General features: G+C 38.2%; 6 protein-coding genes across 8 annotated transcripts; 2 read left to right on the top strand and 4 right to left on the bottom strand.

The window, feature by feature from the left end:
- The first annotated feature begins 21,237 nt into the window (after nucleotides 1–21,237).
- Nucleotides 21,238–68,458, top strand: lsp1a (lymphocyte specific protein 1 a). Of its 3 annotated transcripts, XM_067380262.1 has the most exons (13): nucleotides 21,238–21,404; nucleotides 35,393–35,539; nucleotides 43,788–44,145; nucleotides 44,224–44,363; nucleotides 46,136–46,397; nucleotides 46,564–46,704; nucleotides 54,292–54,335; nucleotides 55,259–55,340; nucleotides 55,645–55,785; nucleotides 56,418–56,516; nucleotides 61,211–61,303; nucleotides 61,426–61,534; nucleotides 67,299–68,458. In XM_067380262.1, exons 1-13 carry the CDS (start codon nucleotides 21,346–21,348, stop codon nucleotides 67,322–67,324), a joined length of 1,701 nt encoding a protein of 566 aa, XP_067236363.1. In that variant the 5' UTR covers nucleotides 21,238–21,345; the 3' UTR covers nucleotides 67,325–68,458. The 3 variants fall into 3 exon arrangements, with proteins under 3 accessions (XP_067236363.1, XP_067236362.1, XP_067236361.1); XM_067380261.1 differs by lacking the exon at nucleotides 67,299–68,458 and having other exon boundaries at nucleotides 46,139–46,397; nucleotides 61,426–63,003; XM_067380260.1 differs by lacking the exon at nucleotides 67,299–68,458 and having other exon boundaries at nucleotides 61,426–63,003.
- On the bottom strand, nucleotides 27,457–29,851 carry LOC137015560 (zinc finger BED domain-containing protein 4-like). The gene is made up of 2 exons (XM_067380610.1): nucleotides 28,137–29,851; nucleotides 27,457–27,610 (listed from the first exon to the last, which is right to left on the bottom strand). Exons 1-2 carry the CDS (start codon nucleotides 29,849–29,851, stop codon nucleotides 27,457–27,459), a joined length of 1,869 nt encoding a protein of 622 aa, XP_067236711.1.
- Nucleotides 63,443–69,751, bottom strand: prr33 (proline rich 33). The gene is made up of 3 exons (XM_067380259.1): nucleotides 69,452–69,751; nucleotides 69,083–69,131; nucleotides 63,443–67,138 (listed from the first exon to the last, which is right to left on the bottom strand). Exon 3 carries the CDS (start codon nucleotides 67,121–67,123, stop codon nucleotides 64,112–64,114), a length of 3,012 nt encoding a protein of 1,003 aa, XP_067236360.1. The 5' UTR covers nucleotides 67,124–67,138; nucleotides 69,083–69,131; nucleotides 69,452–69,751; the 3' UTR covers nucleotides 63,443–64,111.
- Nucleotides 69,752–80,747: 10,996 nt separating this feature from the next.
- Nucleotides 80,748–88,018, top strand: tnnt3a (troponin T type 3a (skeletal, fast); the record flags this gene model as incomplete). Its single annotated transcript, XM_067379013.1, has 9 exons — nucleotides 80,748–80,875; nucleotides 80,973–81,018; nucleotides 81,902–82,018; nucleotides 82,106–82,183; nucleotides 85,310–85,423; nucleotides 85,512–85,624; nucleotides 85,711–85,801; nucleotides 85,932–85,972; nucleotides 87,792–88,018. Coding segments are annotated over 9 exons (765 nt in total), but the record flags the coding sequence as incomplete, so codon positions are not given.
- A 5,559-nt stretch (nucleotides 88,019–93,577) lies between these two features.
- myod1 (myogenic differentiation 1) lies at nucleotides 93,578–96,967 on the bottom strand. The gene is made up of 3 exons (XM_067380004.1): nucleotides 94,923–96,967; nucleotides 94,576–94,654; nucleotides 93,578–94,460 (listed from the first exon to the last, which is right to left on the bottom strand). The coding sequence occupies exons 1-3, from the start codon at nucleotides 95,430–95,432 to the stop codon at nucleotides 94,222–94,224; spliced, it is 828 nt and encodes a 275-aa protein (XP_067236105.1). The 5' UTR covers nucleotides 95,433–96,967; the 3' UTR covers nucleotides 93,578–94,221.
- Nucleotides 96,968–97,189: 222 nt separating this feature from the next.
- Nucleotides 97,190–105,613, bottom strand: zgc:172145 (Ferritin light chain, oocyte isoform-like). Its single transcript, XM_067379268.1, has 3 exons — nucleotides 105,257–105,613; nucleotides 104,296–104,442; nucleotides 97,190–98,624 (listed from the first exon to the last, which is right to left on the bottom strand). Exons 1-3 carry the CDS (start codon nucleotides 105,422–105,424, stop codon nucleotides 98,331–98,333), a joined length of 609 nt encoding a protein of 202 aa, XP_067235369.1. The 5' UTR covers nucleotides 105,425–105,613; the 3' UTR covers nucleotides 97,190–98,330.
- Between the last annotated feature and the right edge of the window lie 9,745 nt (nucleotides 105,614–115,358).

Genomic DNA, 115,358 nt, shown 5'->3' with positions numbered 1-115,358 from the left:
TTCGTTCATTTTTGGAACTGCATCACCAGCAATAACACTCCCTTTTTCAATGTCCATAAAGCAACTAAAAACATATTTAAAACAGTTCATGTGACTACAATGGTTCAACTTTAATACAAAAATAACAAAATAGCAACTTTATTTCACAATAAAAGCTGCTTCATGAAGCTTTACGAATCATTTGTTTCGAATCAATGCATGGTTCAGAGTGCCAAAATCCCATGATTTCAGTAAACGAGGCTTCGTCACATCATAAATGTTTTGAATCTTCAACAGTTCACGTGACTCTGGCAGTTTGATACACGCTCTGAACCACTGATTTGAAACAAAAGATTCGTAAAGCTCTGAAGCTTCTTGAAGCAGTGTTTTGAAATCGCCCATCACTAGATATTGTTGAATAAAGTCGCTATTTTGTTATTTTTGGCACACAAAAAGTACTCTAGTCACTTTATAATATTAAGATTGAACCACTGTAGTCACATGAACTGTTTTAGTAGCTTTCTGGGCATTGAAAAAGGCCTTTCTGAGCCACCGGATTTTATCAAAAATATCGTAATTTTTGTTCCAAAGATCAACGAAGGTCTTACGGGTGTGGAACGACATGAGGGTGGGTAATTAATTACATAATTTTCATTTTTGGGTGAACTAACCCTTTAAGATCACCCATGCTTGCCACCTTGCTACGTAAAGAACTAAACCATGTTTTCAAGAATCTGACAATGAAAATACCCAGAATCCTGACCTTACATGCTCTCGTCTTCTCTTAGAACTGACTCCATCAAGCCAAATATGGTTGTTTTTATTCTTTCACCAAAACTCTGGCTTTTTCAATTGCCAAATTTCTTACACAGGTTTGGCCTTGGCCTCGATCAGCAAGCAAATTGTTGTAAACATTCACTGACGTCAACCCCATTTGCACCCATTTGCCCACTTGTAAGACGTGAACCACATAGCATGTGATTACCCTATTACAAAAAAAGTATCACCTCTGAGCTGTTATCTCAGTCTACTGGAATGCGCTGCACGCTGTTCCTATTCCCAAAACACAGCAGGGTTAACAACCTCTGGAAACTGAATTCCTCATAGTGGGGACAGATTATTGGGGCATTAGTCTGTCAGAACATGATGCTTTGCCTTTGTGCTGTAGAGACAACAAACTATTGTAAACAGGTAGAATCATAATAGAACTACTGCTGTTTGCATTGTTTTGCCCTATTGAATGATATTCTGAAAAACGGTGAATATCATAACCTGACGTTAAGGCGAATAGGGCTAATTATTTAGCTAATTAAATTAGGGAGAAAATCTGCATCTGCATCTGCATTGTAGTGTCCCTGAGGAAAAATGTAATTCATTTGTTGCTATAGGAGAGGAAGAATTGTCTAAACTCGTTAAAGGGTTAGTTCACCCAAAAATGTCATTAATTACTCACACTCATGTCGTTCTTCACCCATAAGACCTTTATAAGACAAATTAAGATATTTTTTGATGAAATCCAATGGCTTAGTGAGGCCTGCATAGACAGCAATGGTACTTCCTCTCTCAAGATCCATAAAGGTACTAAAAACATATTTAAATCAGTTCATGTGAGTTCAGTGGTTCTACCTTAATATTATAAAGCGACGAGAATATTTTTTGTGCGCCAAAACCCCTCCTAAAATAACTAAAATAACAATATCTAGTGATGGACGATTTCAAAACACTGCTTCAGATCATTACAAATCTTTTGTGTCAAATCAGTGATTCGGATTGCGTGTGAAAATTGCTGTAATCACATGACTTTGGTGCTCCGAAGCACTGATTTGATTCGTAAAGCTCCGAAGCCTCATGAAGCAGTGTTTTGAAATCACCCATCACTAGATATTGTTAAAAAGTCATTTTGTTTTTTTGCTGCACAAAAAATATTCTCGTCGCTTTATAATATTAAGGTAGAACCACTGAACTCACATGAACTGATTTAAATATATGTTTTTAGTACCTTTATGGAATTAATTAATGACATTATCTTCATTTTTTGGTGAATCTACCCAATTGTAATCTACCCGATACTAACTAAGCTACTGAAAGAGATGCTTCCAGAGGTCATAGATCCTTTTCTTAATAATATTAATTTATCTTTGTCTCTAGGACACGTACCAAAAACTTAGCTCTTATTAAAAAAAAACACAACTTGATCCTAGAAAATTAGTCAACTGAATCTACCTTTTCTGTGAAAAATACTAGAAAAGGCAGTATCCTCACAACTATGATCATTTTTCTAAAGAAATGGTATCTGTGAGGATCTTAGTGCTGCATTTGACACTATCGATCACAATATTCTTTTAAATAGACTCAAATTATGTTGGCATTAGTGAAATTGCATTGGCATGATTTAAATCATATTTATCTGATCGTTATCAGTTTGTAGTAGTAAACGAAGAGATGCCATACTGATCACAAGTTCAGTAAGGAGTACCACAAGGCTCAGTACTAGGACCGTTGCTTTTCACTCTGTACATACCCTTGGGAGATATCATTAGGAAGCATGGTGTTAATTTTCATTGTTATGCTGATGATACACTCAACTTTGATATATTTTTCACGCCCTGACGAAACTTACCAATTCACAAAATTAACGGAATGCATAAGATGACTAGTAATTTCCTTCTACGAAGAACAGAGATTCTAATTATTGGACCAAAAACCTCTGCATGTAATAACCTAGAATACTGTCAAGGAGTTGTTTTTTGTATAAAATGTGTTTAATTAATTCATTTCATTAATCAAAGGTGTGATTTAGGGTATTTTATCTTCTCATTGAGTCTTCATGATCAGAGTATTCCTTTGACACATGATTGTGTTATGCTTGGAGTCTCTTTTGAGATTGCAGCTCAAGTTGATGGCATGGCCTCTGGTTTTCACTCCATTATAAAAGGCTATAAAATTGTCCTGCAGCTTTGTCCAAACAAGCTGGAATTTATGGAAAAATCAGAGCAGTTCTGTGAAATGTGTCATGATATTGGCCCACAAAATTTGATCATGAAGTCCACGATGCACTGTAGAAAAGAGAGATGCTGAAGTGGTAGTGTGGTGTGCTGGGCTTGTTTCAATCCCTGCTTGAGCTATATCACACTGTGGCCTCGAGCAAGGAGTCAACCCAGTAACCCTACTTAACCCCAGGTTGCTCCCGGTTGATTGCCCTATAATAAAAATATACAGAAGGTCAGTGTCAGGTCGTCAAATATCAGAAAATCTTAATCTCATACACCCGGTGTAATGCGGCGCCAGGCATGACGCAAGTGTTTTTTGCTACTTTCAGCCCGACGCAGTTATCATTTTCACATCCTGCGCCACGTTGTTTAAATAGCAAATGCATTTGCTCCCTTTTGTGCGCCCATGGGTGTGCTGGTCTGAAAACGAGGTGTGTTCAGGTGCATTGTTGGCATGTTGCTATTTTGAGGCAACTGAAACGAACTGAAACCTGGTCTGAAGTCAATGCTGCAATATTTGTTTTGTTATTTAAGGAGCACGTTAAATTAATATGCGCCTATATGCGGGTGCACAACGCGCGTTCACTCTGCTTATTACACACACAGTGCGCAGAAGCACACAAACATGCCGACCATTTTTCCCATCGTTAACCTAGCAAAAGTGGATTCGGACACGTCCTAAGTGCGCTTTAGAGTAGGCCATACACTTAGATTGTTAAAATAGGTTCCATTGTGTTAAAGGTCCCGTTCTTCGTGATCCCATGTTTCAAACTTTAGTTAGTGTGTAATGTTGTTGTTAGAGTATAAATAAAATCTGTAAAATTTTAAAGCTCAAAGTTCAATGCCAATCGAGATATTTTATTTAACAGAAGTTGCCTACATCGAATGGCCAGTTTGGACTACATCGTCTACTTCCTTCTTTAATGACGTCACTAAAACAGTTTTTTGACTAACCTCCGCCCACAGGAATACACAAGAGTTGCGTTTGAAGAGTGTGTTTGTCTTCATGTCGTCGAAACGGTGTTATTTTCATCCCGCAGTCCAATCACCTTTGTTTGGCCTTCCCAGGGACGCTGTACTTAGAGATCAATGGTTACAATTTATGTTTAACTCGTTCCCGAAAATTATAATTGTGGTATCCTTACTGCAATAGTTAATGTTGGACTGCAGTGCACATTATGGCCACAAGAGGGGACTATGTTTATGTATATGGCTGTTTTCCGTATGAGGCACTCTTCTGAGTGAGTGCTAACGTTGTACATTTTCTGTCGCTGCTTGTGGAGATTAAAGAGTTCAGTCTCTCGGGAATTATTGTCTTTTGTGTTCATTCGGCACAACACCACAATAATCCACATGTATGTGCAGCACATGTTATGGTAAGAGGCGTGACTTTTCCGGGCAAGGAGCGCTAAGCTGCTGTCAAATCACAACACAGGAACCGCTGGCACAATCAGAACTCCTTACCTATTTCTGAAGGAGGGACTTCATAGAACAAGGAAGTCATCAGCCCGTTTTTATGACAGTGGAAACAGCGGTATACAGATAAGTAAATTATGTGAAAAATACTGTGTTTTTTTACACGCGAAACATGAACACATGTTATATTGCACACTATAAACACAATCAAACCTTAAAAAAAACATGAAAAACGGGACCTTTAAAAACATGGCTGTAATGATAAGTGTTTGGATGTCATTGATCCATCAATGACTGGCATCAAAACCTCACTGGTGTTATTGTACTTTATCAAGGGATTATAATAAACCAGGTAACTATTCAGGCCTGTTTTATTATTATTTGCCTTCTATCTGCAAAATCTAGGCTAGTTGTGTCACAGTTAAGGACGCAACTGCACATTTGCTAAGGGGTATGCAAGATCAGTGTTGGCGCCGTCCTCATTTAAAATGTTAAACAGAAGTTAAATAAAAACTTTTCCTTTCATAATTTTACATATAATTTTTGATTACAAAGTTTTAATAAAGGAGATTTTAAAAGAATAATTTTGGTACAATGGCGCCCCCTCTCCCGTGCAGTGCCCCTACACACTGCATACTCAGGTGAAAAAAAAGGACGCTTCTATAATGTACTTAAACTGCTCTATTTTTGCGCACTAATTTTGTACTTAATATTCTATAAATTCTTCTTTAGTACTTCTTAAGATAATCTTAAGAACATCTAAGTGTGCTCAGCTGTGCTATTTTGAGACACCATGAAATGTGCTTTAAAAATAAAAAATAAAATTGTTACCACTTGTTGTACACTATGGGTTCAAGTGTACTATAAGTGGCAACTACATAATTTTTTTTAAATACAGATATAGTATATTAAAAGCACATTTTAGTTCATATTTCATGGTGTCTCAAAATAGCACAGCTGAGCACACTTAGATGTCATTAAGATTATCTTAAAAAGTACTAAAGAAGAATTTCTAGTATATTAAGTACAAAATTAGTATGGGAAAATAGAGCACTTTAAGTACATTATAGAAATATACGTTTTTTTTCACCTGGGTATACTGCATACCCCATTTTTGAGCCACTGGTCACAGTAATGACTGAACATAAACTTTTTTTTCTTTTCTTATTTTGTATTTTCCACTGCATCACTTTGTAGAGCTCCGGTCATGATACTTTGACATTGTGTTCTGGTGATGTCATATTGTGAGTTGTACATAATGTGTAAAAGATTAATGCGCAACCTCTTTAAAATACTGTTGCCAAAATCCTAAAAGGGAACAGATGAAGGATCCTCACACCTATTCAGAGAGAAAAAAACCTGAAAAGCATGTCCCCTCATTCCACTAATAAATGACTCGTTAAAAGGTTAGTTCACCCAAAAAATTAAAAATATTTATTGTCATTTATTACTCACCCTCATGTCGTTCTACACCAGTAAGACCTTCGTTCATCTTCTGAACACAAATAAAGATGAAATCCGATGGCTCAGTGAAGCCTCTATTGCCTGCAATGTCACCGAACCTCTCAAGATCCAGAAAGGTCAAGACATATTTAAAACAGTTTATGTGAGTACAGTCGTTCTACCATATGCCCAAAAAAATAAATAAATAAAATAATTACTTTTCAACAATATCAAGTGATGGCCGATTTCAAAACACTGCTTTGAAGCTTTACGAATCTTTTGTTTTGAATCGGTGATTCGGGTCACGGATCAAACTGCCAAACTGCTGAAATCATGTGACTTTGGCATTCCGAAGACAAAAAGTATTCTTGTTGCTTTATATTATTGTAGAACCACTGAACTCACATGAGCTGTTTTAATTATGTCTTTAGTAGCTTTCTGGATCTTGAGAAGTTTGGTGACATTGCTGGCAATAGAGGCCTCACTGAGCCATCGGATTTCATAAAAAAAATCTTAATTTGTGTTCTGAAGATGAACGAAGGTCTTATGTGTGTGGAATGACATGAAGGTGAGTAATTGAGCTCAATAGCTTAGAAACCTGAATCCTCAATTTTGTCCATTAAATGAATCTATAATTAAAGAAAACAAATGCTTCAGAAGCATTCCTGCTGAGAAACGTGTACCATTTTTTTAATTCATTTTTATTAATGAATTATGTATGGATTTATAGAAGAACTCTTTTTGGTAACTCAGCTATTTGTCCATTGTCCAAATTCACTAATATTGTACAGTTTATTCTCAATTAAATGATCAACAAATAAAAGTCAAATAAAAGACTTAGAATATGTATATGTTGTTTGCATGAATTATAAGTAATTAAATAACTGGCACATTTTACAATTTCTTTATCCTCTTTTTGGCCTCATAACTATAAACTACTGTATAATCCTTGATCAGTGTCATGAATGAATTCTGCTTTATTTCACCAGCACAATTGGTTAATATCTCAATATATTAAAGGTGCCCTAGAATCAAAAATTTAATTTACCTTGGCATAGTTAAATAACAAGAGTTCAGTACATGGAAAAGACATACAGTACAGTGAGTCTCAAACACCATTATTTCCTCCTTCTTCTGTAAATCTCACTTGCTTAAAAGACCTCTGAAAAACAGGCGAATCTCAACATAACATAACTGTTACATAACAGTGGGGATCATTAATATGTACGCCCCCAATATTTGCATATGCCAGCCCATGTTCAAGGCATTAGACAAGTTGACGAACATCTTGTAAAGATCAATTTGAGGGTTATATTAGCTGTGTGAACTTCGTAAATGCACTGTATTATAATCGAGAGCTCAGGGGGCAGGGAGCACGCGATTTAAAGGGGCCGCAGCCTGAATCAGTGCATAGTTAATGATGCCCCAAAATAGGCAGTTAAAAAAATATATAAAAAAACATCTATGGAGTATTTTGAGCTGAAACTTCACAGACACAATTAGGGGACACCTTAGACTTATATTACATCTTGTAAAAACTGGTTCTAGGGCACCTTTAATGAAAAGTTTTAAAAAACAAACAAAACTAAGGTATGAATTGTAAATTAATTTGTCACACAAAGTTCCCATTCAGTCGGTCACGTTCGACGTACGTCGGACAGACCGACGAATAGGAATCTCGCTAGAGAGGCCAATCTACTTCGAGTGTAACTAAACGAGCCAATGCACATTGGCATGCAATCATATGCATCAGCTGCTCGCCTCGCAGCGCGGGTATATAATGAGCAGCAGGTGCGTTGCATCTTCAGCTTTTCGCTTCGGAGCCAAACCTTCTATGAAGACAGCTACTGAAAGCGAGTGTGGTGAACGAGTCTCTCTTCAAGACGTCTCTTTGTTGCGAGGTGCAGGCGGACAGCGCAGCAGCGGGGCCGATTCTCCTTTTGTTTTTGTTTTTGCCTTTAATTTGATTGAGCAAAGCTGTAATCAGCGTGAAGGCCGTTCTCACGGCTGGTGAAACGGTGCGCCTAGAGCGCTAAAAAGCTGTTGTTACAGCTGGTAAGAGGAGCGCCTTCAAGGAGAGTGCACACGACAGGCTGCACATTCCCTGTCTGTGCTGCAGCGGCTATTCCCCTGCGTGCTTCAGCACCTAAAAGAGTCAGTCCTTGAAAGAGCTTACACGAGTAGTTCGCGTCTTTTTAAAGATGTCGTTCTACTTGTGTGTTTCTGGATGCGGTCGTTACCTGGCGCCTCGGGATGGTCACCAGCGCTGTATCGCGTGCTTGGGCTTAAGGCACGCTGAGGCAGCGTTTGTGGATGAGTCATGTACCCATTGTGGGAAGATGACCATCGCGGAGTTGCGGTCGAGACTCCACTTTCTGCAAAGGGGTGGAGTCCCGGTCCCGACGCCTCGCTCCAATCCTCCTCAGAGGGTTGCTGCGAGCGGCGGGGCTGGTGACTTGAGGATAACGGTGAGCGCGCTTCCTTCGGGGAACCAACCCCCTAGGAACCCTCCCCCTCGTGCGCTCCGCAGCCAGTAGAGCTGCCCTCGGAACGTGGTGGACCACCCCAGAGGTGTGTACCATCCGTTTCCTTCGGAGCTCCCCCAGACGACCGGATGTCGATCGCTGCATCGGAGGGTGAGCCTGATACTTCTGGGGAGGATGAGTCGGCGCAGTTGCCTCCTTCGGGGGTGACAACTGTGCCCGACACGGACCCGGAAATGATGGCTATGCTTTCCCGGGCCGCCAACAGGGTCGGGCTCGTGTGGAATCCTCCACCGTGTCCCGAACCCTCGAGGTTGGATGACTGGTATCTCGGGGTGGCCAGGGCTGGTTCTCAGCCCCCCACCCCAGTGCCCTTCTTCCCGGAGGTGCATGAAGAGCTCACGGGCACGTGGACGGCACCTTTTACTGCCCGAAACCGTGTCGGTGGGTCCTCCTCCCTCACCACCCTTGATGGCGGGGCAGCGAAGGGTTACACGCGCATACCCCCTGTGGAACGGGCCGTTGCTATGCAACTGTGCCCTAACTCCACCTGGCGGGGGAGCCGTCTCTCCCTTCCCGGGCCTGTAAGTACTCGTCGGATCTTACCGGCAAGGCTTATCAGGCCTGTGGGGAAGCTGCCTCTGCCTTACACGCTATGGCGTTGTTGCAGGTCCATCAGGCCAAGGCACTGAGGGACCTGCACGAGGGTGGTCATGATCCACAAGTTCTCCAGGAACTTCGTGCTGCGACGGACCTCGCGCTTCGAGCGACGAAGGTTACGGCGCGGTCAGTGGGTCGTGCGATGTCCACTATGGTGGTCCAGGAACGCCATCTCTGGCTGTGTCTTGCGGACATGAGGGATACCGACAAGGTCAGGTTTCTTAATTCCCCCGTGTCCCAGACCGGCCTTTTCGGCGACGCGGTCGAGAACTTTGCCCAACAGTTCTCGGCTGTACAAAGGCAGTCTGAGGCCATCAGTCACATCCTGCCGAGGCGGTCAGCTGCTGCACCTCCACCGCCGGCGGCACCTCAGACTACCCGTCGCCGAGGGCGCCCCCCTGCAGCCGCCCCCGCTCCCGCGCCCCAGCAGCAGCAGCCTCCATCCAAGCGGCGCTGTGGAGCCGGTCGCGGGCGGGGTGCCCAGCCCGTCCAGCCACCCCCCAAGAAGAAGGGTGGCAAGGCCAAGTCCAAGCGGCCCTAGGACGGGCGACCCGGAGATGGAGGGGACTGCTCTTCAGGAGGTGGTGAATGCACCACTCCTTCCCCCGGAGGAGGGCCGGGTGGAGAATCTTTTGTTGTTTCCTTTTGTTCCGCCGCTGGCTCAACGGCCAGCGGTACCCAAATTTTCAAGAAAAGAGCAGTTCCTTTATCTCCGGGTCCGAAGAGGGCTCGGAGAGCAGTGGGAGGGCTAGAACCTCACCACTCTCATCCACCTCTTCTGTCGCCAGCGGACAGCAGCGAGCAGCAGGTAAGCAAATCCTCGACTGCTCCCTCTGTCCACCCGTGGAGGCAGGTAAGTGTTGCACAGCACACTGTGACCCCGCTTCGGGCCGCCTCACACAGAGAGCCTCCCGGGCCGCGTCCCTGCGTTCCACCTCGCTGCCCCGCGGCGGGTACGCCGGTGGTCCACTTGGTGCCGCTGGTGCGGTCTCTGGGAGCCTGGCTAGCGCTCCCCAGTCCGTCTCGCTGGCTCCTCCGGACCATCAGGCTCGGCTATGCGATTCAGTTCGCCCGGCGTCCCCCCAAGTTCAGGGGCGTCCTCTTCACTTCAGTGAAAGATGTCGATGCCCCTGTTCTGCGTGCGGAGATTGCAGTCCTACTGGCGAAGGACGCGATAGAGCCGGTCCCTCCAGCCGATTTGAGGTCAGGGTTCTACAGCCCCTACTTCATTGTACCCAAGAAAAGCGGCGGGTTACGACCGATCTTGGACCTGCGAGTTTTGAATCGGAGCCTTCACAAGCTACCGTTCAAAATGCTTACGCAGAAACGCATTTTCGAGTGCATCCGTCCCCGAGATTGGTTTGCAGCGATCGACCTGAAGGACGCGTACTTTCATGTTTCGATTCTTCCGCGACACAGGCCATTCCTGAGATTCGCGTTCGAAGGTCGAGCATATCAGTACAGAGTCTTACCCTTCGGGCTAGCCCTGTCTCCCCGCGTCTTCACGAAAGTCGTGGAGGGAGCCCTTGTTCCCATGAGAGAACAGGGTGTTCGCATTCTCAACTACCTGGACGACTGGCTCATTCTAGCACAGTCTCGGGATCAGTTGTGCGAACACAGGGACTTAGTGCTCAGGCACCTCAGCCAGTTGGGGCTTCAGGTCAACTGGGAGAAGAGCAAACTCGCCCCAGTGCAGAGGATCTCTTTTCTCGGTATGGAGTTGGATTCGGTCGAACGGGTAGCACGCCTCACAGAGGAACGTGCTCGGTCGGTGTTGAACTGCCTGAATACGTTCAATGGCAGGACAGCGGTCCCACTGAAGTTTTTCAGAGGCTCCTGGGGCATATGGCGGCTGCAGCGGCTGTAACACCGCTCGGGCTGCTTCATATGAGACCGCTTCAGCACTGGCTTCACGGCCGAGTCCCGAGATGGGCGTGGCAACGCGGCACGTTCCGGGTGCCAATCACTCAGGAGTGCCGCCGAACCTTCAGTCCGTGGTCGGACCCTTTGTTTCTCCGGGCAGGAGTGCCCCTAGAACAAGTGTCCCGGCATGCTGTGGTTTTCACAGATGCTTCTGCCACCGGCTGGGGTGCCACGTACAACGGGCATGCAGTCTCAGGGGTTTGGACGGGACCCCATCTGCATTGGCACATCAATTGCCTCAAGTTGCTGGCAGTACGCCTTGCGCTGAGCCGCCTCAAAGGCCTGCTTCGCGACAAGCATGTACTGGTCCGTACGGACAACACTGCGACCGTTGCGTACATCAACCGCCAAGGTGGTCTACGCTCCCGTCGCATGTCGCAACTCGCCCGCCATCTCCTCCTGTGGAGTCGGAAGCATCTGAGGTCGCTTCGCGCCATTCATGTCCCCGGTGTGCTCAACCGTGTGGCCGACGAGCTATCACGAGCTGCGCTGCCCGGAGAGTGGCGACTCCACCCCCAGGTGGTTCAGCTGATCTGGAGAGAGTTCGGAGAGGCTCAGGTAGACCTGTTTGCCTCACCAGAAACCTCCCACTGCCAGTTGTTTTACTCTCTGACCGAGGGAACACTCGGGACAGACGCACTGGCTCACAGCTGGCCCCGGGGCCTGCGCAAATATGCGTTTCCCCCAGTGAGCCTACTTGCACAGACCCTGTGCAAAGTCAGGGAGGACGAGGAGCAGGTCTTGTTAGTTGCGCCTTACTGGCCCAACCGGACCTGGTTCCCAGAACTCTCACTCCTCGCGACAGCCCCTCCCTGGCCCATTCCTCTGGGGAAGGACCTCCTCTCTCAGAGACGGGGCACTCTTTGGCACCCGCGTCCAGACCTCTGGAAACTCCATGTCTGGTCCCTGGACGGGACGCGGAGGTTCTAGGTGACTTACCCCCCGAGGTACTTAACACCATCACTTCGGCACGTGCACTGTCTACGAGACGTGCTTACGCCTCGAAGTGGAACCTGTTCGTCGAGTGGTGCTCTTCTCGCCGAGAAGACCCCCGAAGATGCTCGATCGGTGTCGTGCTTTCCTTCTTGCAGCAAGGGTTGGAGCGTAGGCTGTCCCCCTCCACCCTCAAAGTCCATTCTGCTGCTATCTCCGCTTACCACGACCACATAGATGGCAAATCTGTTGGTCAGCACGACCTGGTCGTCAGGTTCCTTAGGGGGGCGAGACGGTTAAATCCTCCTCGTCCCCCCTCCATACCCTCTTGGGACCTTACTCTGGTGCTCAGAGCACTCCAGATTGCTCCCTTTGAGCCTTTGCTGTCAGCAGACTTAAAGATTCTCTCTATGAAGACTTTGCTGCTGGTGGCATTGGCCTCCATCAAGAGGGTAGGGGACCTGCAGTCATTTTCGGTCGACGAATCGTGCCTAGAGTTCGGGCCGGGTGACAGCCACGTGGTACTGAGACCCCGGCCTGGCTATGTGCCCAAGGTTCCTACCACTCCCTTCAGGGATCAGGTGGTGAGCCTGCAAGCGCTGCCCTCGGAGGAGGCAGACCCAGCCCTGGCTTTGCTCTGTCCAGTTCGCGCCTTGCGACTGTACATAGACAGAACTTGAAGCTTTAGGACCTCAGACCAGCTCTTCGTCTGTTACGGAGGCCAGCAGAAGGGAAAAGGCTGTCTCCAAGCAGAGGATGGCCCACTGGATAGTGGATGCCATCGCCCTGGCTTACCAAGCTCAGGGCGTGCCCTGCCCGCTCAGGTTGCATGCCCACTCCACGAGAGGTGTGGCATCCTCCTGGGCGCTGGCTCGTGGCGCCTCGCTAACAGACATTTGTAGAGCTGCGGGCTGGGCGACACCTAACACGTTCGCTAGATACTATAGCCTTCGTGTCGAGCCGGTCTCCTCCTGTGTTCTCGCCTCAGGTCAGAGGCACGGAGAGGCCCCGGCTTAGTGTCGGCTTGCTGCGCTACATGCGCATTCTATTCTCCAGAGAGTCCCTACGGGCAGACCCTGTTGAGTCCTCCGGTTACCCTTCGGCAGCCGACGTGGCGGAGCGTCTGGCGCCAGGCCTATACTCCGTTGTATCCTTGAGAACCGGATTTAGGCTGGGTTCCATATGTGTGACCCTACGGGGATCCCATATGGCTTTTTCCACGGCTGCTCCTAAACGAAGCCCGTGTCTTTCCCTCTGGGAGAACCCATCTCTCACCGAGTGGAGTCACCCCAGTTCTTCCATATGTTGTACAACCTACAAGGTTAGTCCATATGTACTTATCCATATAACTCCTTCGGGGAAGGATATGGCTTCTGCAGCGTTCCTTATCGCATGTAAGGCTACGCTTCCCAGCGTTATCCAATTGTCGCACTGAGTGGGTTTTGGGAACAACAGTGATCGACCCTCTCTGCGTGAGCCTGGTCCCACCGTCCTTAGGCAAGGGGGTTCAGGTGGCTCACGACAGAGCGCTGGAAGAGGGCAGCCCCTGTGGCGCTTTGGTAGGGATTCCTATTCGTCGGTCTGTCCGACGTACGTCGAACGTGACCGACTGAATGGGAACGTCTCGGTTACATAGGTAACCCTCGTTCCCTGAAGGAGGGAACGGAGACGTACGTCCCGTCGCCACAGGCGTTGTCCTGCTGATGCTGCCGCCTGCTGGGTTCGGCTCCTCAGCGAAAACCTGAAGATGCAACGCACCTGCTGCTCATTATATACCCGCGCTGCGAGGCGAGCAGCTGATGCATATGATTGCATGCCAATGTGCATTGGCTCGTTTAGTTACACTCGAAGTAGATTGGCCTCTCTAGCGAGATTCCTATTCGTCGGTCTGTCCGACGTACGTCTCCGTTCCCTCCTTCAGGGAACGAGGGTTACCTATGTAACCGAGACGTTATTTCATGTATCAAACATTATCATGTCAAAATGTATTCCTCAAGCAAAGGCAAAGCTGTTTTGGCCAATCAAAGAACTTTTAGACAGGAATGAACACTTCACAGGGCAGTGCCACAAATCTGTCTGACCTTAGAATTTATGGCACAACCTGAGACCAATGGAAAAAAAGTAATATAGTCCTCTGAGTCATCTGTTACCCTGAAGACCTCAATTCTTGTCTCATCAGGACAGAGAATGTTTTCCTCCTGGTCCTGGGGTCCTACAAAGGCCATTTGTCAAACTCCAGGGGGCTTGTTATTAACCTCTCTCAAAGTAACTTACATCCAGCCACTCTGGCATAAAGAGCTGATTGATAGCATCCTGCTGAGATGGTATATCTTCTTGCAGGACCTCCTATCTCCTATTACCTGAATTAAAAATATATAAGTGGGGCATAATATCTGGACAGTCACTCCCAAGATGGCGTACATAACCGACCAGTTCATATTTTCATGGGTGTCCCCCAGGGTTATGCTCTGGGCCCTATCCTATTCTCCCCACAACTAAAAATGTCTGGCTCCAAAAAAAAAAAAAAAAAACAACAGAAAGATATCTAAAAGTACATATTATAGAATTTATAGAAAAGGCAATATTATTTGTTTTCTATTTTATAGCATTATTTTTCATGTGCTCATGTAAAAACTCATAGTCACAAGAGTGCTCTTGGTGGCTTTCAAGGTGTTGCTATGGAGCTGCTAAACTGTTTCGGGCATTGCTAAGTGGTCACCAGGAGGATCTGAGTGGTTGCTATGTAGTTACTTATTTGCCAAAGAAAATGTAAAACCACAGGACTGGTTTATGTGTGTTTATGTGTATTGAGAGTGCAGGACAGTAAGTGGGAGACAACAGGAATGTGGGTAATTTCTGCATTTGTGTGTGTGAGGGAGTGCAGAACTCTGCATTCCCATGGTGAGTCATAGGTCAGCCCTTAGTCCTGTGAGATGACTATTTCCTATTTCCTGTGATTATTAGCATTTTATTTTTTTATCTGTTGTGGAGATAAGCAAAAAGAGAAAGGTCGAGCGAAAAATACATGGTCTGCTTTTGCCCTGACACCCACTAAAACACAACATCACTAGCTCAAAAACTGTATGATGTTCCATACAATTTCTTCACAGGTGCTATAAGATATTTTTATAAATCCCATACAATATTCCCACTAACTGAAATAGGTGTCCAGGGAAGTTTTAGTGCACATGTTCTCCCAGGGATGGTTTGTGGTCTAGACTCTAGACTGAGTTCTCTGCATAGTCCTCACTATGGAGTTGTATCTTGAAGCTCAAGGCAGATGCTGAAGTCTCTAGTATACACTATGAGGATTATGAGATGCAAAGGTTTCACTGCAGCAGTTTATTATTGTCAAACCGTTGATGTGCTTCTACTTGGCTAAAATTATGCTGAGAATGGGCTTGTGAGAAAACATGTAGAAGTCCTTGACACAGATAGTTAATATTATATTTGCAACATGCAGATTTTAGTGATACCCATGCATCGCAAATTCCAACAGCTTTTATATAACAGGTTGATGAATAAGAAATTAATATTAAAGCTGCAGTCCGTAAGTTTTGCCTCTTTGTCGCCATCTCTGTTTGAAACCTGCAATTGCAGTTATTTGTGGAAACATCATCTTTATGTGGGTTGTGCATTGGCACGGTTCCTCAGTGCGGATTAATCTAATGTTTGCTGTCAGTGACTACATCGGTGTGGATACTGTACTTCGGAATCACAGATTCTACGTCTTGGAAGTATGACCAAAATAACAAGTCTGAACCTGAACAAGTAACATGCATGCTACTTTTGTTCTAACAAACTGATAAAAAAAGCATCACAATAAATCACCCTCCAATGGTGATTAAAGGTGCAATATGTAAGAATTTTGCAGTAAAATATCCAAAAACCACTACGCCAATGTTATATATTTTGTTCACTTTAGTTTACAATATCCCAAATGTGTGCAACTCTTTGTAAATCGTGAGAAAATTGCAGTTTTAACCAAGGCTCCCTTGTTTCTGGTTTTATTTTGTAGAAACCATGGAAACACCAAAGACACTTTAATATTTACATGTTTTAATAGGCAAGGGAACAACTGTTTTGATATATTTATAGACAGAAAACTTGTTATTTAGCTCAACATATTTAGTCTTATAGTTTCCATCATACAATACGTTTTAAAATTAATTGCATGCCATTTACCAACACAAGCCACCCAGCATTTCATATGATATTCTAAAATCTAAAACGTTATATCATTTTCAACACACTCAAATGTATCTAATATAATAAACAGAGCTGCGTTACCTCATACTCATGACCGGAAAAGCGGAAGCGGCGCCAGCGACTGCGGCATAATAAAAGTTATTTGCTGCGTGTGTTGCGCAATTGCTCTAGCAGTCAGCTCCCACAACAATTGGTCCTGCTCTGCTTCATAATACAGTAACGTTAATAATCACATCCATGAACATGATTTCTTCCTGAGTAATATCCCAATTCGTTTCCACTGGCCGTTGAGGTGAAGACCACATGTCCCAAGATTCCGCGCTTAAACTTGGCATCATCAAGCTACGCCTTTGTTTTGAAAAGGCCTCTAGCGACCTCTAGCAGACAGAAAATATTACATATTGCACTTTTAAATCTTATGATTGCTTAGCTTGGATCACGTCAAACCGTAAAAATTATTATCATTGTTATACTTTGCTCTCAAATTGTTAATGTTAACAACATCATTATTGCATGACTGTGTATTTAGTGTGTATAAGCGTTACTTGTAGATTTCGATTTCTGTAGCCATTCCGCAGTCCGAAGTCTTTTGCTTTTGACTAAGGGTGAATCTCCAGTTTTCAATGATGAGTGAAGTTAATAAACGTAATTTCGGGAGGAGTACGCCCATCTTATCTTCCAATTAATACCGAGGTATAAAACCAGCATCTTACCTCTTCCTGTCGTTAGTTCTTTTGGCATCCCTCCTCCTCCCCTTCACCTCCTTTTGTACTTATTTTTTGCCTGTTATAGGGGGGCAATCGGAGCTTGAGTAAGATATTCTTTCTGAGCCCCTCTATAGCAGACAGCAAGCCAAATCTGTTTACCACTTACGCTAAGATTATATGGGCACACAAACTCGTGAATTGTCATCTGGACCTTTCTGGATTACAATCCACTCTCAAAATGATACGTTTAGTTATTCCAGCTGCTGTGAGATAAGGTTATAAATTATCCTACCTGCAGCATGCCACATAGTCTACAAGCTGACTCCTTCTTTATGTATACAGACGTGACTTAATGACATAAAGACGAATGGCGGCATGCTTGAATTTCCCACAGAAACCTACCAGTACCAACCTAATTAGAAAACATCATTACAAGCATACTGTTGTGAACTGGGCTAAGGTAAGGAGATAGTTTTGAACACTGCCGGACTAAGTACTTGTTCATAATTTTTAACCCCAAAAAGTTACGAACTGCAGCTTTAAGAAATTTACATTTTAGTCATTTTTATATACTGTGTGTGCTCTGTCAATTAAAATAGTTTCAATATTATCCAAAATCCGAACAGCAGCAACATAGCTGTGGTGTTTCATTCCTCAATGAATCAGAATTTTTTAACAAATTGGTTGAATGAATGATTCAATGACTCATTAATACAGACAGACACATTTTTTAAATTAATCATTGGTTGAATGATAGTGAATGACTCTGTCTCTCTCATAAGACAGTCACTTGTTGCCACCTTGCGTAACAATGTAAACTTCAAAAAGTCTCTGAAAAAAACCCACCTGTACAAACAACTGTACATGAATGTATGTGTATGTGTAGTATGTCCGAACTGAATAGTATGAATAGTATTCATAAAACACTAGGCGAAACGTACCTAGGTGGCCTACTACTTCTGCAAGATTCTTAAATGTGCATCCAGTGGACGCTTTACCACGAGGCCACAGGAGTTGTGAATAGCAGTGAAGCGATGCAACTGATGCTGTTACTTTTTTTAACGCTCACAAAGTAAGTTCTTCATCAAATGTAGTACATACCTAGGCAGAATACGATTTCCTATGCAGTGTTCACTTGAGGGCTGCAAAAGACTTGATTTACTGCCTAGTAATTGGCCTCTGAACTTCTTTCATCGAAGAATGGTTTTCTGTTTCACATAACATGACTCATATTTGCAAGTCTGCGAGTTGAACTGTCATTAAGACAGCTGTGCTGGTGTGAGACAGTAGTGACGTGTTCGACAAGATCTGGGCTGACATCCTGGAACCTATCGTAACTTTTGTGTCAACCTGTCTGGTTTCTGTTGATGTCACTGCATGTGTAAAAATACAGTATTTAGTACTGACATGAAAACCAACAATTACAGAAAAAATCAAGAGTGTTTCTCAGCCTTAAGCAATTTTTTTTTTTTTTTTACTATTTCTTCAATTCAAAATATCAACACAATCCTACAAGGAAACTATATAACAGAAACTCAAATAGAAACTGAAGGTCTTTATTTCTTCCTGATGTTCACAAATTCCCCTTTCTCTGCGTGGGCTTTTGGGCCAGTGTTTAAGTGAGGGCCGGACTTGTTAAACAAGGCTCAGTAAAGTGTTGAGAACTGCAAATGCTGAGTGGCTGTATTGTCTGGAGAGAGACCTAAACAGTCTACAGGCCTGAATGGTGCGTAGTTTACCATAGTAACCGGGTTAACAAGGCTGTTGCTTCAGTAGATTAAGACAGCCGTGTGTTTATGTGTGTGAATGTGTCTATGTGTGGTGAACCAGGGAGTAAATGAGAAGAGAGAGGGTGTAAACATGTTGATGTGGATATCTGCATTAAGCAAATGAGAAATAAGCTGATTAAAAGTGAATTGTGTAATTTTTTTCCTGCTTAAAATGACTTAATAATAACATGAAATTATTAATATGCAGAGAAAACTATAAGTAAGCCATTCATATTTCTTGAAAAGTGTAAACACTGTGTGTCTGTGGTGGTTACAAAACATTGCTTTGTTTGCTTGAGTGACCCTACATAACACTGGCTGAACCAATGGCATTAGTTTGGGGCAGGGAAACCTGCTTGTCTGACCAATGGTAAAATTACACATTTCACATTTAAAGAATATATCAAGCAGTGTTTTGTTTATGTCTGATAGGGTGAATGAATGTTTTAGGGAAATTTTATATTTATGAGCTCTGACTGGTCACCATTTCTCAAGTTTTCACTTTCTAGATCATCAATAAATCTAAAAAAAAAAGTTTTTTCACATGCCATGTAGTAATAAAAAAGTGTATTTTGAAACTTTTCATTCGTAATTGTGTTTCATAAAACGTGGGCATTTTGATCCTCTCGGCTTTTAGAAAATAATAAATGTCTTTTTATTTTAATAATGAATATTTCCACCACAAGCTCAAATTATTATTATTATTTGTAACACAGTTTGTATATACAGGAAGAAGGAGGCGGGAACCGGCGAACATTCAACATAACTTTAATATAAAATAAACAAAGAACAAAACGAAAGTAAAGCCAGCAGACCCTCGTGAACGTCTGCCGGCCACACAAACATAATAAAACATCAAATAATATCCAGGCCTGGTCCTCTCTCGTCCTTCACGGTCGTCGCTCGTCCTTTTATGCTCCCGGAGTTCCTCTGTGAGAGACTCAAGGCCCTCACGTTCCCTCACGGCTCTCGCCCGCCCTGGTCACCACATTATTATTTTGTGTGGGTGTTTGTGTGTGTGTGTGTTTAATAGTATTCTGTGGTGGAAATGACAGTGATGGAAATAAAATTGCCGACTTTTTGTATTGCTAAAAGTTATCACATCTAGCATTTCATATACTAAATAAACGTTTATCCTAAATAATTTGACAAACTTGCAGATTGGTTGGTAACACACACAAATAATGATATTTCCCTTTGTTTTGTTTGAAAGTTTTGGTCTGGGACAAGGGTCCTCTACTGTAAGTCACTTTTGAAATGCAATGTAAATGCATAATAAAAAGCTTCTAAGACAGTTTTAAAGGTGCAGTATGTACATTTTAGCGGCATCTAGGTTGCGAATTGCTCAGTCCACCGCTCACCCCTCCCTTTCGAAGCACATAGAGAAGTTACGGTGGCCGGCACAGGACAAAGATGTTGTTGTCTGAGACAGCAGAGAGTGGCCAGTCAAGCAATGAGGTTTCTTCTTACTTCTAACAAAGAACGGTCTCTGCTTCTAATAAACTAGACGATGACAACAACTACTTCTTCTTCTTTGTGCATATTCAACGTAGTGACGATGCAAGCTGCCTCTAAAAACACCAGTGAAGAAGAGGAAGAACGAGATATATAGTGATGAAATGTGCTCTGTAGGGCAGTTTGTCCATTTAGGGCTACTGTAGAAACATCTCGGTGCAAAATGGCGACTTAACATGTAAGGGGTGTATGTAGATAGAAATGGCTCATTCTAAGGTAATAAAAACATTAATACACCACTGAAAACATAGTTATGTATATTATACTGCATTTCTGTCAATAGATCCTCCTAAAATTTACACACTGCACCTTTAATGTTGACCTTCATTTAATAAGAAGATAAAAGGTGAAATCTGTTTTAGTAAAATGGAAAAGTGCTCAGTTTGGAGTCGGTAAGATGTTTTATATTTGAAAGAATTCTCATCAAGGCTGCATTTATTTGATGAAAATGCAGAGAAAAACTGTAATATTGTCAAATAGTATTACATTATAAAACAACGTTTTTTGATTTTAATATACTTTAAAATGTAATTTAGTCCTGTGATGCAAAAGCTGAATCTTCTGCAGTTGCCCTGCACTTATTTTTGTGGAAATCCAAATTTTTTTCAGGATTCTTTGATCAGAACAGTGAAGAACAAAACAGAAAGTTCAAAAGAACAGTGTTTATTTAATATAATCTTTTGTAACATTATAAATGTCTTTGTTGACACATTTGATCAATTGAATGTATCCTTGTTGAATAAAAGTATTCATTTCTTGAAGAAAAGAAAAAATCATACTGACCCCAAATATTTGAACAGTAGTATAATTATGTCATCATCAAGAATGATTGATACTGCAAGTATATGAGAAAAACAATAGGAAGAACCAAAATGCTTCCTGAAGTTTGTTTGTAAGCATGTCTGAGAGCTTTGTTAGCAATGTAAACAGTGTAAAAGAAAGGCTGAGTTCTGGGTTTGGGATGGGGGTCATGTGGGGGGCTGGTTTCATAGCATGGGGTGGGGGGTATCAACTTACATTTTCCCCTGGGACACCCACATGACCCTGGAAAAGAGGGAAAAGATGTTAGGTTATGGTCTGAGCTCTCTCAATGAGAACCACATGCAGGAAAGTGAAAAAAAGAAAAAAAAAAAGGGAGGAGAGGAGGAGGGGACAGTGTGTGACTAAAGCCAGTCTCTGAGACGAGACAGAGTGCCGCGTGGATCTCTCCTCAAAAGCTGAGCGTCCAAGGAAAGTGTGTGAGGGAGTCTTTGTGAATCAGATTCCACGGAATTCAAAACATCCCAGAATTAAAAAAAAAAACTCAGAAGAAAGAACAATGTCAAGTGCAATCATGAGACGAAACTCCAGCAAGCAAGGCTTGCAGAATCTCCTGAGGTGAGGGATTTGTATCACTTTTGCATCAAATGTAAGGTTTATTGCTGGGATCTCAGGTGTGATGATGGGAATGTATTTTGTTTTCTTTGTTATTTTGCAATTGCTAATGTCAGTTTCATGGGTATTGATACAATATGTGTTATTCTTGTTTGAAATGAAGGTAATGTTAATATTTAATGCTGTATATAACAGTACAGCTTATTTAAATGCCATGTGTTTTTTAAGAACCTGTCATCCTTTGTTATGAGAAGACATTAACTTTTTACATTTGGGGAATGGAAATGTCTGTATTTGGTTATTTGACATATAACATTAAGATTTTAGGTAAAAAATGTATATATACATATAACGGAAACTGTATTACTTAGGTCCTTTATCTTTTAGTTTTTTTTTTTTTATCAAAATAAGCATCAAATAATTATTTTAATCACTGAATTGTCTTTAATAGTTCAATAGTTACATTTTAAAACTATGAATAATCCCTCAATTCACAAATCTCTCTCATTAGCTCAACTCTTAAATTTCGCAATTTTGCTAAAACGACCCGTTTTTGTAAATACCAACATTGTGATTATGATCGCTTGACAAACATGTTTTCACCAAAACAAAACCTGAACACGTACTAGGATTGTTTTACAGTACATATAGTATTTAAAATTCAATAATTAACTCTCAGCACATTTTCCTACAATTTGTCGCACATTCGTGCCTTGCTGTCTTTACAGAGAAATGCATAATGTGTGACTTTTATAAGCTGGAATTTTGTCAGGGTTCCAAATGAGAGTTTATTGTTTCTTCCAGAGGTGCTGTGGGATTGTGGATAGAAGATGGGAGAAGGGAGGGTTGAGGGCACCTAATTAAAGATTTGACCTGTTGACATTCATTGGCATTGATATAACCAGTTATCTGTAAAGGTGTTGCAAACCAACTATAATTTTGGGTTTGTTTACTGTAAACAATGAAGCTGCCATTTCACAGTGTACTACTTTAAACATCAAAAACTACCCAACTGTGTTTTCCCACAAAAATAAATGTGTCTATTCAGAATTCTTCCAAAAATTTGTCAGAAAAAGTTCAAATGAAACTTAAGTCATTGTTTACCCCTCATATCTTTCAAAACCCGTATGACTGTCTTTCTTCCGTGGAACATGAAAGGAGTGGTTTAAAGGATAAATGATGACAGTTTTCATTATAAACCAGCATCTAAACAACCACATACAATATATATGTATATATAAAGACAAAAACAGCATAACCTCTCAGGATGTGTATGCAGTATTCATTTCTGTACGGACAGGATTTGAGGTGGATCAGGTGTGCTTTGTCAAAAACAAACAGGTTGCATTAATGGCAGACAGGATTTATTTCCCCAAGGCTTTTCAGAGCTGCCAAAAAACAGCTTTTTCTCACACTCAGCAAGTTGCTTTCTTTATTAATGGCCTGGATTCATCAGAACCGCACCGGATATGTCAATTACAACACTGTGTATACAATATTTTGTCACTGTGTTTTGAAATCCATTATAACCTTCACAGATTGTACAGTACACACAGTACGTCACACTCACACTTAAAATCATAACCGTTTCAGATTTGGAAGGATGTAAATTTTAGGTTTTGTGGTGTTGATTCTGTAAAAATTTCACACCTATGTTTTTATCTTACACAAAACATCTTTCCCATTGTGGTCAAAGTCGTGATCCCCTGGTCTGTGGACTTTACGTGAGCCGCTCTTCTATTTACGATTCTCTGATAAGAGCTGCAGGAATGCAGAAGGCTTAGCCGTTTGACTGAATGGGGGAATAAACTTTACCATCCCTGTGGCAGTATGCTTTTCCGAAGGTTTCGAAGGTTTTAGGCAGCAGAGTAGAATAAACACTGAGGGCACTGTGTTATGTTTAGTTAAGCATTAGAGACGTATATAGGGGGAGTGGGGTAAGATGAGCCATTAAAGCTAGGCTCTAGGCAATGAGAAATGAGATGTAAAATTCAGGTTATTTCTGTATATTTCAGAAATTAGAAGAAAGTGTCTATTTATATAAACTATTTGCTAATACAAAATCCCATTCCAAAGCCTGTTATGCACATTTTCATATACCAGCTACACTCTTAAAACTAAAGGTTCTTTTTTGGCATCTATTGTTCCATGAAGAACCTTTAACATCCATTGAATATTTCCATTAAACCAAAAGGTTCTTTATACTCAAAAATGCATCTTTAGTTTTTTAAAAATGTCCTTCACACTAAGAAGGAAAAAAAAGGTTTCTTTGGGGAACTAAAAACGTTTCATCTATGGCATTGCTGTGAAAACTATATACACTTGTTTCCACTACTGAATAAAAAATAAGAAAGGTAATTGCAACTTTTTATCTCACAATTTAGATTTTTTTCTCGCAATTGCAAGTCAACATCTCGCAATTCTGAATAGTTTTCCTCAGAAGTGTGTGATATAAAGTTGCAAATGTGTGTTATAAAGTCCAATTCTGAGGAAAAAATTCTGACTTCTCAGAATTGTGTGATATAAACTCAAACTTGTTAGTTATAAAGTCAGAATTGTGAGATATAAACTCAAAATTGTGAGTTATAAAGTCAGAATTGTGATATAAACTCAAAATTGTGAGTTATAAAGTCAGACTTGTGAGATATAAACTCAAAATTGTGAGTTATAAAGTCAGAATTGTGATATAAACTCAAAATTGTGAGTTATAAAGTCAGACTTGTGAAATATAAACTCAAAATTGTGAGTTATAAAGTCAGAATTGTGTGATATAAACTCGCAATTGAGTTATAAAGTCAGAATTGTGTGATATAAACTCATAATTGTGAGTTATAAAGTCAGAATTGTGTGATATAAACTCATAATTGTGAGTTATAGAGTCAGAATTGTGTGATATAAACTCGCAATTGAGTAATAAAGTCAGAATTGTGAGATATAAACTCAAAATTGTGAGTTATAAAGTCAGAATTGTGATATAAACTCAAAATTGTGAGTTATAAAGTCAGAATTGTGATATAAACTCAAAATTGTGAGTTATAAAGTCAGACTTGTGAAATATAAACTCAAAATTGTGAGTTATAAAGTCAGAATTGTGTGATATAAACTCGCAATTGAGTTATAAAGTCAGAATTGTGTGATATAAACTCATAATTGTGAGTTATAAAGTCAGAATTGTGTGATATAAACTCATAATTGTGAGTTATAAAGTCAGAATTGTGTGATATAAACTCATAATTGTGAGTTATAAAGTCAGAATTGTGTGATATAAACTCATAATTGTGAGTTATAGAGTCAGAATTGTGTGATATAAACTCGCAATTGAGTAATAAAGTCAGAATTGTGTGACATAAACTTATAATTGTGAGTTATAGAGTCAGAATTGTGTGATATAAACTCGCAATTGAGTAATAAAGTCAGAATTGTGTGATATAAACTCAAACTTGTGAGTTATAAAGTCAGAATTGTGTGATATAAAGTTGCAATTGTGAGTTATAAAGTCAAATTCTGAAGGAAAAAATTACTTTTCTCAGATTTGCGAGTTTATATCACAATTCTGACTTTTTTCTCAGAAATTAGTTTATATCTCGCAATTCTGACTTCACAACACGCAATTGTGAGTTATAAAGTCAGAATTGTGTGATATAAACTTGCAATTTTGAGACAAGTCTTTTTTTCCCTCAAAATTGAACTTTATAACTCGCAATTGTGAGTTTATATCTCACAGTTCTGAGAAAAGAAGTGAGATATGCGAGACATAAACTTGCAATTACAAGAAAAAAAGTCAGAATTGCACGTTAAAAAGCTGCAATTATCTTTTTTATTTAGTAGCAGAAACAACCTTCCCTAGAAAACCCCGTGTTATTTTTAAGTGTGAGTAATTTAGGAATCTATTCTCTCCTTTTGAAGTGTGCTAAGAAATAAATCATTTTTAGAGCTGTCCGATTAAATGACATAATTACAGATGTTACAGTCCTCATGATTCATAACGGCGCACTTTCCACAGCTTAGTGCTTTGAAATTTCTTCAGCCATTTAGGGAACACTGAGAAACGTTTGCGGGGTTTACAGTGATTTGACCACACACTGACAGCAGGAAGATACTAACATGCCTGGGAAAATAACTCTCCTTTGCTCTTTAAATCTGTCGTTAGGATGACATCATCTGACTCGCAGAGTCAATAAACCTCACAGCTGCCCTTCAATGCAGACATAAAATGAGAGAGATGGGAAATAACAGCATCCATCATTCAGATCTCAAACGGCAGGATTTGCTTTCCTGTAAACAAACACAAAACAAGTATATGCTTCCCTGTACATGAGAACAAAAGGGAACATTTAAAGAGAATCAGAAAAGAGTAAAGTTGAGAACACAGTGGTACAGCAGGAACTTTTTTTACCCTTCACATTTTAGTCTGAGATAGAAAAACACATTAAAATGGATGTTAGTGTGTTTGTGATTGCTGGCTCCAGTTCTATAAACTCCTGATCACACTGAAAGCGATTTCTAATGCCACTGTTTTGCTGACGTCTTTCCTCAGTTGAAACACTGATTAGCCGATTACACCAGTAATACATTTCAGGTGATATATTTCAGTAAGTTGTCCTGAATCTTTAACATACCTTTTTATTAATTCAATGTTTATTTGTGTTATAAGTAGTAGTAAAGAGGAAGATATGATCGGTTCATGTGAGCTTGAGGTGTGCAGCGATATCACTCCACATTAAATAGTGCCAAAACAACATTTGTTGTTTGAATTTCATAATAAACGATTGTATAGAACAGTGAAGACCCTGTAAATCCCAGTAACATTTACCTGATTGCTATATTTTCTTGTCTTTTATTGAACAATGAACAACTTCCAATTGTTTTGTCGTTACTAGTCACTGTCAGTGTAAACTAGGGGTTGCACCGACTAATCAACTAATCGATTTTAAAGGAACACTCCCCTTTTTTTTGAAAATAGGTTCATTTTCCAACTCCCCTAGAGTTAAACAGTTGAGTCTTACCGTTTTTGAATCCATTTAGCCGATCTCTGGGTCTGGCGGTACCACTTTTATCATAGCTTAGCATAGTTAATTGAATCTGATTAGACCGTTAGCATCTCGCTCAAAAATGACCAAAGAGTTTCAATATTTTTCCTATTTAAAACTTGACTTCTCTGTAGTTACATCATGTACTAAGACCGATGGAAAATGAAAAGTTGTGATTTTCTAGGCTGATATGGCTAGGAACTATACTCTCACTCCGGCGTAATAATCAAGACATAATAATCAGCTGTTCCATTGGTGCAACAGGCGCAATGATATTACGCAGTGTCTCTCTGAAATATCTCCATTGTTGCAAGGTACACTCCCTGTGCAAGCAGGGGGTCACAGCCGCGGCATAATATCATTGCGCCTGCTGCACGCATGGTACGGCAACAAAGTTCCTTGATTATTACGCCAGAATGAGAGTATAGTTCCTAGCCATATCGCCCTAGAAAATCACAACTTTTCATTTTCTGTCGGTCTTAGTACACAATGTAACTATAGAAGAGTCAAGTTTTAAATTAGGGATGCACCGAAATGAAATTCTTGGCCGAAGCCGAAGCCGAATAATAATGAAATGCTTGGCCGAAGGCCGAAGGCCGAATACCGAACGCGGTGTTTCGCATTTTTTCCATTTATTTTGCCAATTTTTTCACCATTATAATAATTAAATAGTAAAAATTTGCTTTTTACTATTTTGTGTTGCTTTTCAGATAAATAAATCAAATAACAAAAATACAATTTCAAAATATTTATTTAACACTGAACATTTTTGAACATTCCAGCAAATAGTATACAAACAAAGCACAATATAACTTAAAATAAATAAATTAGTAAAAAAAAAAAAAAAAAAAATTCAGCCATCTTTGAAGCCCCCCTTCTTGAATAGCCTATGTTAGGCCTATAACTGACTGCTGAAAGAATGTAATTCTGTATGTCTACAACAACAAATGTGCATTGAATAGTGCAAAAAATGTGGATGAACCCACAACAAATGAATAACTGTCCTAGACATAAGCCTACTTAGCCTACTTCTTCAGGAAAAGTGGCAGGTTCTTCTTTATGAAAAGTAGCTTCTCTGCTTTCTCACATGAAAGTCGGTTCCTCTTCTCATCGATGACATGAGATGCAGCACTAAACAGTCTCTCACTGTCGGTGCTTGTGCATGGAGCAGACAAGTACCTGCAGAATAGTTGAAAATTTTATTGCAGTTTTCTGACAGTTGCTCATTTCAAAACGAACAATGTCTTCAAGATAATGAAACGGTTGAAACCTAGTGTAGGCCTACTATTTTACTACACTGAAAATAAATTTTCACAAAATACAATATAAAATATAGGTAGTAACACTTTACAATGTTTGTTAACATTATTGCATTAACTAACAATGAGCAATACATTTGTTATGGTATTTATTAATCTTCGTTAATGTAAGATAATAAAAAAATATTTAGTTCATGTTAGTATAAGTGCATTAACAATTTTAACAAATAGGCCTACCACTTTTGATACTTTTAATTCAAAAATTACAAATGTAATACTTAATTTTAATACTGTATTAGTAAATGTTAACATTAAGATTAATAAATGCTTTTAATAAGGGTTTTTCATTGTTAGTTAATGTTAAAAATAGAAACTACTTATAAAGTGTTACCATAATCCAAAATATAAATAAAATCTTAAATTAATTTCCCATACAAGTAGCCTACCTGCGTGCCATCTGCGCCAGGTCGGGAAAGCGGCCTTGATTGGTCCTCCAAAATTCGAGAGGGTTATTGCTCCTGGGGATGGGGACTTCTGAGAGATACCCATCTAACTGTTGAGCGGTCGAGCTTGTCCTCTGTCTTGCAAATGGGTTATTCTCTTGGAGGATCTCATCGAACATGTCAGACAGCGAGACTGTGCGCGGCTCATCTGTAGTACGAGCCCGTTTACTCTCTGCGCTGTTTTCATCTCCTGCGCTGTGCATCACCTGACCGTCTCCATCACCTAGCGGCTTTCCCAAATCCAACTCGGCCTGGATCATTTCTCGTGTGCGAATCTTTTTCCCCACATCCAAGTAATGATCTTTATATCTTGGATCAAGCACAGTCGCGATGCAGTACAGGGGTTCTGAGTCCGCCTGACTAAATCGTGTGCTGACAGCTTCTAAGAGCGCACTTTTAGTCGTTTTCACTCCGTGGTCTGTTTCAGCCTCTTTGTTTAAAAGACGCTTTAGTGCTGCAAGTAAGGGTATGACGTCTGCCACAGATGCATCAGATGAGCTTATCTCTTTTGTTATCTGCTCAAAGGGGGCGAGAAGAGAGAGAACGTTCTCGATTAACACCCACTGGTATGCGGTGAATGTCGCGGGCAGGTCATGATCTGCTATGTATGTAGCCAAGACTCGCTTTTGCGCAAAAAGGCTTTCCAGCATATAATATGTACTGTTCCACCTTGTGCTCACATCTTGTTGGAAACGTTTTTGTGGCATTCCGAACTGTTCTTGGATAGATTGTAGGCGCGCATAGGCAAGCGGTGAATGTTTAAAATGGCCAACAATTTTCCTGCCTATCGCTATCACATCTGCTATACTGCGCTGACTCAACAATCCCTCGTTGACCGCCAGTTGAATTGTGTGTGCCATACACCGTATTCCTTTCAGATTGCTATCTTCCATGGCTTTAGCCATATTTCTTGCGTTGTCACTGACTACCGCATGCACTTTAGATCGGTCGATACGCCAAGTGTCAAACATGTTGGCGAACGCCTCAGATATGGCTACAGCTGTATGGGACCCTCTAAACTCTTGTGAGTGAAGCACAATCTTTTGTAGCTTGAAATCTTTGTCGATCCACTGCGCAGTTAAACTCAGCATACTAGTGGGGCTCACATCCGAGCTCCAAATATCAGTCGTGAAGCTGAGGGCTGCAATATCTGTAGCCAAAAGCTCATGGACGTTAGTTGAAACGACGTTATACATCTCAGGTAAGCACACGTCTGAGAAATGCCGTCTACTAGGGATGGTGTAACGGGGCTCAATATGGTCTATAAGCCTGCGAAATCCAACATCCTCTACAACAGAGAATGGTTGATCATCCAATGCGATGAATTCCATTATCCTTTTAGTAATACCTTTAGCTTTGGCACTGTCATTGGCAAACTTTTTTGACTTTTCTAAGAAGTCAGCCACAGATGGAGTGGGTGTCCTAGGACTGGGAGCTACTTTTCTTTTCGCTGCTGCTGTTGCCGTTGCCGCCGCCGTGTCTTTCTCGTACTCTGCATGATGTTCAGGGTGTCTTGATTTTAAATGATAAATTAAACTTGAAGTGCTGTACGTTTTTGCAGATGCACCCCCTCTGGATAATTCAGCAGAACAATGTCTGCAAACGGCCGTTTTTGCCTCTTTCTCTGACACTTTAAAGTGCTTCCACACTGCTGACATGTTTGCTGCATAAAGCGCGCGCCTCTCACTCGTTATTTGATTGCGTCATTAACGTCATTGTTCGGCAAAATTTATTCGGCCTTTTTACTTATTCGGCCGAATACCGAAAGTGCTTTTTTTGGCTATTTTCGGCCGAATAATTTCGGTTGCCGAACATTCGGTGCATCCCTATTTTAAATAGGAAAAATATTTAAACTCTTTGGTCATTTTTGAGTGAGATGCTAACGGTCTAATCAGATTCAATGAACTATGCTAAGCTATGCTAAAAGTGGTACCACCAGACCCAGAGATTGGCTGAATGGATTCAAAAACGGTAAAACTCAACTGTTTAACTCTAGGGGAGTTGGAAAATGAGCCTATTTTCAAAAAAAGGGGAGTGTTCCTTTAATGCTCTGCCATGATGCTTTAAGCATGACGTCGACTAGTTGCTGGTCATGGCCTATAGAGGGCGCAACAGGATGAGAAATCTTTGAAGTCCACATTTACGCTCCATATCCAACAGTTAATGACAAAAAAAAAATGCATACTCGCATCCGGTTCCATCGCCCTGAAGTCAATGGGTTTTTTGAATGGGTTTTTGCTAAATCGCCTGAAATAAGGTCTGTGGTTAACAAAGGTTCTAAATATCTTCACGTTTTGATCTATGACATAAAACACACCAGTTATAACCCGCTTGTGATTTTATAAACCTTTATTGTGTCTTAAAAACGGCAGTTGCTAACAAGTTGCTAAAAGGGACTACTTCCTTTGGCGGGGACTTTAGACGTCATTGTGACAAACACGACATTTGGATAGCATTTCTCATGAAAAAGTGGATAAGTATTCATTCACAGCGCAGATCATAAACAGCAAGCATATTTTTAAATAAAGTTGTTTTTTAAAAAAAGTTTGAGGAAGCTTGGTGGTGGTGACGTTGATCCGCAACCATGGTGTGCTGTAGTCCGTTTAGCTTTTTATATCTGACGATTTTATTTAGGCTTCGAAATGTATAAATGTTGAGTTAACTTGTAAAGATTATCTTGATAGACAAAACATGTAAGTGTCATAACCCTTTATAAGCTTATTTTTTGCGATTTTCCAAAAGTCTATGGGAAAAATGAATAGGCTTTCGATCGATGCAACCCGTGCGCCGCTAACTTCCGGGTTGGCCAACAAAAACACGTCTTCCCTGAGGTACTCTACAATGAAAAACAATGAAAAAGGAGTGCATTGGAATGGAAAAATGCGTCCCCTTATTTGTTCATTAATGACGTCATCATCGACTAGTCACCGTCAACTGACTTTAATCACTTAAATGTCGACTTTAATAAATCTGAAGTCGTTCAACCCCTAAACAGGGCTTATTTAAACCATAAAGGAAATCTCTGGCTGCATTGAAATGTGTATACTTCTCTACTGTATAGTAGGTGGAAACCAGAGTATGTGAAAAAAGTAGTATGTCTGAATTAATTTATAAGGCAAAAAGTACCCAGATGACTCAGATTGCACTTCTGGCAAGATTCTGAAGTGCACACCCAGGCTATGGGAGAGCATACTCCCACTCACACCGCCAGAAATCACCAAATGCAACTGAAAATGAATGACTTACAGTTGCTTAGTTGCTGGTGTAAACAGGGCTTTAAAGGGGGTAGCTTATCCAAAAATCATGTTGTTTCAAACCTTTATGCTTTTCTTTCTTCTGTGGAACATAGAATGTATTTTGAAAAATGACTTAAAACGTGAAAAATAGGTTGCCTTGGACCCTTTTGAGTCAAGTCAAGTCTAATTTATTTATATAGCGCTTTTACAATTGGTAATTGTTTCAAAGCAGCTTTACATATTAGAAGCACAGAAAAAAGGGAAGTGGTTAAAAATAAGCTGTACAAACAAGCGTGGTAATATGTAACATATACAAGATGGTGCTACATTAAGCCAATGTCGGCTGACTCCCAGGGGTGGAAAAAACCCCCTAGGAGGAAAAACCCAGCGTGCTAGCACTGGGAAAAAAGTCCTAAGAGGGAAAAAACCCCTTGGAAGATATATATAATATATGTAAATGGATATGGAGATCAAAATCTGAATTATAGATTTTTTTATTTATAGAGATTAAAAATAGATTATATATAAATATATGTAAGCGGATACAGGGATTAAAAATCTGAATTATAGATGCAGCCAGAACTGGGTCTGTAGGCCCATTGTCTCCTGGGCTACATTGTAGTCAGGTCCAGACACAGGTTCTCCATCTGATCTGGATACGGCCTGGATCCAGCACCCGGCAAACCTCAGGATAAGCAGAGAGACAGATATTAGCGGAGATGCCATTCTTATTCTGATGTACAGGTATATCTAGTGTTATAGGAAATGTTCTCGGTTCCGGCCGACCTAAATATTGCAGGGTAACAATCCTTTAACGGATTTGAAAAATATTAATGTATTGATAATGTGTTATGTGTATGCAAGAGCAAAGAGATGTGTTTTTAGTCTAGATTTAAATTTGACTTTCATTATATGAACAAAAACTGTTTAAAATACTTTCTTTTGTGTTCCACAGAACAATGAATGTCATACATTCCTTCGTTCAATAATGAAACCCTGTATGGAGAGCATGTATCAGACAATTGCCATTCACTGGTTTCATTAAGGTTAAGAGCAGAAAAGGGAAACTCAGGTCAGAGGTCAACTTCCATGTGACCCATTTGTGGCTGACCCATGTAGCTCATCCTGTGCTCTGCAAGACCAGACTTGGCTGTGGCAAATTAGGGCAGGCAACAATGGCGAAAAACATTTCCCAATCCGTCAAGCCTTCCAAATCCTTTCTGCCCCAGGGCACCAGGCTGTGGAAGTTTAGTCAACACATTGTCAGGGGAGGTGATACATGTTGAATATAAGCCAGGCTCTTGTTTTCTTTTCCCTTTTTTTCTCTCTCACTTTATTGTTTCCATTTAATTCAGAAATGGGTCTGAGAAACATTTTGTCAGTCTGTGTTTGACAATACGCTCACCATGACTGAAAATCTGTTTTCACTTCCATAACTCTTGGAAGACGGTATTTCCAGATTTAAAGAAAAAAAAGAAAAGCAGACTACATAATCAGACTGATAGTGGTAAATAAATCTGATGTTGAATGACATCATTGGCAAGATTGACATCATTCAAGTAGCTCCTGCCAAAAAATGAAGTAATCCTGTCTCAATGATTAACAGCCTATAATAATCATAGGCACGGGAACTGTGTGTGACAGATCAGATCCTGCCATAAGCCCTTTGTGAAACTGTACTGGTTGGTTTTAAGATGTGGTTTGGTCTTTAAACTGTAGTTGGGTTATGCACAGAAACTGGTTTGTACCAGTATTGCCGCAGGACGAGTGCCACAGGTAACTGCAGCCATTCTGATATATTCAGTACACCTTGATTGCAAGTATAATTGCAAGCGCTTTTCCACAACAGTTCAATAAATAAGAAACTATTATCTGTAACTTGTATTTGAAACTAAATTCAGCCAGTTAGATTGTATATTTTGCTTTGCTATTGAAAATAGTTCCAAAAGGACAAATTCCTAAATTAAAGTAAGATATTTGCTGTAGCAAAGGTGATCTACAGGTCAGCAGAACCTTCTGAGAACTTTCCAGCTGTAAAGGTTCCTCAATGAACTTCCTCAGTGACAACAAAAACGACTCTTTAAAGGATTAGTTCACTTTCACATTAAAATTTCCTGATAATTTATTCACCCCCATGTGATAAAAGATGTTCTTGTCTTTATGTCTTTCTTTCTTCAGTCGAAAAAGATTTTTTGGAGGTTTTTGATGAAAACATTCCAGGATTTTTCTCCATATAGTGGACTTCAATGGAGGCCCATATATATATAAGTTTTAACAATAATGCTCATCTTGAACTAGCTCTCTTCTTCTTCTTCTTCTTCTCTATTCACGAGTTCACAATACATATGATTAGATAGAGAGAGTAATGCGTATTTGGCGTGCTGTCCAGGGGGAGGGCTCCGAGCTCGGAATTTTGGCCCGAACCCAGAGTACTCCCCCCGGATGTGGTTATGAGAGATGGAAATTAGAAGTGAGAAGATGGGGTGGTGGAGGGATGCTGATAAACTGTCAATCGAACGGAGGTAAGTCTGCCGTATATATACCTCCATTGGTTGATTAGCTGAATGCTTCCACCTGTGATAATTAGTCTAATAATCTGCACCTGCTCCTCCCGAATTTTGTTAATAAAACATAATTTAGAATTCCAGCAGTGTAGACACTGCCAAGTGTATTACTGCCCTCCACAGGTTAAAGTTTGAACTAACTGTTATATACTTGCGCAAGCATATTGTATATAACAATTTAGTTCAAACTTTGACCTGTGGAGGGCAATAATACACTTAGCAGTGTCTACACTGCTGGAATTCAAAAGAAGAGAGCTAGTTCAAGAAGAGCATTTATGGTTAAAACGTATACAATTTTTAATTTTTTTTTAGAAAATAAGTGATGGTTTCTCCAGATAAGATCCTTATTTCTTTTAGAACATTTTGAAGCTGCAATGAAACTTTGTAATTAAGTAATTTTGACCTTCAACCTGGAATGTTTTCATCAAAAACTTTAATTTCTTTTCGAAATAAGAAGTTGTGGAACCTAAAAACTTTCACCAATGGCATCAGGCTGAAAAACTTGGCTCTAATTGGAAGCTCTTTTGAACGTTGACAAGACAATACTAATCAGTCAATATGCTTTTACGGCTATTTGTAAAGCCATTAGCCACCTGTGACCTCAGATGTAATCTGGCCTGAAATTCTTCTGAGGGTCATTGGTGACCTGTGTTCACCCTAAATTGATCCACAATCCAGACTGAGTGCCTAAAGGGATAGTTCACCCAAAAATCATTTACTAACCCTCATGTTCTTCGAGACCTTTGTGACATTCTTGCTTCTACAGAACACAGAAAAAAGATATTTTGAAGAACACAACATTGGAGCCCAAAGACTTCCATTGTATGAACAAAAACGCTTAAAAATGTCTGTTGTGTTCCACAGAAGAAAAAGTCATACAGGTTTGGAATGTGAGTGAAGGATTATAGAATTTTAATTTTCAGGAAACATAGACCCCCTTATGATCTGGGAAGAGTTGCTACTATTAACATTTGTAAGAAATTTAGCAAGACATTGCATTAGTAAATAAAGCTTCAAGTGTAAAATGAAATCAGTTAGTTTGGCTTACTTTCACAGTGTTGAAGACATGAAGAGGATGTTTGTGTATTTTTATAGGCTAGATATACACAGAGATGCCTCAGTATCTTGAATGTGAGTTTGCATGGGCCTCCCATCTCTGTCACTCAAGCATTGGCGGTGTCGAATGCCAGAGCAGATGTTCCACCGGCTCCAAGCATCTCAAGCAATGGACTAAACAAACTATTGTTGGAGATTTCTTGAAGAGGTCCATGCATCATTGTCAACAGTACTCTTCTGGGCTAGGGGGTCATTCATCATTCGACCACGATTCTCAGCTGGCTCAAGAAAGAAAAATGTATCCAGTATAACAAGGGGCTCATTCTCACTTCTTTTCCTGCAGAGTGACGGCCCAGCGAAGTATCGAAGATGCTGAGGAGATCGAGAGAGAAAGGCGACGTCGGGCCCGGGAGGCCTTCCGCAATCAACACAGCCTGTCTAGATCTGCTGGATCCCCTCAGGACAGTGTGAACCCACCTGAGGCTGGCCTGTAAGTGTGAACGTCATCCTATACTCCACACTTCACCTGGTATTTGTTAAGCTTCTTTTGTTTCCTGGCAGATTTCCATAGGAAATATGGAAATGTGGACTTGCAACATGTCGGGTTCTCATTGTAGCTTATTCTGGCCAAGAGCAGTCCACTTAAGGAGACAAAAGGAGACATCTGACCAACATATAAACAACTAACCAACTTCAGTTTCTGTTTTGTTTTTTGGGTCAATGATAAAGAGTGTCCATGATAAAGAGAAGGAAAAATCTAGTTTACAACAGAAGGATCACGTTCTTCGAAATGTAGTCTTTGGTTTTATATGGTTTTGAAAAAAGTGTAACCATCAAGTAAAAAGTATATGCAAGAGGTCTTCAGCCCTGCTCCTGGAGAACCACTCTCATACAGAGTTTAGCTCCAACCCTAATTAAACACACCTGAAGCTGCTAATAAAGCTCTTCGGGAGTGCTTGAAAATCACAAGTATCTTCGATGCTTTGCTGGGCCGTAATTTGGAAATTTATTTGTTATGTTACTTTAGGTCTTACTTCTAAAACATGATTTTTTTTTTGTCTTACCCTGATTCGCTATGGTAAGCCTATTATAAGGGTATTCATACGTCACCTGCCCGTGCGTGTCTCGTCATATCCGTAAATAGAGAAAAGTTGCCCCAGCTACTTTGACGCATGCATGGTGTGGGAGTGGCATAGGTTTGTTGTCACAACAAATGAAAAAGGTTGACATGGAGCACACTAAATCTCAAACTTCCATGGAATCACACTTTTTAAAAAATGTTGAACAGGGGAGAGTCTGTTGGCAAAAAGAGAACATGACAGAGCTCGTAATAAAACAAGAATCAACATTGGCTTGGCTTTTCAGAGATGGTGAGAACCAAGGGATTTGAAATGTTAAAGTGTCGCAGAGATGCCGTTTTTATTACTAAACGAGAGTAAGCTATATTACCATGTGTAGCTCTTTGCTGGAATTTATTTTCAAGGAAGTACCATGTCTTTTAATAGCTACAGTAACATCTTCAGATAGTCAGCTTGAGATCCTTTAATAAATTTACATATCTGAAAAAAAATGGCATGTCATTGATTTTAAGGTTAGACCTTAAGGTCTTCTTTTCTCTCAACCAAACACACGTGCATATGTACAGTGGGCGGCACAGCTGTTCTCTCATCATTACCTAATCTCTGAAGAATTTTCAGCAGCGCATGCCTTTGGAACAGGATTTATGTCATATCCCACACCATAGCGTTTTGCTTTTAATCAGAGGAACATTATGGACCTCACACACATACCACATATTTTATATGTGTGAAGTTAAACACAGCTGTCTGAGTCAACCTGTTCAAAGTTAAAAAGGTCGTCTAGGGCCACTTTGTAATTTTCCTTGATCAGAGAAGATTTAGAAGCTCACTCTTGGCTTAGATGAATCATTTTTAAGACTTTTTTAAGATCGGTTTAACAGGGAAAGAGGTTTTTAGTAATGCATGTGCAAGGGTTTTTGAATTAGACTCATACAATGAGCATTTGGTGTAGTAAATAAGCATTCAGATTTTGCACTGGGCTATTTTGCATTGAATTGTATTGACTGATTGTTGATGTTCAGATGTTATGCTTTTCTGAAAATCTGCTTAATAATCTTGTGGAATGTGCTTTGCATTCCTTTCCGGCAGCTCCTGGGCAAATGAATAGACTTCATGATGAACAGAAAATAGTAAGAGGTGCAGATGGTGTCTGATAAAATAGCCTCTATATACCTATTTTTAAATTTTCAAGGGCGGGTGTGTGTGTTTAAAGTTTTTGTGATTTCCTTACACAAATAGACCCTGTTAACAATAGTTTTCGCTATTAGTGTATATGAGTCAGTGATGTGATGCTCATTCAATCTAATTTAAGCAAAAATACATTAAAAATCCAATACATATACAATGACAACAAATATATATATTGCAATATTTGAAAATATTTGAAAAAGTCTGCCAAATTCATGTGGTATGAGCAACTAACCAACTTTTCAACCAACATGCAGATAAAACAAAACAAAACACCAAATGGAACAGGATAATTCTGAATTAATAATCCATTATATTTGTGTTTTACCTTAAACTATACATTTAAAAAACTTTTTAAAATAATATTGGAACTTTTCTTGAAAATGGTATAAAGGTTTTCAAAATCATATGAAACCAACATGAACACAAAGAGCGTATTTCTGAAGGTGCGGTCACATCAGGCAAAACAAAACAAAAAAAAGCTCCAATGTATATTGTCAATAATGTTGCAATGTTTAAAGCGCAGATCACACAGAAGTCACCTTCAAACCAAGCAGGTTTCATGTTGATCAACATGATGAATTTGCATAACCAATTTGAGCCAGTTGCAAAATCTGTGAGGAAATTCCCTAATCAGAAATTTCCCACAAATTTCACCCATTAAATTCGGAGATCAATGGCAAATGTGACTGCACATTTAGAACTTGGGACACGTGTTTTAAATCAGACTAAAAATCTAAACTAGATTTTTAAAAGATTTTCCATTTTCTTTATTGTGAACACTCTACTCATTGTCATACTCATACTACACTGTAAAAAAAAAATCCCAGTAAAATTTACAGTAAAAAAACGGCAGCTGTGGTTGCCAGAACTTTACCGCAAAAAAATTCAGTAGCGACGTAAAGAAAAATATGTTAAATTTATGGTAAAATAACGTATTTCATTAACCGATATAATGTTAATTTACCAACCTAATGAAGTACTAATATCTGTTTTGTACCTTTATAATACACTGACAGTCACCAAACACAGTGGCGATAAGAGTCACATGATGAATCAAAGTTCATCACAAGCAGATTTTCCACAAGCTGAGAAGGACAATACTAACATATAGAAGGTGAACAGTGTCATTCACACACACACACTAAACACCATCATGGTAACATGCATGAAATTTAAAAAATGCAATACACATTAATTTAACAACATTAGATGTAACATAAAACCCTAATGTACATAACTGATTAGAAAAAAAAAATGAGAAAAACTAAGAAGAAACAAATGTGAAGTGTCACGCAGGGAATTGTGGGAATGTCAATTTACGTTTTTTCACTGTAAATTTTTACAATGAATTATTTTTCACTTTCAAAAACTGTGAATTTAACGGTATTTTACCGTAAAATTACATTAAGTGTACCGTTAGATCTATTACAGTTATTCACCGTGTATAGTACGGAAAGTTTCTGTAAACCAATTGACAGTTTTTCACTGCAGCATTTTTACAGTCTTTTACTGTTAAAATCATGGTCATTTTTTACAGTGTACATTATTTTTGTACAGTCTTATATTGTGTTGTGACACCTCGACACGTGATAAAAGGCATGCTTAACATGTTAATCAGAGTTTTTGTCCTAACCAGCCACAACAGCGATACGCAACAATTCTATTTCTGCATACAGAGTATGACAATTATAATCTCAGTTACTGTTTATGTGTTTTGTTTAATGTTAGAAGCATCTACTTTGAGTCTGTATATCATTTTGCATGACCTTTAAAGCCATACTGAAAGAGACAATGGATAATTCACCTCAGATCATGAAAATAAATTAAAGGAAACAAGAACATTCAAACTGTCAACTCAGTGTAAACAATATTATTTTAATTTACTTAAAGTTGCAGTCCGTAACTTTTTTTGGTAAAAAAAAAAATCCAAAATCAATTATTTTGTGAGTAAGTACATAACCAGCAAGTTTTCAAAACTATCTTCTAACCTTAGCCCGATTCACAACGGTAAGCTTGTAATGATGAGCTTTAATTTGAGTGGTACTGGTAGGTTTCCGCAGGAAATCCGAGTTTGCCTTTGCGTCATTACGGTAAAGACGACCATCATCATTGAAAACTAGTGAATCACCAGTAGTAAAAAAGACTAGGTCCATGAAAACAAGAATAAAAATAAATATTGGCAGGGCTTTTGAAAGGTGGCCAAAACAAATGTTTTGAATGGGTTTAATGGTTTATTGGGTAGAAAATGCTAATTAGATATTGCTAATACACACTAAATACACATAGTCACGCAATGTTGATGTTGTTAACATTAACAATGAGGATTCAAACACTGGAACTTAAATACACAGGTTAACAAGGTGAACGCAGCTGAACAGGATAATACAATCAAATAATGTATAGGAAATATATGAAATATAACCGTGACAAGTAGAGTCCACACCACAACTATAACGATAACGGCAAAGAGAAACTATATCGTTGGAATCACTTTCAGAACAATTTTTTTTTTTCCAGCTGATGAACGACAAAAACATTGACAGCCTATCAGAATTCATCCTACTTTAAAGAGCTCGAGCATTTAAAGTGACAGAAGACAAAACTGCAGTACATGGGTAGAATAAACAGAAAAATACTGTTCGCTGGTGTGGACGCTTATATAGTTATCATTATAGTTGTGAACAGGCCTTAAAGGGTTAGTTCACCCAAAAATGAAAATTCAGTCATTAATTACTCGCCCTCATGTCGTTCCACACCCGTAAGACCTTCATTCATCTTCAAAACACAAATTAAGATATTTAAAAAAAAAAAAAATTCGATGGCTCAGTGAGGCCTCCATTGCCACCAAGATAATTAACACTTTCAGATGCCGAGAAAGCTACTAAAGACATATTTAAAACAGTTCATGTGACTACAGTGGTTTAACCTTAATGTTATGAAGCGACAAGAATATATTTGTGTGCCAAAAAAAACAAAATAATGATTTTATGCAACAATACATAGTGATGGGCGATTTCAAAACACTGCTTCATGAAGCTTTGAAGCTTTACAAATCTTTTTTTTTTTTTTTTGAATCAGTGGTTTGGAGCATGTATCAAACTGCCAAAGTCATGCCCCCCAGTGGTGAACCATTGAAATTTTGAAACACTTATGACATAACAAGCCTCATTTACTGAAATCATGTGACTTTTTGGCAGTTTGATATGCGCTCCGAAACACTAATTCGAAATAATAGATTTGTAAAGCTTCGAAGCTTCATGAAGCAGTGTTTTGAAATCGCCCATCACTAGATATTGTTGAATAAAGTCGTTTTTTATTTTTTTGGCGCACAAAAAATATTCTCGGCGCTTTATAAAATTAAGGTTGAACCGCTGTAGTCACATGAACTGTTTTAAATACGTCTTTAGTAGCTTTCTGGGCATCTGAAAGTGTTAATTATCTTGCTGGCAATACAGGCCTCACTGAGCCATCGGATTTTATCAAAAATATCTTAATTTGTGTTCCGAAGATGAACAAAGGTCTTATGGGTGTGGAACAACATGAAGGTGAGTAATTAATGACATAAATTTCATTTTTGGGTGAACTAACCATCTAACAAACAGTGTAGTATGCAGTAATAAAATAATCCATAATCTCAGTAGGACGCATTTTTGCATTCCATCTAAACTACTTTTTTAATACTAGCATATGGCTTACTGTCTATTTTTTTTTTTGTTCAATATAATGTGAAACAGACAATTATGCATTTCATAAAAATCCTCTGGTTGCCCATGGCAAATGAAAGAAAACAACAACAAACAACCACCTGTCAGATCATCACACGCACCTTAAACATCTGTTTTCCGAGGAGCGCGTTTGAAGTCGGCCTCTCGTGTTAATAGGCGGGCACAGTGACTTCAGCACATAGTTTCTTTCATCAAAGTAACACCATCACAGGTGTGTGGGCTCATGCAGTGCTTTCACTGACTGGAGCCATTCATGCCTGACTGACTGTTAACTTGCCCAGATTCCCTATGAATGTGATTATATAGGTCTACCTCTCATTGCTGTAAAAAGTTCCAGTGTCTCACTCCAAAGTAATGGGGTCTAAATCATCTTAAAGAAAAGGGCAGGTTTTTGTTCATTTTGGGAGAGCATGATCAAGTACATATATATATATATATATAAAATATACACACACACACAGTCAAACAAAAAATTATTCAGACATTTTTGATATATTTTTACTAGTGGGTGCAGAACACTATAGCTGTTAATTTATGTAAGTGTGGATAGCAAAATAAAGTAAACTGTGAAATATTATACCCAAAAATTCTTCATACAGTGGACTACCAGTAAAACTGATTAAAATTTGGAACCAAAAATTATTCAGACAATTTGACCTGAACATGTTTTGCTTAAGTGTTATCTGACACAATTAAGATTATTTTTTTCTGACACAGTTTAACTCTGAGATCTTGTCATATTTTATTACCATTTTTATTAAACTATAGTGAATAAACTGTAATAATGAATTAAATGTTCAAGGTGTCTGAATTAATTTTGGTTTGACTAATATATATATATATATATATATATATATATATATATATATATATTAAATAGTTAGTTCACTCAAAAATGAAAATAATATCATATTTACACAATATCATTATTTACTCACCCTCATGCCGTTCTACACCCATAAGACCTTTGTTCATCTTCGGAACACAAATGAAGATATTTTAGTTGAAATCCGATGGCTCAGCGAGGCCTGCATAGCCAGCAATGACATTTCCTCTCTCAAGATCCATAAAGGTACTAAAAACATATTTAAATCAGTTCATGTGAGTACAGTGGCTCAATATTAATATTATAAAGCGACGAGAATACTTTTGGTGCTCCAAAAAAAAAAAAAGCGACTAATATAGCGATGGCCTATTTCTCGTCGGTTTTACAATATTAATATTAAACCACTGTACTCACATGAACTGATTTAAATATGTTTTTAGAACCTTTATGGATCTTGAGAGAGGAAACGTCATTGCTGTCTATGCAGACCTCACTGAGCCATCGGATTTCAACAAAAATATCTTAATTTGTGTTCTGAAGATGAACAAAGGTCTTACGGGTGTAGAATGGCATGAGGGTGAGTAATTAATGACATTATTTTCATTTTTGGGTGAACTAACCCTTTAATGTAAAAATGATTGTAATTTTAATGGCAAAAGACTGTAAATGGTAACATGCTAGCAATGTGCTAAATCATGCTAGAAACATGCTAGCAATGTGCTAAATCATGCTAGAAACATGCTAGCAATGTGCTAAATCATGCTAGAAACAAGCTAGCAATGTGCTAAATCATGCTAGAAACATGCTAGCAATGTGCTAAATCATGCTAGAAACAAGCTAGCAATGTGCTAAATCATGCTAGAAACATGCTAGCAATGTGCTAAATCCATGCTAGCAACTGTCACGTGCTGGCTAGATGTGATGTGTCATAGAAGAACGATGAAAACATTTAATAAACACTAGGAATGATGAGAAAATCCAGTACGAAACTTCAACACAAGACAAAGAACAGAAGATAACCGAGGGCATAAATCCACAGGATGATGGGTAACAGGTGTCTAACACTAATCAATGAAACAATGAATAACTATGGCAACCAAGGAAACAGGAACTAAACACAGGCAATACAATACAAAAGAATATCAAAATGAGAGTTCTTGAACAAAGACACGGGGGAAACATGACAGCAACATGCTAAAACATGTCAGCAATGTGCTAATTCATGCTAGTAACATATTTGCAATGTGCAAAATCATGTTAAACATATTAGCATTGTGCAAGAACATATTATTGATATGTTTGTGTAAAATCTTCAAACTTTTCAAAGTTATTTCAAACTTTAAAAAGTAAATTGATATTCTCAGAACTCTCTGTGCGACACCAAAGTCCCTTTAAGGTCGGGAACACATTTAACGGCTGTAAGGCCGATCATGAATGTAATTTGATACTTGTGACTGATCATGCCCAAATGTGCTGAGTCAGAGCTAGTTGCGTTAAGTCAGTGTTTAAAATCGTGCAGTGCGCTGTGTCTAAAGATTCTAGTCTTACAATTTAAGAAACAGTAATTGCTAGTCCTCACAAAGATTTTTCAAAACACGTTTAATATCCTGCATGTTTTTCCAGTTTGTTTTTTTTTTTTTTTGCACAAATGGAACTACAGATAAGTTCAGTCTTCGAATGTTTCAGCTAGTTGTTAAGTGCGCCCCTGGCTTTAGGCAAGTCATTTCACTCACAAATAGTGTTTAAAAAAAGCTTTTCAGGCTTTACCAGCCAATGTACATGTAATAAAAATAAATACAAATTTTTTTAGACTCAAACCTTCATTTCCCACATGAGCACCACAGCTCATTTCACATGTTTTTCATCTTCATCAAAGAATATTTTATATTAATAAGTGTGTTGTTGTTGTTTTTTCAGCTACGAAAGTGAACTTAAACCCAGCAGTCCTATTGCTATGGATGAGGATGAAGGTTTCAGCGATTGGTCCCAGAAACTGGAACGGAGAACACGACTCAGAATGGAAGAGAACGGCAGTGGAGAAGAGTCGCAGGAGGTGGAGAAAAATGTGAATGCAAGATCTAGACAAAGAGAGAAAACCAGCTTCACCACCTCCATACAGTCTCAGCAAATTCAGGACCGGGAGGAAGGGGAGAAAAGACCAGAGAGACTAATGGAGATCAGTGAAAGGGTGAGCAGTCAAAGACCAGAGGAATGGCAAGATGACACAAGAGACAGCAAAAAACAACAGGAAATAAAACCACCAATGGAGAACAAGGTGCCAGGAGAATTGTTGCAATATTAGTACATCTTACCATGTATGTTACAATGTCTAAATCATAACCATCACTCACAGATAAAAGAGGAGAGGAAGGAGATGAAGGTGTCATACACATCTAAAGTCTTCCTACAGCAAGACAAAATTCCTAATGGCAATGGAGAGACAGCTTCAGAGGAAATGACATCACATCTTGTCAAAACCAAAAGATCACCTAGGTATCTTGATTCTACATGCTTTTTATCCGTAGCTTTTTGGGTAAATCTTATGAAAATAATGCTGCTTTCACGTCATGTCGTACTTACCATAATTGCCAACCCGGCTGTTCACATCCTCGCACTCAGAAGTATGTGTTTCTATGACAATACTATTAACGGCAATATGAATCTGCAGCGGTCAGGTGGTACCGGGATCATGTGGTACAAGTTGGCGTGTTCACAAAATTCCAAGTTTACAATTTGTAATTACGAGTTCTACAAAGATGTGAACACAATATCGTAACATGCCGTGAACGTAGGCTACATTAGGTCTCATATCACCCAAAATCAAAAGAATTAAGCCTGGTTTAGAACTATTACTATTTTCCCATTGTGACATTAATTTTATAACAAATAAACACGCTTTTTTTTTGGAATTCCTATTATCATTTATCACTGTGTTGCTGTATTCTCATTACAATGATACAGTAATTTTTTAAGGATTAGTTCACTTTCAAGCTTTACTCACCCTCAAGCCATCAGGTGTATATGACTTTCTTCTTTCTGATGAACGCAATCTGAGATATATTAATAAATATCCTGATGCATCCAAGCTTTATAATGGCAGTGAAGAAGGATCACGAGTATGAAGCTGAAGAAAGTGCCTCCAAACACATCCATCTATCATAGACGTGTACTCCACATGGCTCCGGGGGTTAATAAAGGCCTTCTGAAGCGAAGCGATGGGTTATTGTAAGAAAGATATCCATATTTAACAAATTATGAAGTAAAATATCTAGCTTCCGTCAACTTACGAAGAAAGTGTAAAACTCTTGCATTTCAATAGCTTATGCTATGTCCTACATGTAAATTGTGATACATTTTATTCAGGATTATTTTATCAACAGAAAGTTCTATTTATTTTAAATAGAAATCTTCAAAAGAAATCTTACTTTATTTTCTTTTGATTAATGTCCTTGCTGAATTTCATAAAAAAAAAATATTACTGACCGCAAACATCTAAACAGTATTGTGTATATTGCATTACACTATTGAGAAAGCAAAACAAAAAAAACAAAAAAAAAGTCTTTATTTTAAAAATACAGCCTGTTTTAACTGTGAGAGACAAAGAGAAGGAAAATTATGTATTGACTAAATAAATGTTTTTGATTAAAGGGGTTATTTATAGTTTTTTTTTTATAAATAGTGACTGTATTTGATAAATATTAAATGTTAAAAAAAAAAAAAAAGAACACTTTGACTAACATTACAAGTTGACTTTAGGGGGAAAATAAATGTAGAATCTGGTTGTGTTAAATTTAGAGGCTTATGTCATATGTGTTATAGACATGACCTAATATTGTAGCTGCCAAAAATTCTTGCCAGGAAGTTTCTAAAAAGGCTGTTAAGGGAGTTGGTTAATATATACTCTTGTATACCCAGACCTTTAACTAACACCGTAAGGTCTGGCCCATTCAACTCCTTATTTTGGACAAGAACTATCCACTTCGAGAGAAAGAGACAGTCCGACTGACACGTAAAGTGACCAACCACAGTTTGTTCAATATTTATGTGCTGTTTAAGGTTATCTAAGATATATTCATAATAGACTGTGTGTAAATGTAATAATCTCTGCAAATAAACACACAAAAAAAAAAAAAAAATGGATGAAATGTGTGACTGGATGATCAGAATGTCTGCCTGTCCAAAAGTAAGTACTGATTGATTCACAGAAATAAAAAATATGCCATCTTGAGACTAACCCCTTTTTTCGGTTCTTCACTCTTGTCCAGCAGGACTGCAGTTGTAGATCAGGCCTTTGAAAGTAAGAAAGACATGCATGCTGGTCTGGAGACAGAGCTGAAGCTTGAGAAGATTAGACGTAGCCAACAGGAAAAGGAGAGCCAGGAAATGGAGCACCTACGGCAGCGTCAGGCCGAGGCTGAGCTGGAGCTAGAGGAACTGAAAAAGAAGAGAGAGGAACGCCGCAAAGCTCGTGAAGATGAGGAGCGGAGGAGAGAGGAAGAGGAACAGCAGAAACTAGCCAAAAAACAGGTGGCTGAGCTGATTTAAAAACACAAATACTAGCCCAGCTAATGAAATGTATGTTTTTATGTAACAGTTTTTCAAATAGTATGTTTTGGTTGTGGGAATGTTAAACTTCTTCCAGTTGTAGAACAATATTTAAAGGTTTAATTTCATTTAGTATCAATACTTACAGGAGGACAAGAGACAGATGAAGGAGGACATTGAGAAGAGGAGGGTGGAAGCAGCAGAGAAGAGAATGAAGAATATCAACATCACTTCCACAGATGGTGATGAACCATTTAACCCTCTAAACCCCATCAGTCCAACTTTCAAGGTAACTCTACATGTTTCCATAAACATTCTTAACCTTTCCTTGCAAAAAATATAGTTGTACCATGGTATAGTGATGGTGTCAGATGGTAATGCTATGGAACTTAAGCCATATACCATGGTAGTGAATGAGAACCATATTTGTTTATATGCATTGTAGTGTATATGGTAAAAGAAAATGGTAATTCCATGGTCCACTTTTAAATATAACAGTTACTTATTATCATCTATGGTTATATGAAGAACCTTTAACATCCATGGAACATTTCCATTGCACAAAAGTTCCTTTATAGCAGAAAATGATTCTTCAGGATTCTTCACACTATGAAAAAATGGTTCTTTTAAAGGGATAGTTCACCAAAAATGAAAATGTGATGTTTATCTGCTTACCCCCAGCGCATCCAAGATGTAGGTGACTTTGTTTCTTCAGTCAAACACAAATTATGTTTTTTAACTGCAACTGCTGCCGTCTGTCAGTCAAATATTAGGAGTGAATGGGAACTTCTACTATAAGAGTAAATAAAACTTTCTTAGACAAATCCAAATTAAACCCTGCGGCTCGTGACGACAGATTGATGTCCTAAGACACAAAATGATCGGTTTGTGCGAGAAACCAAACAGTTTTTATATCATTTTTTACCTCTAATACACCACTATGTCCAACTGCATTCAGCATTTGCTTGGTGAGGTCTGATCGCGCTCTGACAACGACAGTGATGTCTCGCGCATATACTTCAATGAGTGCTAGACATCACTTCCGCTGTCAGAGCGCGATCAGACCTCACTAAGCGAATGCTGAACACAGTTGGACATAGTGGTGTATTAGAGGTAAAAAATTATATAAATACTGTTCGGTTTCTCGCACAAACCGATCGTTTTGTGTCTTAGGACATCAATCTGTCGTCACGAGCCGCAGGGTTTAATTTGGATTTGTCTAAGCAAGTTTTATTTACTCTTTTTGTAGAAGTTCCCATTCACCCCTATTATTTGACTGACAGATGGCAGTTTGTGTTCTACTGAAGAAAAAAAAGTCACCTACATCTTGGATGCGCTGGGGGTAAGCAGATAAACATCACATTTTCATTTTTGGGTGAACTATCCCTTTAAGAACTATATCTGAAAGGATCTTTGGGGAACCCAAAATGGTTCTTCTATTGCGTCGCTACGAAAACCACCTTTGGAAACTACGGAGCCCCAAAAGGGACCTTATATCAGACTTTCAAGTGATCAAGAGTAAATTATCTTGCACTCACAAGAAACTATTGTGTGCACACGTGAAAAGTTTCTTGTGCGTAAGAAACTGTTCATGTGTGAACAGGAATTTTTTTGCGTGCTCACGCATTACAATTTCTGGTTTATAACCTATTTCCATTGTGCGCCCTTTTACTTTGAAGAAAACGAGAGTATGGATGCACATGAATTAATAGTTAGGGCAGTATAAGCTATCTCTAATATCACAGCCTTATGTCCGCTTTAACACATCTTGGCCGAGATACCACGCCGTGAAATGGGCTGATGGCGCAATACGGCTGTGCGTTGTCCTATTTGCCAAGTTCAGTTGTCCATAAAGCCAAGTTCAAGGGTCCAGTATAATTCTAATGTCACAGCTTCATTTCCACTTTAACGCATCCTCTGTGGTGGCCATGAAAACTGCGCATGAAATAGGTTGATTGTGCAATACAGCTTTGTGCATTGGGTTTTGTTAGAGCAGTTTGTCTAACACAAGGATGAATCCAGCTACTTATTTGTTTGTCATTGTTTTGAAAGCATGAGCCTCCCTTTATATCTAAAGTCCTTTATATCTCTGGCTCTGCTTGCAATAAGTACTGTTAGAATTGAATGAAGAAAATAAGCATTTCTCTGCCACCTGTAAGTATGCATTAAATCTTGATCTTGTGAAATATGATATTTTAGTACATTTTCCTGTTCCAATAATTTTTATCCAAATCCAAATTTTTATCATTTTTTACTATACCAATGTTTTTTCATGAACCATTAAACTTGGCATATGACAATTTACACTGAGCCCACAGAGTTAAATCTGTTAAAGTGGACATAAGACCTTGAAATATGACGCACTGCCCTAATGAAAGCCAAATTGAGCATTTTTTACTGTATCAGCCTTTTTATGGACCCTTGAACTTGGCAAATAGGACAATAAACACAGTCATATTGCACCATCAGCACATTTCACGACAGTTTCTCGGCCGTCACAGAGAATGCTTTAAAGTGTACATAAGGTTGTGATATTAGAGGTATACTGCCCTAACGAAAGCCAAATTTAGAGCAAATAGATTGTGGCGACCAGGGCGGGCGAGAGCCGTGAGGGAACGGCGCGAGTGTTAATGAGCTTCACCTGGGAGGCGCACCGACCAGTCCCTCACGGAGGAGCTCCGGGAGCATAAAAGGAGGAGCGACTACCGTGGAGGACGAGAGAGGGCCAGGCCTGGACTTTATTTTATGTTTTGTTATGTTTGTGTGGCCGGCAGACGTCCGCGAGGGTCTGCCGGCATTACTTTCGTTTTGTTTGTTTATTTTATATTAAAGTTTTGTTGAATGTTCGCCGGTTCCCGCCTCCTTCTTCCCATATCTACTAACCTTGTTACATAGATATTTATTAATTCATGCGCATCCATATTCTCATTTTCTTCATAGTAAAATGGCAATGACAAGTAAAGGAAATATGTTATAAGCCTGGAACACACCAAGCCAACGGTCGGTCGACAAAGTTTTTTCAGTTACGCATCGCCGGCTGAAGTTGGTCCTCGTTGGCTTTTTTTTCGGCTGATTCGACGTTACTTGGCCGTCTGGTGTCGTGCATCGGTTTGGTGTGTCAGGACAACTTTGGACCCAGACGCTTCTGACATGAGACAGATGTTTGAAGATGTTTCACCACTTATTTGAGTGATTTTATCAGTTCGGACACAACCGATGAGTTGAATTTGATGAATGAATGGAAAAACACAAGTTCAAAGGCTCCAGAATAAATTCTACATTGCATTTTGTGGTGATTGAGCATTTGCATTGACAAAGTCATTATTGAACTGTCTTAGATTTTCTAAAAACAGCATCCAGAAGTTGGACTTAAATGGAAACAACATAATGGTAGATGTCATAACCAGTGATGCTTACACATCAATCAAACTCCTAGTCCTAACTAGAGACCAGACTATCACAGAGACTTGTGGCATGGGCAACCACCAAGAAACCAACATCTTAACAACCGCATAGCAATGCCCTGGCAACTACCCAGCATTATGGTGGTGAGGTTGCGCAGGCAAGAGTTCTGCAGACTCTTTAATGTCTAAGGGGTATTGGTCTCTAGTCAAATCTTACCAACATAAATAGAGTAAGATTTCTCAAACCCTTAGTGGCTCAGTCTAAACACAAACTGTAGGTCATGAGCCTAGAACAGCTGGAATTTATAGCTAGGCTGCCTTTTATCCACTGGTATCCAAGGTCAGCCTGCAAAGATGCAGAACATAGTGTGAGGAGCACAAAAACTGGACCCCTGAGCAATGGAAAACAAGTAATATAGCCTTACGAGTCAGCTTCCTACATTGCAAGATCTTAAATTCTTCAGGCCAAATCATCTTCAATCGTCAAAAACAAGCTCCCAAAGATGCCAACGGGGGTAATATGATCCGACAAAACCTGATGAAATGTCTGTTGCCGTCTGTCAGTGCGGTGTGAATTGGCCTTATCTGAGTGACCATATCTGAACATCTTAAACCTTTATGGGAAGTTCTTGAGGACAAAGCAGATTACACATACTAATCTCACAAACAACAGAAGGCATTTCTTAATAAATTGTGCAATATCTCTCAGAAGTTCAAGAGTGTATTACTGCATTCCAAACACTGCAAAAAATAAAATAAAAAAAATAATAAAATAAAATAATAATAATAATAAAATAAAGCCTAGTACCAGCTATTAGATTTATTGTACTACAAACCCGATTCCAAAAAAGTTGGGACACTGTACAAATTGTGAATAAAAAAGGAATGCAATAATTTACAAATCTCACAAATCTCACTTATTATTTTATTTACTTAATATTTTATTCACAATAGAATATAGATAACATATCAAATGTTGAAAGTGAGACATTTTGAAATGTCATTTCCAAATATTGCCAATGAGCCAAATATTGGCTCATTTTGGATTTCATGAGAGCTACACATTCCAAAAAAGTTGGGACAGGTAGCAATAAGAGGCCAGAAAAGTTAAATGAACATATAAGGAACAGCTGGAGGACCAATTTGCAACTTATTAGGTTAACTGGCAACATGATTGGGTATAAAAAGAGCCTATCAGAGTGGCAGTGTCTCTCAGAAGTAAAGATGGGCAGAGGATCAGCAATTCCCCCAATGCTGTGGAAAATATCAAGAAAGGAGCAATATCAGAAAGGAGTTTCTCAGAGAAAAATTGTAAAGAGTTTGAAGTTATCATCCAAATATCATCCAAAGATTCAGAGAATCTGGAACAATCTCTGTGCATAAGGGTCAAGGCCGGAAAACCATACTGGATGCCCGTGATCTTCGGGCCCTTAGATGGCACTGCATCACATACAGGAATTCTACTGTAATGGAAATCACAACATGGGCTCAGGAATACTTCCAGATCCAGAAGCGCAGGCGTTTTCTCTGGGCCTCATTTAAAATGGACCATGGCAAAGTGGAAAACTGTTCTGTGGTCAGACGAATCAAAATTTGAAGTTCTTTTTGGAAAACTGGGACACCATGTCATCCGGACTAAAGAGGACAAGGACAACCCAAGTTGTTATCAGCGCTCAGTTCAGAAGCCTGCATCTCTGATGGTATTGGGTTTGCATGAGTGCATGGGCAGTTTACACATCTGGAAAGGCACCATCAATGCTGAAAGGTATATCCTAGAACAACATATGCTCCCATGCATATGTCGTCTTGCATTTTCCAACATGACAGTGCCAGACCACATACTGCATCAATTACAACATCATGGCTGTGTAGAAGAAGGATCCGGGTACTGCAGTCCAGATCTTTCACCCATAGAAAACATTTGGCGCATCATAAAGAGGAAGATGCTACAAAGAAGACCTAAGACAGTTGAGCAACTAGAAGCCTGTATTAGACAAGAATGGGATTCCTATTCCTAAACTTGAGCAACTTGTCTCCTCAGTCCCCAGACGTTTACAGACTGTTATAAAAAGAAGAGGGGATGCCACACAGTGGTAAACATGGCCTTGTCCCAACTTTTTTGAGATGTGTTGATGCCATGAAATTTAAAATCAACTTATTTTTCCCTTAAAATGATACATCTTCTCAGTTTAAACATTTGATATGTCATCTATGTTGTATTCTGAATAAAATATTGAAATTTGAAACTTCCACATCATTGCAACTTTTTTGGAATCGGGTTTGCAGTATAAGGTAGGTGTTTGTTATTTTGTCCATTACTTGTTTGTTTATACATTGCTGTGGTATAGTATTCTATCTACCCAAGATGTTAAATCAACTGTGATAAATATTAATGGCTTAACACCAAAATATGCTAGGAAAACACTATGTCTTGCATTAACCATGTACAATACCAGTCAAAGTATTGCACCAAATCATCATATTAGAATGATTTCTGATGGAAAATGTGACACTGAAGACTGGAGTAATGATGCTTAAAATTCAGCTTTGATCACACAAATACATTTATTCAAATAGAAAACAGTTATTTTCAATTGTAATTCTATTTCACAATATTTTTACTGTATTTTTTTATCAAATAAATAAAGCCTTGGATAACATAAAAGACTTCTTTCAAAAGCATTAAACAATCTCAATTATTCCAAACTTTTTCAAAAGCATTAAAAAAAAAAAAATCTCAACTATTCCAAATTTTTGACTGGTATGTAAAGGCATCAGGCTGAACAATTTCTCATAGAATTTGTCATAAAGTATGTTGTTGGGTCTTCACTTACACACTAAGTCAAATCCCAAAATTATTCAGGAAGAGATTGTCTGTTTTGTATTATGTGCTATTTAGAGGTGAGGCTATCTAAAATAAATGATATATCTATTTTGTAGTCTGTGTTTTGGGGACCCTAGATTTACAGAAGAAAAAGTAGTGATTGACAGTTGAAAGTACATTCTTAGTGAGCAGAGGTTAAAAAGCCAGCAGGCTCCACAGCAACACAAGGGATCCTTTTGTGGGCTTGAACCAGAAGCCTATTAACATGTACACTGTTAGTTTGAGAAAGTGAGAAAGACTGGAACGAAACATTATTACAATCCTCAAAGGAATTCATGTTTACACCGGCACTCAATAATTTGGCCTCGTTCTTCATTCTACCACAGCCAATAAATGTATCAAAATGACATTTTGACCTCACAAGTTTTTCGTTCATGCACACCTGAATGACTTTCTTTTATCCTTGAAGCAAAATAGTGACCATCTGCTACAAAAATGACAAAAACCACCCAAAAAGTGTATAAAAAAATATCATAAAAGTGGTTTATTTTTCTACTGTGTTCTGAAGCCATATATTGTAATGAGCAGACCTAAATTTAAATCCTTACTTCGCTGATTTCCAACTCGCTTTGTAATGTTACAATGGTAGTATATGTAAATGAATAATGTTTCTTTGTGTTACCTGGAATCTTTTGACAGCTCCAGGGCTTTTGTGAAAACTACAGATTACACTTTCACATTTTTGCATCCTCACCCATGGACAGTCAGATTGACAGAGGGTTATTAACTATGGAAGCTTGTTTCCGCCACTGAATAAAACAGGTAATTGCAACTTTATTATTTCACAATTCTGACTTTTTTTCTCGCAACTGCGAGTTTACATCTCGCATTTCTGATATTTTATTCTCAGAATTGCGTGATATACACTTGCAAATGCGTGTTATAATGAGAAAAAAAGTCAGAATTAGATGTAAACTTAGAGAAAAAAGTCGCAAATAAAATGTCGCAATTATATATATATATATATATATATATCTTTTTTATTCCATGGTGGAAACAAGCTTCCATAATTAACAGAACATTTATTGGTTTATCTCTGAAAATTTTATCGTACTCTGTCTACTCTTTAAACAGCATTATGGTAAAACTGGAACTCTATGGATGCGATGGCGTTTCTTTTTAGTTTTTCCCCTCTATTTGGCCTAAAACGGTGTTCGTGGTCATCCAGTTTCATATGTTAACAACAGACATGGACATTTTTCAGATTTTCCTTTGTGGTATTATATTCATATTTGTGATTCTATTAATTCTTGCAGCCTGGAACAATACAAGTCGACACCATTATGACTAAATGTTTGCAAAGACGTATTTCTTATTATATTACCTTATATTACTTAAAGCAAGGTGGTATTTGACTCTGGTAAGTGTATCCAATAGGAACAGACTGGTGGGAGTGGCCTTGAACAGTAACATGCCCAGTGCATTATGGGTGCTGAAGTTTTCTTATCTATTTAGCAAAAGGGAAGACAACAGATTTTTGACAATTTGACAATGACAATTTTTTTTTGTTGCTCAATCACTGCTGTTAGACTTTTTTTCTTGCAACTCTGCTTGCAACTTTTTTAATATCAAACTTTTTCACTTCCAGATCACAGAGAGAACAGAATCATTGAATCGATCTTTAAAGAAGAGGTGAGTTTATTCATCAACATAAAATCATAATAAGACACAGCAAAAAAGCATTTGGTCCATGTACAATAATTGACATTCTTAGCCTCAGTGACTTTGCTATAAATGGCAGATTCTTGACAAAAACTTACAAGTATGTCATCAAAATGACTGTTGTCTAAAAGTAAATATTGACATAGGTGGCATAGGTCACTATAATACTTTGTTTGTCCAAACGCCTTGTCAGCAATGATTTATGGGTCGGCTAACTTTAACCAGATGTGGAGTATACTGTATGCTTTTCCTGATATCTAGTAAGATACTGTGATGGATTGAAATAAGACTTATGACCATATACACAAAAAAGTTCAGGACACTATGTAAATAATAATAATAATAAAAAAGTTACACCTTTTTTTGTTGCAATTTAGTAGCTTTTAAATGTATTATATTTACAATATATAGTAGATTTATACACATTATATAAGATTGAATATGTTTTATGCATTTTTTTGCCTGCATTTCAGTGTTATTTATATACTGTTATAGTTTTTATAAATATTTTGAATTATATATATATATATATATATATATATATATATATATATATATATATATATATATATATATATATATATTATAATATATAATTTTAGTTTAAGTTTGTAATGTGCATTTGTAATTCTTATTATTTTTTAAATATTTCTATATAATTTTCATTTAATTTTATTTCAGTGTTCATTTTATTACTTTAACTTAAATGTATTTTTATTTCAGTTAGTTGCCAAGGCAACATTTCTCATTTTCACTTAATTCGTACGTTTTAAAAAAAAGAAATCTAATATGTATGTATTTTATTTCAATTAAATTATGTTTTTAATATTCTAGTTAACAATAACAACACTGGTTCATATGCACCAATCAAGAATTTTTTGTTTTGAAAACAGTAACAGTTTCAAGAAGTCCCAGAGACCCGTACTCCTACCCAAGATTGATGACAAACTGGAACAATACACACAAGCAATCGAGGTTCAGTTTACAGTCTCATCTTACTATATGTTATGCTTTCATGTAGTGGTATATTAGATTCTAGTCAAAGTGTGCACAGTAACTTCTTATTTTAGTATCTAATGCCTGGTTTAAGAACAGTCAGTTAGTCAAAACATTATTTAGAGCTATCAGGCCTGTCTCTGGCAGCATATAAATGCATTTGATGATTTATATTTGTGATTAAATAGGATCTCTGCCTCCTGAGACAGTCTATTGTTACATTTGCAATATTTCCTCAGTAACAATTTATCACTCTGACTTACTGAGTCCTAATGTGTTTCAGATCTCCTCTAAAGAAGCAAAGATGACTAAGCCAGCAGTTGTGGACATTCCATGTGTCTCTGCTCCAGTGGCCTCCAAAAAAAATCTGTTTGAAGCAGGAGAGGCCTGGAGTCCAACCAGCCTAAAAGGAACACCCTCAAAGGTCAGAAATCAGAAGATCATTTATTGACTCTCTTTCTCTCTCTCTCTCTCTCTCTCTCTCTCTCTCTCTCTCTCTCTCACACACACACACACACACACACACACACACATAAATATACCAAAACAAAAAAAAAAAAAAAAAAAAGAAAAAAAGAAAAACTTCACTTACCTTCATGTAGTTTGAAAAAATGAGACATTCTGAATACAGTATCTTGGCATTCTTATAGTAAAATGAAAGGGAAGATTTCAAGATACAAGAACGATAAAATCATAAAATTGTTCCAACAACTCTTATGCTATATTTCAAACATGCATGGGAGTATAGGTCTTTGTGAAGGAAACATTTAAGAAAAAGACAAACTAATAAGAAATCAGCTATTTCATGTCACATCTTTTAAACATTATGAGGAAAAACAGTGATGTCAGGGCACTTCTATTATTATTATCAGATTGTGCAAGTATGGAGGAGTTCATGCAAGTATGGTGGTGTTGCAGCAGCGTGAGATGTAGGTCATGTAGTGTGGAACAACATCTGTTCTTTACACTTTCACATTCAAGCACACACTATCAGTTGGCCAGAATCTGACACCCAATATTTGGTTAATAGCCAAAATTTTTTTTTTTTTTTTTTAGGATACAGACATTGTGAAAGTCGGAGTAGCAAACCTGATCAACCATTGGGTGAAAGGAAGTCCAGAAGGGGGGAATAGACACTCTCCTTCCACAGCATCTGTAAGTCTATTAATGAACCTGGGTAATGTTAACCACTGGGCTGGAGAGATAAATGTATTTGACCCATGGTGAAAGACATATACTAATTGTAAAAAAAAAAGAAAAAAAAGATACATTTATAGTGCCCCCTTGTGGCAGAATGATCTACTGCAACTTGCAACTTCTTTGAGATGGTCCTCACTGCAGAACACAATATCCAGGGGGCGAGGTTGGATCCAGATCCAACTCCTCCCACTTTACATATCCCTAAACCTACCCATCTCTGCCCCTGGATCTAAATCTACCCATCTCCACCCCCTGGAATCTAGATCCAACTCCTCACACTTTATATACCTTAACCTAGACTGGATCTCATGTGTTCTGCAGTGAGGGGCTACTGCTTATTTTCACAAAATCCAGATCATCAATCATCATGTCCTATAAACTGCAATGTTCTGTGATGTGGATATGTGGTTTATAATGTCAGCAGGTAAGGTCTGAAGAAAAAAACCTTTAGATCATTACATCCAAATGTAATAAACATTGTTTCAATCAAATGTAAAGGCTTTTGAAGCCTTTCTTTCTTAAAAACAAACAAACAAACAAACAAACAAAAAATCATTAGGCTACACAACAGCATTTTATCTTTGAATCATTAACAAGTAATGCTAAAATACATTTACGTAAACTAGATTATGTAAGTAAGTTTATTGTGACGATCCCTGGTTTATGTTAAAAAAAAAAGGTTCACCCAAAATGTGTTTACTTACCATCATGTTGTTCCAAACCGGTTTGATTTACTTTCTTCTGTGGAACACAAAATGAGTCATTCTGAAGCCTGTACTTGTTTCTCTATTCCATGCAATTACAATGAATGGGGATGGGAACTTTCCAGCTTCTAAAAACACACAAAAGCAAAAGTAATCCATATGAATATATTAAAAAATTCCTTAAGTATTCAACTTTTCAATGAGTTGGTTAACCTGGTAAGAATGACTTGACAAATTAGACTTTTCTGGTTCTCTTTCGAGGGAACTCCATGCAGCGTCAGAATGTTGATGCTATGGGAACGCTCCAGCATAATTGTATCTGAAGCACGTTAAAACACTCCAATCTCATTGTTGCATGTCATCCTGTGAAGTGTGACAGCATACTGTGGAAGCTATAAAGGATACCCGGAACCAACAGTGTCAGCTTCTGTGTCTCCAGTAAGCACTCTTTGTCAAACTGTCTTGTCTATTTGGTTCTGCTCTGCCCTGCTGGTGTTTGGATCCAGAGTTTTCCCCTATGAGGTAGTTTTGGTTTGTTTTTATTTCTTTAATAATAAAAAGCCCATTGCTCTCTGCATCACTCAACCCCATCCCTTTGCCCAACCCTGACAATCATGTTCTTGTCTGTTCAGACAACACATTGGTAGTCTCATACATATATCATCAGGGGGGTCTGTGGTCACGCTCTCTTTGCAGACTGGCACACCAGATCCTCCTGTGGGCTCAGGGTAGGCTGCTCTCCTTGAGAGCAGTTTACATCCCTGGGTACCTGAATCAGGGAGCAGACATCCTTTTAACGCAAGGCTCAGGGAATGGAGACTCCACCCCAAAGTGGTGGAGTTGATTTGGAAGAAGTTCAGCCAGGCAGAAGTGGACTCTGAGGAGACAACACATTGTGTGTTCTTGTTTTCTCTCACACATCTAGCTCTGCTGGGGTTGGATGCCATGGTACAGACGTGTCTGAGGCTACTTCTGTATGCATTTCCACCAATTGCTCTACTCCCGGGAGTTCTAGAGAGAGTTTGCCAGCACAGGGTTTGTCTACTGTTAGTAGCCCCATTCTGGCCGGCCCGAGTATGGTTCACAGAACTGTTGTCTCTCCTGGATGGCTCTCCTTGGAGGAATCCCATCAGGACCTTCTATCACAGGCTGGGGGCACAATCTATCATCATGTGGAAGTTGTGGATTTGACCCCTGAGGGACCCCGTCAGCGGACCAAGAGAAGCTTAATTTGCTTTATCAAGTTAGGTCTCCTGATTTTTATGTCCACCGTTAGACTGACCAAATGTTGGTATGCTATGTTTCACCCAGGTAACAAGTGTAACAACAACAATAACCAGGGCACTGGCGCCCTCTGCAGGCATTTATTATATAATAGGGGTGTGACAAGACACATTCACACTGTCAGTCCAAATCCAATTATTTATGTATCTGATTGGAATCTGATCTAAAATTATTGATGTCCACACTATGTATTGCAACTGTTCAGATCCAATTTGTGTGTCTATGCCGCTCTTTTGTTTTCTGGAATATCTGCATGGGTTTCCATGGCAATGGAAAAAAAAAAGTTTGCAATACAGATGTCTTTTTTACAACAGGGAAATGTGTATCCACTGGGCTGGACTGGTATGAATTTTCTGCTCGTCCGGCACTTTGCAACAACACAACATGATTTCTTCAGCGACTTTCAGCATGTTTCCCATAACAACTTCTGATGTTTACATTTTACGTGGCATGAAAAAGTCACAAAACAACTTGCATTGCGTCCGAAGACACTTTGGGGAACACCTTGGCATGATGATGTCTGAAGTACGAGTAAAAACACAACAATCTCACTGGCCTGCGACAGCCTGTGACATCACTCTAGTGTGACCGTGAGTACAAAAGGAGCACCTGGAGTACACGCCATCAGCTTTTTTGTCTTCAAGTGACCCTTTGTTTGAAGTGTGTGTAGGCGATTATCACTATGGATTCTTCCTCTGACAAGCACTTTAGGAAGTGTGTTCCCTCGTGTCCGTGCTACCTGACACTGGATGATACATACAAGATTTATGTTTTTTGTCTGGGAGAGTATCATGCACGTTCTGTTCTCGAGGGAGCAGAATGCGCAGATTGCGAGGGCTTTTCCATGAAAAAGCTCAGATCGCACCTGGCCCTTTTCTCAAGGGAGAGTCATGGCAGGCATCGGTGCCCAGGGGATCAGGACCAGCTGCAACTGAGGCACAGTGGTTGATAAGTGGTCGATAAGTTTAAAGAGGCGAGGGAGTGGTCCGCAGCCTATAAGAAGCTCATACCGTGCCGTACCAGGTCCACGCCTTAAACCTGTCTCCTCTTGAGCTCCTCCTCCTGATAATAGGAGTAAGTCCCAAAGGAGGCAGGATACTATTCTGATGGTTCAGTGAAAGCCTGATTTGGGAGTATGGAAGGCGTTTTTGATATGAAATTTGGGATGGAGCTAGTTTTGTGTGTTTGGCCTCCTCTCATCAAGAGAGCTGCTCTGTTTAGGCTTTCACTTACCTGAGCTCCAGCTTAACGGTCTCATCGCGTGTTCGGCCCTCTGTAGGCTACCTTGGTGAAATGTTTTTCATTTTTGAGTGTGCTTGGCTGAGGCCTCTGTGTTTCAGTGAGTTTCAGTGAGACAGTGACTTCAGGTGTTTGGCCCCCTTGTGGCCGCCTTGGTAAGTTGTCTGTAAAGTTAAGTTGGTTGGTCTCCTCTCATTACAGAGTGGAATTTTTTTGAGGCCTTTGCTCACTTAAGCTCCAGCTAGTCAGCAATGTCTGGTGAACCTCGAACCTTTTGGGCCACCTTGGCTTTCGGTGAGTACGGTTGACCTTCTAACTATAAGAGTTATTCTTTGAGGCTTCCACTCATCTGAGCTCCGACTAGACGGAGACATCAGGTGTTTGGCTCTCTATAGGCCACATTGATAATTGTCTTTGGAGTTGAGTCATCTGAGCCCTAGTTTGATAGTATATCAAGTGTCTGTTAGGTCGTCTTGATAATCTGTTGTTGGAATCAAGTGTGTTTAGCCTTCTCTCATATTGAGAGTCATTTTTCTGAGGCCTCCACTTGCTCTAGCTCCAGTTAGACAGGATCAAGTGTTCATTTAAGCCCCAATTAGGCTACATATCAAGGGTTCACCCTTCTTTTGGCTGCCTTGATAAGTTGTCTAAGTTGAGTATGCTTGGCCTCTGCTCACTATTAGGGTCATTTTGCTGAGGCCTCTGCTCATCTGGACTTATGTCAGACAGCGACATCAAGTCGTCAAATCTGTGAGGATGCCTTGGTAAAGTGTCTTTGGAATTGAGTGTGTTTGGCCTCCTCTCATCATAGAGAGTCTTTCTGCTGAGGGCTCTGTTCATTTAAGCCCCAGTTAGGCTACATATCAGTTGTTTGGCCCTCTATAGGCCATTTTGTCTATAAGAGTTGAGACGGTGCCGTGGTGGGTACCGAAATGTAATGTAAACATAGTGGTGGGATATTTTATGCTAATTTCACCCTCACACTCCGTCATGCCGATATCGCGAGACAGCTTTTCACTCATCGAGAAAACTCGTCACATTTTAATATTGCGAGATCTCATAGCACAGTCCTATTACATAATGAAGTTTATGTACATTACATTATGGATTTTAACAGTGTTGTTCAATAAAACAAATAATTACTTGCTTTTGATGTTTTATTTGAACCCATTATTACTTCCTCATTGTTATTATATATGCATTTTAAGTCATTTTAAAAGCTATTGTTCACTTAGGTCTATTTTTATTACCACACACACACACAAAAGATCTGATTACTCGATTAATCATCAAAAAATATTCAATCGATTACTCGATTGCCAAAATCATTAGTGAAAGCCCTAGACTTGTTAGAAGAATATTTTTTAGAGAATAAAGTAATTCTTGGCCATGTTCATTGTTCCTTGTAACGTTCATTCACAGGATGTTAAACCTGGAGATGTTCTGCAGAAAAAGAACATGTGGGAAATTATTGGAGAAGGTTCTACAGCTGAGAAGTCAGGACTGGGAGGAAGGGTAAATATTCAGATAAGAATTTTGTACTGATAAAACTCAAAATCATAAAAATGGTTTGAGAATGAGTCCCTTGCTTAATGTCTCCCTCTCAGCATTTCTTCTACTCACCTTTTATATTTTAGGTCTCCTCCTCAGGTAAACGGTACAAGTTTGTTGTGACAGGCCATGGCAAATACGAGAAGATTTCCACTGAAGGGGATCGTTACTGTGTCTACCCAAATGGAAAATCAAGTGAGACACATTCTTCTATTTTACTCAATGTATCCCAAATTTTAAAGCTTTTTAAATTAACAAAACCGTTCTGTTGAAAATTACTCCTTATGAGAACATGTTAAAATAGCACAATATGATTCAAAAAACAAAACAAACAAAAAAACTCTGTCGTGAACAGTCGTGGTGATTTTTTGCAGATGTGTGCTAGGTAATATTATCTAGTACCAAACTAGCTACATAGCAAGCTAACTAAAATTAGTTTAAAAATATTGAATGTTGTAGCATTAGAGGATAAAACATACTTTGAAAAAAGAACCACATTCCCAGTGCCTTATGGGATGATTTGCATTTCCTCAAAAGTACACTGACACTCAAAAGAATTGACACTGTTCTTTTGTAATGAGAGCCATAAATAGACTTTTTAAACTCATCTCACTCACTAAATGTTACTGTTCTATTCGTTTTTTTTCCTTTTTTTTCCCTACTAGTATTCTAGTTCAAAATGTTGTTGAAATAAGAATATAACAAACAGTTAAGGAGACTAAAACTAAATTGTGGAGAGATAATATAATGATTGTTAAAAAATAGGCTATATATGAAAACACCTGACAATTCTTTTAACCTTTCTGAGTCTTGCAATCTACAGGGTTTTCATATGCCTGTTTGATCATATATTTGATGCTTATAACTCAAACAAATCACAGCAAGCTGCTAACACAATGCAAATGTTTTCATTCAATGGCTAGTGTAATTAAAGTGATGTCATACAAAAGAATAATGATATAATCTCTTAAAACAGGTATTTTATTAGAAAAAATATAAAATAACATTAAATCTAGTACAGTGCAGCTTAAAATGCAAAGCATTATACACATCACTGTCAGTAAAGAGAAAATATTCTCAGTCTGACGGTTTCTGCAACAAAAGACAATCATGCAAAAAAAGGCCAAGCCTACAAACTTAACATCACCTAAGCCTGAAATGAGAACATGCATGAGTTGACAATCAGCATTCACTGTTATTCATCTAATCACATGGAAACACCAGAGCATTTATATTTATGGTTTGTAAAGCCCATTTGAGGGCTCCATCAGTGAAAGCTATTGTCAACACTGAGCACCAAGTATGCAATCTGCAGAGTGTGCCATGCCTTGCTTTCAGTACGAATAAGGCATACTTACTGCATACATCTCTTTCTTATACTATCTCTTAAAACTTTCTTCCACGGTTAACCACTTCCAATTTTCCCACCCACCTAAACCTTGCACTCAATTGTTCATACCTTCAAAAACATACAATAGCACTTTGTCCCTTGACACCATGTTTTCTTTAAAGTCAACAAGAAGAATTACAAAATGTATGTATATGTATGGCTTATATTAACAAAGACTTTTTAACGCCATTTTACATCAAATCTATCCTTCATCAAAGGGTTAGTTCACCCAAAAATTTCTCATTAATTACTTACCCTTATGTCATTCCAAACCCATGAGACTTTCATTCATCTTTGGAATGCAAATTAAGATCTTTTTGATGAAATCTGAGAGATTTCTGTCCCTTCATAGACAGCCTATGCAATTTAAACATTGACACTTCAAAAAGTTCATAAAAAGATCGGAAAAACTAATCCATATGAATTGAGTGGTTTAGTTTAAATTTTCTGAAGAGACTTGATCACTTTGTATGATGAACAGATTTAATTTAGGCTTTTACTCACATATAAACATATAAACAAGCACGTTTGAGCTTCCGTAAGAGGTTTGTTCTCTCGCAGAATTCAGATTCGGTTGAGCTAAACCACTCAATTCACATGGATTAGTTTTCTGATCTCTTTATGAACTTTTTGAAGCTTAAGAGTTTCAATTGCATAGGCTATCTCTGGTGGGACAGAAAGCTCTCAGATTTCATTAAAAAGATCTTCATTTGTGTTCCAAAGATGAACGGAAGTCTTACGTGTTTGTAACGTCATGATGGTGAGTAATTAATGAATTTTAATGTAAAAAAATTTCATTTTTGGGTGAACGAACCCTTTAAGCACTATTTAGCTGTAAAAAAATTGCTGTGAAAAAGATTTTGTATTTTACTGTAATATATATATAAAAAACATTAAAAAAGAGTTTCCTAAAGCCTTAAGGTAACTTTATATCTTTAGATGACTAAAAACTGCATATATTTCACATTTTCATCCCCCCCCCCCAAAAAGCAACTTGAAATTTGTTAGATTTTGTGTTACTTTTTGATAAATGTAAGTATTATCAAAATATTACTGTATTTAACATGCTTATAAAATGTCAAGCTGAGATTTGAAAGTCTTAAGCAAAAACTCTTTAATTTAGGTTTCAAAAATATTTTTGTTTTTATTCATTATTCTTATTAGCTTAAATGGTTAATGCAAATTGACAAGTGGACAATTACTTTAGTACTGCAAAATGTTTTTTTTTTGTGCATTTGCCAACTGACCTGTTATAAAGTTATAAAATTAAAAGTTATAGGTAAAGAATTGGGTTAGATAATAAACACAACTCTACTATCGCAATGACAGCTAACAACATCCTTGCCTATTATTTATATGTTATCTAGATATGCATCAGTGTTTTAAGTACTGAAGCCTTTGGCTGTTCTATTAAAGTCTTTTGGTTCTTCGTCTTTATTTTTGCGGCCTATGAGTCCCATTTCAAAAACTGTTGAAAACTTTGTTGCTGGTCTAGAAGCTGCCTCTCTTAGTCGTCTGGCATCAAACCGTGGGCTGTACAGGAGAACTGGCAAGCGATGCGCAAATGAGGGAATCTCTTGTGGCGCCTTCTGTTCTGCCTCCATTTTCTTTTGCTCCTCGGTTTTATTGGCTTCAATTTGTTGCATTATGTTCTCTTTGGTGGAGAACATTTGGAAGAGGACAGCATCCCACATTTTTGTTGCCCTAGGGGAGTCTTTACTGTCCTGGCTCTCACTAAGCTTAGCGTCATCTTCAGACGTATTTTGCATTTCACTTGTATTTTGATCAGCGCTGGCAGGGACGTCTTTCTTTGACCCAGGCTCTGCCTCAGGAAACTTGGGTTCCTCTGTTTCGACCACCATGTGTTTCTTAAGGCGAGACCAGCCACTGAGTTTTGACTTCATGCCTTTTGGTTTCTGCATCACCTTCAAGAGAGGCTCTACAGATAGGGAAGGGCCTTCACCCTCCTCCTTCTTTTCCACTGTAGGCTTGATCTCCTGTTGGGGACTAGCTTTTGTCTCTCCTCTTTCAACCTTTTCAGGTTCAATGTCCTTTATTTCAATGTCCTTTTGGTCTTCTTTTGGTTTAGCCATAAGCTTAACCACATCTTTAACCTCTCCTTTTTCAGGAGGTTTTTCAGAAGAAGTAGATGCAAGATTCTGCTTCTTAATTCTTTCTAACAAAGACATTTTTGTCTCTGTTGGCTTCTCTGGTACTTTGCTTGGTTTAGCATTAACTTTACCTTCCAACAGCTTTGAAAGTGCTGGCTTTCCCATGTCTTGGTTAGATAATTGCACAGCCTTACTTTCAGGTTTCTGAGTTTTCTGTGCAGTTGGAGGGGTTGGTGTCATTTGAGAAAGTCTGGGAGATCCATAGGTTGGAGTTCTGACTCTTGGTGTCACAGTACTTATTGCCTGTGCTTTTGCTTCTGATGGTGGTGTGTCAGCTACAGATACCACAATGGTTGGAATTTTAACAACAGGAATTTTTGCTTTTAATTCTGGCACAGGTTGCTTGGGAATGTCCCCTACAGAGTTTGCTTCTGGCTCAGATGCTGCCTTTGGAACCATTGGAGGTGGAGCAACCACAGCAGTTTCATCTTTAACAACAACAGTCTGAGGTGGCTGGACTTCACCTTGCTCCTTAGGTTTTACTTCAGACTTGTCATTTGTCATAGTCACATTATCATCAGGTTGAGGTACTACAGGTTCCTGTTTTGGGAGATGAGTTTCCTCTACACTTGGTAGCACAGTTGGTGTAGAAATACTAAAACTTGGTGAGTAACTCTTTATTCCTCCATAGGCAGCATATTCAGCAGGAGTCAATCCATAATATGTTGTTTTGGATTTAGGTGCTGTTGGTGTTTTGGGTCTTTGACCTGCAAATGGAGGAACTCTAGATAATGGCCTTTGACAGCCAACTGAAGACAAACCAGGCTGTGCAAGTTCAAATTTGGGTGCTGATGGGGCTTCAGGCTTTGAATGTTCATTTTCATTAAGGTTTGGGCTTTCCTGTATTTGAGTCTTTGGTTTTGATGACTCAAGGTTTTCTGAAGTGGCCATATCCACTTTTTCTTTTAAGGGTTCAGTTGATTTGACATCTATGTCCCCATTTTGGAATATTCCTGAACGATTGGTGTTATTCACCTGATTTGAAATTTTATGAATTTCATCATGTGGACCAGCCAAGCTTGTGGTTGGTGTTTTGGATCTTCTGCCCTCCATGTGCACAGGAGAAACAGCAAATAAAAGTGGATTTGGTCTTGAAATCTCAATAACAGATACTCTGAGACGTGACACATGATCTGAGGGTGTCTTGGGTCGCCCTGAAGAAGTTTTTGTTGAGGTAAAGTCAAATGTTGGTGTTTTTACTCTAGTTGGTGTAGCAACCCCCTTTATCTCAAGTGTTGGAGTTGTACCTTGTTTTGTCTCAAGTGTCGGTGTTGCATTTTGTTTTATCTCTGAAGTCGGAGTACTGACCCTCTTCGTTTCAGAAGATGGAATTGTCTCTTTCTTGATTTCAGAAGTTGGAGTTTCGCTTTTCTTAATTTCTGAAGTTGGGGTTATTCTTTTTATTTCAAATGTTGGTGTTGGTGTAACCCTTTTGATCTCTCTGGTTGGTGTTCTGTCTCTTATTTCCGCTGTTGGTGTCACTATCCTTCTAACCTCAAATGTTGGTGTCGGGCCTCTCAGTAACTCTGCAGTAGGTGTTTTACTCCTGGTTGGTGATGCATAAGGTGTTCTCAAACCTGCTGACTTTGCTGTATAATTGGTGATTTGAGGAACTTCAAACAATGGTTTTGCTGTTCTAGAAACATTCAAAACAATTGGCTGAGGGCTTGGAGATTTAGAGGTAATTACATGGGTGGTAAGAGTTGAGCTGACTTCCACTCTTTGTGCAGTTTGTAGAATAGTGATAGGAGCTATAGCATGTGTGTTAACTCCAGGTGCTGGTGAGGCTGTGGATGGAAATGCTGGAGCTAGATGCTGGGGAGCGGTGTGGCCCACAGCTACATATGGTTGTGGTGAAAATCTTGTCGTCTTGCCATAAGTGAATCCTCTGTGATGAGGATAAGGAGATGCTACATGCTGATACAGTGGTCGGACGTTAAAACGTGGGTGTACCGTGCCAATGTATAAAGGTGTCTCTGGAGTCTTAGGAGGAGTTGAGTGATCACTGTGCTCCAGGTCAGGGCTTGCTTCATTTACTGGAGAGAGGCTTGAGCGGAAGGGGACCGATGGTTGTGAGGCCTGGGCAGCAGCTTTTTTCTTTGCTGTCTTCTTAAGTAGTTTCTGGAGCCGGACATTTTCTTTCCCAGGTTTGGGAAGCAAAGGTGGTGGGTACTGCTGGGAAAGCAGGCCTGCCTGGGCAGCATTGCCAATATTGACAGCCATAAAATCTTCAACCCCCTGAAACAAATAAATAATACATGTTGTATACACTGAACATGAAAATAATGATTATTTTTTATATTAATGTTAACAAAGTGCAAACCATTCCGAAAATAGACAATTGAATGAATTAAAATATCAGCTAATTCACTAATACTGTTGTTTTCTTTTCTTTCAGGTGAATTATCCAGCGATGATTTGTGAAGAATTTAATTCAGCAATTACATCTTTTCTGATCCACCAAGATGATTTTGATCTTTGATTTTTGATGATTGCTTCATTTTTGACTGTTCTAATGTCAAGTATTTGGGAAATTTTCTTACAATCTATTTGTCATATATACAATTTAAAAAGCTTCTCTGAATTTTTTATTTTATTTTTCCCCAGTATTTTTCTGCAGTATTTGTGCTGATATTAAGCTGTCTTTTAAAAATGTATGAGTATGAACTGAATGTGAACTTCAAACAGATATTTACGATTTTTGTCAATTTTTGTTTTTATATTGATTATCTATGCTATTTTTTATACTCTGACACGTTGTTAAATTTAAATAGACTTGAAAATAAAATAAAAAATAGTAGATGCATAGTAGAAAATCCAAAAAACATATTGCAAATTCCTGCAGTGGATTCATATGCCTTTTAAGTCATTACCAATTTGTTTTACTCCTTGGTGTTATATTTTATTACAAATATGACATTGATTTTCTCACTCTCTGCTATTGTTCATTGTTTTGATTAACGCATAATTGACTACACTTATTGGTTTTCAAGAAAACACTGGAATTAGTCCATTTATCATATTTATAATATTAATATAAACCTGTTTGTTTAGTTACACACTTTTTTCTACCCAATGGTATCATGGTTAAATTAAGAATGTGATTTATAGTCCATTACCGCTTTTAAATTTCAATAAATTTGATATTTTGTATGATTCTTAATTTTGATTTTGGCTTATTCTCAAAGTAACATGCAAATATACGATTTTTTTTTTCACTCAATATTATTTCTCACAAGTAGGACTCAGTTTATGACATGTTCACATGCAGTAAACTTCCACAACACATCTAGGATGGCTTCTTGGCCTAATTTTAGGGCGAAAGCAAATAAGCAAGTAATCTGCTCTCTGTCACAGAGTGTGTTGCCACTCTCCACCCTCACTGTAAACCAATGCCTAGTGATCTGGGGGCAGTCACTGCTTTAGCCATAGGTGGGACAGCTACATTAAATTACATAATAAATCACTGAAAATTTACTACCAATCAGATTTAGTGGTGTCTGTTGACGCACAATGTTCATAAATCAAAAAGCTGCTTTTTTGCTCTTTCATACTGTATTGATTATTACCAGACTATTAAAAAATTGTATTCATATTTATTAAATAATCACAAACCTGGCTAATTTATGCAATAATATAGGTAAGAATATATCTCACTAAATTTAATTATATTTGAAAAAAACAAAACAAAACTATTTGCCATTGGGGGTAAGAAAAACTGAAATTTTAACATAAGCAATTTCTGATTCATAAGTAAATGTATGTTATTTAAAGAGTGTTAAGATATTTGACTACAAAATACAAAAACTAAGAAATTATATTTTTTTACAGTGTAAAATACTGAGCCAAATGACTTATTTTGTGTCCGTATAACACAATCTTTTGCGAATGTAGGCCACCTGTAAGGGCTTGTAAAAGAAGTCTCCAGCCCAGAGTGACACATAGAACCATATGAGAGGAGGTCATCCTTTTAAGGCCCTGGTAGGCTGGGCAGTTTGGAGAATTTCCAAGATGCAAGTTCAAAAGAGGAAAGGGCAAGAATAGCAAAGCAGTAAAATCATGCACTGCCTAATTGCTTCTTAGCAAACACCTGGTGAAAAAAAGGTAATTGTACATGTGAAGACATACAGTCTACAGCAATATACACACTTACATGTACAGTATGTTCTTAAAAAAACTTACCAAGAGATGATTAACAGAAGACAGATGAAGACACTTCAGACAAGGTCCCCTATAAATATAAACAAGCATGAATTATGCATGTCTTTGAAAATAAGCAACTGTATTTTAATGAAAAGGACATGCATAATGTAGTCACAAAGTATGGTTGCATTGAAACAAATACTGGTAGTACTAATTTCAGTTTAACAGTGTTATACTACACTCCCTGATGCAGAAACCTTCTAAGACTGTCAAGTTAGCTTGCTACAAACTATTAATGCCTATTCCCAAAGGACAGACATGGCATGCACTTCTACACCAAGCATTCATATAATAATAACCATAAGATAGAAATATCAAATTTCAAGCGGTTTTCCTGTGGTTTTATACCTGCGTGTCTGGTGTTCAGGGGTGTCCGGCGGCTGCCTGCTTGTCCCAGCTTGGACTGTCAGAACGGGAGACTCATGTTGAGTTCAACTATTCCCCCTTCCTTCAAATGGAAGGCACAGGCTCCATAGCAGTCCAAAAATAAAACCCTGAGTCCGTTACTCAGAATGCACACTGAGTGGTGACGGTGTAGAGGGAACCGTCAGCGAAGCAGGGGGGATCCAGGTCACCTTAGATATCACCAAGTGCCCCCCTCCCCCATGACACCAGATGCACAACCTCATTTACACATCTATAAGCACAGCACCCCCTAGAGTCAAGAAGAAGCATTTGTTTCTTTGGAGGGTTACTTCAGGCTAACTCTTTAAAGTCAGCAAGAAATCAAAAAATTAAAATGTATGTGCCCTCGTAATCTTCAGTCAAAATAACTTCCCCTCCCACTTGCAGTGACGTCTCTTCTCTGGTGATGTTTCTCATGGCTTGGGGGTGGGTGGGGAGGGTGGACAACCTGTCACATGAGGTTGCAGCAATAGCAAATCTACAAAGATTTTTCCTGATGGACAAAAAAAAAGTCCTGCCCTACTTTTTTTTTTTCTCGTTCAAGAAGCCATTTCATTGGGGTAATACATTAGTCTGGGTAAACCCAGCCTGATCTGCCGGCGATTTGATTTCGCTCGGCAACTCAGTCTGGAAACCCGTGCATTCATTTCTGCTGCGCTGTTACACTTTTGCGGGAACCAATAACAGACTGGCTTATCCACCTTGCTCGCTATTGGTTTGCTTCACGATGTGAGTACAGGACTCTTTTACTTCAATGCCCCTTGATGGTAGACAATATTTTTATTATTTGCTCTAACGTTATATGTTTCGTCTCCTGCTTCTTGAATCTTGCGCCGCCTAAGCTGACTGGAATTCTTTTTGGTTGTCATAACAATGACGTAGTTTAGGACGACACTGAAACAGAACAGTATCAGAGTCGCCTTTTAAACTCTCGACGATGCTGAATGACTTCTTTAGTTAGCAAACAAATTGCTCGAGTGGGTGTAAATACCGATCACTTTCATGTTTTTTGCACAACCTGCAAAAATTGCTCGATGCCATTGCTGCTTCTGCAAACTGCGGATCAATGCTACAAACCAATACAAACTAAACCTGCGTCTCAATCAGCTCCCTAGTTCCGTGAATCCGTATATCATGAAAGTGAATGTGGCTGATTCCCTGATCAGTGCGCTGACTACTGAACTAGGGAGCTGATTTAGACACACGGTAAACCTGTCTGGAGTTTTCTCATTGCTCTGCGAAGTATGTCACCTGGATCGTTGATCTGATTGGTCGAAAGACTATCCAATTGCGTGACTAATGCTCGTTGATTACGCCTCTTGTGCAGTAGGAACTACATAGCAAACTCCCCAGACCAATGTTCAATTTTAAATTGAGCTTGGTCTGGTGATAGCCAGACTAGTAATACATCACAATAGGAAAGAAAAGGCTATAGCAACTTCCGTTGATGCTGACTTTAAAGTAGTCCCCTGTGAATTATTGGTTGCAAGACATTTCACTTTCTTAAAGGATTAGTTCACTTTCAAATTAAAATTTCCTTATAATTTACTCACCCCCATGTCATCCAAGATGTTCATGTCTTTCTTTCTTCAGTCGAAAAGAAATTAAAGGTTGATGAAAACATTCCAGGATTTCTCTCCATATAGTGGACTTCAATGGAGCCCAACCGGTTAAAGGTCAAAATTACAGTTTACAGTGATCCCAGGCGGAAATAAGGGTCTTATCTAGAGAAACCATCGTTCATTTTCTAAAAAAAAAAAAAAAAAAAAAAAAAAAATTATACGTTTTAACCATAAATGCTCATCTTGAACTAGCTCTCTTCTTCTTCTCTATTTTATGTCCTCCACAGGTCAAAGTTTGAACTAAATTGTCATATACAATATGCTAGTGCAAGTATATAACAATTAGTTCAAACTTTAACCTATTGAGGGCAGTAATACACTTAGCAGTGTCTATACTGCCGGAATTCTAATAGAGAAGAAGAAGAGAGCTAGTTCAAGATGAGCATTTATTTTGAAGCTGCAATGAAACTGTAATTTTGACCTTCAACCGTTTGGAGGTCACTGAAGTCCACTATAAGGTGAATAATCCTGGAATGTTTTCATCAAAAACCTTGATTTCTTTTCAACTGAAGAAAGAAAGACATGAACATCTTGGATGACATGGGGGTGAGTAAATTATCAGGAAATTTTAATTTGAAAGTGAACTAATCCTTTAAGATATGTGAAACAGAAATGTTCTGATTTCATATTGACTGGCAATGTTGTAGTGTAAACAAGTGTGTTTAAATTTTTAAGTTAAACTTTTCTTCAACTTAAGTTGAAACTTAATCCTGTGAACAAACTAAATAGCCTCTGACAAGGAGTAAGGATTGGAATAAAAAGCCAGACTGATTTGATTACACCAATGAACCCATGTGTTGACAGACGTCAAACCTTCAGATATACAGGTAAATGATTAAGTTGATATTTACACTTGTGTACTTTATATGAAAACATTGTGACTGACTTTTTACCATCTTTCCAGCGTGAAACTTATCTAAACAGTGCATTTTCAGAATGTAACTAACTGTAAATCCACTGTATGCAGAGTGGTGTTACCGTTTTCATTAGCCCCTTATATATGTAAATGTATTATTTTACATATTTAAATTGTGATTAATCACACCTAACATTAAAGTTTTTAATATATTTTATATTGTAATACTTTCACATTAAATCTCAAAAATAATGTAGAAACAATATAAAGTATAGCCCTATTTTATTTAATATTTTTATTTATTTAATGGCAACTTGCACCATGAATGAAGGCCAGTGTAAGTGATTACAGTACTGATACTGTTGTCTCTATTAAATGGATCTTTTTTCTCAGCTTTAGCCATTAATTATAGCCATTCAACTACAGTTATTATAGTATAATTGAAAGCTATCAATTTTAACATTTACTTAAAACATGTTAACTTAAAACAATCTTCACATAAACCCATTATAATAAATGTCACATTTAGCTGTGCCTTTAATATAACAGTGTCACAGCCACATGGACTTTCAGTTTGTTTTGTTTACATTGTCACGTGTTCCTTTGTTCTGTTTCCCGCCACATTCAGTCACCATGGACACTCATTGGACCACGCCCCCTTGTTAACCTGTTTAGCTTGTTTGTGTTGGTGTATTTAAGTTCCTGTCTGTGGTCAGTTGTTGGTTGGGTCTTGTTTGTATTTGGATATGTTTGGTGTATGCTCTACTCTGGATTCTGTGGTTCTCCCTGTGGATTATCTAGTGAAGACTTATTATACGTTACTCTTCCTCGTCGTGTGTTTGATATACCAGCATCCGTAACAGAAGACCCGACCCATACAGTTGCGGCGTTATTTTGTCGTCAGTTTTTTTTTTTTTTTTTCGTGTTTTTTCGTGTTTCACTTTTTTTGTATTCCCGTCACCATGTACTCACCTGCATTTCTGTTGCTCTGCCTTGAGCAGAAGGACCGCTCCCTCGAGTGCTCCTAGCACCATCTACACATTACCCGGACAGCAGCCTTTGCAACTACTTGTATGCCGGCCTCAACACCCCCACCAAAGCGCTACTGTCCGGGGGGGCCTCGAGGGAGCTTCATGGAATACGTCGAGTGGGTGCTTGTGTCCTGTGATTCGCCGCTCACAGTTAACATCATCGACGACAACACCAGCCCCACCAGCTACCCAGTGCCCAGCCAACAACATCCCGACTGCGAGGATCGACAGCCCGAGCCCACTGCAGGCAATGAGAGCCACTCCGCCGTGACATACATGCCAGCGCACACAAGAGCGACCGAGCTGAACATCGCCATGGAGCCTGAGCAACGCGTGCCTGACCATTGCTGAGGGAGTCTTAGTGGAGTTCGATGGGATTGAAGCGAGCCCCGCCCAACCCCCCCATTTTTTTTTTTTTTTTGATGTTGAAGAGGTTGTCTTGTTTTCCCCTCTGTTATCTCCTGAATCTGTCTATGTTCCTGTCTGCCCGCTAGTTCCGTCCAGCCCTGAACTGTCCGTCTCCCCGCTGGTCCCATCCAGCCCTGAACTGTCCGTCTCCCCGCTGGTCCCATCCAGCCCTGAACTGTCCGTCTCCCCGCTGGTCCCGTCCAGCCCTGTATTCCCTCCCAACCTCCCTCATCCACTACCTCTCCAGCACACCTTGGACTCTGTTTTTTGTTTTGGACCTTCCTCTGCTCCACAGTTTTTGCCCCAGTCCCCAGCTATTCCTGTCGTCCCTTCATTGATGCCTCCCATCAGTCCCTCTGCGCCTCCTCTCAGTGGTGAGGCTACAACTCGGGCCCTCTGGGAGTCCTCTCAACACTGCTGTGAGAAGCCCTTGGCTCCGCCCTCTGCCTCTGCACGCTCCAGTCCTCCTCGATCCGGCGTCCCAACTCCTGCGCCTACGCTCCTTCCTCCCTCGATGCCGGCAGAGATTGTCGGACTTTCAGCCTCGCAGGACTCCCTCAGTACGTCGGCTCCACCTGGGTCGGGCATCGCTACACCAATGCCACGGACTTACGGGCCGGTCGTTACACTCCGGCCCTCCACCCCTTCGTCTTCGGCCAGCTCATCCCTCCCTCAGGCTCCACCTCCGCCCTCGGTCGCTCCTGCTCGCCTTCATCCCTCTGGATCTCTACCATCATCTCGGGGGATCGTCACTACGGCTACATCGCGGCCGCCCAGATCTTCGGAGTCCCTCCACTACATCGGCTCTCTGGCTTTGCGGTGGGCTTCATCATCCGTGTCGCCGTCACCTCCGGTCATCCCCATGGCGGCTCCAATGATCTTCGCTCCATGGCTCCTCCCTCCGGTGCCGCCTTGGGACGCAGTCTTAGCTGTGGCCTGGGTCAGCTCACAACATCTGCCTCTGCTCAAGGCTCCACCCTGGATCACTCCACCATCTCCACCATGGACTTTTGCTTTTCACCTCCTCTCGGTCGGCCGTCCACCTCCAGAACCCCCTCCAGCCCTCCCCTTTGTTACTTTACGGCACGAGGATGCGCCTTTCCGGGAGGGGGCGTAATGTCAGTCACATGGACTTTCAGTTTGTTTTGTTTGCATTGTCACGTGTTCCTTTGTTCTGTTTCCCACCACATTCAGACACCATGGACACTCATTGGACCACGCCCCCTTGTTAACCTGTTCAGCTTGTTTGTGTTGGCGTATTTAAGTTCCTGTCTGGTCAGTTGTTGTTCGGGTCTCGTTTGTATTTGGATATGTTTGGTGTATGCTCTACTCTGGATTCTGTGTTTCTCCCTGTGGATTAGCTAGTAAAGACTTATTATACGTTACTGTTCCTCTTCGTGTGTTTGATATACCAGCATCCGTAACAATCAGGGCATATATATATATAATATTTTTTTTTTTTTTTTTTTTTTTTTTTTCCTATGGTTCAGATTTTTATCTGCCCAACTAAAATGCACAAAAGTTATTGTTTTCATTGTTTTTGTCCCATGTAACCTTGTAAACAGTACTTTAAGATTTCAGGTAGGTCTAACAGGTAAATGCAGTCTTCACAGTGCAAAGTCTTCGCTGTATAAATTATAAATTGAATATAGATTAGTCCTTATTAAACCTACAAAAGTTATTCAGTCAAGAGCAGTGAGTGATTTTTGTCTTTGTCTTTTGTTTTTTGATTAACATTAATGAGACAAACAGCAGCAGGTTTATTAGGCTGCTGTCACTTTACGATCTGATACACATGACATGGATCTGACACCTATTTCTCACAGCTTTGTGTTCATGTAACACTTTTTAACTCATTTAAAACAGTGTTTATTAAGGTACAATTTTGTGTGTTTTTGTCCTTTTCAAGAACATGTTCTGCAACCAATACGCTTATATAGGTTATTTGTCACTATCCTGAAATATAGGGGCGCAACTTTAGTAAACGCTCCTATCGACAACAGGACACTTTCATCTTAATGCATTGTTCCCTTTTATCTGCATCATATTTCGGGTTTTGCGTAGCTCAATTGGTAGAGCATTGCAATAACAATATGTGATCACACGATCGTGGGTTTGTTCCCAGGGAACGCATGTGCTCAAAGTGTATATGCACTGTAAATCACTGAGGGTAGGTTTAGGGGTGGGGTGGATATAGTCGTTAATAAAACAATGAGTTTTGCTAAATGGAAATAGGAGAAATGGTGTAAAAAGTCCACACGTTGGGTCTCATTCATGAAACAAGAGCATAACGAATTTTTGTGTAAATCGTGTGTAAAGTGGTTCTGGCGTAAATTTTCAGATTCATTAAAATGTTCGTATTTTCCAAATGTTAGTTGGTACGAAAGAAATCTACACCTGCTCCCAGCCACGCGTAAATAGTGCGTTTAACATCCGAACGTTTTGCTCATTAATAAGGCTGCATTTTAATTCACCTTAATAAGGTACATATTTACAGCATTTTGAAAAAAAATATTATATATAGTAATCACATACGTTTTTTCTTTTTACTTTTGTTGTGAGAGCCAGTAATAAGCTGCGTTCACGTCACCTTGTATTTACCGCTATCTTGAAATGACGTTATATTCGGAGCTGTTCACGTCCTTTTGGTCCTTGGACTGGAAATTATGCGTTTCCATGGCACCACTATCAACGCCTAATAAATCAATCTACAGCGGTCAGGTGGTATAGTGGCCACATGTTACATGTGGGAGCTTTCAGAAAACTCCCAGCTTACAAACTGTAATTACGAACTCTACGAGGACGTGAACGCTTTTTACAAGCTAGAATCTTGTAACTACAGGAATTACGAGGCCGCGTGAACGCACCTATAGCATCTGCAAACGGAGCACTTTAATCAAATAATGAATTGATTTCAATAGGGCTTGGCAAACTATGGAACTTGTTTCCTATAAAATGGCCAAAATCCTTCATTTGGTGTCATAAAATGATGCCCATATATAGTTGTCAGTCGGATTTAATGGGCGGGATTTATGGTAATTGAGAATGAGCGTGTACGCGCGTCCCATTTACGACTGATTGGAATTAATTAACACACACACACATTTCACTATCACTTCTGACGTTTACGAAGTATTTGTGAATCAGGAGGAGAGTTTTCGGGAAAGTCTGTTTACGCGCAAATCACTCACATATGTACTCGTATATTTACGAATGTTTCATGAATGAGACCCATTGTATTTAAATGAACACACATTTTTGATTGGTAACAACAGTTGACATTTCATGACGACAGACGTAACACGACATTGTCATTATTTTTACGCCAGCTAGAGGGTGCATGACTTTAAAACGTAAATATAGGTCATAACGTAGTTGAAAAACAACCTATAGGGTCATATTTTTTTGGAGGATAGTCTCCGTTTCAAACATGGAAGAGAACACAATGCGGCACTGACGATTTGAGTTCTTTTTTTTCCTATCGTGCTTGAATGTTTCAATAACACTTGAATGAATGACATCGTGATCATATACTGTAGTGCAGCCAAAGCATGGGAAAAAAATGAATGCTGCATTAATTGCATTAAATTTTAATGCGTTAAACTGAAAAAAAATGAATCGCAAAATGAACATGTTAATTTTGACAGACCTATAGTATTTATTTATTATATTTCATGATCATTTATGAATTGTATTTCTCATTCTTCTGTTTATATTTCTACAAATTAATTAATGTTGACAGGCTGGAATGGCTATTAATGTAACATCACCGAATTTGTTTTAACAGAAAATAAAGCTTAGATATACTAAGTTTCGCCTAATAATTGAATGCAATTTATACAGTAATCATTTACAGAAATGAATTAGTGACCTCTAGACATATTAGTGACCTTTAGTCATTTATAATGAAATAAGGTAAGGTGTTTGTAACACAACATATGTGGACTTGGGAGTGAGCCCTGGGGGACACCCCAGAACGTCATCTGAAGCATCGATCTATTATGTTGAAAATAACACCAAAAGCTAAGCTGATCACACTCACGTTCAGGCCATTCAGAAAATGTGTTAATTGTGCTTACGTAGTACCGCAACAAATATAGCAACAGAGGCTGGACTCACTCCTCCAAACTTATGCCTCTGTTACATTTCCTCAAACCCTCAATCATCTCCTTATTCAGTGCCTGGGCCAAGTTCTGGACCTTCCCTTTTTAACCCTTCCCACTATGGAATCTCCACCAATAGGAGATTTCCACAGATCAGGTGTCACTATAACAGAAATGAATGTTTGCTGAACTTTACAGCCAGTCTCCGCCAGCAGGGAGCTCACTTCTTTCAGCTTTTCTGAGGTAAGGGTGTGAAGGAGGGCATGAGTGCAGTGGGTGAGGAAACTGCAAAATCAGGAAAGATTGTGTGTAGTTGTGAGTGACTTTAGACAATTTGTGATAATTAACATGTGAACTCATCAGGTTTCACACAAACTTGCGGAGTTCATATAACCTAATGTATTTAGTTAAAAGATGATTCATGGACTCTTAATTATATATTATATATATATAAAATAAAGCTGGATCGCTTTAAAATAGTTTAAATTTACATTTAATTTATTTTAAGTTGTCTGAATGATCTCAGTCTATATGATCTAAATGTTCTCTGTCCAAATATAGAAAAAAAAAAAAAAAAAAAAAAAAAACTTGAGATGGAACTTGGAAACTGGATCCTGAACAATGTTTGGGCTTATTAAGTGCAGCTGTCTTGTCTAAGTCAAATTCTTTTTGACCCGAGATGCTTTTAGGCATTGCTCACATCCATTTTCTGATTATTATTCAGAGGTTAACAACTGATTGATTGATTTGTATTTCATCAAACCCTGAAATTATTTCAGATTTTGTATTTTGTATTGATTCTTTACAAAATCTTGATATATATAAACAAATATTAGTTCTGAAATTTGGAAACAACACAAAGCATCTAACAAAGACACAAATACTATATTTTCAAAGATATGTGTTTGTCTACTACTTGTTTTGTCTACTCTAAAGATGTTCTAAAGCACATGTGTCAAACTCCGCTCCTGGAGGGCTGCCATCCAGCAGTTTAGCTCCAGCAAGCCTCAAAACACCTACCTGGAAGATTTTAGTAATCCTGAAGACCTTGATTAGCTTGTTCATGTGTGTTTGATTGGGGTTGGGACTACACTCTGCAGGACAGCGGCCCTCCAGGAACTGAGTTTGACACCCCTGTTCTAAAGGAAAGTGCCTTACTACTGACCTTTTCAATGACTTTTACAGTCCTGACAAGACCAGTAATCTATCAGGCAAAGTGGAAAACAAACTTTCACATATAAGTATGGGTAAGGGCATTTATGATGGATAAGGTCAGCTAATAATAAAATTTGGCCAATGCTTAGCTAAAATGACATCACCCATCTTCTGAGAAACTCAAAGTGAAAAACATAGCAGACTACTATAAACAAAAATGTAATTGTTGCCTTATAATTAATGCATATTCTAGAATACCATCTACATAACTTTGTAGAAACATGAAAAAAATTTGCATCCTACATTTTCTTCACTGACAGTCGTGATTATTTTATATAATAAAAAAAATAAAAAAAAAAATATATATATATATATATATATATATATATATATATATATATATATATATATATATATATATATATATATATATATATATATATGTCTACACTGGAGGTTCTGATTTGTGCATCATTTTTTTTTTTAGTCTCAAAGTCCACTATCACCATGTCAGACACTGAGGAGGTGTAAGTATCTTAAAGTTTGTCATTTTGTAGTCCAACTTAACTTTAAAACATGTGTTTCTATGCATATTTAACTGGATTTGTATGAAGTGCACTAAAAGGGCATAATCAGTCTTTTTTTTTTTTTACAGTGAGCATTTTGAGGGTGAGTACAATTTTTCAATGTTTTCTTGTAAAATCTTACTTCCAGATTCTAAACAGTGTTATATTTGTAATGTATTCGTTCACCATTCTTGGAAGAACATGCTGAAAGTAGGCAAAACTATACAATGCGTGATACTGCAGCACTGGTCATATGATTATTATTATTACTATTATTGCATGGATGCAATCTTCATCTGTTAGTAACATCTTCTACATATGTAGATATGCCTACATCTATCTTGAACATCCTGGTCTGCATTCTCCATCTTTGAGTTTTTAATTTTACATTGTATTTGATTGATTTTATTACACAAGCTAATCAAATGTTAGTTATCTTGGCATTGAATCTGAAGTGTATATATTGTATATAATGTGGAGTGGAAAACACACCCCCTCATTACCATACAGATAACTATAATATAGAAATAAATGTAAAAATAAATACAATAATAGAGCTAAAATTGCTTTTAAAAATGTTTATAAATCCATTTATTTTTAATGTTGGCAAATTCGGTCCCCCATAGTATTGTAGTTCCTAATAATATCTATTCTGCTCTTGTTTTCTGTTCTTGTTTAATGCTTTCTGTCATTGAAGGGGAAGGTATGTTGATTTCAAATGTACTTAATTGTGTTGAAGGGACTACTGTGTCCCTTGTTACAGTTGTCTGCAGTCTCCTCCTAGTGGACAACATCTATAATGCTGTCCCTTCTCAAGGGTGGCATATTAAAGCAAGACTGCAAAAACTGAAATGATTGGCTACGGTCCTCTAATATTTTCAAGTGAACCATATTCTGTATAATCCTAGGCAATAATCTATTCACAGATTAGGCTATGTAATGAAATGGATAAAATAATCTAAAATTATAACAACTGTGCAGTGACACGCTGTTTGAGTTTGCTCTGCATGGCATGTACCGAAAACTGACCAACTCATTTCAAGGAGCAGCTGCTGTTTCAGAAGAAGAAGCCTCATCAAGAATTTCTTTCTTTTTTTTGTAGAAAACTTCTGAATTAGACACATTTAGCTCTAAATATTTTAATAAATTAATATATATATATACATACATTTTTATATAAAAATCCTTTTTTCTTTACTAAATTATTTAAATCTATAATAATATTTAAATTGTTCAATTGGGATTATGAAAAGTCACAATTTCATGTAAAAGGTGTTTCTGAGCATTATGGCTGTGCTTGGATGTTTGTTCTGAAATCAATGTAGATATTTAATAACTTTAATATTTTAATAACTTTATTAACAATCATTTAATTTTTGAAATGGAACAAGAATTTTGGAAGAAAAAAATTAACTTTTTAACAATGTATTATTAATCTATTAATTAATTTAATTGATTTTCCTTCTAGTATTTTGGACACAAAATAGTAGTTTTGTGAAAGCAGTGCAATAGCAGTGTTTTAACATTGCTGTGTACCATTAACTGTATTGCCCTGAATGGAATTCCCAATAACCCATGTACTTGTCTCCTCTTCACTCTTAATACAGAAGAGAAACCAAAGTACAAGTAAGTATTAGAAACATCTTTGCACATTACTGTATATCAAATGATTTTATTGAAATAATTTTAAGATATAATGCTCATTTTATTTCTTTCACTCCAGGCCATCAGCACCCAAGATCCCAGATGGTGAGAAAGTGGACTTTGATGTAAGAGTTTTTTGTTTGTTTATTTTTTTTAATCTTTTGTGCTCTTTAAAGGCACAATATGTAAGATTTTTGGATTAAAATATCCAAAAACCACTAGAACAGTGTTATATATTTTGTTGACTTGTGATGTTTGTACTTATGTTATAGCAAATGTTTCCAAATATGTTTAAATCCAGAGAAATAATCAATTTTAACCAGGACACGGACTGGTTTTGTGCGTCGCCTATCGATAACATCATACCCGCGTTATCCTCGATTTCCATGATTAACCATGGAAACACCAAAGATGCTTTATTATACTATGTGTTTTATTAGACAAGTGAGCAACTGCTTAGATGGACAGATTCATCAACAGAAAACTAATCATTGTCATATAGTTCAACACAGTCTTTTTGTTTACAATATTATTTTCTTGATTTACCATTTTTTGCCATGCCTAATATCGATCTAGTTTACTGCAGTGTGCAACATGTGTCTCATAGTAGCCACCGAGTGAACGTACAGAGTAGCACTATAACAACTTTCAATACACAAATGTATCTAATATGATAAACAGTGCTGCGTTACTCCACATACGAATGACCGTAAAAAGTGGAAGAGCTCATCTGCGGCATAATAAAAGCTCCAATGGTCTCGAGCCGTGTCATGCTTGTCTTTTATTAGCAATCGCTCCAGCGGCCTTGTTCCACTCAGATTATTGCCCACCAGCTGTAGGTGTGAAGACAACACCTCCCATAATTCTGCAAAATCAAGGCGTCATCAAGCTATGCCTTTGTTTTTAATAAGCGACCTCTAGTGGCAAAATCTACATAGTGTTTCTTTAAAATGGCCATGTCGTTAGTTAGTGAGATAACCACATTGTTTCTTGTGTATCTGAACTCAGGACATTCAGAAGAAACGTCAGAACAAGGATACACTTGAGCTGCAGGGCCTCATCGATGCTCACTTCGAGCACAGGAAGAAGGAGGAGGAGGAACTCATTGCCCTCAAGGAGAGAATTGTGAGTGAACATCGCCAGAGAAGTAAAACGGCCTGATCTTCTTCAGAAAGTTGTAAATGAACATGTGAACGTTTTGTCTTCAAACAGGAGAAGCGCAGATCTGAGAGAGCAGAGCAGCAGAGGATCCGAGCTGAAAAGGATAAGGAGCGGCAGGCGAGACGCGAGGTGTGTATCACTGACCTTGCGAGACTAGAAAGTGTCCATCTTCTTGCAAAAGCATCGACACTAGTGGTCGACCGATGTTTCGCCATTCACTAGGTTTACCAACTTCAGGAAAGGAAAATCTTGGTTCTCTGTAGGAAAATAAGGGACAGAAATTGGGCACAAACTCAAAATATTTGTACTGTACCACACAGTGTACATCATTTCAGTATCTGTAGTTAAGTATGTGTATGAAAGACGTAAAGCTCAGAAATAAACACATTTGGATTATTCCATGTCAAATCAACCAAATTTTAGAAACTTTCCCTGCTCAAAATTTTTTATTTTATTAATATAAGATAGCCAAAATATGAACCTTTTCCCATGTAAGTTTAAAATATTCTAGCTGACCCCCTAGTGTGAGTTTAAAGCGACCGTTTCACCTTATTATTTCCATGGCGATGTGTCATGCTTGTCATGTGACACACCGCAGCCACAATAGCGCTGTATGGCAGATGTATCACTTTTATTCAGTTTTTCCTTTTCTATTCAAAATATTCACAAACTTGTTAGCTGTCATCAACTACCTGATATTCTGTGTAAGTGAATGTGTTTTGACGTTTAAAAACCTTTATAATGATAATGTTAGTTGATCTATAACGCGGGATGGGCGCCGCCATGTTTGCACCGCAATTCAGAGAATCGTGTTGGTTTTCCAACACGTAAATTCCTCCACTTTTCCCGAAATACATGAAAGTAAGTGGCTGTTAGATCAGCGTAGCAGTCAATAAACGGGACAAAGGAGGTCACATATCGGACAAATCAATTAAGCCCAATATACGGGAAGTCCCGGCTAATACGGGACAGTTGGCAACCCAACCCAACCCTATATAATTGTTGATCCTGGAACCACATTCCAATCAAACAATCAGATTTGAGGGACAAGTTTACCATTTATGTCAAGTTTGGGCTTACAACCAGGGTTAGGTGCTTCTACATCAATGTTATTCACCCATCATTTTCCTCTGATTTTAGGGATAAGTTATGGGTATGGTTAGGTTTAGGGGTAGGGATATGGTTATGGTTTGGACAAAATTTCCATACAGGAATGTTGTTCCAGAATTAATCCACAAAATATGTTGATCCAGGAACTTGTCTGACTTGGCAAAATCATGGTGACCATATTGCCAAGGCCAATATTATTGGCTGATGTTTGGCATTTTTAAATTATCAGCAACACCCAAAAAGGTTTTTTGCTTGGTCAATGTGTCGGAAGCAAGACTTTTGTTTTGACAGAGCTGAGAACACCAGCGCCTGAGCACACAGAGCTCCCACTTACCATCTTCATTAAATTACTGTAAATTATTAGACAGAAGTGTTAAACAAAGAAGACAGCATTAATCAAATACCCATTTATATCATTTAAACAAGTATTTGAATATCCAATAAACATTCTACAAATCTTGCAAACTCTGGTGAATCCAGCAGTGAGATTTTCTGAAGTGTGCATAGACTGCATAACGTGTACTTTTTGCTTAACAGTCGGTCTGGAGAGTTTATGTCACTGGACACACACGATCAACAAACTTTAAATTGATTTCAGACTATGCTGCACTATATCCAGTTGGTCGCTGTATTATATTCATGCCAAATATTATGTGTGCTGTATGTAAATTTAGCGCTATCCTTGTCTTTATTTGAAAAATGATGATTCACAGACTTACAGTATGTACAGAAGAGGATTAGGGCCAAGTTATAATAAAAAACAAAACCTTTTCAAGATTAAAGTCCCTATAATGCGAGATTAAGCTCATTAAATTTTGAGGAATGCCACAATATCGAGGAATTCAATGAGTTTATTCTCGATATTGTAAATATCGCAATATCGAAAATAAACTTGAGAACAAAGTCGTTGTGTTTCAAGAAAAAAACTCTTTAAATTTCAAGAAAAATCTCTAAATAAAATGTCAAGAATAAACACGCAGTGTCATGTTCATTGCATTTTGATAGCGGACATTAATGAGTTGGATCTAGTCAAGCTATATTTTAGGCTTTCTTTCAATAACAAAGAAATACTATGCTTTAGCTAATTATAAAAAAAAATAATAAGTAGCTTACAATCTTAAAAGAGAATTTGCAAGTGGCTGGGTCTTTTTAGAAGAAAAAAAAACAGTAAAATTTGTGTGATGTATTCGCAAGAAACCGACATTTTAAAATGCTTATTATTAAAAGATCAAATTCTGTACACACCTTATTAATAAACCATACTATGTGCAGATAAGCATAATTACTTCACCCTAGGCTAGAAAAGTGTGTATAGTCATTTTTCTTTCTGTATTAATAAAGTCTGTGCTTACGTAGAGATATAGGCTAATATAGATTGTCCTTTCTGTTTACGTTTGCATCTAGTCTACAGTGGAACACATCGATGCCCTTATGGTGATTAGATTCACTGTTCTGCACTGCCAACCTGAACTTGATAACATGATACTATGCACAAATACTCTTCTTGCGCTTGAACAGACAAATACACATAAAAGTACGGTGAGAATTGTTAAATTTCACTGGTATCTACAATTTTGGTAGCTTATTTATTAGAATACAATGTTACTTTGGTCAAAACAATAAAATCAAATACGTAGGCTATTACAACATTAATTCTTTCAAGTAGCTCAGCCACCTCATATATAAAAGTCTAGTTCCGCCACTGCTTCTTGAAGCATTTAGTTCGTCGATATTCCACACTTGAGGTGTATGATCTCTTAGGATAGGTATGGTATCCCAGCTGGGAAACCCAAAACCTCGATGAATCACGTGTAGGTGAAGCCAGCAATTACCTTGGATTTGTCCGTTGGTTGTTATTTCATGTTGGACAAAAGCAAGTACATTGAGCAAATAGGACTGTTTTTTTTTCTTCTAAAGAGACTAACACAAATTTTTTTTTTAAATTTTATGATTTTATTCTCGACATTGTATTTCAACTTTTTTTCTCTAAATTTAACAAGTTTAATCTTACATTATAATGACTTTAATCTCAAGATATATTTTTTTTTCTTGGCCCTAACCCTCTTCCGTACTTACCAGATTACTGTCAAAAAAAATAATATCAGTCGACCGCTAACTGACACAGCGTCTTGATGGTTCCCACAGGAGGAGAGGCTGAGGAAAGAGGAGGCAGATGCTAAGAAGAAAGCAGAGGAAGATGCCAAGAAGAAGTCAGCTCTGTCCAATATGGGCTCCAACTACAGCAGCTACCTGCAGAAGGTCAACTCTATTTAAAACAGTTCAAATTAACTGAAGAGAATGAATTGAAACAACTAAGACTGAAACCATAGGCTCTCTTGTCCTTCAGGCTGACTCCAAGAAAGGTGGCAAAAAACAGACAGAGAGAGAGAAGAAGAAAAAGATCCTGGCTGATAGACGCAAGCCACTCAACATTGACCATCTCAGCGAGGACAAACTGAAGTGAGTTATTCTCCAAACTGTTAAAGTAGCCATGTAAACTGTCACTGCGAGTCTTGCTTACTTATGTCTTGTGTCCTGCACTTCAGAGAAAAAGCACAGGAGCTGTTTGAGTGGATAAAGACCCTGGAATCTGAGAAATTTGAGCACTCAGAGAGGTTGAAGAGACAGAAGTATGAGGTAAGAAAACAAATAGCAAAATAAACAAGAGGACAAGATACTATGAACCTATACATCACATTGTCATCACTGGTATATATTCCCTTGAGGTTACTTTTTAGGTCACTGATAAATCTCTGATCTTCTACAGATTACTACACTGCGCAAGAGAGTGGAGGAGCTCGGCAAATTGTAAGTTGCAGGATTCTTGAATATCATGACGCCCCCTGCTGTGCATGGCCTGTATGTTGCTGCTTCAGTGCATTGACATATCTTCTGTGATGGTGAAAATGAAGTGAACTTAACAAGCAAGAACACTACACTCACTTTCTGTTCATCGTTTCCCTATCGTCCACCAAGAGCAACAGCCGTTGCATGTAAAGCTATCCATAAAATACAAAGAGTAACATACTTAAAGGATTAGTTTCTTTCTTCAGTTGAAAAGAAATTAGGGTTTTTGAGGAAAACATTCCAGGATTTTTCTCCATATAGTGGACTTCAACGGCTACCAACAGGTTGAAGGTCCACATTACAGTTTCAATGCAGCTTCAAAGGGCTCTACATGATCCCAGATGAGGAATAAGAGTCTTATCTAGTGAAATGATTGGTCATTTTCTAAAAAAAGAAAGGTACATACTTTTTAACCACAAATGCTTGTCATGCACTGCTCTGCGCAACGCATTACGTAATCACGTTAGAAAGGTCGCACCTGAAGCAGAAGTACCGCACTACTGAAAAACTCATCTTATTTTCTCCTCCAACTTCAAAATCGTCCAACATCGTTGATTTACCTCTTATTCTTTGCATGTTCGCTTTGTAGACACTGGATTGTTAGACTGTGAGCATTTGTGGTTAAAAAGTATATATATATATATATATATATATATATATATATATATATATATATATATATATATATATATATATATACACATTTTTTTTTTTTTTAGAAAATGACTCACCCTTATTCCTCGGCTGGGATCATGTCAATCACAGCAATTCGTATGAAATCGTACAAATTACCTACCCCTAACCCCATTCCTAAACCCTCCCCTAAACCTACCCATCACTAGGGTTTAGACAAATCGTATGAATTTGTACGAATTAGCCACCACGTAAAATACATACGAATTGGTTGTAAGATAATAATAATAATAATGAGTTAGTGTTAGATTGTGAAGAGCCCTTTGAAGCTTCATTGAAACTGCAATTTGGACCTTCAACCCATTGGACCCTGTTGAATTCTACTATATGGAGAAAAATCCTGGAATGTTTTCCTCAAAAACCTTAATTTTTTTTCGACTGAAGAAAGAAAGACACGAACATCTTGGATGACATGGGGCTGAGCAAATCATCAAGAATTTTTAATTCTGAAGTGAACTAATCTTTTAATGTCACAGACAGCATTATTACTTCTTATTGTATTTTTTTTTTTTTAAATATATGTAATTACTTACTTATTGATTATTATTATCATCATTAACTTACAATTATTATTTTTTTTGGCAATTTCATTTCAATCAATCAATCAATCAATCCAATTCATTCAATCAAATTCATTTTTGAACAACCCGGTGCATGCTGTGATGTGAAATGCTGTGTTTTTTTTGTTGTTGTTGTTTTTTGTTGTTGTTGTTGTTGTTTTTTTTACAATGCTTAAGTTAACGTAAGTTAAATAAAAAAAAAAAATTGTTAACACTTTACTATAAGGTTTATTAATTAACGTTAGTTAACTACATTAGTTAACATGAACTAATAATGAACTGCACTTCTACAGCATTTATTAATTCTTGTTAATGTTAATTTCAACATTTACTAATACATTATTAAAATCTTGTTAACATTAGTTAATGCACTGTGAACTAACATGAACAAACAATGAACAACTTTATTTTCATTAACTAACGTTAATACATTAACTACTGTTTAGCTAATGAACCTTATTGTAAAGTGTTACCAAATAGGCCTATTTTTTGCTCACTGCTATGTTTTGACTACTCTGGCATTGCAGCAGCAAGAAGGGCGCCGCCGCTCGTCGCAGAAAGTAAGTGCGTCGTCCTGCAGGCCAAGACCTCCACAATGATGATGGACAAGATACACCCCTCTTTCTGTGCTGACCGCACAGGACCCGTAGTTGTTGATCAACCCTCTCTTCATCGTCTTGGACTGTTATTTATGTCATGTAAATAAAGTGTGACTTAAAGCCTTTGTCAGTACTTGTTCTTATTGAAACATCAATAAAGTCGTTGTTTTTAGATGTTGTCACCCAAGACCATTTCTTTTCTATTTCCACAAGTACAGAAGCATGTTCCAGGTTCGATATAAAATTCTGTCGCGTGAAATTCGAGAATTTTATTGCACAAGGATAAACATTAATTCACTGTTTCTAGATAATGTTAATGTGTCCTATACATAATAAGTGAGATTCTTACCTTATTATCTGTGCAAATATTCAATTTTCAACTCCTGTCACGCCGGTAACGGCAACTTTGAGAGGCGGAAGGATACGAGTGAGGGTACGCGGAAGGATACGAGTGAGGTCGTAGGTCCACTTCTTGATATAATTAATTCATCTTTAACACTAGGACACGTGCCAAAAACCTTTAAGCAGGCTATTATCAAACCTCTTATTAAAAAACCTCAACTAGATCCGAGAGATTTAGTAAATTACAGGCCAATCTCGAATCTACCTTTTCTGTCAAAGATACTAGAAAAGGCAGTTTCAACACAACTGTGTTCCTTTTTAGAAAGAAATGGAATCTGTGAGGATTTCCAGTCAGGATTTAGACCATACCATAGTACTGAGACTGCTCTCGTTAGAGTTACAAACGATCTACTCCTATCATCCGATCGTGGCTGTATTTCTCTATTAGTGTTATTAGATCTCAGTGCTGCTTTTGACACTATCGATCATAACATTCTTTTAAAAAGACTTGAAAACTATATTGGCATTAGTGGAATTGCTTTGGCATGGTTCAAATCATACTTATCTGACCGTTATCAGTCTGTGGTAGTTAATAAAGAGATGTCGTATCGATCACAGGTTAAATATGGGGTACCACAAGGCTCAGTATTAGGACCGTTGCTTTTCACTCTGTACATGCTGCCCTTAGGAGAGATAATTAGGAAGCATGGTGTTAGTTTTCACTGCTACGCTGACGATATTCAGCTCTATATTTCCTCGCGCCCTGACGAAACCTACAAATTCACAAAACTAACAGAATGCATAGCTGACATTAAAAACTGGATGACAAGAAATTTCTTATTATTAAATTCAGAAAAAACTGATTTCCTAATCTTTGGACCAAAAACTTCCTCACGAAAAAACCTTGAATACTCTCTAACACTTGACGGGTGCTCCATTAAACCTTCGTCCTCAGTTAGGAACCTGGGTGTGCTCTTTGATACCAATCTTTCATTTGAAAGTCATGTTTCTAGTATCTGTAAAACCGCCTTCTTCCATCTAAAAAATATATCTAAATTACGACATATGCTCTCAATGACAAATGCGGAACAGTTGGTTCATGCATTCATGACCTCAAGACTAGATTATTGTAACGCTCTACTGGGTGGTTGTTCTGCTCGGCTTTTAAACAAACTACAGTTGGTTCAAAATGCGGCAGCTAGAGTTCTTACTAGAACCAGAAAGTATGACCATATTAGCCCAGTTCTGTCAACATTACATTGGCTCCCTATTAAACATCGTATAGATTTTAAAATCTTGCTACTTACTTATAAAGCTCTAAATGGTTTAGCTCCCCAGTACCTAAGTGAGCTCTTAATGCATTATAGTCCTTCACGTTTATTGCGATCTCAGAATTTAGGCCAGTTGATAATACCCAGAATATCAAAATCGACTGAAGGCGGCAGATCATTTTCCTATTTAGCACCTAAACTCTGGAACAATCTTCCTAGCATTGTTCGGGAAGCAGACACACTCTGTCAGTTTAAATCTAGACTAAAAACACATCTCTTTGCTCTTGCATACACATAACACATTATCAATACATTAACATTTTTCAAATCCGTTAAAGGATTGTTACGCTGCAATAATTAGGTCGGCCGGAACCGAGAACATTTCCTATAACACTAGATATACCTGTACATCAGAACAAGAATGGCATCTACGCTAATATCTGTCTCTCTGCTTATCCTGAGGTTTGCCGGGTGCTGGATCCAGGCCGTATCCAGGTCAGATGGAGAACCTGCGTCTGGACCTGACTACAACGTAGCCCAGGATCCCCGTATCCGCTTACATATATTTATATATAATCGATTTTTAAACTCTATAATAAAAATGTACAATTCAGATTTTGATCTCCATATACATTTACATATATATATCTTCCAAGGGGTTTTTTCCCTCCTAGGACTTTTTTCCCAGTGCTAGCACGCTGGGTTTTTCTCCTAGGGGGTTTTTTCCACCCCTGGAAGTCAGCCGACATTGGCTTAATGTAGCACCATCTGTTTGTACAGTTTTAACCACTTCCCTTTTTTTTTTCTGTGCTTCTAATATGTAAAGCTGCTTTGAAACAATTACCAATTGTAAAAGCGCTATATAAATAAATTTGACTTGACTTGACTATGCATCAAGGTCACTTTCCCGCAAGAACGCGCTCCCTCAGTTGGACTGAGTGGCAAAAGAACTGCTGCATGACTGGATTTAACAGAGAGGAAACTGCGAAAACGCGAGTAAAACAAACGATTACACTAAAGGTTGGACTCGAAATTGTTTCGTACAACTTGTCAAATAAACCTAATCCATGGATATTGACATACAGCCAGGAATCGTGTTTCCTGACTAATATATGTGCCTGATTTCGGCGCTGGGGAAAAACATAAAGCAAATCTGCCTGTGAATATTTTATATAACTACAATATGGGTAAGTCTAAATCCGCGTAATCTTTTATATCAATGTTATATATATATATATATATATATATATATATATATATATATATATATATATATATATATATATATATATATATATTGTCATATTGTCCAGCCCTAGTTTTTGTCAGTGTTTATTTAAAAACACACAATTATGCAGAATATAAGATGGAAAATTTGTAATTGATGATTTGTCAACATAATATATATACAATATATGGTATGATTTTACCTCAAAATCCAACAGTTTCACACAAAATGATAACTGCAAATCCATGTTTCTCTGCTGGAGTCGAGCTGTTTCTGTGAATGGAAGTGATCCATTTGCTTCTTTTTTCTGTAGCTTTCGGCAGTTTTTTAATATCTCAGGTTTTGTGTCAAAGCTATTTGTACAGTCGATCACAAAACTCTTTTCCCTTTTGGTTTTGTGTGTTTTTCGCGGCATTCACGCTGAATACCATTGCTGCCGCTCATTCTTTAGTGGGCGTGACCGCAGGCCTAACGGTCGACGGTGACGTCACGTGCATACCCCCATGAACACGCGTATCTAGAAGTTCATCCGCCTTCGACAGTAGTCCCCCCAAAAAAAAAAAAAAAAAAAAAAACAGTAGTCCCAACAAAATAGCCCCGAGTTTCCAGCATTCAGAATGTCTTATTCTGTAGACGTAAGTGTATAGTCAGTTTTATTTGTTTTTAGCTTACCCTACACGCTGAGGTATACATCGAAAATGAAATGCGTTAAATTATTTTGATAAGCAGGCCATAGACTTTACTTAGGCGGCTGCCCAGGTAGGCCTATATTAAAGGCTGTCCACCTCAGGTAAATTCGGAGACACATTTTTGCTTTTATTATTTTTATCCTCTTACAGCTACTTTTGTATCCATCCAAGATTACCTAGTGGAAAATCTCTCCTTGCCCTACGCGTTTTCTGCTCGTTTTGTACCCGAGAACTGCCTACTCCGCTGACATTCCCACATAAGTTGCAGAGATGCGGTGGATATTTCACAAAGACAGGACTCGACAGTCCAGGCGCTCCTGTGTGCAAACTGTAAGATGTGCATTGACTATTCAAATTCAAAAGGCTATGATTTCATGTAGGTAAAAAAGAGAACTGCACATTGCAAAGTCACACTGCAGCATTGTTGTTCGAGGCTTCAGACTGCTGATTCTCAATTAGCCTAATGAATCGGACATTTTATGCCAAGCAATGAAGTCCAGTTGATGAATTATGACAATACTTTATGGCCTTTAAATAATATGTTTTAGACTGTTGCAAGAATGTATATTTTATCTCTCTCATCTGATGTAAGCCCGCAATAGTATGTACCTTTCAAAATAAGAGTCCCGGTGTATTTCGGGCTTGTTTATAATTAAAAGACGCTAAGTTTTTTTTCCCCTTCTGGGCATAATTGGTATTTTGGTTACACAATACATTGTATTTAATTTAATTTAATTTCCATTTAATTCATAGTAAATTATTGTAGTCTCTGGCTGGGATGCTTCCCTACAGGAAGAAATGTTATTTGACACAGTCGTATTATTCCATATATATTTTACTATAGTAGCCTATCAGTAAAATCTGTGTCCCAATCATTGAGAGACACTATATGACATAGCAAGGAGAACTTTACCATTTAAATGCTGTAATGCATAATTTACAATGCATAATAATTAAATGTAATAGTAGCCTATGTAATTTCAATAAATAAAAATCACTCATTATTTGTTGTCACATGTAGTACACTATTTTTGTGCCATGGGTAATAGGATTTTCCCCCCGGCTACCACCGCATGTAGCTATTTCAAACCTGTGGGAAGCACTGTACACTCTAAAATAATGCTTGGTTAAAATGGGTTAAATGTTTGCCCAACGTGCTATGCAGTTTTATTTAACCCAAATATTGTTTAAAAATTTAAATATGGCTGGCTTAAAATGAACCCAAAGTGGAAAACGTTGGAAATTAAAAATCAGGAAATTACAAAAGGCAACAATAATAATCAAAAGGTGAACATTTATTAAGCAATTTAATAAATGTGAATTATTTAATTACTATGCATTAAACGTATTAATAAATGTTAATTTATTAAACATATTAATAATGTTAATTTCCAACATACTTTGGGTTCATTAAGCAATACCCTACAGTATTTTTTAAATAACAGTGGAGTTAAATAAAACTACCCAGCAGGTTGGGCAAACATTAACCCAATTGCTGGGTTTGTCCATTTTCAATCAAACTGGGTTGTTTTTAACCCAGCATTTTTTTTATAGGCTATTGTATGAAATAACCTATTTCTCAAGTTTTACACTGTGAAAAAATTTATGATAATGCGTTTATTTATTTAGGCCTATTTGTATTAATTTCTTACGCTGAAAAATAAAATAAAATAAAATAAAATAATAGGCCTATAAATAAGCCTGACATTTATTTCATTAACATAGGCTAAACAAACACTTTCCTAGCCTAGCCTATTATATCGGCAGCATATGCTAAATCATATAGGCTAGGGCTATAGTTTAAAAAAATATTCATATTTGAATGTAGCTTACATTAATTGAATAAAATGAATTATGGATTATATGCTGAATCTTTATCGAAACTCGATCTAGCAGGTTAAATTCCTGTAACTTTTATGTTTATATTTAGCTATTCCATATGAATAGTGCCAAATAATTTGGGGAGCTTCGAGAAAAACATTGAAGTATATCAACTCAAGTTGCCAAAATTCCCTGGAACTGCATGGACAAAATGTAGCTAAACATTAAAAATAAATAAATACATAAATAATGCGTAATTTGTTTTTGTATTTTTCTTAAAAAAAAGACCCCAATTCACGTTCGTCTTTCCCTGTCACGCTAAAGCAGTTTTCATTGAATAAATCACAAAATCCCATCAAATATGAGTATAAATAGTAATATTTTTATTAATCCGACATTCACTCGTTTAAGAAGTATAAATATAAAGTTTAACACAAGACACAACAAGCTAGTGTTTCAAACAGGCATCATTAAATACAATAATATGTTTGTTCGTTTTCGTCGCTTTAACAAAACAGATCTTATTTACACATATACAAAAGTGGTCCTACTATCCGTATCTGGATTACGATTCTCTCGTAAATAATTAGGAAATAAAAGTTGATGGTGACAGAAAATATACTCACAAAAGGGGGAAAAAAATATGGTCACATTTTCACATGGATAGCTACAATAATATAAATAAGCGTAGTTAAGAAACTCACTTGCCTTTTTCATAAAGGAATTAGATTTTCCACAGCATAAAAGAAAGAAAGAAAGAAAGAAAGAAAGAAAGAAAGAAAGAAAGAAAGAAAGAAAGAAAGAAAGAAAGGAAGAAAGAAAGAAAGAAAGAAAGAAAGAAAGAAAGAAAGAAAGAAAGAAAGAAAGAAAGATCATTCGTTCCTAGTTTCCAGCAGTGGATCGAAATAGTCTTTCTTTTGTCGTTAAGATCGGATTTGTCATTTTTCTGTTGAATGCTTCTTGATTCAAATTGTCCCTTTCGGTTTGTTTTGAAATGTACCGGATCTTTAAAGCACTTGATAGATGGGATCCTGAGCCTGCTGTTGAGGGCAGTTGGTCGGGGACTGTGCAGGAGCCCCGCTCTCACTCAGGACGGACCCCTCTTGCGGAGAGCACGGACTCCCTTCGTGCCCCTCCGGTACTGACAGCACGGGACACGCGGGGGTCTCTGTGGAAATTCGCTCCACGATACTCGACAGACAATCCAAACTCGACACCACTGAGCTTTTATTATTCCGTGCGTCAGCTGTAAAATAAACAAATAACAGATTTTAACTTAAACTGAAATGAACTAATGATTTAAGATTTCAGTCAGTCGATATGTAGGCTATTTAGCCTATTTATTTCGACGCTTGACGTACCATTTGGCGTGTCATTGAAGTAAGAGCTGTCATAACTGTTCCGTCTTCTCGACTGACATGTAGGGCCCATGAAATCCATCTAGAAAACACCAGAAGAAGATTACTTACCATGATGAACGATACGTAACAAAAGCACATAAACAAATAATTGAATTTGGCCTGTAATATTGATTCATTTATAAAGGCTAAAGCGCTAGCCCATTGAATGAAAAATGTCACGTGTTGCCAAATTATAATAAAATAAAAACGTAGAATAAACCATTAATGGATGACATTGGCTTTACAATAAAATATATTAGGCTATTATAAAAGCATAGCAACAGTATATGAAGTTCTCATCTTCTCACCATGCCATCAGAGCAGTTGGATCTCGGGCTGGAGGCATCAGAGTCTCCGCTGTAATGCTCCAGAACAGGGTAGTAGTTTTCCTCTTGACTCCTGAGCAGCGCCTGCAGAGACTCAATGTAACTAATGGCGTTTCTCAGAATCTCCACTTTGGGCAGCCTCTGGTTCGGGTTGGTGGACGTGCATCTCTTGAGGGTCTCGAAAGCGTCGTTGACTTTGCTCAGTCGTCTCCTCTCCCTCATTGTGGCGGCTTTGCGGCGGTCAGCGTTGGTTGTTTTTCTCTTGCAGGCTTTGCATGCCCACAGCAGGCACCTGCCGGCCTGATGATGCCCACTGGGTGCCCTCACGTGCTCGTCCTCGATGTGGTGATGCTCGTCGGGCTTGAGCAGGCTGACGTGGACGAGCCTGGGGTCCAGGTCTTCAAAGAAGTGCATGTCGTTGGTGTTGAAGCAAGGGTCGTCGTAGAAATCATCAGCTGATGAGATGGGGAAGGGAATATCCGACAACTCCATCTTTATGTATTAAGGTAAAAATGGCTTATAGCTACTTGAATGCTTCTCAAGTAGTAAAGTTTTGAAGGACTTAGGAATATTAAGACAAATTCCTTCAGATCCTGAAACAACGTATTGCTCAAGACAACCGTTTAAAAACCGCAGGTCGTCAAAAGGTTTCTTTGCTTGTACCCTTCAGGTACTTGTTGCTGGTGAGAGATCACGGCCTGTTTATATACAGCCCAGCCAGTCCGGGGGCGTGTCTTGCAAATGACAGTTTGACCAATGAGCATGTGCGCTGAGAAAGAGGGCGTGGTTTTAACGGCCTGGCACTGCAGCTAATGACGGCGTCATAAAAATGTTAAAATGATGAATTCGTTTATAAATAATGATATAAGTTGCTCTTGCTGCTTTTGTCGCGTGTATATTGGACTTAAATGTCTTTTATTTGTTTATTTGTCATCAAATAACAGATTTCAGCTTACAATTAATTACAATTTCCTGAATTTCCCTATAGGAAAAAATCGAGGGAGGACTTTCTTTTAATATTTTCTTAAGGGATCTTTCAACTATCATTTGTTTCTTATTAATATAGGCTATATTAGTATATAACTGTATTTGATAAGACGACAAACAACAGGGATCTGTTTGACTAATGTAAGAGAAAAAAGTGCTCCATGGGTAAATATTTTCTTCCTAGTGCTCCATAAAAAAGCACTATAAAATGCTTCATTCATTCATCGAAAATCTCAAACAAACGTAAATAATAGATAAATAAAATGTCGTTAAAAATGAAATTAGGATACACATTTGAATAACTGTTCAGAATTAAATATAGGCTATTGAATGTTAGGATGCCTATCAGTAGGCTATAAGTTGTTCAGAACTGAAAAAACAAACAAACAAAACAACAAAAAACATACATTTAATTATTTTTAGTTTGTATATTTTGTTTAATGAAACACTGTATCACTGGTACACATATTAAACTCACAAACTATCACAACATAGACAGGTTACAAATGTTTTTTTATTATTTTAATTAATCAATTAAGTTGTTAACGAATTAATTAATTAATTAATTATTTACCACAGAAAACTACTACTATGTAAAGTTATTTTAGTTCATGATCTGTTTATGTTGCGACCCTTTTTATTTAGCTTTCCTTACAATAGCTGCTCGACGCACAACAGACCTCCAATAGGGGGCGTTAAAGAGCCAGATGAGAGTTAAAAGCTTCAATTATGTTTGAAAAGTACCAAATATGCTGTTTTTTATCTGTCTTGTGTTAGTTCTTGTTGCCTGAATACAGGCTACTGGAGTTCAAGTAAGATTTTATGTTAAAAAACATACAATTATAACTCCGGCAGCCTGACAACTATGTGACAAAATCGTATTGTACTGGAAAACATTTATTTTCCATGCACCTTTTATACTGTAAAGAAAAATACACAATTGCATATGAAATGTAGACAAATGTTTATTAAACCCACTGCAGGATAATATGCAAAAGTCAAAACTTCAAAGTCAAGGAGTGTAAAATAACATTTTCATTTGAAAAAATGTTCACAAATCTAATACATATGCAAATGTAAAACTTTATATATAGCATATATATATATATATATATATATATATATATATATATATATATATATATATATATATATGCTATATATAAAGTTTTACATTTGCATATGTATTAGATTTGTGAACATTTTTTCAAATGAAAATGTTATTTTACACTCCTTGACTTTGAAGTTTTGACTTTTGCATATTATCCTGCAGTGGGTTTAATAAACATTTGTCTACATTTCATATGCAATTGTTTGTTTATACTTTTAACTTGCACAAATAAAGGCAAAAGTTCGTTTTGAAAAAATGTGTTTCATATATAAATTTATGGTCTGAAGCATAATACATGAAGAGAGAGAGATTGAAAAGTTTAAACTCTTATCTAAACTTCTTATTTCAGTCATTGAGGAATACCTTAATTTTACTGGAATGTTATTAAAATAATGGAAACACTTTAGATTAGGGAACACATATTCACATATTTTTCCTCAATAAACTCCTAATTATTGTTTATTGATAGTAAGTAAGGAAGTTGTTGTAGTGGTTATGTTTAGGTTTGAGGTAGGGTTAAGGGACCAAGAATATGGTCATGCAGAATAAGGCATTAATATGTCCTTTATAAGTACTAATAAACAGCTGATATGCCAGTAATATGCGAGCTAATAAGCAACTACTTAATAGTGAATATCTGTTTTCTAACCTAAAGTGTTACCAAAATAATATCTACAATTGGAGTGACTACTTGGAGTTGCATACAAATCATTGTGAGTGCATCTCTGCACTTTAAAGGGTTAGTTCACCCAAAAATGAAAATTCTGTCATTAATTACTCACCTTCATGTCGTTCCACACCCGTTAAGACTTTCGTTCATCTTTGGAACACAAATGAAGATCATTTTGATGAAATTTGAGAGCTTTCTGTCCCTCCATTGACAGCCTACGCAACTACCACTTTGACACTTCAAAAAGTTCATAAAGAGTTGTTTATATGTGAGTAAAAGCCTAAATTCAGTCTGTTCATCATATAAAGTGATGGAGTCTCTTCAGAAAATTTGAACTAAACCGCTCAATTCATATGGCTTAGTTTTACGATCTCTTTATGAAGTTTTTGAAGTGTCACCGTTGCAACTGCATAGCTGTCTGTGCAGGGACAGAAATCTCTCAAGATTTCATTAAAAAGATCTTCATTTGTGTTCCGAAGATGAACGAAATCTTTTCTGGGTTTGGAATGACACGAGGGTGAGTAATTAATGAACTAACCCTTCAAACAGTCTATCCATCCATTCATCTGTTGAAGCATCATATACACATTCTAAGCTTTCTAAATGATTCCGAAGAGGAAGTCTAGGCAGTAGTCAACGTCTCTTGTAGCTGGTCGATGAGGTACTCGCCGAAGCCTCCCACGCTGTCACTGGTGCAGCCCACTCTGTGAGCGCTGGTCAAGAGGTCACCGACGAGCTTGACCTTTGGGACGAGGGGCTCGATGAACTGACTTTTGATTACACTGGCGGTGTGTGGATCTCCGTACTCGTGAGCCAGTTGATTCAGCTCCACCATGACGCTCATCTCCTCCTTCCACTGGTTAAGCATGATCTCCAGAGCTGGAAGGACGGCGCACACATTTTCAGTGCATGGCCTCTGCACACAAATATACAATTAGTCATCAACCTAATGTTTTAAGTTGAAACCCATCACACACATAAGAGCTGCTGTGTGTTAAAGGGTAAATTCACTCAAAAATGAAAATACCCTCATGTCGTTCCACACCCGTAAGACCTTTGTTCATCTTCTTAACACTAATTAAGATATTTTTGATGAAATCCGATGGCTCAGTGAGGCCTGCATAGACAGCAATGACATTTCCTCTCTCAAGATCCATAAAGGTACTAAAAACATATTTAAATCAGTTCATGTGAGTACAGTGGGTCAATATTAATATTATAAAGTGATGAGAATTTTTTTTGCGGCAAAAAAAAAGGACTTTTAACAATATATGGTGATGGCCGATTTCAAAACACTGCTTCTGAGCGTTATGAATCTTTTTAGTCGAATCAGTGATTCGGATCGCGTATCAAACTGCCAAACTGCTGAAATCATGTGACTTTGGCGCTCCAATCCACAGATTTGATTCGTAAAGTTTTGAAATCGGCCATCACTAGATATTGTTTAAAAGTTATTTTGTATCATCGCTATATAATATTAAGGTAGAACTACTGTACTAACATGAACTGATTTAAATATGTTTTTAGTACCTTTATGGATCTTGAGAGAGGAAGTACCATTGCTGTCTATGCAGGCCTCGCTGAGCCATCGGATTTCATCAAAAATATCTTAATTTGTGTTGAGAAGATGAACGAAGTTCTTACAGGTGTAGAACGACATGAGGGTGAGTAATTAATGACATTATTTTCATTTTTGGGTGAACTAACCCTTTAAGAATTAAAAGTATACATAAACTGATGTAAATGTTACATTATAAAATGAATATTTTTGGTCCTGGATGCTGAAGTCAGTACAGAGTTCCAGCACACTTCTGAAATCTAATGTTCAGTTCTCTTGACTCTTTTCGTCTGGACCAAAAAAGAAAATGATACATTTAGTCCTGGTTCACTAAGCGTTCACACTGTAATTTTTAAGACTGAACCTAAAGATACAAAAAAAAAATATATATATATTTTGTATATTTTGCAACAGAACTTCCAAAACAATGTGTTCTGGGCTAAATGTGCTTGTTATGTGTACATATGATGGTATTTTGAACAGCTGAGAACTCATGAAGAGCTTAATAAATGTGTTAAGGTGTCAAAACAGCGGTAGGAATTCCTCCGTCACACACAAAGAAAGATCTGCTGCAAGGACCGAAGTTTAAATGACAAGAAAAAACATGGGAAAGGGTCCCATCTTGTGACCTCACATCCTGTTTTTGGTTTGTCTTTGGGCCGTGTTGTGTTCATATTTCAGTCGAACCACACAGCAGAGTTAGTTTGGAAGTGGACCGAGACCCTGTGAAAAGGTGGGTCTCGTTCCACTTGTTTGGTGTGCACCAGGGTTCGGTTGGTGGAGTTCACACTTTTTCAAAAGAACCGCACTAACAGAGCAATCGCACCAGAGTTTGTTTTAATCAAATCAAACCTGCCAAGTGTGAACACACTCTAAAAGCACCCTACAGGCTTGTGGACTTTACAGCATTCACTGAGAATACAGGTCTATGTCAAGTGTGCCATTTGGTACAAGGCCAATATAGCACAGCCTTGAGTGTCATTGACGTTACATGTGGTTTTCTCAACTAAATTTTGAGTCTGGCCAATTGGTTTGATTGTCATCATGTTAGAATCATTGCAAGGCACATTTTGGGCCAATGGCAAATAAATGTGTCCAGTCTGTCCATGATATATATCTAGTAGTGAAGTATGCGATTTTGGATACAGCCCTTGTGTTTCTTCTGTTCATTGTGTGAACTCGTCAGCTTTTCTAAGACGTGTATTTTGAGTTTTTTATCATTAAAGTTTAGATCCAGCCCTTTATTTTGAGTTATTTCAACCAATGCATGGCATTTTCAACATTGATAAGAATAAGAAATGTTTCTTGAACAGCAAATCAGCATTAATGACTTCTGAAGGATCATGTGACACTGAAGACTGGAGTAACAATGCTGAAATTTCAGCTTTACAAAACAAAAATAAATTTGATTTTAAAAGTTATTTTTAATTGTAATGATATTTCGAAATATTGCGGTTTTATTGTATTTTTGATAGAATAAATGCAGCATTTTAATGTATTTTTGAATAAAATAGCTTTAAAGTAATTTAAATTACTTTAAATAGTTTCAAGTTGATAAACAACTAAAAAGCTATCTAAATGGATCAATCCTCATATCAGTCAAATTTGAATTAAGCTACAATTAACAAAGACAGCACACAATAGTTTCCAAATGTGCACAAGCATCACCCAGCACGGAGAAGCGGATAACAAGGTGTTCAAAATCGCTGCTGATGGACCCTCACCAGTCCCAGTCTGGATCAATTTTACACGAGTCGTAAAATCAGGGAAGAGTGGATAGTAAAAAAAAAAAAAAAAAAAAAAAAAATAGAAAGAAGTGAAAACAGAAGAGAGGACGCAGTGTAAAGTGACAGCATTGCGAGTGCCATGGAATCCATCTGGAACTACAATTAATGCACTGTCCTTCCGCCTTCACATTAATCTCCCCAATTTTCCGGAACTCAGAGGAAACGTATACCCTAACAGGCATTAAAGGGGAGATCTCTGCAAAACCCCCCACCAGTTTACCCCCATCGCTCTCTTTTTCTCTGCACCCCACCCCCTTTAAGAGCTGCTGCCCCATTCATACAGAGGTAAAAGGATATCTTCAGGTTTTGGCAAAAAAAAAAAAAAAAAAAAGGTTTATGATTAATAATTTGTTATGGTCTGAGTTTTTCTATTTTGCATTTTAAACATGTGCTTCTCTCCCAGCTAACAGGGAAGGTTCTTAGAACTTTGGCTAACTTTCTGGCAAGGTTCTCTTAAAGTTATGAACAAACGTTCTTCCAGTAACATTCTCAAAACATTAGCACAAAAATGTTATTTATACATTGTTTATACGAAGTAACATTCCCAAAATCTTTGCAGAATGATAAAACGGAATCATGTTTTATTAACGTTCACATAACCAAGAAAAAACATTTTTAAAACATTTTAAAAACTGAACGTTTTGAGCATTCAGTAATAAAGTGTTCGTAGCCAGTGACAGGCATGTTACTGTAAATAAGTAATTAATTACTAGGCAGTAATTACATCTTCTACGGTGTAATTAGATTACTGTATAAAAAACATTGCATTACTTATAACTAATTACTTTCTAAAACCCATATCAACCTCGAGTTGAACAATACAAAGAGAGACATGAAACTGCTTTTTTAATTCAATCAAATAAATAATATAAAATTGCATAAATTATTCTTGAAATGACCGAAGTATTTAAAGGGAGAGGGTTACATAGAATTGTCAAAACATGTTCTTCAACATGTATAACGCCTATATAGGTCGTTTGTCACTTCCCTGAAATACGACCCATAGGAGCGTTTGCTAAAGTTGCGCCCCTATCAACAACAGGACACTTTCATTTTAATGCATTGTGCCCTTTTATCTGCCTAATATTTCGGGTTTTGTGTAGCTCAATTGGCAGAGCATTGCTATAACAATATGCAATCATGTGATCATGCGATCGTGGGTTCGATCCCAGGGAACACATGTGCTCATAAAGTGTATATGCACTGTAAATGTAGTCGTTAATAAAACAATGAGTTTTGCTTAATGGAAATAGGAGAAAGGGTGTAAAAAGTCCACACATTGGGTCTCATTCATGAAACACCAGCAGAACGAATTTTTGTGTAAATCGTGTGTAAAGTGGTTCTGGCGTAAATTTTCGGATTCATTAAAATGTTCGTATTTTCCAAATGTTAGTTGGTACGAAAGAAATCTACACCTGCTCCCAGCCACGCGTAAATAGTGCGTTTAACATCCGAACGTTTTGCTCATTAATAAGGCTGCATTTTAATTCACCTTAATAAGGTACATATTTACACAGCATTTTGAAAAAATATTATATATAGTAATTACATACATTACTTTTATTGTGAGAGCCAGTAATAGCATCTGCCAACGGAGCACTTTAATCAAATAATTAATTGATTTCAATAGGGCTGGGCAAACTAATGGCCCCAAATGGCCAAAATCCTTCGTTTGGTGTCATAATATGATGCCCATATATAGTTGTCAGTCGGATTTAATGGGCGGGATTTAGGGTAATTGAGAATGAGCGTGTACGCGCGTCCCATTTACGACTGATTGGAATTCATTAACACACACACACATTTCACTATCACTTCTGACGTTTACGAAGTATTTGTGAATCAGGAGAAGAGTTTTCGGGAAGGTCTCTTTACGCGCAAATCACTCACATATTTACTCGTATATTTACGAATGTTTCATGAATGAGACCCATTACATTTAAATGAACACGCATTTTGATTGGTAACGACAGTCATACGTCATTTCATGACGACAGACGTAACACGACACTATCATTATTTTTGCGCCAGCTAGAGGGCGCATGACTTTAAAACGTAAATATAGGTCGTAATAAGGTGCTTGAAAAACTATAGGTTGTTTTTTTTTCGTGCGTCGCCTATCAATGACATCATATCCGCGTTATCCTCAATTTACAGTTTTATTTTGTAGAAACCATGGAAACACTAAAGACGCTTTAATATATTATGTTTTATTAGACAGGTAAGCAACTGTTTAGATGGATACATTCATACACAGAAAACTGTTATATAGCTCAACACAGCAAGTCTTATTGTTTAAATCTCGTTTTCTTGATTTTCTGTGAGTACCATGTTTTATCATGCCTAATATCGATCTAGCTTACTACAAGTGTCTCATAGTAGCCGCCGAGTGAATGCAGAGTAGCACTATAATAACTTTCAACACACAAATATATCTAATATAATAAAACAGCGCTGCTTTATCCCACATTCGCTTAACCAGAAGAAGCGGAAGCGCTCGTCTGCGGCATAATAACAGCTCCCCTCACGGCAAAAGAACTCTGTGGCGGATCGGTCTCGGAGGTATCGCGGCTTCCGAAACGTATCCGCGAAAACGGACCCGTATCAGCGTCTACTTGCGTGCAGTGACGGATCTGCCGTGGCTCCGCGCTGCATCCGCTCCGCATCCGTGATTAAAACCTTACCTCCAAGGCGGGTCCATTTGGGACCTGCAAATTGATACAACCATTACAGTAAAGGTGCGTGTGCGTCTGCGGATCCGACATGGGTCCGCTCAGGATTCGCTGATTGACAGTAGAATTTACGGCGCCGCCCGGAGGCAGAGCTGATCCTCTGGGTAACGCCAAAACGAATGTGACAGTCACGCGGGTGTGGCGACTTGAATGCGGATCCACCTAGGAGTCTCCTGCTGTGTTGGTCTGCTGCTCTCGAGACGTGTGTCGCGCTCATCTCTCATTAGCAATCGCTCCAGCGATGTGATGCTCCCGCTGTGCTTCATACTACAGTAATGTTAATAATCTCATGATTCCGCGAAATCAAGGCATCATCAAGCAACACCTTTGATTTGAATAAGTGACATCTAGCGGCGGAAATGTACATAGTGTGCCTTTAATGGGAACATTAGCAAAAGTCTATGTTCTAAGAACATACTTATTAGCTGGGCTGTTCCATAACTAGGTGCTATTTCTTTCAAGGAACAATGGGTCACTTCTACCAAGTCTTGTGTTTAACATGTTAGTTACCTGAATGTTTTTGCCACAGAATTTCCCTCCTCTCTGGGAGAGGTACTGCAGCATTGCTTCTGCCCCTTCTAGTTCTTTCACTGATTCCTGATGGAAATACGCAGCCACTCTGGGTAAAGACAAATCACTCTGCTCAAAGATTTTGGCCTAAAACAGAAAGGAAGACAGATCTGATTTAGAACGAAGCTAAGTGGAAGACAGTCTGATGATTTTGGGAACCACAGTTTCCTTTACAGTTTCCTATAAAGTGAAGAAAATGGGTCAATCTGTCAGTCAATAGTTTCTCCTTTCTGAACATTTATTTACATGTTTATTTTTTTTTTTTTCAAACCAATAAAATAAATGTCATTGAGGACTATGAATACATATTTATTGACAAATCCATTGACATACCATACTAAAAGATTTACAAATGTTAGATACACTGAAAAGTGGCAAAATAAGAACTTTATTATTGTTATTATGTATTTAAAAAGCAGTTTGTTTTTTTTAAAAATAGATATTCCATTCGATATTTTATGTCATGGAATAAATATTTTATTGCAAATATAGGATACATGTTTTTCAAAGCTCTAAAAAACCAACATGGTATTTCTAAGAACTTGGCATATAAAAAGTAACATTTTAAAAGATTGCTATTTTTTTTTTTTTTTTTTTTTTTTTTTTTTTATCTCAAACATCCTATTTGTCATTTACCCAATGATGTTTTAATGAAACGTATACACAGTGATGAAATCCAGTGTTTTCACATTAGGGCGTCAATGATTGGGTGGGGGTTACTTGACGGCAACCCATACTAAACTTTCCCATAAAACGTAGTTAACTAACGCAGTTAATTCTATAAATATAAAACTTTATAAAGCTGTAAATTAATGCAATTTAATTCTGCAATAGCCTACTGCTACACTGGTGATTCAGGGTGTCATAGTATAACTGCGCATGTTTACAGTAGAGTTCTTACCAGCGCTTCCAGTTTGTATGAGACCTCCATAAGAAAAGTGGAAACTCCACACAGACTTTCCTCCACAGCAGTCGGGAAGTTTTGTCTGACCTGACTCCCAGCAGAAGAAAAATGTGTTTTACAGAGCGGGAGGCACGTTTTTATTCGCTTTACTTTTGGTTCCGACATGTTTACGCTGTAACGGACATCAATACTGAATGTTCTCACTGTCTTCGGTGATTTCAGGCGTTTCGTATATCCTCACATGACGCTACTATGTCGCATTTCCGTATTGTGAAGAAATAAGTGTAGTTATGTACTAATATTCAAAGTAAACAGCTACTGGATAGGAAGACTAAAAATGCGAGCGTTTCCCGTTCATTCTGTCAAGTTCATCCGGTATTATGTGGGTGGATGTGTATCAAGCTGCCCTACGACTATTTAGGCTACTATAGTTTTACCATAGTTTACTGTTATTGATTCCATATTGATACAAAATAATATGGAATGAAGGAATAAAGCGTTATTATTATCATATAAATAGTTGAATGGCTGTTTGAACAGCCTAGATTGGTTTGCTGATCTTAGCTGCACTAATAATAATTGTTTTGAATGTGAACGTGAAGATACTTCAAATCTAAAAAAGAAAAAGTAGGCTGTACTTTATAATTTGAATTAAATAAAACACTTAAAGAGACTAGGCCTTCACTTGTTTCTTAACACGTTTAAGTACCTACACTTTTAAAAAGTCAAATTCAAAAATTTATATGAAAGTACATTTTAAAATCATTATGTTTCAGTAATCTTTTGTCATGCTTTAAAGTCCCCATGAAATCAAAATGGAAGATTTTTTTACTTTTAGTATGAATATGCAAGCCTTACTGTTATCTATAAGCTAGTGTGCTGCAAAACAATGACAAAATTAAGCATTCATAAGCATTCAAAATGTACAGTCTCTCACTTCCGCCAATATGGATCAACGATTCTGATGACATCCCCCTGCACTTCAGCTTCTCATCAGGTTTTCTGTCCAATTAAATGCTCTCTAGAATCTAAAGCGTCCCTCCCCCTACACTGTAAATAGATGCTGAAGCTGTGGCTGAGATTGGTCACTTGTTTTAATATTGTTTACATGGTGAATATAGGGCATATGGAACAATTCAAGCAGTGTAAATATGCTTTCTTTGGGGTGAATGAAGTCTGGTTAGTGTCACACGAACTGCTGCAGCGCACACGCAGCGTGCTCCGGTCCAGAGACATGATAGCAAAGAGTGGATAATATGCGGGAGTCGGCACAGACCACAAAACGCATCGGACCCATTTGAATGCTGTATTTGAAAGCAATACGGATGAGATTAGGAGGAGAAACGGTTAGAGATTAGGAAGAAACTGTGGCTTGTCTGAGCTCAACGGCTCTGACCGTGCTGTGATATAAACACAACCCTATTGGCTATTTTAAAAAGGGGAGGAGCTGTTTGATATATCCTGCCTTGTCTTCCTATTTCAGTGGAAATTACATCAACACACTGAATAATGCTACGCACTTCAGTGAGCTTTAAATTACACTTATTTTGAAGTTTTGTTAATTTGTAAATGACATGCAATTACTTGTCTGCATTTAGGGTATGTTTACACAACACTCGTGTACTAAAATAGAAAAGTTTTTCCTTTGCATTTTTTGTGTACAGACAACACCATTGTCAAAATAATACCCGCTCACACGAATCTGCGAAAACGACTAAAAGCACTGTATTATGCTGTCAGGCCAGTAGTTGGCGATGTCACTTTGTAAAAAAACACTACGCACCTATACACACCGTTTTCACAAATTCACATTTTTATAGTTTACACTGAGATGATAACGGTATCGTTTTTAAAAACTTACACTTTGAAACCTTTTTTCAAAAGCCCCCAAAACACCACTGTCGTGTAAATGAACGGCCAAAAAAAGTTGTACGTTTTTGGTTGAAAATGGTGTTGTGTAAACAGCCCCTCATACCGTGTCTTCACAAGACGCGATTTTTGTTGCGTCGCACTGCGCCGCGCTGCAAGAGCTAAAAGCTGTCTACACTGAAAGCGACAAGACAACCGTTGGAAAGTACTTGGATTACGTCAGAAATAGAACAGAGAATCCGTTTACTGCCGGAAATTTGTCGCGCCGCGCCACATCCAGTGTAGACAATATCACGGATTATAACAGGTTCTATTGTCTTTTGGCGCGTTGCGATGCGCAGCTCGTGTCCAGTGTAGACACGGTGTAAGTCACACTTAAGTACACTTTTTTCTGTAATAAGTACATACTTTTTAAAAGTATGTTTAAGTGTACTTCTTTTTTGCAAGGCTGGTTTAAGCTTGTCTCCCATGCCTGGTCAAGCTGACGCTCAGCTGTTTTAGCCTGTCTTCAAGCTTAAACAGCTTAAAAGTGCCCAAAACCTTCTAAAACCACCCAAAGGACAAGCTGACTGGGGTGGGAGACCTGCCTAACCAGGGAATAATCTGTGTGTTTATAGGCTATACTGTTTTCATGATAAATAACATGTGTTATGATGTAGGGGATAATGTAGGGGATGTTTAAAGGTGTTTTTAAGGACAGAGGAAGCTTTACATTTCAAACGAAGAATAGTAAGATATAACTGATCTTTTGAGCGAAGATCCATTTGATCGATGCAGACTGATTAAATCAGAAATACAGGTGCTAAGCCGTGCAAAGCTTTGAATACATATAACAGCAATTTATAATGAATACTGTAATGTACAGGTAACCAGGTAGTTTGATTAGTACAGCAGTAATGTGCTCTCTCTTAGTACCAGTTAGAAAGCCTAGCAGCTGAATTCTGAAGCTGTAGGTGAGAAGGAGGCCTTCCTCACACCCAAATACAATACATGACAGTCAGCTCAGAGTCAAAAATGACACCAAGGTTTTTTACACTAGAAAGTTTTTTTCGCTGGAAGCAACCAGAAGATCATTAACACCCCTTCACACATCCCTTTTTACCAAATAAACTAGGTCAGACGTTCATACAGATACTGAAAAGAAAGTTCCTCACATTTCAATGGTAGATACAGTTGCAAGAAAAGTATGTGAACCACTTGCAGAATCTGTGAAAATGTACAAAATTTTTAACAAAATAAAAGAGATCATACAAAATGCATGTTATTTTTTATTTAGTACTGTCCTGAGTAAGATATTTTACATAAAAGATGTTTACATATAATCCACAAGACAAAAAAATAAATAAATAAAATAGCTGAATTTATTAAAATGACCCAGTTCAAAAGTTTGTGAATCATTGATTCTTAATACTGTGTGTGGTTACCTGGATGATCTATGACTGTTTTTTTTTGTTTTGTGATGGTTGTTTATGAGTCCCCTGTTTATTCTGAGCAGTTAAACTGAGCTCTGTTCTTCAGAAAAAAATCCCCAGCTCCTGCAGATTCTTCACTTTTCCACCATCTTTTGCATATTTGAACCCTTTCCAGCAGTGACTCAATGATTTTGAGATCCATCTTTTCACACTGAGGACAACTGAGGGACTCAAACACAACTGTTAAAAAAGGTTCAAACATTCACTGACGCTTCAGAAGGAAACACGATGCATTAAGAGTCGGGGAGTGAAAACTTTTGAACAGGATGAAGAGGTCCAAATTTTTCTTATTTCGCTTGAATATCATTTTTTTTTCCATTTAGTACTGCCCTTCGGAAGCAATAGAAGATACTTGTATGTTTCCCGGAAGACAAATTAAATACAATTTACCTTGATCTTCAAATTCCAAATGTTTTCAACCCCCATCTATTAATGCATCATGTTTTCTTCTGAAGCATCAGTGAATGTTTGAACCTTTTGAAAAAGTTGTGTTTGAGTCCCTCAATTGTCATCAGTGTGAAAAGACGGATCTCAAAATCATTCAGTCACTGCTGTAAAGGGTTCAAATATGCAAAAGATGGTGGAAAACTGAATAATCTGCAGGACCTGGATATTTTTTTCTGAAGAACAGAGCTCAGTTTAACTGTTCAGAACAAACAAGAGACTCATGAACAACCATCACAAAACATAAAAACAGTCATAGATCATCCAGGTAACCACACACAGTATTGAGAATCAGTGGTTCAAATACTTATGAACTGGGTCATTTCAATGAATTCAGCTATTTTTTTGTCTTGTGGATTATATGTAAACATCTTAATACATGTAATAACATCTAAAATATCTTACTCAGGACAGTACTAAATAATAATAATAAAAAAAAAAAACATGAATTTTGTATTATCTCCCTTATTTTGTTAAAATTATTAACATTTTCACAGATTCTGCAAGTGGTTCACATACTTTTTCTTGCAACTGTAAGTCTGAGAATCATCAGCATACAAATGATGATGAATGCGAAGCATACCTAACATTAGCATATAAAGGCAGAACAATTGGAATCCCACAAATAAGGGGACTAGCTGAGAACGTCCTACATTGAAAACCAATCCAAGGCTAAACCCTGAATGCCAACCTGGTCTCTAAGTTGATCAATGAGAATATGAGTCTCTAAGTTGGTCTCTAAGTTGATCAATGATCAATGAGAATGCCCAACAGTGTCAAATGTTGTAATAGAACAGTAACAGTAATAAATAGTAGTAGAACAACACAACTTCCAGATTCAACACCTAGTAGGATATCATTAGAAACCTTCAAAAGAGCATTCACTGATTGGCTTGTTTATTTGATCAGACTTATTCATCCATCTATTATAACTGTTTGAAATCCATTTTTTTTTAGCCACTGTTTTGTCCTTATGTGTTTTACAAGAAAAACATTGCTGTATCAAGTCTGGTTCCTCTTTAATGAAGGAACTTTGCCCAACACCAAAAAGAGTCATGCAACGTGTATGACAACATGCTCCTTTTTTTACTCAAACCACATCATTTGGTTGTCTTTGGGGTCTCCGCTGTGTCCCCCCTCCCTTCTTCCCTGGTGGACTCGTCTCTTATTTCCTCAGTGGCCCGTGTCATTGCGCCCACCTCAGTGCGGATGACTGACACGAGGGACTGGGAAATCCCCAGGGGCCAGTTGGGTCTGGATGGAAGAAAGAGGAACACTCAGTGTACATCGAGCATTGGCTCAACAGGACCTGCACCCTTGACTTGACCTCTGCACCTCTCAGACACATATACAATGACCTGAGCTGAACTTAAGTGTAACAAATTACAGACACACTCTGGGGGAACAGACTTGGATCAGGATAAATTTCAGTTTGAATTTGGAATTAAGGTTGCAAGTGTGATTCGCATTTCTGAGTCACTATAGGTCACAACCTGTGGCCCTTGTACAACGTGGTGGGTATGTGTTGTATGCCTTAAGATAACGATGTAACAGAGTTGTCATACATTTGGGCAGCTTGCTGTAGACCTCCTTCAAGGATACCACCTGCCTTTTGTCCATGTTTTGTCTTTGTCTGTGAGTTTCTTAGTGCAGCTGTCCAAAAACACTCAAGCCTTTCGGTCTTGTTCCTGCTCTTGTTCATCGCCTCACCTGAAATATTCTTCATACATTCTTCAAATGTTATTTTGACTTCTCTTAATACAGTTGTATAAATCCAGTGACCACAATGTGTGATATTATTATAATTTAAAATAACTGTTTCTGTTTTAAAATGTATTCATGTGAAGGCTAAGCTGAACTTTCAGGATTTTTCCAGGATTCTTTGATTAGGACATATTTTTTTGGGCCTATTTAAAATCTTTTGTAACATAAATGTCTTTACTTTCACTTTAGACCAATTTAATGCATCCTATAATGAATAAAAGTATTCATTTCTTTTAAATAAAATAAACTTTAGTTAGTGTGCAATGATGCTGTTTCAGCATAAACAATGCCTGCAAAGTTACAACGCTCAAAGTTTAATGCAAAGGGTGTTTTCTTTTAAAGAATTCTCTGTTGAAAGACTACAACAAACGGCTTGTAGGGACTACAGTGAGCTTCTTCCTGGGTTATTGACATCACTAACCCCAAAATTTACATGAACCCTGCCCCCGAGAACACGCAACAAAGGGGGTGAGGCCATGTTGAGCTGCTTTAGAGAAGAGGAAGAGTTGTTTTAGTAGAGAGTTGTTGCCATGCCATCATTTTATGCCGGACTGCTTCAAAAACGAGGGTCAATTCAATGCTGGATTTGCACAAAAGATGAACATGACGGCACATGGTAGTCGATGAGTTGAATCAACTCCACATCAACTACATAAATTTATCCAATAACTGTTCTGAAACGTCCAGATGCATTCTAAATGTTGTAACTTCTTCCTGAGTCTCTCCATCAGTGTCCAGTTTGAACAATGTAAGGCTGAACACCGTTACTGACAATCGTCATTTTGGGTGCGTGGGATTCTCCAGCTTTGTTGTTGTTGAGCAACCAAAGCGAGAGATGTTAAAGCTCCGCCCTCTTCTGGAAAGCGGACAGGAGCAGCAGCTCATTTGCATTTAAAGGACACACAAAAAATTGCATGTTTTTGCTCACACCCAAATAGGGGACAACCTAATTTGACAACCTATAATAAATTATCTGTGGGGTATTTTGAGCTGAAAATTCACAGACGCATTCTGGGGACACCAGAAACTTATATTACATCTTGTAAAAGGTCCCCTTTAAAGTAAGTTTTGCTCATGTTGGCTCTATAATATAATTATACAAATTTCTCTTATGACACCAAATGCAAGTATCATCACATGGAATATTAACTTCCAACAATCATTTAAGCATTAAGCACATATTCACATGCGTAGGCCTGCAAATGCTGCTCTGATGCTTGTTGGTGATGGGACGAGTGCTTTCCACACCTGCTTTGAGCTGTAAAGATGAACTGCCCTGATGAGACATTTTTTTACAACAACCCTGACTCTGTGTTTGGACAGGCCCAGTGCTAGATTACATTACCAATGGATTACACAATGGACAATGAGTGGACAGAGGGTTCTGATGAACATGTGGGCTTGGCCGTGTTGCAGCATTACAAGGATTATAGCCCTAAAAACAGATTTATGAATATGTCATCCAGGAGTCAGTCATAGTCGCTGCTTGTCTTTCCTAACTTCAACTCTGTCAGCTTAAAGGGACGAGGCCTCTAGCTGCAGTGTCTGGTCTTGTTAAAGACTGAGTATTGTCTTTACTTATTGATAGTCTAGGGTGGATCATACTGGCTAGACATCTCCCCCTTCATGTTACCCAAACGCAGCAGAGGCTTAACTGTTTAACCCAATGGGATATCATTTTCTGTCCAAGCAGAGGACGATTCATGCATCCTTTAATGAAAATTTGTGTGGTGGTTAGCATGAGATAAAGTATTTTAAAGATTCATGATGATGCTAATTATCTTCCATTTTTAACAATGGAGACACATTTTTGATATTTGGTGTAAAAGGTGTTTCTCATTGTAGCTTATTATTTGCCTGTCAAGGCCAGACTGATATATCTTCTACAAGATATATCAGTCTGGTCAGTCCGCCCTCCGTCGCGATTCGAGTCAACTCCAAACTGTACTATGCAATCAGATTTGTTTATTTCAGTGACGCAAACAGCGTCACTCTAGTGCGGCGAAAGTCCCTTCAATATCAACAAAGATTGCGCACGGGAGACCCGAGAGTTTGTTCTATTCAGCCGTGAATTCAGTTTTAAATGACCAAAAACACATTAATTATTTACTTTTCACTGTTGACTCTCTTGTCGCTTTGCTAACGTCATATCCACCCTTCTCTGATTGGTTTACTCCGCTTCCTGTTTGCTCGGATTTGCTCCGCCCTAGAAATCGAATTGATTCAATGGCTGACCAGACTCATCCGCTGGTACAGTGGTGAGGCTGGATTTCCAGGCAAGCTTATTATAGCCAACTGTATATAGTATATATAAAGAAAGGGGAAAAATACACATACACACACACACACACACACACACACACACACACACACACAAGTTGATTACAGTGTTTATATTTCACCATATATATACATAGTTCTGTCACGAAACTCTAGATGGCACAGGCTAATAGGTCCTTTAACTCAGCCTGCTCGTAATCACATCGTTATTCAGGGCTCAGCTGATTGGTTCTCACTGTATCAGTAGCCAATTAGCTTGCGTGCTCAACCTTCAATATACTTTGGTAAGCATTGCCTTAGCAGTGCGTCATGCAGTGCGTCATGTAGGCACGACGCGAATCAGAGCAACCCCTTCCACCGGAAAAAAATAGTACCTGACTGTGAACAGCAACAGAAGTTACATTATTATGCCATTAGATGGCAGCAAAGATTGTCTTTACGAGTGTGTCAGTCAGTAGCGAAGACTTTTACATTGAAAAGACTGAATTGTTGTGAACACGGAACAAGTTGCAACTGATAAATGCTTTGACTAGAGCTGTCAGTCACGGGAAAACCCCTTAACAGTTAAAAGGACAAGATAATACATCGGACATTAACAGATATATACATAAACAGATTTTTTATTATAAACATAGGACTGACATGAAGGAAAATACTAAATCTGAATGCAGGTAATAAACTCGCTTACTTGATCTCTTTCTCACAATACTCTTCTACATAATTACAGTAAGCTTCAATGAACAATATCAATTGAAAACACACAGTTTACATTGCTAAGAGTGGTTGCTAAGGGTGTTGTGTAGTGATACACAGAACCGCTGGGTGAAGCGGTCATAGCCGCATTTTATCGTGAAATAAAACACAGCTACTGACCAATCAGAATCAACGACAGGAACTAACTGTTTTATAAATATAATTAATGCATAGTTAAACATTCTGTTTAAAACATACTAGTAATCAATATTCAATGACAGTGTATACTTTTATATGCTAAGCCAAATGCTAGTATTGCATTTTGTATAGCACACCTAGTTCTGTTGTACCATTCCAAATCCTGTTAGTCACAGTAATTACGGGATGTCCTTTCAGAAGTTTTCCTCTTTGGATGTCTGGAAGGGCTGCCCAGTTTGGTCATTACGCCCGCTATGTTAATCCACCCCGTTTTATCAATTACAGTCTAAATTGTTAACGGATATTGTCTCATATTTCTAATACATTCTTCACCCAAAAAAATCACCCAAGTGTTTTCTTTCAGATTAATGAGAGTGTCTGCTTCTTTATAGTTTACCATCTCATTTGTTGAGCTATTTTTGTGGTTGTTGATCCTGGGCATTGGGGATGTGTGTGTGTGTGTAAATTCATACTGCATCAGCATTGGAATGCGGCCTTTTGCTTTTAATGCTCATCTTTCATCACACGACTCAAAATATAAGAAGTAACTCCTGCTCATCTGAGACTTAAGAATTTATCACAGTGCCTTGGCACTTGTTTTTAACAGAGGAGACACATTAACACATTGGATGTGACTCATATTTATAGGTTTATTTTGACTGACTAAATCCAAATGGAAGGGGGGGGGGGGGGGGGATCTCAGAGATTTACATTAAAAGAAGGATCCAAGCTATATCCAGAAACCAAAATAGTAATAAAACGTGGAGTAGGAATTGTTTGACTTAAGTCAGTAAGCAACCAGCCAAAACACTCAAGTTTTTTGTTTGTTTGTTTGTTTGTTTGTTTTAATCATAGTTTTTTTGTGATTTGACTCAAAAAAATTGTCATATTAAATCATTTTAATACATTTTAAACTGGTCTGTGTTTTTCACATTTTGACTAGCATATAACTTGTGAATTGGAGGATAGGTGAGTTAATTAACCTGCTAGCAGAGTTCAGTTTACCGGTATTCATTCACTGTCAGCTCCAGCTCACACAGCTCAAGCCCTAAAAGTATTAGAATTATTTGAAACACAAAATAAAGGATCTTGTCATATTTTTGTAAATAGAATGTTTGGTAACACTTTATTTCGATGGTCCATTTTAAACATTATTCTAACTATAAGTAACTTTGCAACTGCATGTCAACTAACTCTCATAAGAGCATTAGTAGATACATAATTTACTCACCCTCAAGCCATCCTAGGTGTATATGACTTTCTTCTTTCAGTCAAACACAATCGGCATTAAATTAAAAAATATTCTGGCTCTTCCAAGCAAATGGGAAGTAACTGATATTTTAAAGCCCAAAAAAATTGCATCCATCCATCATAAAAGT

This window comes from Chanodichthys erythropterus, chromosome 24 (assembly GCF_024489055.1).
Source record: "Chanodichthys erythropterus isolate Z2021 chromosome 24, ASM2448905v1, whole genome shotgun sequence".
NCBI classification, from domain to species: domain Eukaryota; kingdom Metazoa; phylum Chordata; class Actinopteri; order Cypriniformes; family Xenocyprididae; genus Chanodichthys; species Chanodichthys erythropterus.
The sequence above is the reverse complement of the archived record's forward strand: the minus strand, read 5'-3'. Positions and strand labels throughout refer to the sequence as shown.

Excerpts from the sequence above, each read along its gene's own strand:
- lsp1a (XM_067380260.1), top strand. The coding sequence starts at position 21,346 with ATGTCAAGTGCAATCATGAGACGAAACTCCAGCAAGCAAGGCTTGCAG. Across the intron at positions 54,336-55,258 it reads AATCGATCTTTAAAGAAGAG|TAACAGTTTCAAGAAGTCCC; the intron begins GTGAGTTTATTC and ends TTTTGAAAACAG. Across the intron at positions 55,786-56,417 it reads TAAAAGGAACACCCTCAAAG|GATACAGACATTGTGAAAGT; the intron begins GTCAGAAATCAG and ends TTTTTTTTTTAG.
- LOC137015560 (XM_067380610.1), bottom strand. The coding sequence starts at position 29,851 with ATGTCAGCAGTGTGGAAGCACTTTAAAGTGTCAGAGAAAGAGGCAAAA. Across the intron at positions 27,611-28,136 it reads CTGGCGCAGATGGCACGCAG|GTACTTGTCTGCTCCATGCA; the intron begins GTAGGCTACTTG and ends ACTATTCTGCAG.
- prr33 (XM_067380259.1), bottom strand. The coding sequence starts at position 67,123 with ATGGCTGTCAATATTGGCAATGCTGCCCAGGCAGGCCTGCTTTCCCAG.
- myod1 (XM_067380004.1), bottom strand. The coding sequence starts at position 95,432 with ATGGAGTTGTCGGATATTCCCTTCCCCATCTCATCAGCTGATGATTTC. Across the intron at positions 94,655-94,922 it reads CCAACTGCTCTGATGGCATG|ATGGATTTCATGGGCCCTAC; the intron begins GTGAGAAGATGA and ends GGTGTTTTCTAG. Across the intron at positions 94,461-94,575 it reads CTTCAATGACACGCCAAATG|CTGACGCACGGAATAATAAA; the intron begins GTACGTCAAGCG and ends TTTATTTTACAG.
- zgc:172145 (XM_067379268.1), bottom strand. The coding sequence starts at position 105,424 with ATGTCGGAACCAAAAGTAAAGCGAATAAAAACGTGCCTCCCGCTCTGT. Across the intron at positions 104,443-105,256 it reads CATACAAACTGGAAGCGCTG|GCCAAAATCTTTGAGCAGAG; the intron begins GTAAGAACTCTA and ends TTTCTGTTTTAG. Across the intron at positions 98,625-104,295 it reads TCTGTGGCAAAAACATTCAG|AGGCCATGCACTGAAAATGT; the intron begins GTAACTAACATG and ends ATTTGTGTGCAG.